Below are 104,174 nucleotides of genomic sequence, written 5' to 3'. Positions count from 1 at the left end.
CTGAGGGAAGACGGAATTGGAGGCCCGGTGCCCAGAGACTGTAGTTCACTGAGGGAAGACGGAATTGGAGGCCCGGTGCCCAGAGACTGTAGTTCAAACGTGAGACTATTAAGCGCACATTTTTAACTACTGTGATGCCCTGAATAGTTTAATTAACTTCGATTTTTATATAGTAATTCAGAGCATGACTAGTTAGAAAATGGAAAGAGTCAATCCATCTCCTATGGAATTGGTATATAATTGTCACTAAAAACATATAAGTCAGTGATCAAACCCAGCTCCTTCAATATGAAATTACACTAGAAAAAAAAGGTTAATTAAAATTGTCCCTTCCGTCATGCGACGGTACTTGCACAGGTTGGATATTTAAACTCAAAGTTGACACATGATTTAATAAGGGTTATCTCAACAATAAGGCCAATTAGATTGACAATAAGGCCAACTGTCAATTTTCCTTTTGAATTCTTAACAGTCTTAATGTGAACCGTGTCCTGTGGTATATTGTTCCAGTCGTGTGATGCTCCGATTGTGAAAGCTTTTTTCGGCTGTCCTAGTTTGCTTTCTGCACTACTACCTTGCAGTCGTTATCCCTTGGGTCTCTTTCATTCTGCTCGAGATGGACGATAGTGGCGTTTCTATCGTAGAATCCATAACAAGTTTTGTACATTTCCTTTTATAGTAACTCTTTTTTTGGTATTCAAGTGATGAAAACTCGAGATTTTTGAGAGGTCGTTTAATGAATTATTAGCTCAAATTTCGAATGATCGGAAATATGAATGAATAATTTGGGTACTAGTGGGACTGATTTTTGATAGGACACAGGAGGTAGGTGACATTTAGCAAAATATGGTTGAAGAGATTTGTCGGCAATTAAAGTGTTTTTTACTGTAACACCATGTGTTATTTAACAATTAATTGTATTTAGAAAAGGAAGTTTTAAGTTGCTCTGTAAGAACCTGAGCACAATACAAAAGCAAAGAACCCATTGAAAAACTATTTGGTTTTATTTTGTGCTATCAAATAGAATTTTTTTTCAAGTGGAATCTATTATATATTTAAATCTAGTGGTAAAAACGGCAGATCAATGTAAAATAAATTCCAGAAACGTTTTCGACATAAAAGTCATCATCAGCCAATCTAAAAACAAAGCACCCTGTAAACAACCTAAAAACAAAGCACCTATTTAAATCTATTATATTATTCAAGTGGAATCTATTATATATTTATATATTTATTGCAATGGTTAAGATTTTTTCCCCGATTTTTTACCTGTTTGAAATCAGTGTTTGCTTCACCAAATTTGAAAGTAGCAACCCAGTAGTGAGATGCTGCCAGGGTTTCCAATAGTGAGATGCTTGTCAATGGTGCAATTTTAGGCTCCATATATCAATAAGCAAATCTTTTTAGGTTGAGAGATAGGACAATTTTCGAGATTTTTCAAAAGTTTCTAAAATAATTTATTTTTTCTAGAATTTAATAATTAATTTGATAATGTCAGGGTAGTCTCAGGGGTTGCGAATCTTGCCTCCAAATCTTACTTCTCAAATCCTTGTAGTTTTCGAGATGACGTTTTTTTAAATGATTTTTTTCAAAAATTTTCATAAAACTTAAGATTTGAAAAAATTTAAAAAACTTGAAGATCTCAATCCTGTAGTTGGAAACTGTGAGGGTGCTCTCAAGATTTGCGAATCTTGCCTCTGAAGATGACTGCTGAAATCTTTGTTTTTTAGGATTTTTTTTCAAGATTTTTAAAAGAATTTAGATATACATAATTTCACAAAATTTGAAGTTCCCTCCTCTATTGTGAGGCTCTGTCAGGGTACTCCCAGGAGTTGTGAATTTTGTCTCAAAATATGACTGCTCAAATCCTTGTAGTTTTTGACACATGACATTTTTTGTGTTTTTTTTTTCAAAAAATTATCAGAAAACTTAAATTTAATTTTGTTTCTTCTAAATTTGAATTTCCCAACCGTTTAGTTTGGGGCTGTCAGAGTGGTCTCAACGTCTCAGGTGTTGCAAGTTTTGCCTCCAACCGTGACTGCTCAAGTCTTTGTAGTTTTCCAGATCTGACGTTTTTTTGTTAATTTTGAATTTTTTTTTTTCTTCGAATTTTGTAGTTCCTAACCCCCTGTAGTTGGGGCTGTCAGATTACTCTCAGGGGTTGCGAGAGATCTTGATTCCAATTGTGGCTGCTCAAATATTTTGGTTGTTTTCGAGATATGACGTTTTTTTCTGGTTTTTTAAAAAAGTTTTTTTTTTAGAAAACTTAATTTTAAGTTTCTCAAAATTTGAAATTCCCAACGCTGTAGTTGGGCGTTGTAGGAGCTCTCTCAGGAGTTGCAAATCTTGCGTCCAAATGCGACTGCCCAATTAGTTTTAGATTCCGAGATGTGACGTTTCTTGATTTTTTAAGATTCTAAAGTTTTTGAAAGAACTTAGATTCAAAAAACTTAGTGGTGTTTAAAAATTTAAATTGAAAAAACTTGAATAGATTTTTTGTTCAAAATTTGAAATTACCAACCCTGTTATTCGGTGCTGTCAGAGTACACACGAAGGATGCTGATTTTTTACTATACTTTCGGTTTTTTATGAGTTGTTAAAAATTCGAAGCAACGGAGGTGCGTTACACGCTAGTCTATATTTAAATGCGTGTGGCACGTATCTTGCCATGTTTCAGCGTTTTTTTTGCAACAGTTAAGGGCATAACGTTTCTCTGCGTGGTTAAGCTTTATCGTATCTTGCAATGCTTAAGAATTTTTGTCGGTTTTCCAGTTTGAATCCAGTGTTTTTTCCATCGAGTTAAAAGTTAGCAACACAATAGTGGGATGCTGTCAGAGTTTCCCCAGTGGTTGAGAATTTGGTCTCGAACTATGACTGCCCAATTCCTTTCAGTGTACGATATATGACGTTTTATGATTTTTTTTCAATTTTTCAGAGAACTTAGATTTTAAAAATTTCAAAATTGAAATTCTTAGTCTTGTAGTTGGGTACTGTGAGGTTACTCTCAGGAATTTCAAGATCCAAATGTTGCGTCCAAAATTTACTGCTAAAATGCTCTTAGCTTTCGAGATATGACGTTTTTTTTCTAAAACTTTCAGGAAAGTAAAATTAATTTTTTTTTAAATTTGAAATTTCCAACAGTCTATTTGGAAGCTGTCACAATACTATCGGAAGTTGCGAATCTCACTTCAAATAATGACTGCTCAAATCTCTGTAGTTATCAAGATATGACTTTTTTTGTGATTTTTAAGAAAATTTTTCAGAAAACAAATTCAATGTTTTCTTTGCAAATTTCAAAATTCTCAACTCTTTATTTGGAAGCTGTCAGAGAACTCTCACGGGTTGGTAATCTCGCCTCAAAAATGAATACTCAAATCTTTTTAGATTTCGAGATCCGACCTTTTTTGTGTTTTTTTTCAATAATTTTCAGAAAACTTAAATTCAAGTTTTTTTTTGTTTTTGAAAATCCCTTCATTGTAAGGGAGGGGGCTCCCAGTATATTCTCAGAAGCTGTGAATCTTGCATCCGATAGTTACTGCTCAATTCGTTTTATTTTTCGGGATATGACGTTTTTTGTAATTTTTTTTAAATTTTCATCAAACTTATTTTTTTTTCTGCGTATTTTAATTTGTTTGAAACCCCTTCCTTGTAATGGGGAGCTGCAGGATATTTTCAGGGGTTGCGAATCTTGCCTCCAAATATGACTGCTAAATTTTTTTGTGTTTTTCAAGATATCACATTTTTTGCGATTTTCAAAAAGTTTCCAGAAAAACTTAAATTTAATATATTTTGTTTTCAAATTTTGAAATTCCCAAGCCTTTAATTGAGGGCTGCCAGAGTACTCGAGGGGGTTGCAAATGTCATCTCCTCAAATGAAATTCCAACGCTGTAGTTTGGTACTGTGAGGGTACTCCTAGGAGTTGCAAATTTTGCGTCCAAATTTGACTGCTCAAATGCTTTTAGTTTCCAAGATGTGACGTTTTCTGTCATTTTAAAAATTTTTAAAGAACTTAGATGTAAAAATCTAATGGTTTTTCAAAATTTGAATTGAAAAAACTAATAGAAAAAAAAACAAAATTTGAAATTACGAACCCTGTTATTGGGTGGTGTTAGATTACACTCAAAATATATTCCGGCGTTTTTTTTTTCGTTTTTTGAGCATTTCAAGCAAAAATGTGATCGTATCATCTTCTACTTCCACCGCTACCCAGGGTTGCATAAAAATCCGATTTAAATAAAAAATTTTAAATAAATCGGATTTTTTTGATTTAAATCGATTTTTTTCAAATTTAAATACGATTGTTTCAAACCTGCCGCTACCGGTTACCTTTGTTTATTCTTAGGTTTAGTTTTTTATAAGCAGATCCAGTTTGTCAAAAGGGGTTAGCAAATTCAGTGTTTTCTTTCGAACTGGTGTACAATGTCTTGATCGCTTGATACACAAACAGAAGGGAGCTCACGAAGTGATGCTACACTTTGAGACGTTTTCGATAAGAACCAAGTTTTTTATAGTCTATTTGTTCATTTATGCAAACAATTGTACACTTCTGGTAATGAAAAGACCGAAAACTGTATATGGTTTAAATTAGAATACTTTACTGTACATAAATGAACAAGTCATTTACTGCATTTAAAAATGACTGTGAAAGGTTCGATCAATGCAGGTAAGATTTAATCTATTCATATTCTTTAGCATTTCGCTCAAATTCGACCGTTTCAGATGTTAAAACTGACCAGAGAGACGATGTCAACCCGCCGGATGATAGCTCTTCTAGGCAATCATCGAGGCTATCCGACGTAGAAGTTCCTGAAAACGTGACCGAGTTGGTAGACGACGCTATACGGGCTTACGAGTACAGGGTCAAATATTACGAAGAACTTATCCGCGAGACTGTCAATGAATTCGAAGGCGGACTCAAAAGAGCGCATGTAGATGAGTTGAGTGTCTTGATCAACGAGGCTAGCGATGAGACGAAGCAAATGCAGCACATCTGTCAGAAAATTGTGAACAGTTTAGGACGTTTGATTCCAGTGATATACCAGTCCATTGAGATTTTAGAATTCCAGGTTAAATCAGACACAGGTTAGTTTACATTTTCACTAAAAGTTCTCGGTCAATAACAAAGAGTTTCGGTTTCTTTACAACGTAATTCATTGTCGAAAATGCATTCATCAGTTGCAAATGCCAGATGTTGTCGAATGAGGTATCATGCCCGGAAAAACTCATAGTCCGTTTGTTTGTCGTATATACGCTTGCGTTTAACACGCGTTGTCAAATCGGAATATACACTTTTTTTGGGTTAACAACTAATTTAACAAAATCACTGAATTATTTGTGCAGCATTCAATTCTGTGGCAAACATGCTCAATTTTGAAAACTCAAGTTTAACTACTGGTTACAAAAACTAGTTGGCGGCAAAGGGCCTAGGGTTTTCAAAACCCTAAGTATTTAGTATCAGAAAAATCGGACTATCAGTTGTCTGCCTATGTTTTGTCGACTTAGTTTCTTCATTTGTTACCTTTTTGTGCAGTGAGTTAAACGAAAGTGTAGTTGTTTCTCTTATAACCCTTGCGATAAATTACTTTTTTTTTACCTCTTATTACCCTTACAGAATGATCAAGAGTAGAGATGGTAAATTCAGGTTCAGTTCATACTAAATTCAATTTCCTTTGCGTCTCCGGTACACTTGGTCTGGAGGTAACAAATACGCCTGGGACGGCAAAGGTCCTAGCTTTGAATCTTGCAAGGTTTTTTTCTTCAAACGGGAAATAGCCCATTTCAAAAAAATTGTCGGCTTTTTGTTTGTCTGCTTGTTTTGTCGGCTTAGTTGCCACATCGTATAATTTTTTTTTTCTGTACGCAATTTACATTGTTGTTGCTCTTAGTGTTTTGATTTAATTCGGCTGTTGGAATTTTCTTGATTTCGTATTTTTTATCGCTTAACTTTTTTCTGCCCAAATTATTTCGGCTTGCCCAAATTATTTAAACTTTTTTCGAATTGCAATCGGGTACTAGACTTTTTCCACCTGTAAGCAACTTTGTTCAGAGGACTAATATCTAGACTCATTGCTATCGGGTACTAGACTATTGCAATCGGGTACAATACTTTTTCCCCGTAAACAACTTTGTTCAGAGGACTCATTAATTAATAGAATTATTCAACTCTTCCTCCTCTCTGTTGCAAATCCTAGTCCTCTCTATTGCAAATACTGAGCATAGTATTGCGCATTTTGAATTTTCAAGTATTCTTTTTTTTCGAAATTTGCTTTAATGTTGGTTGTAGTTTTACCAATTGGATTTGTTTATTATATTTTTTCGTTTTGTTTGTCCTGTTTTGGCTCAATAGCTTTCGGCCTCTTTTATTTCGGCTTAGTGACATCCTAGTGAGCCGTTTGATGAACGGAAAGTTTTCTGTGTGCGTATGTGTGTGTCGAGGAAGAGGGGAACTTCAAAGTTTAAATTAGTTTCAATTTTGTTTTGCATTTTCTTTCGACTTGATGGGTTTCCGCTTATTTATTTTCATCGTTGCTACCGCTTTTTTTTTTGTTTTTCTTACGATGTTGTTTTTGCATTCTTTTGTGTGAACATGTTTTTTCAAAATTTTATGCATTTTTGTAGATGTAGTTGCATATATAATTACAGAATTTCGATATTATTTGCTGATGCTCTATTGTGGTCAATAATACTCATGGTTTAACTTCCTTATTGTGTATACGACCTTACCTTCAGTACTTATATGGCACCCTGGATACGTTTTGAGCAGTACATATATTTTTTTAAAACATTTTTGCTGCAATCTTTCGGTTGAGTTTCAGCTTATTGGCTTTAATTCTGTTGGCGTATTCAACAATTATTTTGTTTCGTACAAATATCCGATTTTTTAAAATGAAATCGATAAGACTCTGGCGCCAATTTTTCAAATGCGCAAAACTAACAACATTAAGACCATTTAAAAACTGCAACAAATTCTAACATGTAAACGTTCTATTTTTTTGCGTTTGTCCGGTTTATGTTTTAAGGGTAACATAGTTCGAAATACTCTTTGATACCTCTTAAGCGTCATGCTGTTTTAACCCTGTACTTGTTCTATCGCAAGTGGTGCGAAGCTCAGCTTCGCCTCCGTGTTTAATAATGAAATGCGGTAATGAGTTTTTTATAGAACATTTTTCTTATAGAACATCTCTTGGCTATGGAACATAATTGGAGTGGGACGGATGCAATAGGCGGCGATGAAAGTGAAAAAGAAGAAGCGAAGACTGACAGTGAGTTGAACGAAGAAACCAAAGAGGGTCTGGGCAATGTGAAACTTATCAGATCTATCGACAAGATCGAGAAGCAAATTATTAAAGGTAGTTTTCTTTATATTGAGAGATCTCTTTATATAGCCAGACGAGACAGGTTGACGGTTAAATTGAGGAAGGATTTTTGGTCAATAAATGTTTGAATTAACTTCATCGCACAACAGTCAACAGGGATAGCCGGGTGCCGTGCAAGTAGCTCGAGCGAAGTTTAGCAACAAAATTAAGAAAAGAATCGAAATCAGTTTTTCGATCAACTTTCATCAAAGTTTTTTTTACAAGTGAGAGGACTAAATTGGTTAAAGAGCCATAATAAGTTAAAAGTAGCTGAAGTGTTTCTCAAATCACAAAAAAGTAAAAGTGAAAATGCAGTCTAAAATGTCCTGTCTGAAAAACTAGAAAAAGTATTATCTCGACACAGACAATATTTTCAAGTTTTTTGGAATCCGAATTACAGCAGAAAGCACTTTATCAACACTGGAATTTTTGAGGTACCAAAAAATAAGCTGAAAAATACACCCCACGCCCAAGTTGCTTCCCACCCATTATAGAGTGGGTCGGGACAATAAATTCTAATAAATTTTTAAAATGCAGCAAATCGTTTTTTCTTGAGCGAGCTTATCTTGCTTCCGTTGTTGCAGCGTGTAATTTCAAAAGTAGTTTCTTTCAAAGGAATATAGATTGTACAGGAAGTAATTTATAACTCATTTTGCTCGTTGTTTCTTCAGGAGTTCAATTCTCAGTTAATAAATGTTGAATTTTGAAGAATTCTTTTGATCTTGGTTTCTCAAATAGGGTTAACGTTTTCGAAAATGTGTCAATCATCAATTTTTTTTTCAAATTCAAAAGCAATGAGATGAGCTTATTTTGTTCTGGAAACTTGAGTGTTGGGAAACCATTCGGAAAGTTCTATTGGCTGTCATAAAGATTGTGCGGCGGTTTTTATTAAGTGTCAATAACGCAGCGATTACGCTGATACTGAGTGACCATGAAAACGCAACATCAAATTTTCGATGAGCAAATGAAATTTTGTAAGAAGTAATTTTTAGGAAATTTGCGAAGCTGATATGATTAATGCTATAGATGATAAGAACTTTTGAGAACTCAAATTTAAATTAGGGTTAAAGCGTACAGTTTGGGCTAAAATGCGAAAAGAGCTAATTTATTCCATAGAAATAATTTTTGTACCTTGTTTCAGCTATAATCACGGAAAAACTTTGGCTTTTTAAGGTCAATTATCAGAAGAAAACTGAAGGATCAGCCATGAACATTCTGTATTTTCTTGGGATAAAAGCTGATATTTCCTGGTTCAGTTCAGATATTTCCTAGTTCAATTCAGGCATTTTTAAGCCTACAGGAGAAATTCAAATTAAGAATTAGATCAATTGTCAACTGAAATGTGATCACATTTTCTTCCCCCATGTTTTAACGATTTTACTTTAGAGGAAAGGTTTAGCATAATTTTTGATAACGCGTTTTCAATATCGCCCAGTTTATGATGATGTTTTTCTGTTTTTACTCCAAAATTACTTTTTCGCGGTTTGACTTTTTAAACGGTAAGTTCATTAGACTTGCGAAGCGAGTGCAGCGGTACTAACCTTCTTTTTTTTCCAACTTAATTCGCAAATATTGGTGCCACTTTTGGGGCATCTTTGCAGCTTTTTTTCATAGCATGTGCTTTGACATTCGAATAGTAATAAGTTAACACAGTTGTTGCATTTTTAATTCATCAAATGAACTGAAAAAAGTGATTTGTTTCGGCCAACATAACAAAAATAGAAATTCGATTTCAGAAATTTTTTAACTCAATATATCTAGAATTTTTTTTGAACTTCTACATAATGTGGCTTTGTACTTAGCAATTTATAACATGCAAAGTTGGTGTGGATGCCTTCAGTTTGTTATGTTCCAAATTATTACTTGCAAAATTGAGTCTATTTGTATTTGGTGCTACTTTTGCTGAATGGCATTGGCAATTAATTAGCATATGTATCTGCCTTTACTGTGACTAGTGTTTGTCGGTTGTTAAGCTTGCGTGGTTGACTGGATAGTGCATGAGACTCAAAATCTTTTGATTGAAGTAGGTCGCATATTCGAATCCTACACGTAGCCGAGTTTTTGCTTATTTGAGGCGTATTTTTACTTTTTCTTATTTCATTTAATAGAGCTACTTTTTGGCCGTGTTTATTTTGCTTGAAGGAAGGCAAGGGTATTTGGGTCATGAAAAACGTAATCGAATTCTATTTTCAAAAATAGAATTTAACAATCGAATTTCCCAGCGAAATAAAATCTTTACCTTTTGATCCAGTTTTCTCAAATTGGTTTAACTTCATGAAAAAAGTGAAAATCATAAAGTGTTCCAGAAACTCAGAGCTTTAAGGCCATCTGCCATCTATTTTTTCCTTGAAATTCGTAGAGATTTAAAAAAAATAAATGCGCATTTTTCTGTTTACTTGCGTTCATGGACTCTTTTCCAACAGTCTGTTAGCTACGTTTTGTTCCAAAAATTCAAAGAGCTTTAAGGCCATCTGCCATCTATTTTTTCCTTGAAATTCTTAAGATGAGATTTTTTCAAAAATAAATGCGTTTTTTTTTCTGTTCACTTGCGTTCGTTGACTCTTTTCCAACTGTCTTTTAGCTATGTTTTGTTCCAGAAATTCAAAGAGCTTTAAGGCCATCTATTTTTTCCTTTAAATTCTCAAGTTGAGATTTTTTCAAAAAATAAATAAATTCGTTTTTTTTTCTGTTTACTTGCCTTCATTGACTCTTTCTTCCAATTGCCTGTTCGCCCTGTTTGTTGTTGGATTTCCCAGTGGATAAAAAGCTTACTTATTGATCCAGTATTCTTAAATTATTATAGGTCGGAGAGGTTTAATTTGATGTATTTTATTCTGCGAAACTCGAAGGTCGGTATGCATTGGTTTTGTCGTACAGATTATACTCCATTTTGTTGAAATGTCAATAAACGTAGTGTCTTAAAAATTTCAACGAAAAAACTTAAATGAATTTTGGGTTCGAAAGTGAATTTTTTCGTTTTACCAGCGGATAAAAAGTTTGCTCATTGATTCAGTTTTCTCAAATTGCGTTAATTATTTCACGAAAGTGTCAATTGTCGTAAATTTTTTTCGAGAGTGAATTTTTGGAAAATTCGATCCATTCGTTTCTGTTTTGCGTTTATGGACACTTTTCCAACTGTCTGGTGGTTGTTTTGTTTTTAAGGAACTTATCCGCTTTTTGGACAGAGTTTAAGTTTTTGTTTAGGCCCCGTTCCTGCAAAAGTGCAGGTGGCTATGGACAAGGCACGCAAATTGGGAAGAGCTCTGGTTGGCTTTTTGAATGAGAGCAAGAATGTGCGCTCCGTTTTCAAAGAAGCACAGGGTGAAGCGGATTCGGCGGCAGTGATCAACTTTTTAGCCCAAGCATCTGCTAGGTTAGGATTTGGCTTTTTTGAGTTCAATTGAAATTCATCTGCTGAAAGTGACGTAAATAGCACTCTCCAAAAACGAACGTGGAAATGGCGCAAAAAAACGCGGAAGAATAGTCAACTGGCAAAAAAGTTGGGACTAGCATCTTAGTAGTTTCGGGAACTCTTAATAATATCGAATGCGTCACCTGCTAGGCATGGCAGTAGTCCATTCTAAATCACTCCATTTCATTTTCATGCTGAATTGCATTTGGACGAAATGCTGCTTTTTGCTTCCGGCCAGCTATCGCCCCATGATCATACTGGATTCTAATAATTAATCATGTCATTAATTACAAGCAAAAGTTATTTGCCTGTTTGGTATCGGAATAAATGTGTTGGCTAATTGACTCATAACTGCATTTAGTTCAAGCTTTAGAGTTGAAACACTAGCATCCAGCTGCTGTGATTGCTGGGCCAAGCAAGATCATGTGTATACTTCAAATGCATTAATCGACAGGCTGTTTCTGGGCGAAGATAGCAAAAGGCGAATTTTCTTCGAGTTCAAAAAATTGCGAATTTTGTATTTGTTTTTGAATTTTTTGCGAATTCAAAAAGGCAAACACACAACACTATTTGGAATATTTTAACAATTTAAAGCGGCCTCAACTTCTCAGAAATTTCTAACTTCGGCACTTTTCGAACAATTTTGACTCTAAGTTAGGAGTTTCTGAGAAGTTAAGGCAGCTTTAAACTGTTAAAATATTCAAATAGTTTTGTTCGTTTGCCTTTTTGAATTGCCTAAAATGTTGACAACTCATTTGAGCGTATTGATAATGTTGATGTTTGTGTGCAGAACGACAGGAGACAGTCAGAACCTGGCCCTGTACTATGGGAAGCAGGGGGCGGAGGAGGTGAAGGAGATGGAGATACAGACCAGCAGACAGGTGACGAGGCTGAAGACAGAACTCATGCAGAGAACTACTCACACACTCACTTCAGCCTCACGAGTCTCGTCCGCCAGTGCCACTGCACAGCAAAACCAACAGCACAAAGGTCGGCCACATTTCGACAGTTTTTAAAGCTTGCTATTAGCTGGGGTGATGCAACTGGGTTCTATACATTTCTCCCGTTCTAAATATTGTTCAAAGAATGCGAAAAATAGAGTTGGAAACGGCCATATGCTCTAGGCCATTTTACAAGCTCTTGTATGATGATAAATTGAAAAGGAACCATCTACACTTCGTTTTCATGTGATCAAGTAAAATATTTGAGCGGTCTAAAGAAAGTCAAACAAAATTTGTGTTGGCTTAAAAAAATAATATTTCAGGAGAGGAAGTTGATGGGGTCAAAAGCGAAGCCGATGATAAAACAGAAGAAACCAAAATGGAACCCAGTGATGAGAAAAAAGACGATGAAAATAACAAAGAGTTGGACAAGAAAGAAAATACAGACGCTGCGAAGGAGCCAGATGAAAGGGCAGGAGAATCTCAAGAGACTTCCAAGGCAAAGCAGAAATCGGGGAAGAAAGGGAAGGCAGCAGCAGCTGCAAAAGGAAAGAAAGGCAAGGGAGCTGCTAAAGGTGAGGTCTTTTTCGATCGAATATTAAGCGAACCCTTCCCAAGCTCACAATGAAGATATTAGCCCACTAAAAAACACAAATGTTTTTTTTTTGTGACTTTTAAGATGTCTTCGAATGTTGTCTTAGTGCAATTCAAATAGCTTTTATAAAAGGAAGTCAAAGCACGCCCTTCAATAAACGAAATTGAAAATGGGCAGAAATGGTGATTATTCTCAGCGGAAATTTGTCTGTTGGTTATGTTTGGTTTTTCCCGGAGGATTTTTATATTTGTAGTATATATTAAGCTAAGAAGGTTAGGTGTTTGATGTAGAAAAAGGAGGAAACAAAGCAAAGAAGACAGCCGAACCGCCACTACAAACCGAAAAATCGGAAGCGAAAGAAAAGGAAGAAACTGAAAAGCCGAAAGAAGATAACGAAGAAACACCTGCTGCAGAACCAGAAGAAACGGATGAAGAGCGTGCTCAAAGAGAAGAAGAAGAACAGAAGGCTGAACAGTTGGCTAAATTTGCGCAACTTGTTGACTCGAAAAGGGAAGTGCATCAAGGCATAGGAGAGGAGCTGGCTCAGTTCCACGTGCGAGCGAGACAGGTTCAGGATGAAATGAAGGCGGCGGAAAGAGTGTTTACCAAGTTTGACACAAAGTACAGATACAACTTGGAGGAGTTGATGTATTTCACAATGGACAAAGTGTTCACGCACCTCGAAAAAGGTATGAAGACGTTTTGGGAATTTCAAGATTTTGCGGACTTCAATTCTTTCAATGCTCTAAAGAAGCAAAATTACTAATGATAATGACAGTCGAATCAAGAGTTCGAAGTCAAACCAAAAGTGTATGGCGTTCTTTCATACTGATTGTGGCAAAAACATTCAGTTGGCCGTGCTTTTTCTTCAGCAGAATGTTATATTTCACCTTCTAAATTTACTTTCTAAGTTAGTCAAATTGGGGTTGCCTCTAATCTCCCCAAATTTTGTATTCTTATGCAAGCAAGTACCTTTCATAAAACTTCACTGAAGCTTCAGATATTCATGGCGATTAAAGGCTCATCAAATGCAATAAAAAACGATATCTTTCGGCAACGAAGTTAATCTCATTTCAGAATGTCATAATTCTGGGAACAAACAAGCCAAAGTATAAACGAACTGAAAATGAGTTTATTCACCAGCCATAAATTTGGGGCCTACGAAATTAGACGATAAACAAACTAGACGGATGCTGCAAAAACGAAATTAGACGAATTTTTTTTTACAGATCTGGCATTTTAGACGTCACTGCTATGAAATGGAAAGGGCCAACGAAATTTCACAGTCAAGTTTCACAGATACAAAAAGAACATGAAATAACATTACTATCGGTAGTATGATAGAGTGGTTCCGCCAAGTAGCAATTATGATAGACAGGTCCCGCGTTATTTTGAGATAGAGACTAAGCAAACAAAAGTTGAAACGTTCCCACGGTCCCTGACAAAACAATTCTTTCTACTTAAGGCAGTGTTACCCATTTTGAAAAAGAAAATGCACATTTTAGAAATAGTTCAATATGCTTTAAATTATGACAAAAATCAATTTTTACGAGAAAAAGGAGTAATACGAAGAAGTACACCTGCTAGCACCCTCTGTAATCGAGAAATGACGGTAGTAAAGAACGGACTGAAGAAGTTGTGATGTCCAAAGCATAAAGGCCAAAAACTTTCATTCTTGATGGGTAGTTTCCTAAACTTCATTTTTCTTGCACATTTGTGGTCTCATGAAATACCGGTGACAACGAGCATTGAATTAGTCGAGCTGGCCACACAAACAGCATTTCAATGGTATTGTTACTTTTGCGACTGTTGGTCTAAAAAAACTTATGGACAACCCTTCAAAAATTGGGGAGAAGGGGTTGTAATTCAGATCGATGAATCATTAATGGCGAAAAGAATAAATTACAGAGAACGATTTATTGAAGAGATGGGTTTTTGGTGGCATAGACTCTCAAATGAACATGGGTTTTCTACTTTTCAGCCAATGAGCAGAACCTTCAGTTTTTTTAGCCATCCCAATCTTTTCCATCAAGCGGAGAGCGTCTTCTGGGTATTGCTTATCAATAGAAAGCTCCCAATGGCAGTGACTAGGGGGAAAGGGCGGTGTGCGACAAATCTTGTTTCCTTTTTCATCACGACGCTTCATACAACGATAGTTTCCTTGGGAACAGTCATGGCTATGTACTTTGACCGCCAGTTCGAACAGTTGCTGCAATTGCTCAGGACTGTTGACTACACCAACATTACTATCAAATAGTTTCTGTAAATGGTAGCGTATAGCTTTTTCAGAACATTGTACTAGCTCATCCAGGTCAAATGATCCGGGATGAAGCCACACTAATATGTGGTAATGCGGCAAGTTCCCAGCAGTTGTTTGAAACCCGGCACGACCCCAAATTTTGCGAATATGCCCTATAATTTTCTCATCACTCTTTAACAAAAGATCAATCAGAAATTGCACACTGTTGCTCCAAGCGCGAACCATTGTGCACATCATACTGTTCACACCAGCTTTGCGAATCTCATTACTTTCATCCGAAAACTTGTTTTCGATGACGTCAAAAATTTTAGACAGCGCCGGGTGATCTTTCTGGCTGGCAGATAAGGTGAGAAACAAATGAGGTCATTGGAAACAGCAGCAGTTAGCTCAGAAACTCTTATTTCAGAATCAGTAGAAAAACAATTAACGGCACGATTAAACTACTTATTTCGTTTACCGTCTGGTAGTTGCAAAGATTGAAGTCCCTTTTGAAAAAATTCGATTGAGTGACTTTTTCCTAGTGCGCAATTGATTAATATGTCTATCATAAATGAATATACTGTGTGGAAGAAGAGGTTAGTAAGGTTATATCTGTCATTCGAGTGCGGAAATGTTGTAACAGGTCATGAAACTGGAAGTTTTTGCACTGTGAAGTCGGAGCGTAGAGAAAAAACGGAATCGCTCCAGGGAATGTGCCGTCATCTAACTGATGATAAAAATTTGACGGAAACAGTAACGCTTCAAGCTGCAGAAGTGATATTGAACAGGTAGGGAGTGTCGCAGCAAACGACTGTAAAGCTCTATTAAATCGAGTGCTGGCATTTGGAGGATATGTAGGACGGTTCATGACTGACATATACGAATTCAAAAGAACTTGAAGTGGTAGCATTCGCATATCTTCATTTGATTTGTCACAAGCGACAGGCAGAGCAGTATGGGCGGCATCTGTATCTGGAGTATTTCCACAAAAATCAGTTGTGGGCAAAGGTGCTGCAAAATTGATTTCATCTTCACTTTCGCTTTCTGTACTTAACACCTGGTCGGAGCTATTTGCATGACTTTTTATGACAGACAAATTAAAAGTCAAGTTGAAATTTTCATTACAGTTTGTTAAAGAATCTGAATATTTTTTGCATATGGCAAAAGGGCATCTGTTGATCTGTGGAATATCTCAACTTGCTTTTCCTAGTGCACTTATGCAGTACACAGCGAAATTCACTTGAGAAAAAATCGACACAGAGGCGCAACTTATGGTGAGGACAAGATATTAGACTCTGTCCGAAGAAGTAATTAGATACGGATGTAGGCAATCGAGCCTTTTTTAACAAAGATGAGAAGCTTTAAAAATGAAGGCTGCAGGCAGGACGATCTCTTATAAAGCATTGTTCTCATGGACAAAATCATTGCTTTCTGATTATCCGCATGGTTCACTTGAACGTTGTAATTATCACGAACTGGCGTTTTTTCGCTGAACTGCAGTACAAATTCCTCGTTCTGTAAGTGACGTGATTACTTCTTCTGGTATAACTCCCCGTTTGACACAAAAAGCGATCACTTCAATAGAAGTTAAAGCTTCCAAGTTCGGTAGAGACTCACAGAACATGACGGAAGGACCCAAACTTTCGAACACAGCTTGTAATCACAGCTTCAAATTTCCAATATCCATCAACGATTGGAAAAAGTTGTATGCTTCACTACAATTGATGTGTAATTTGGAAAGAAGTTGTTTAATAGCATTTGTCATTGTATTATTTATTGATGAAAATAACAATGCATTCAATTCGGAAACGTTGGCGAAAATAATGAAAATTAACGCAATAGAGTAGTACTTCTGTGCCAATGCTTTCTCGCAGACAACAAGACTAAACGTGTCAAGGCTTTCCAAAACAGGGAAACAATTCTTTTGGAAAATGGAATCCTTGTCCATTTTCTCTTTGATTGCTTTAATACTACTGTATCTGACATAAGTAGCTCCCGAAACGCACTCATCATATAGTTGAGGCTTCTTCCAGTGTTTTTGCTGGAGACTGTCTATAAAGCATGAGTCCAAGTGATATTTTTCAGCAATACTGCTTATGTTTTCAAACATGTCTTTTCGGTTTCTGATCAGTAAGTACTCTTTACATGGAAGTAGAAAATCACTTTTCACGTTCAATTTTCTTTCAGTATGAAGTAGCAAAGATCCGACACCGTGGAACCCTCCTGTTGCTTAAGACATTGTGTAGGTGTGGGAAAAAGATCCCATTTTCATCGGTTTAGCGCCTCGCAACGTTGGTGCCAAGGGAGCAGACGGTTGTCGTGCAGGTGACTAAGGTTACCGCACAAGGGATGAGTGGGAACATGAATCATTCTGAACTTTGATCCTCCATTGTGATGCTTGCAGGTGACGAGCTGCAACCCTTTTTCATTTATCAACAGAGATGGTTGAATAAGGAAAGGTAAATAACCGTGATCCAGACACATGAAATCGTTTCTTATACAGGCAAGATGAAGTTTCCAATTAGCACGACATGCTTTGAAACTTGGATCAATGTAATTGATCCAATGACAGAAGTCCACTACTCCACAATCGTAAACAAACACTGAAGCGCCACAAAAACATCGAATAGACGGAAGGGCAAATTTTTGCATCGCTTTAACATACCCTTCGGTCATGTATTTTCTGATGAGGCTCCAAAACTCTTCAAAATCTGTGAAATCGTTCTTTTGCCTCCGCCAAGATTCTCGCAGCTGCAAAGGCAGAAATTGAAAAACCTTGGTTTATCGAAGGGTTGACATAACATAGGGCCAAGCCAATTTCCAAGAAGCACATCCCGGAGTACGCACAGACTCGAGACAAGTGTCGCACAACAAACTTTCATTAGGTATTTTGGCTCGGTCGCTTTTTTTACTGAATTTAGTTGCTTCAGAAACCACGCTGAAATCGAGGGGATGCCATGTAGATGAGTGTCTTCCGCATTTCCTGCAATGAGAACCGACACATGTTGCAGTCCTAGGAAGGTCAGCGACAGAACAACCGGTGTCTTTTACAACCCAAAGGCTCGGAGGCTCAACAACATTCACATTGCAGGAATCACCGTGATGAAATTTTGGCTGCGGACTCTCAAATAGTGTATCGAATGGATTTAACTCATGTTTTCTTTTCGATGTCGTTCGAGTTCCAGATTGTGTTTTCTTGGATGATGAAAAATTCACAATTGGTTCCCAGTGGTTTACATTACGGAGCAAAAAGAAGTCTGGAATGTTGCTTCTACTTTCTCCGAGGGGTCGATACCGCCTCCATGATTTCAAATGTTGTACATACACAATCATTTGAACTTCAAACACCGTGCAAAAAGTAGAAATTTCGAAGTCACCCCCGTATGTTCCACTGCTGCACATGTTCTCTTTCTGAATATATTCCCTGGCGTTCGCACAATCGAAGTCACTGTAAATATTGAAATGATCAACAGTGAAAGGGAGAAATAGCAAACGGTTGCAAATAAAGTCTCTCATTGTTGAACTATTGCCATTACTGCTTGAGTTTCAGTCGCCAGTCAACAAAACAGCCATAACAGAGAACAAGCAATTTCCATCGCCATTTATGGAAACAAGACGCGTGGGTGTTGTTTCAGCTGGGTTGATGAAAACCATTCGCTCGCTAGTAACTGACAACAAATAAGAGACGCACAATCCCGCACATTGTTTCTAAATGTGAAATGTCTGGCGTTTGGTACAGAGTTCCCGAATCAATAATTTCGCTGAGAAAACGAGCCATCTTTTCATCATCTCGACCACGTCCCTTTAACAAACAGATCATTAAAACCCTGGAAAGGCTAAATTAATTGAAACATAAACCTAATAATCCCAAGTATAAACTGTAAAAGCCAGTATAAAAACAAAATTTTTGGGCTTAAACTTGCAACCAACAACTTGTTTTCTCCTTTAAATGGTAAAAAAACGCTTCAGATTTAAAGCAGATTTCTTGAATACCTGAATTGTTGGCTCTCGTATTGACTGGCTTTGATTTTCCATTAATTCAACACTACTGCTATACGGCCCCTCATGTCCGTTGCTGATCGACAACATGATAACAACCAGCATGCTCGTCGCAGTATTCTCGATCTGAAGGAACGAATCGAACGCATAGGAGACAGCGTTGTTGATTGAAACAACGTTTTCCCCGTAACCGTCGCTTTTGAACCATCACGTTTTTATCATAACATCTGAAAAAAGTTCAATCTTTGTACAGTATCAAACAAAGTCATATTAAATGCCTCACCAAACAGAACACCTTGTTAAAAAACTAATTTGATAACAAGATTTCGATTGTGAACGTCGATGGCTCATAAACAGACGAGTATCTTGAAGTATTAATAAACACAGGCACTACAAAAAACAAAAACAGTGATTATCTTTTTTGGATGCACTTTCAGTCTTCTTTTCAGGACTTCTATTCATTTGAATTATCAGATTCAGTGAAAACTGGAGGCCGGGAGTTCGGTAGTTCTTCTCCCTCCACAACATTCCCATCGTGGTCCGGTAAGCTTTCACCTTGAGTGGTGCTGCCCTGTGCTCCGACATGACTCTCAACCCTTGAGGTGTTCATGGTGGACACATCTCCTCCATCAACAACAATAGGAGCTGTGAAATAAATGAACCAAAAGCTGTTTCACAAATACCAAACTATTGACACTTCGTTTTCATGGCCATAAGAGGTGAGAAAATTCTATTACATATTTAAGCGAGTTTTAAAATTACATACACCAAAAGTAAGTTTTGCGTATCGGTTAGCGATGCGCAGGGCATCAAATAGCACACGTGGAAAGCATATGATTCCGCCGTGGCATCGTTCTTGGATACGGATGGCTTAAACCATCCCTTTATGCGGAATCCAGCTTTCCTATTTATTTGTCTGACAAGGAGGGACACCTACAACCAAAGCCACAACAAAATGATAATTGTTACGAAAGTTTCAAATTTGCAAGCAGGCGGATTTCCTCAAAAACTAATTGTTTGTTACTACTTACATCACCATAGATGTCAAATGGATCAACTCTGGGGTATGAGGCCGGCCAGCATCGGACTTCTTCGTCAATTAAGAGCCGAGTCAACCTGTTAGATGCAATTGATAGCTCGTCATTAGCCACTTGATCCATTGGAGGACAGGAAAAGGTAATTTTCAATGTCCAGTGACGTTTGGAGGGCGCCTTTGTGCACCCACAAGTCGCGCTTTCGAACTGACCGTCGCACAAAACGCCCGAACATGTGTTGTCGACTGGTGACGCTTGCAGGACTTCAATATCTTTCGCTTTGAAGTCAAAATACACGTATGAGCCATGCTCAACATTGCGGGGCGGACTTACGTCAGTGGCGAATATCAATGAATCCGCGACAGGAACCAAAGGCTCTTCCATTCTAACAATCGGATTTTGATGAATATTACCGTCCATTTTCGGCAGAACTAACCAAACTTCATCTCCAGGACAGAAATGGCAGCTGTATCGCAGAAAATCAGATGAAAGGTGCTCCGTTTTTGTAAAAACCAGGGCGATATGAGGCGTTGCGGGAACTCCAAATGCATGGAAGCGATCGAACTTCACTGCCTCAGGAAGTCTGGCTGCTGCTGAGCCTCTCCTCGCTTGCCAGGTTTTAACAAACGTTTTCTTTGCTACACTTGTATAGAGGTAAGTAGCTCGCATCCTATACAAACTACCAAAAACGTTGTCGGGATCGATGAGCTGAGAGTACGTCACCTCTCTAAACCTGTTTTCAGTCATGTGCTGAGCATGAAGGTAGGAAAAATCTGCTTTCAGAAACATATTTTCAACTGAAACAAACCACAAAGCTGACAAGGATCCTCAACATAAACATTTAGACACGACCGCCTTATTAATAGCTGAAAAGTATAGAGCACTTTTAAAAACAAAAAAAATTAGTGTCTTCAAAAAATTGGAAACATTCATGAGAAACCATTTGAAAAGAGCCATGTACAAACTGGAGGTAATAGTATTGTCATGATTAATACGAAAAAAAATATACTAAATTATTTAAGTCGTATTTTATAGAAAACTGACCACCTTGAAAGAGAGACTACATTCAAAAATTGAACAATATATAAGACCGGGATCGATCATTCACATCGACGAATGGCGTGCATACAATGGCATTGATGCGATTCCTGTGACTCCGCGATACAGACATGCAAGTGTCAACCAAAAAAATCGCCAATCCAATTTCTTGATAGAACTCAAAGTCTTGATTGTCGCTCGTTTTACTCCACATACCATCTATGAAATTCTCTTTGATTTTTTTAGTAGCCCGCTGCTAAGTTTGTGATACTCCGGTGGTTTTTCGATTTCTGAATTTGTACATAAGGTGGGGTTCGTGACTGTGGTTGCCTGTTTTCGAATGATTTTTGTAATATCTAAATATGTTATTAATCTAACGAAGCAATTGGAGAGAATGCAGCGATAATGATAACCTAATTTGGTTGCCACCATCTTTTGAAAATCTATTACCTTCATCGGTAATAAGATTTTATCCACCTCCATATTTCGATGGAACTATTCTGAAATTTTGCATTTTTGGCCACCGAAATTTAGTTGTTGTCTGCAAGCAATTATTTTTTCTCACGCAATTTGTCTGCCAACAATTTTAATCTCTTTCACTCTCTCTCATTTTCGTCTTTTTCTCACAATTGCAGTTTTGTAGAAACGTCTATTTTCTTTTTAAGTGCCTCCGTCTAAATTGATTGTCGTCTAATTTCTCAACCTCCAACTTCGTCATCAGCGATAAATCATTTGAAGTTAATTTGTGCAGTTTTTCTACGTCGTCGAAGCGGTTCACTAAGTTTGGCAATGACTGATGTTTCCACTACTGGTCTAGTGAGCTATGTATCATATTACATGTTTTATCGTAATTCTTGTTACTACCCAAGTCGCAATAAACACCCCTATGTTCATTTATTTGGTAGCCTTTTTTTCTGCAAAAGCCTTATATGTGTTTACTTTTGCTTCATAACATGTAGTCTGGTTCATGTATCTTGTTTCTTGTTGGGTAGTGCTTAACGATTGTCAAGCGACAATAGCGCAAATGCTAGGCAGTGTGACCGTGAATCTTGAGGTTGGGGATTCTATTCCGGCTAGTTGCAGAATTTTTTTATTTTTGCCTTTTGTTCCCTTTGTTTCGTCTTTTTGACCATTTCAGAGCTATTTTTTCTTCCATTTTCGCGCTTGTTTGCAAACTGCAGCTTCGCCTCTGTGTTCAAAATTATCATTCCAATTAAAGTCATTGTTTTTCCGGGCTTAACCATCTACAACCTAAACAAACGCTTTCTCTTTGGCCATTTGGATTCCTTTTAGACGAAAACTGGTGTCCTCGAAATAATTGCCTTCTTGCTGAAATGGGTCTGAAATATTGTTTCGCAGCTCTACGAAACCAAACACAATATATTCTACTGGAACACTTTTTTCAATCACGGCTTAGAAGTTGGGGAGAGTTGGCCTTTGCCTAGGCATCTCATCTTCTGTTATGTGACGCCATGGTGGAAAAGCAGAATTTAATCTCAGAAGTGGTTTTATATTTTTAAATGGCATCTCGGATGGCCGCTTTTTAGTTAATGACAATGTCCAAGCCAAGCTGATTAAAGCGGCTAAAGAGAGGTGTTCTGGAATCGTGTTCTGCTTTTTGATGATATGCCAGGTTCATGTAATTGTGAATCGAACTGAGTTGGTTCACGAGCTTAATTGTTTTCTAACTATTCTGTTAGTTCTCGGTTTCTTAAAAATTTTTAAGTATTTTTTTTCTGTTTCCGTGCCTTCATTGAATTTTTTGAAGGTTAGTTTATTTTGCATCTGGCTATCACTTCGACTGGTTTATATGCGGCCGCTATAATCATTTTAGTTCAAAAAAGATCCGTTGCTTGTTTATTGTTCAGTTGAGCCACTCTACATGATGGCAACATCCTCATCTGGTGTCCTGATGGAGAACGTGGAGGAGGCACAGCAGGGCAAACAGGACCTGATGATGCAAGAAATGCTGACCAATCAGATTGCAGACAGCGAGCAACAGGCCCTGGAAGACTTGCAAGGTACGCTGTTTGCTCAAGTGAGCTATCTTGTCCTGCTCTGTTACTTTAGGCTCATGATGAATAGCTTTTCTGTATCAAATGAGCTTATGTGACTTTAAGTTGCATCCAAGAACCTAATATGTTAAGACATTGGAAAATGTGAAGATTTTTTTTTCAAGTTGAGGTCTTTTGTTGTACGTCGTGTGATGATAGAGCTATACAAAAGTGTAGAAATTTGGTGAATTAGTTATAAACGACTAGAATTGCCTTGATTTGCGCTAAAAATTTCAAATACTTTCGAAAGAGTTTTTTGCCAGAGAAGCGCTATATAAGGCATCAAAAACTATATTATCATTTTTTGCCTAATTTGTTAATTTTCATGCATAACGAACGTACAAAAATTAAATAGACAAAAATCAAAAATTGCAAACCAGTATTTCTCAACACTACGAATTTTTTTGAAAGTTTTTAAATGTCGTTCAAATTACGACTGAAAGGGATTTAATATGATATATCACGCAACCCAGTCCGATGATTATTTGTGGCACTTGATTTTGCGTGGAAACCAAAAAAACTAAAACACCTGTATAATAAGATCCTCCCCATTTTTCCTCCCCCCAGAGTAATTAACATAGTGAGTACTCTTATATTGGTCTTGCATGTTTTTTTTTTAAGGAAAAAGTCTTAAAACTTCAAGCTCTATTTTGATTTTTTGCGCTTTGACTTGTGATTTCTTTTTAAGTTCTCTTCATTTCCTTTGTTAAAAGGAAGGCAAACTCCACTATCGGACAGCCAAAGTGTAAAGGTCACAAAAACTTGATCGACTTCTTATTTCGAGAAAGGAAATCATTTATCAGATTTCCCAGCAAAATAAAAGTTATACATATTGATCCAGTTTTCTCAATTTAGGTTAATAATAATAAAAAAGTGTCCATCATAAATTGTTCTACAAATTCAAAGAGCTTCAAGGCCATCTATTTTTCCTTTGAAATTCAAAAGTTGAAGATTTTTGAAAAAACAAGTAGTTTTTTTTCAGTTTCCTTGCGTTCATTACTCTTTTCCAACTGTCAGGTGGTTATGTTCAATGGTGGGAACAAAAATGATTAATAATTAGTGTATATTTTTTTACCAAGAATGATTCATTTAACGCATTGGCACATTTGGTGGAAAAAATTGAAAAGATTTGTTCAAACTGGTAGAAACAGTGTTATGTTGTAGCATTGAGAGATGGAATGGACTTGATGGAGAGAGTGTATGAGAGTTTCCGAGACACCAAGTGTATCTGGGAAGTGGAGATCCCCACCGCAGTGCTGTCTGAGGCTAGGGAGAGACTCACAGCTCTCAGGGACCTCAACTACAGGGTCCAATTCAACAGAAAAGAGCTGGGTAGGCTGTGTTGTGTTGTGTTGTGTGCAAATTTAAGTTATCTTCAACATTTCATCAAAGTGAATCAATTCAATAATTTAACTAGCATCATTCTAATAAAAAGTAGATACTCGTGCGCAAAGTAGACTTCACAAGTTTTTTTTTCCGAAATATTTCTAATACTTCTAAAAATATTATTCAAATGCCGAAAAATATTTCTGAGGAAATCGGTTTTTAGAAGTTTAAGAAAATATACCAAAAATGATGAAAAAAAAACATTTTGTTTCAGTGAAGATTTCGACAGCCCTTCTGAAGGAGCTGAATGGTCACGAGTGGAGGGATCTGATAGAAATCCAGCTGTTAGGAGTGCCCGGACAGGAAGTGGAGCGGATAGTGGCTCTGATTGAGAAGCAGACGATTAGCAATGAGTCCTTCGCTCTGAAGACAGTGGCGGACATTGACAGAATGACACGATCTGTAGGAATGCAGAAGGTTAGCTTCTGGCTACTTCTTAAGTGAAGCCACGTGAGAAACAGAAAGACGATGTCTTACTGATAAGGCACATGAATCATAGCAATAACCCTTTAGCTGTGAGAGCTGCAGTGTTCGTATTTGACCCCCTGTGATGTGCTAGGTTGAGCTATCTTTAGTAAAATAATTCTGCCACGACCTAACCTGGTCAGTTTTGGTGTCAATATTGTGTGCAAAGGTTTAAATGGGTAAAAGTAACCTGTAGTTGTAAAAATAGCTGGATTCCCTAAAATACTGATTGTTTGTCAAATTTGGAAGCGAGATGTAGTTTATGTAATTAACATCAATAGTTTCTTCTAGTTTTGTTATTGTTCATAGGTGGCCCCCTTGGAGGATGTCTACCGTGCTATTCCGGAGTTGGAATATAGATTCAGCCAGTTGCGAGTCCTGCTCAACAACATCCAGAAGCTGATGGTGGAGTCGAGACAGAATGTGAACAAACTCATGGAGGATCCCTCTAAGAAATGGAACCTCGTGCCGTAAGTGCATTTCAATAATTAACGGTTGCTCAACAGTCGCACTGCTACATTCCCACATTTTTTCTGTACTTATGTGTACGTTTTGTTGCAATCAGACTTTAGGTTTACGCGTAATTTTCATCTCAGCTCCTCCTGAAAGCGCTGCCATGCTTGCAGCGAGATTAAAACTCAATAAAATATTCTATACATGGAAACCAACATAGATCTGAAATTAAGCTTGAATAACTGGCTCGATCGTTCAGGGTGGAAAACCATGCTGATCATGATGTGATAACAAGGAAGGCATGTGGTGCAATTTAATGCAGTGAAATTATAAATGATTGTTTAGAATCCTGAGATGTGCAGCCGCACCGAGTGGAGAGAATGAAAGTCCAATTGGAGTGTTTCGAGTGCCAGAAGAGTGTGTGGGATTGGCGAAGAGTATGGATGTGCGGACGAAACACGCGTGGGAGAAGTCCGCTGTTCGCATGAATGAGCTTCTTGTCAGCGAAGTCGTCTATTTTCAGAAGCCACCAGAGCTCCCATGTCACATACTGCTAGGTGAGTCATTAATACTGGCTGATTCAGGCTCTGCGATTGGTTAAAGCTGTTCGCTAGAGAATACTTAGCTGACGGTGCTAAAATAGCTTACTGAAGAAGATATTTGACATTCGAATATTTGAAAGATTTGATGATTCAATGATGACAATTAGATCACTGATATAGCAAAAAGAGCTAAGCATCGTCAACCTTTTGTTTAAAGAAAAACATCAGAAATAACTAAAGGTTCTATCTTAGTTAATTTGACGAAAATGTGGTGTTGAAAAATATGGATTTTGTGTGTGTAGGAATATCTCATGGGGTGCCTTCTGTGAATGACTCTTGTGAGCGACTGATCATCAAGCAGACTTTCGACGGAGTGGACTGGATGGAAGTGGAACCCTACAAGAGCCACCTGTTCTACTCCTACCCAGACAACAAAACTACTTTCCCACCGGTATAACCAATCGTTACTGCTATTTGTATTAGTTTTTTCACCACCATTTCATTGAAGAGATGTGGAGAAAGAATTCGACGCGGAACGTTTTTTGAACCAGGAAACGATGTATTTACAAAAAATCGAAAAAATTATCATTTGATATTTGATGAAGCGATGATGAAACTAATTAAAAATAATCAAGAATTGTCATTTTTAGGCGATGGTATTTGGTGAAGTGAAAACAGACCAACTTGCTCTTGCATACTGTGTAGTAGTAGAGTACAAGGACGGCCGAGTGATGAAGAAAGCGGCACCACAAGTGTACACGGAGAGCAAGAAGATCTTCAGGGAGGGGGGAAGACTGTTCGCCGCCCAGAATAAACAGAGCCAGCTGGTGGTGCCGAGAGATAGCTTCCAGTACCTTTCATCTGTCTCAGTCAAGGTGGGTTAGAAGTCGAGAGAAACCTCAAAGCATAAATTTAATCGAATTTAAGATATTGTAAAAGAACGATTGGTTATTGTTATTGTGCATTAGATACGCTAAATGGATTTGAACCCCAACATGGGTATACAACCTCAATTGTTTTCTGGGTTTTCGCAAAATGAGCTATAATTGCCGTCTTAGTTAAACGTGATATTAACATTTACGAAGCAATGTGTATTAGTACGAACTTTCTTTGTTTTTTTCCAACCTAAGTCGCAAATAATAGTGCTACTTTTTGGTAGCATTTTTGAATCGGTAGGCGGCGTTACCAGTATAATATCATTTGTGCATTGACATTTGTTAAGTAAAAAGTTAACGCAGCTGATGCATTTTTAATTCATCAAATGAACCGAAAAAAGTTATGTGTTTCAACAATCAGTGCAATGATAAAAAGCTCGATTTCAGAAATTTTCCAGCTCAAGGTATCTCGCAATTTTTTCGAAGTGCATAATTTATTACACAACAATGCTTGTGTTATAGTATGAACTCTTTTTTTTTCCAACCTAAGTCGCAAATATTGTTGCGATAAAATGTGTTCATTTTGAAAGTGTTCATTTTAACCATTAACCAGCTATTAAGTACAGGCAATGGTACGGATTTTAACACAGGCTATTATTTTTCCGACTTTCGTAACAAAAGTAACGGAATATTTGTGCTCGGTGGTTTTTTTTTCAGACAAATTTCGAGTTTTTAGCCATTTTTGACGGGATTTTTTTTTGCTAGTTTTTGAGAATTTTAAGGTGGCCAGTCAATAAGAAGAATGATCTGAGAGCAGAATGGTTCCAAGAGAACAAAAACCGAAGATTATTGATTTATACGGGCTAATTGATAAAAACAGTTATCAGAATCGTCAATAGTACCAAGAAAATGAATAAATGATGCATAAATTGAATAATTTTTCTCATTGAGTTTTTTAAAATCTCGATTACATAACTCTAATTATGCTTCAAATATTAGTTTCTTTGGTAATAATGTCCATTCTGAAACTTAAATTACCGATTAGTTTATAAAAACTTATTGTTTTTCTGCTCTTGGACACATTTTGCTCTTAGACCATTCTGCTTATTGCTCCGCCTCCGGATTTTAAGCAACTGTGCCTGAGTTGTTAGTGCGTGAGACTCAAATTTGCTAAGTCGCAGATTCGAATCCGACACGTAACCGAGTTTTTGCTAATTCGAAGCTTATTTCTACTTTTTCTTATTTCACTTGATAGAGCTGCTTTTTGGTAAAGCTTAATTATTAAATTTCATAAATGCGCCTCTGTGTGATTAAGATACTGATCTGATAAAAGAAGAAAACTCTGCCTAAAGATAACTAAAATCATTTGAATACCTTTACTATGAGTAGTTCTAACAATGGCCATTATTATAGATCATAGATGTGATCAAAAGATTGCAAAGCGGTACTCTTATTCTCGATTTAACTCAAGCCATTCTACCCTATACTAATGTACCCTATATTTCAATTTACACTATGCCAATATACCCTATGTTCTATGAACAGTTCAATGGGTCAGAGATAACTGAGCTGACTCTTTCGGTTTAAGGTCGCCGGTGAGCGCGCGTCGCCGCTTTGCGGTGATAACTGGCTCTAAAATTCGTATAGAGTCTTATCCTCTGTTTGCAAGCTCGCAAAACGTTTGCGCGACTGCGGCGATCACTATTTCGCTGTTATCATTCCGTCGTATATAAGGCGTAGGGTAGATTGTCGTGGGGTAGAATGGCATAGGGTAGAATGGTATAGGGTATATTGGAATTGAGTAGATTGTCCTGCGACCGGAGTGAGTGCCGTTTCTGTGCTATAATTCTAAATTGAGGGAAATAGAAGAAATCTGTTATTTGCGTCTTGGAACATTCAGCTCATTTGTTTCTGCGTTGACTTATTTATTTGTTTAGTCGATAAGTGCTGGCTACATGATAGAAGAGGAGCTACTGAAATGCTTCACGGGTCTAAATGCAGTGAGTGCTCTCTTCTCGGTTGAGGTGGAAGCTACCATAGTGAGTCAGCTGACCACCTTCTCCCTCAGCCTCCCATACCCTCAACAAGTGGAGGATGTAAGAAGACCCACTTCTGCAAAACTCACTGTCATTGGTGAGCACTTTGGAATCGTCATCGCGGTTCTAACCCCAATTCTATCATAACAGTTGTGTGTGAAAGGAGCTCTGAGATGCCCACAATCGATTCACAAGTTACTGACGGCGTGAAATTGTTACCAAATGATGTTAATATAGTCAGTTTACTGAGTCAGATGATATTTTTGGTTTAGCAAGTGTAAAATATACAAAAATGGCGTTATAATCGCCTGCAGTTCATCTGTTCTTAAGTGGAGCTTGACTGAAATTATGGATAATGTTTTTACTTATTTTCAGCATTTGAGAAAACAGTGCAACAGTGGGTGCTGATGACCAACTCGGGGACTAGCAGTGACGTCATATCAGTGCAAGGAGGAACTGTTCACATCAACTTCCCTCCTGCAAACATTGGGAAACTGTTGGTGGTGAATGGCAGCTGTGACCACATACACGACGTGCCTGAACAGATGGAGTATTTGCTTGCCAAAGTGCCGCGAAAGCCTTACTGTGATGATGACATTTTAGACGACAAGTAAGTATTGCTCTCAACTGGAGAAACGTCGCTAGTTAAAAATTCGAACACTGAAGTTCGAATTTTTAATTGTTTCTGCTGCAAAATTTCACTTTTCAACAAAAGTGAAATTGAAAACACCTTTTGCTGAACCTAATGCGATTTTATATTAACTTTTTTTTAAATGTTTCCCAGCAGATCAAGTATCAATGAACGAGTGGGGAAACTTAAAGCTTAAATAGTTTTTTGGCAGTTTGACTGATTCCTTTTCAAGTTAGTTCACCTCAATTTCATTTATGTAATCGAAGACAAATAACGCTTCCAAATAGCGTGAAAAATGTGTCGTTGAGGTCGGAATTTAAGTTTCAAGATTTTTGAAATTCAATTGGCTTTCAGGCCTTCATTGCCCTTTTTACGGAATTTTTGTTGGGCATGTTGTTCGATTTATGATCAGGTGCAAATTAGTAAAAGTTTGAAAAATGAAGTACTTGAAGAACACGGTGGTTTTGTTTCTAGCTGTTTGCGACAAATAGTGGACAAAATAACGCTGGAGTTCGACCGCTTCGCTATTGTGCTGGGCATCTCCACTGCATACAGAAACAAAGCGAGAGTGAACTCGAAGGCCAACATCATGCAACAGAAGTTCGAAATACTTCGAGAGTGGAAACGAAAGAACATTGACTCAGGTTGTCAATTTGAAAAAGAATTTCAGCTTTTTTTTTGTGTCTGAGTGAATATTATTACAACATGTCTTAGCCTGGATGAAAAAATATTTTAAACTATGTTTCAGGAGACTTATGTGTCAAAATGTTGAAATCGTTGAGGTCCGAAATTGTGGGAAGATACGATATTGCCGACTGGCTGGAAGAACTGATTGTCAGAGAGCGAAATATCTATTGGGAGAACAGGAGCAAGTATCAAAGTGTCCAGCCAGCGACACACAGGCGTGACTACATTTTCTCACCGGCAACAATCGGAAACGAAGATCCGTTCTTGGGGCAGATTCTAGAAGAACCGACGGAGGGCAAGAAGCCGAACAGCCGAGGTCTCTCAGACATGTCTTTTCGAGATGAAGTCGAACCAGGAGTAAAAGACGAGGACCCGGGAATGATGAGTGACCGTACGGAACTGACGGATTATGGATCGGTCGGAGATTTGGAAAACGAAGACGGAAACAATTCTGTGACGAATGAAGGGAGCAAAGATGAAAGTGCCGCAAACGAGGTCGAGCAAAAGCTTAAAAACGGGGAAAATGAAGTGTGGCAGAAAATTGAAATGGATCTAAGCGGAGCGACTGATGGAGAAAATCAGATTGACAGCAAGGGCGAAAATGAAAGTGAGCAAGTGGCAAGCGCGCTTGAGAATACTTCAACAAAAATGCAGGAATCTGTTTCAACAAGTGGTAATAAACATGAAAGTTTTGAAGTGAAGGACGGTTCCGATGATGGAGACAATGAAAAGTCAAAAGAAGAGAAAACTATTGAAAATGAATTTAAAAGTGATGTTAATCTTCCACGTGAAAACGATGAAAAGCAAAATGAAAGCCTTAAAAGTGATAACAATGATGCTGAACTTGGTGATAAAAATAACGAGGCTTCGAGAACCGAAAAGATTACATCAAGAGAAAGAAGAAATAGCGAAAAACTTGATTTGAAACGGTTCAAGACAGAATTGCTGAAAAAAGACGAAAAAGAAGGCAACGTGGATAAAAGTGAAGCGCTCTTTAGAAGCAAAACATTCTGAGGTCATCTAACGACGGCGAAAAATGATTAATGTAGATTTACTCTAATAGTTTTACTAGTTACGCGAAAAGTTCTGAATTCAATTAATTTCGCATTGCTGGAATGATGTATAAATTACTTTGTCTGATAACATTAGCAAATACTTGTTAAGAATAGTGAACGTAGTGAGTACTCTTATCTAAATATTGGTGATTTTTTTGTTATTTTTTTCAGGAAAAAGTGTGAATTTGTTCTAGCTCAATTTGGATTCTTCGCGGATTGACTTGTGATTAGTTTTTAAGTTCACTTTATTTCTTTCGTTGAAAGGAAGGCAAACTTCACTACAGAAAAAAAATGTAAAGGTCGCGAAACATGTGATTGACTTCTGCCGGTGACGATTTCTGCTTTCCTTCTCTGTCTGATTCGATTTCTTTTCTGAGCTGTTTTACTGTTGAAACAATGAATTTATATTTTTTCAGGCAACGTGTTGTTTTCTGATCCAGTTTGTCTTGCCTCTTGCAAAATGAAAATGCGTCATATATTGTTCATAATTTTTTTTGTCTGTTTCGAAAAATAACTCATCCGTTTTTTCCATCAGTTTTTTTCCATCAGGTTCAGTTAACAAATTGTTTCATCGAGTGTCTTCTGAACACTTAAATGCTATGCAGACATGTTTGAAACGTCAATTAGAGTCAGACTGATATGGAGTGCAGCCAGTATTTAGACAACCGCGTATTCATACTCGTCAGTATTTAGACAATTGCTTGTAAAATTTAAAGTGTTTTCTGCAACGTTTTTCTAAACTAGAAGAAGAATTTGTTCCTCTAAATCTGCAATCAGAGTCAATTACGTTTCAATATAATTCAAATAAATATGAATGGAATCTATTGAATTTTCTGCAAATTTAGAGAGGAAATAAAGGGCATCAAAAATGCCCACTATGAGTATGCCCTTGAAAAGATGAACGCGCTTACAATCAAATATATTTCAAATTATTTTAAACAAGGAAAGCTGCCTGCCAAGGAACTTGCCTTAACAGCATAGCACCTCTGTGCCCTCATGAGAATAAAGACAGAAAATAATGATAGAAAAAATATATCATAACAAATAAAAAAAAATAATAAAAATTGCTATTTTAAATGTTTTCCCTTTTTTACGATTTCTCTTAAGCTACGATGTTTCTGAACGCATAATTTTTTTGCTTATTCAGATGGAATCGTTAGGCTTTTTACCATGGAAGTGCAGCTCAGATAATAGTAATGAGAAAAAAGAATATATATATTTTTTCTTTTTAAATTTTTCTAGCTAGAAGGTTTCAGCGTCTCATGATTTGAGAAAAGATTCGCAAACTATTTTTCTGCATAGTAGCATTCAAAAAACATTCAAATTTCCATAATTATCATTACTTATTCTATTTACCAAGATATGCATACATATCTAAAAACAAAAAAAAATTATTTCTGATCCAAATTAAACGAACGTATTGGCTAATTAAAAAAGAAAAAAAACGTACGCACTAAATCAAAATTTTCAAGAATATTTCTGTCTCGTATTCGATGCGCGAAGCAAATGATTGCATCCATGCTCATTTCTGAATAGTTTTCAGGCAAAATACGATCTTCGCTCAATATATTTACGAACTTGTATCCTTTGTAATTGAGTTTTTCTTTAACTTACCTTTGCATGAAGGATAAACTATTTTTACCAACAGTTTAGTGCATCGAAGTCATTGAACTTGAAGATAAATTGACTCAGGCACCACAACTTGAATTCGTAACGGCATCAGTCGTGATTCTCAATCCAAATAAAATCAATCAAGTTTCATTTCAGTCGTGATTCTCAATCCAAATAAAATCAATCAAGTTTCATTTCAGTCGTGATTCTCAATCCAAATAAAATCAATCAAGTTTCATTTCAGTCGTGATTCGCATTCCAAATAAAATCAATGAAGTTTCATTTCAGTCGTGATTCGCATTCCAAATAAAATCAATGAAGTTTCATTTCAGTTGTGATTCGCATTCCAAATAAAATCAATGAAGTTTCATTTCAGTCGTGATTCGCATCCGAAAACAAAATCAATAAAGTTGATTCAGTGACGAGAATAATTGGTCCTCTTTTCAAGGTTTATTTAAATGGGGGATTACATGCGATACTGAAATCCACATTTAATTGTATGGAGTTTTAAGTTATTGCAGCTAGTTTTACCTCCTTATTACAGCTTATTTCCTTCTTTAATCCCCACAAAAGTACCTTCAAAGAACGGCAGAAAACTTCGGAATCTAACTTAATTTTTAAAATTTGATGAACTTAATTCAGAATTCTATGTAGGTAGTGATTTTTCTTTTTGTTCCGACCATTGGAAATGGGGAGGAACTTTATTTTCGGGTTTTCTAGTTTTTTTCCACGCAAAATCAGCTACCACAAATGATCCTCGGAGAGAGTCGAGTGGTATATCATATTAAAGCCCTTTCAGTCGTGATTCGAACGACCTTAAAATTCTCGCAGTGTCAAGAAAAACCTGTTTAAAATTTTTGATTTTTAGTTCAATTTCGAGCGAAAAACGCGATTGAGTATGGTTCGTTATGTAAAATTAACTATTTAAAATTAATTTTAAGCACCCAGAACTTGATATAGCTATCAAGAAATCTAGTTTTGGGTGTTTTTAGCGCTTATTTGACAATAAAGATTTGCAAAAAAAATAAAATATTTTTTTTTCATTTTTTGTTTGGTGTTCATTTTTTGCAAACAATTTTTGCCAATCATGCCTATTTCACTAATTCTCCACGCGATTGTTTAGTTTTCGAATCACATCGCTCACTATAAACGACATGAATATGGTCGGAACAGGTTATCCTTTTTAAGGAAAAGTCTTAAAATGCTCTAATAACTACAGAAAGTGCATTCATACTTACTTAGTATGTCATTTATGGAGGCTCATCGGTATATATGCACTTTTTGAGTTCAAGGTTATTTGCTAGAAGGTAGGGAAAATGCACTCTAATTATAAAAGCTAAAAAGCCGCAAACAAATTGTAATCGATTTCTAGTTTCGAGTGCAATTTAATTTTCAGATTTCCCAGCGGAATAAAAAGTTTTCCTATAATCCATTTTTCTCAAATTTGGTCAATTTTTATCAAAAAAGTGCAAATAAAATTTTTTTAAATCCAAGGCCATGTATATTTTCTATCCTCGCGATAAGCAGGGGTATTGCAATCGGGAACTTGACTTTTTTCCGTTAATAACTTAGTTCACAGGACGGATCTGGGCTCCTGGTGGTACATTGGTTCATCATGATATCAAATTTCTTACTGTCTCCTGTACACTTAGCCTGGAGGTAACGAATGCGGGAAAGGTCCTGTAAACGTTCCCGCATTCGTTACCTCCAGGCTAAGTGTACAGGAGACAGTAAGAAATTTGATATCATCATGAACCAAGGTACCACCAGGAGCCCAGATCCGTCCTGTGAACAAAGTTATTTACGGGAAAAAAGTCTAGTGCCTGATTGCAATACCCTGGCTGGGAAATCTGAAAATTAAGTTGCACTCGAAACTACAAATTGATTACAATTTGTTTGCGGCTTTTCAGCTTTTAAAATTAGAGAGTTGCAATCGGGAACAAGACTTTTTTCCCTTAAATAACTTTGTTCACAGGACGGAGCTGGGCTCCTGGTGGTACCTTGGTTCATAATGATATCAAATTTCTCACTGTATCATGTAAACTTAGCGTGGAGGTATTGAATGCGGGAAAGGTCAAATTTGACTAGGATCTGTTTTTTATCAAACGGCAAATATTCCGGTTCAAAAAAATGTCGGCCTATAATTTGTTTTTCGGCTTTGTTGCCACATCTTAGAATCGTTTTTTTTCTGTAATCAATTTTTACTGTAGTTGCTTCAAGTGCTTAAGCATTTTTGAAATCCTGCAGAATTGAAATTTGTTTTTGCATTGGTTCTAAGTTTTCCAACTCGATTTCATTTGTTTTTTCATTTGTCTATTTTATCGGCTGAATAAATTTTGGCTTAATTTTTATCGACCTAGTGGCCTTTTATTGCGTCGTGTTGGTTAAGAAAAAAAATTTATGTGCGTGCGTGAGTGCTGAGAGGAAAAAGGACATAAAATGTTTTTAGTAGTTCAGATATTTTTTGACTTTTTTGGGCATGAAAAATTTCTGCTCAGGTGTTTTCGGCTTTGTTACCGCTGGGTAATTATAAATTCAAAATCAATCAACCATTTGGTGCATCTGGTGTAAAGGTAACATTACTGCTTGAGACAGCAGTGGGTTGCGGTTCGAATCCGGCTGGGACCCGTTTTTTTTTGCAAACTAGAGTTTTTGTGCTTTTTCGGGCTATCGTCCGTCTGTTTATTTTTGCCGGCTTAGTTCAAGTAGCCCGACTGTTTTTGAAGGTTCAGCTTTCTGCCAAGTTCCTGTAACCCTGGTGCCTGAGACGACAAAGACCAGGATTTCCTATCCAGTCGAGACCCATGTTTTGCAATTACAAAATTTTCAACTAATTTAGATTATTGTCAGTCTGCTTTTTTGTTGGCTTAGTTCCGCAGAATTCATTTGTTTTCAAAAAACTTGGTTTCTTTTTAGCATTTTAAAAGCTCTTTGTAAAGTTTCTAATGATGCAGGCAATTTTGTTCCGGATTTTTTGGGCTTTTTTTGAATTTTTTCTTTAAATTTTTGCGTTTGAGTTTAATCATATATCATTTATATTTGTATCGCAAGTGGTGCGAAGCTCAGCTTCGCCTTTGAGTTAAAATTCGAATATTGTAAGTCAGTTTTTTTCTGTTTCTCTGCGTTCATTTACTCTTTTCCAACTGTCTGTTGGCTAGGTGGTTTACTTGTTTTTGTGCATTACTCGGAATATTGTGGTCGAATGAGTCTGTGCTTCTCATTAAAATATTCATTAAAACAGTTGTGGAATTAACTTTGTTTCAGTTTTTAGTGAAATGTTAATTTTGAATGAACGCGGAATGGATGACCAAAAATAGGCAGAATATTTTGCTTGTCGGAATTGGAACGCTCATTTTCCTAATATACTTTTTTGCCGAAAATCTGCCTCCGAGTTCATCCGACGCACAAGTTCCGACCAAACATCCGCAAGCTTCGCAGAACCGAAAAGTGGATGGAAAAGAAGAAGAGAAGCTGCCGGCGGAAAAGCAGATCAAATCTGAGCAGCCCGGAAAGTTGTTCTCAAACGAAATTATGAGTGGTAATTTGTTTTCTAACGAAGTGGAGGTTGAAGTGAATTCGTTTGAAAAGTACACTAAGTTCAAGTCAAAATCAGAACCAGAGAAAATTAAGACATTTCGAGATTTTTTGGTCTCGTTGAAGAACCAAGACAACTTTGCAGAGTATTTCATAAGCATCTTACGGAACTCGAAGTTCACAGCTTTCTTCTTTGAATGTCCGAGCTTGGTGGAATCGTTTTTGGAAAAAGAGTTCGAGTTTGTTCTTACGAAGAGTACAATGTTGGAACGTGCGCATCCTGAGCCTCATGTGTTCAAGGAGCATTTTTCGTGGAAACAAGATCCTGATACGTTTTCATCAACAGTATTCGATAACATGGGAGGCGATGCTACTTTAGTTGTACCTTACCCAGCTAAAACTTCATTAGATAATTCACACGTTATAAAGAATTATGCGCATTTAGCACAATTTGTAAGAAATTCACAAGTGGAAGAGACATTGGAGTTGTTTTCACTGGTCGGACAAACTCTTTTGACATCCGTCGAAACAGGCGAAAGTCCTGTTTGGCTTAGTACAAGTGGAACTGGCGTATTTTGGCTACATGTACGGTTGGACTCCAGACCAAAGTATTACACATATCGACAGTATAAACTAGTAGAATATCTGCAGAATTTGTAGATCAAACTTATATTTCAGTATTTTGTGAAGGTTTTCTTAAAGATGTCATGGTTTGAGTTTCCCACTTGTGACTCAATACAGTTGCTCTCAGCAATCCTCTCGTAAATGACAAAATCTTTTTTAGCGTTCTTTTTTTTGTTTTATTTGAATGCCGGATGGATAGCTTCGAATTCACATTACTTCAGTCGAAACCAAAAGTAGATTAGAACTGAGACATGGAATTTAAAAACAGTATTTTTCAGATGTCGATGAGCTCTTTCCCATGAAGAGACCTCTGCTCAGCTTTGTTTTTGGAGGCATTGTCGGTACCAGTGTAGCTCAAAACTACGACCTACCTAATGTGAAAGAAATCAGCGTAAAGTGCTACGAAGTAGTCAAGAAATCTATCGATTCCGGATCCCAAACTAACACAAATAGTGACAAACCTTGATAATAAATTTTAAAAAGCATATGCTAATGGAGGCTTACGAAAGTTTACAGGCGAATACTCCGAATGACGTTGAGATGACTGCTCAGCAAAGTGACAGTGAAGACGAATACGAAGAGTTCGAGGAACATATTTTAGTCGAGTTTGACGGTGCACTTAACCGACAGTTTCTGAGAGACGAAAATTCATCTTTAGTGATAACTCAGCTGCTCCATAAGCCATTCATGTCTGTGGGGCCATTGGCTTTTCAAGGAAATTATGAACAAATGGCACACACTGCGATGATTTACACGAATCCGGAGCAGTCCAAAGAAAAAGAAAGTAGTGACGATAAGTCGCCTTCGATTCCCTGTGAATTTGTAGCCTCATGCACAAAGAAATTAGCTATGAAGAGAGTTTTGCTTACCCCGAAAGATCAAACTGATGATTCTGTTAATGTGGAACCTGAAGGTATTGCCAATTAAGCCAATCTGTCATCTTAAATGTTTTCTGCTTAACCTACCACCCTCAATTTACTTTCATATATCTAGTTAATTTAAATACACGTAAATACAACTATTAGTTTGATATGAAAATCATGTTAGTTTTTTCGCTTCACTTGGCTCTGGATTTCATCGTTTTGTGTCCTCTTTCAGAAAAAGTTTGTTTCAATCTTTTGCAAGAAAAGTTACTACAAATCTGACTTTGGTTTCATTTGATCAGTGAGTTAAACTGTACTAACAAGCATCAGAGCAGAGAGCACTTTGAGATGGTATCTGCTACTGACTTGATGCGACAGCAGCTGGCCGAACTGATGGGGTCGGCTGCAGGTAAAATAAACTAACTTTTATCACACTCTAAACTTTTTAAAGGGGGCACTTATCAACCCCAACAATCTTCGGAAAGTAATGAGGGAAAATGCAATTTTTTAACAGAATAAAAAATATGGTGGATAGAAAATTGAATGAAGGAAAGAATTCCCAGCGTGCAAATATGGTTGTTGTCCACTTATAACTTTATTTAAAATCCGTTCATTCTCTGTTGTCATTCGAAAGGTTCTCTCATTGGTGTTGTGTTTTTATTTGACATGGAAATCGATTCTGGTAAATGCCACATTTTTCTGTTGTAAAACACATTGAATTATCGACAACATGACGATCTGTGATGACCTCATTCAACTATTCGTTCAAAACTTTTTTAATTTATGGTTCAATTTTAGCTCGGCAGAAGTCGAGTGAAAAATTAAGTTTGTAAACAAAATTGGGTGAAAAGAGCGATTAATACACGATGAATGGTCGTGGTGTGGCTAACCATAGTTATTCTATGTATGGTCATTTGCATATGAGACCATGAAGATATGGTCAGTTGTGTGATGAGTGCAGGGTTGACTTTAGACGAGTGGGTTTTTAAGGGGTGACTTTGCTTCGCATCGCCTTGCAATTGAACTCCTTCTCCTCCTCCTCCTCGCGAAGCTAAAATCGGAGGTCGAGTTGCGCGTTCTGTTCTGTTCGTGTTATTCCGTGAGTCGCCGACTGGTTGTGAGTGCCGGTCTTAAACTTAATTATACATATGATACAACAACAATACACTTGTTCTTATTTTACACCATAGCAGAGGAGCAATACACTACCAATCAACAAGCAAAACTGAAGCAGCTGATAGGTTTCAAGCGAAGTGCTCCAACTTAACTGTCTGAGAAAAATAGCGATCGTTTTTCATTTTTTTTCGCCTGAAATTCAAGTTTATAAAAAGTCAGTTATTAAGTTTTTCAGAGTAATTATGATTTAAAATGAAAAAGAGATCTTTTTCAATTGAGTAATTAGCTGATGATAATTAAAATCCCAGACTGTGATATTTGGAAGCACTTTCGTTCCTGAGACTTCGATACAACTAATACTTCCTCATGTACTTGTGTGTAGTGATATGATATGCCATTAACTAGGGTTCTGTCTCTGATAAAAATGAGTAATGTTATTTTAGATGAGTTTCATCACTGGAAGAGAAGATTAGCCTCATTTCTTAAAATTTTGGACAGTAAATGTATGTACACAATTCGAACTGTAAATGTATGCGCAAAAGTTGACATTCAGAAAAAGGGTGTTTGCTATTCTTAATTTGAACAGAAAATATAAGTCTTAGATCCTCAAAAACTGATTGGACGACTGCAAATTTCTTAGCGAGACAATTATATTTTTAGTCCAAAGTCAAAAAATCCTTCAAATTGGAAACAGAATTATCTCAGTATTCAGGTCCATTTGTTCTGTTAATAATCAGCTAGAATTTTTGGTTTAGGTTATTTTTGCAAATTTTCGCTATATTTACTATATAACTGAGTTAGTAGGGTCCGTTGAATCCTTGTGTTACTGGTATTTGTGCTGATTGTATTCCAGAATTTCCATCTCTCTGTCTTAGTGTATTGTCATCTGCTGCTCATTTCAGGGGACGATGAGCCGACGTACCACTTCTCAGACAGCAAAGTGTGCAAGTCGTTCCTGCTCAACTGTTGTCCCCACGACATCCTCCACTCTACGGTTGGTAGTTCTTAAGTCTCCCATTTGTTGCTACGTAAAAGTAACCGAGTCTCTCAATTGCAAGATCGGTGGTTCGAATACCACCACGATCCGGGAACTTTTCTTTGGAATTTGGAAGCAAATAAGTGCAATTCTTAAGCTTAAGGACTGGTTTCGAAAACTTTCCGAATAAGCATTCAAACGAAATCAAGCATGTTTCTTTTTTTTTCAATCTCATTCGCCAGCTGTCATTATTGGTCTCATCACAGTTCATTAGATGGCTGAAATATCCTCTTTTGCATATTCTCTTGTTGCATTGCTAGTCAGCAGTGAGTGGTTCTTTATTTGATAAATGACATTAGTGATGATGTTGAAGCGCATGGACATTGGACAGTGTTCGAGGTACCATGACTTGGCCCTCCGAGCAGACTACGAGGCAGCTGTGAAGAAGGGCAAGTCTTACAACTATGAAATGGACGTGAGTTTATTAATACTTAGACAAAAAATTAACTGTTCTAACGCTCTTTTCTTTAGAACCAGGCAGTTGTTTACACAAGGAATGATTGTGTTATAGTATGAATTATCTTTTTTTCCCAACCCAAGTCGCAAATATTGTTGCGAAGCAAATATTGTTGCGACGCAAATATTGTTGCGATTAAATGTGTTCATTTTGAAAGTGTTCATTTTGATCAATAACCAGCTATTAAGTACAGCCAATGCTAAGGATTTTAACACAGACTATTATTGTTCCGACTTTCGTAACGAAAGTAACGGAATATTTGTGGTCGGGTGGTTTTTTTCTTAAGACAAATTTCGACTTTTTAAGTAGCCATTTTTGACGGGATTTTTATACATCATACAAAAGGTATTGTTGTCCTGAGCTGCAGTTTGGAAAGATATTTCACCTGTGATCATTTTTCGTAAAGTTAGGAGGGTTTAAAAATTGCCAATTTAGGACAATTAACGCGCGATATATTTCGCGCTATGAACGCGTAAGCGGAGATTTAATCCGTCATAGAAATCGTTTCAAATTGGTTGAAGGAAGCTTGTTTGCCATACTTGAACTGTTAATAGAAGCCAAATGTATCACATTGTACTTAATATGGCGTGTGGGGTGATGATTTTCTCAAAAAATCTCAAATTTCAAAAAAGTTCATTTTATTTTCATTACCTTCCTATTTTTTCATGTTATTACTGCTCCATAGACTGCTCTATAAATGGAAGCGTGTTAGTCGGTTAATTACTTTTTTTTAAATTGACTGGTACTGCTAATGCGTCAAAACTGGCGTGCGCCACTCAAAAAATTTTGAAGACTCAAATTTTTACTCATTCAGTTTTCCCAGTAGCGTTATCGGTCATATTTTTGCTTGTGCATGCGAAGTGCAACTTCGCCTTAGTGTTAATGCATGATCGGGCGAGTTTTTTTAAACAGGCCATAGTTTCATTTATAGGCACGTCGTGGAAGGTGTTGACGAGCTTCTTCAAAATTAGTAGATATTGCCACCTGTATTCCACAAGCGGAGCGTAATTTAATACTGACGATGCAACTTTTTTTCCAACCTAAGTCGCAAATAGAAGTGATCATTTTATAGCACCTTTGATATATTTGCAACCATAGGCTATTTAATAGCATCTGTTACCTTTTTTCTTGGTGGCTAGTGTTAGTTGCTGTTTGATAAACAGGATAAAATAGCATCGGATTTGGTTTTCGTCTTTTTTTTATTATTTATTAAGAGTCGATAAACCTATTTCAGACTCGTATATAGGTTGCGATGTTTTTTTTTCAGGATAAGTTTTAAAATTTAATCAGGCTCAAGTATATTTGTTTACTGTTTGACTTCTTTTAAAGTTCTGTTCTTTTCCTTTGTTAACAGGAAGGTAAACTCCACTATCAAACATCGAAAGTTTAAAGGTCACGAAAAATATGATCGACTTCTTGTTTCGAAAGTGGAATTTAATTTTCAGATTTCCCAGCGAAATAAAAATTTTTACTTTTTGATCCAGTTTTCTCCTATTTAAAATAGGGTTTCAAATATTAAAAGAGTTTCAAGGTCATCTATTTTTTTTCTTTGAAATTTTAAAAATGAGATTTAAAAAAAACAACTTGGGTTCTTTGACTCTTCCAACTCTCTGTTGGCTGTGTTTATTTTTTCGAAACGCTTTTAAAATACTTGCACTTTTCGCAAGAAATATCATTTTTTGCTAGTTTCTTTTTACCTTGCCCCGTCTTACAGGCTTGTTATTTCACTGAAGGAAATTTTGACTTCTCATTTTTTGGATTTTTTTGCCAAAATTTTTTACGCCCTGATTTTGGTCGAAAAAATATGGCTTTGAAAAATGCCCTTTTTTGACTTTTTGAACGTTTTTGTGAAGCTTTTTCACTTTTCTTTAAAGCTACCTGCCCACATCTAAGATTAAGGATTGAATCGGAAAAAAAGGTCCCGTGAATCTTGTCTACTGAAATGTTTACTCTTTGTTTCGGCAGAAAAACCTTTATGAACTTGAGAAAAGACCAATTTTAGACAAATTATCCGTTTTTTGAATTTTTTATTTTCAAACATTGTCTGGGGATAAGCGTAAGACCAGGTTTCAAACGTCTTGAAACATTTTGGCATGAACGTTTACTCCTTGGTCTCTCTTTCTTGGTTTTTCATGAGCTAAGTACGCGAGACAATGTACGAGTGTAGATAAATCATTTTGTGTAGGGAATTATTCAGGTCCGTAGCGCAGATGCGAGGACGTGAAACTCCTAGCCTTTATGTCGGAGGTTCCCTTCCGGCACAGCAAACATTTTATTTTTCAAGTGTATTTTTTACTTTTTCCTTAGTCATATTCGTTTGTGCTTTCTTGAGCTCTTATTTGCCGTTTTCTTGCTTGGGTTTGCAATGTGATCTTCGCCCTGGTTTAAATTTCTTTAGTGTAGGTTGGATGAGAAAAATGTGAAATAGTAATTTTGGATGTCCAGAGGGTCTATTCTCTCTATATCCGCTACTGAACACTTAACTTAGTCTTCCCAAATAACAATTTTCAATTGACACAAAAAATTGATAGACAAAATTTAACGAACGAGTTCAAAAAAGCGGAGGAGCGAATGCTCAAAATTGCGACTAAAAACTGAAGTATTTGATTTGTGAGCCGCCGGGTATGCCAAGCAGGAGTCCTTCTGGATTTTTGTAGGTTCAGAGCTCAAATTTTATCAAGCGCCCTGTGATCTGAAGAAAAGTGTAAATTGTATTAGCATCGTTCCATTGGCTTAGGCTGAAAATAGGTCATGGTTTAAGTAATTCATGGTTTAAGTGAGTCATGGTTTAAGTAGTTATTCATGAATAGTGACACGATTTGTCATGATTGATGGGTGATGATGATGATTAGGCAATGGATCACCTGGAGCGGTTCATAGCAGACTGTGACCGGAAGACGGAGTCGGCCAAGAAGCGACTGGCTGAACAACAGGAGGACCTGACAATCGAACAGACCACCAAGGTACCCTATTCGCATCATTCCATTCGCCTAAAGGAGTGCATACATAACTATTCGTTTTTTTTTCTATTCATATATGTGAATAGACGATGACTGTAGGACCCGCTAGGAAAAGAAATGACCAGGGTTAGATTTTTTGCGGTAAATAAAAGAATACTGTGGTCTTGACGCAGCGGAATATACGTACTGCTTCTACATGGTCATAATTCGTAAACTTTTTCAAACATAGTTTGTGAACTACACGTCCACCATCTGATTTTGCGCATATAATTTTGAAATAGTGAAGGTGGTGTTAGTGTATCTGTGTGTGTGAGAGTGTGTGTGTGTGTAGGTGAATGGTATCCACGAGATGGCGGAGAAGATAGGGAAGAAGTTGGCGGAGGCGGAGAGTGTGGGGGAGGCGGGGGATGTGGACAAGTCCATGCAGCTGTTCAAGGAGGTGGAGGAGCTCAAGGCCGAGAAGAGACGCTTGGAGGCAAGTAATGATCATCAATACAAATGAGGAATATCATCAGAGTTGAAAGTTAGATTAAACAATAGTAATTTGCAGAGTTTCAAATTTGGTGCAATTTGATCGGTTAAAATTACGAGGCTGTCCGGTTTTGATCAGAACAGTTTTGCTGTTTATCCTAACCTGCACCTGCCCCTAACAGAATATCAGTCACTCTAGAATATTTTCCGATAAAAACAAAACTGTATCTAACAAATATGTATTAGGAGGACTATCGGAATACGATGCCAGCCAGTACATTCCAGCAGCAGAAACTGCGCGTGTGTGAGGTGTGCTCAGCCTACTTGGGATTGTATGACAACGACCGAAGACTGGCAGACCACTTCGGGGGCAAACTGCACCTGGGCTTCATCGCCATCCGAGACAAGCTGGAAGAGCTGAGGGTGAGGAGTCAAGTCCATTTAGGACTTAATGATCGTGTCACCAAACAATCTTCTTGTATAGTTTTCTCCCCATTGAAATTCGTGATGTTTTGTTCTGAAGTTGCCTTGATAAGCCCTTCCCGCATGTGCAAATGATCTTAAGTTCAGTTCACTGTTCCAGCTGTCGGTGACATCTAAGAGGAATTTCAGAGATGGAGACATGTCAAGATCTCGCGAGGGCAGAACGAACAGGTAAGCCAAGCGGGTAGTAAAACAGCTCTGCTCTTCTGCTCTGATCTTAATTATGAATAAAACGATGAAAACTGGAAATAGCAAACATGTTTCAACTCAAATTGGTTTAACGTTTCAACTCAAAATCTATGACAAAAAACGATGAAGACTACCAGAATTGTTACATTGTTTATTTATGAAACATTGGCTTCCAATTTTTTATCCTAGAACGGATCGTTTTGGGACGATTCGAATGGTTTAAAATTACTCCAAAACTTTTGGACCTATTCGTTTGCCAATTACGTCAAAATATTCCTTAGATTTTGACAAAATCAAGTTTGAGAAGAATTAAATGTCTAGCATGTTCAATGAAGTTTTAATGATCGATCTAGAACTTTCAATGAAATTCCGATTTTTATTATTTGGTTTTGAAGCTATTTTGAAACTAGTTAGCCAATTTTTACACATTATTTTGATACAATTGGTTTAAAAATTGGTCCGGAAGTTTTTGGGTAATTTTAAACTTAACGAATTGACCCAAAAAACCCCTTTTTTAAAATCAACGTGTGGAACAAATTTTGGATTAATAATTAATACATATTAATTCTGGTAACATGTAATTCTGTTGTGACATCTTTTTTATCTAAAATTAAACGAATTTCAGAAAAAATTTGTTCCAATTCTATTCGTTTTGTGCGGATAGTTTAAGACGGCACCACAGTTTTACAGATCCGATTGAACAGCGTTTCATTGATTGTGATCATTTATTTGTATTGCAGTGATCTAGAAGAAGGCGAGGAGAAGGAGAGGTCGAGGTCACGCAGTCGAGACCGACACAGAAGGTAAACTGATATTTGACCCAAAACTATTGCCGTTTTTTGATGGGCTAGTTGTAAGTTTGAATATCGAGGTTTATTCTGTTGATTGTCTGTTTACAAAAGCGAAGCGTTGTGTCGTATTACGAAATTGACTTTTTTTCCAACTCAAGTTGCAACTAAAAGTGCCTTTTTATCTTATTTTGTGGCACATTAGCAGCAATAGCTTTATATCTGGCTTACTTCAGTTACATTAGCATTATATCTTTATCTGATTTGTTGGTGGCTAGTTTTTGATGCTTATGAAGTGCCCATGACGAAGATGCAAGGACGTGAGACTCGAGGTCAGTCACCGATTTCGGCACACATCGAAATTTTATTACTTTCGCCTTTCATTTTTTACACGAGCGTAGCGTAATATGTTGGTACGATGCAACTTCTTTTGTCCAACCTAAGTAGCAAACGAAAGTGTTTTTTTTGTACATTTGAATCGGTATGTAGCATTTGTAGTATAATATCATATGTGCTTTGACATTTGTTTAGTAAAAAATATATTACAATGGATGCTTTTCAATTCACTAATTGAACCCAAAAAAGCAATTTGTTTCATACAACAGTATAATAATTTAAAATCCATTTCAGAGTTTCTCCAACTCGATATATTTCTTGAGATTTTTGAAATGCATAAATTATACGCAATTTGGTTTAATACATTCTAAACATTACATGCAAAATTTGAGTTTTAAGGGAATTTCAAGCTCCCGAGTCTTTGCCGCTTTCTTGCTTGTGTTTTCGAAGCTGCAGCCTCGCCTCTGTTTACTTATTGAACTAAACATGGCTGTTTTTTGACATTTTCACTTTTTTCACTGTATCATCACGCTCGGCACTAGTAATCGTATTGAAACTGCGCGCTATGCTTTTCCCGTCAAAAATTTTGAAGAGTAATGAATGTAGTGAGTACTCTTGTGTAGGTGTTGAAAGTTTTTTTGTTTTTTTTTTCAGGAAAAAGTTTTGAAAAGTTCACGCTCAGTTTTGACTTTTTGCAGTTTGATTTTTTTGTTGACATCATTTACCTTTTTAAAGGGAAGGCAAACTCCCTTATAGAACTGCAAAATGTTAAAATTTCGAAAAACGTGATCGACTTCTAGTTTTGAAAGTGAAATTTAATTATCAGATTTCCCAGCGAAATTAAAATTTTTATTATTGATCTAGTTTTCCAACTTGTTTTATAATTATCAAAAAGCACATGCCTCATATTGTTCGTGAAACATAAAGCGATTTAAGGACATACATTTTTTCTTTAAATTTCGAAAGTCATTTTTTCTGTTTCCTTGCGTTAATTCTTTTCTTCCAAATGTCAGTTGGCTATGTTTTTAAGTGTCAGTGAACGAAATGAATACGAAGGTTTTGTTTTGAATTATTTAAACGAAGGTTTTTTGGCTAGGTAATTTCAACGAAACATTCAATGAACCAAGGCTGGTTGTTTTTGGTTATTTGACTAATGATTTGTTTGAAAGTTCACTATAAATTCATTTTATAAAAGGAACTAAGATATGCTCTCCAATTTAGAAAGAAAATGATGATGCGAAAAACTTGAATGACTTAAAATTTCGAAAGTTAAAACTAACCCAATTAGAAAACACTGGGTCAATACGATTTTTGTTCCAGCGACTCCAGCCTCAAATTCAGTCATTTCTTTTGGTAAATGGAAGGCAAACTCCACTATCGAACAGTTAAAATGTGAAGGTCACGAAAAACTGAATCGACTTCAAGTTTCGAAAGTGGAATTTAATTTTCTGATTTCCCAGCGAAATAGAAATTTAACCGATTGATCCAGTTTTCTCTAAATGGGTTAATTTAATCAAAATAGTGTCAAGCATAAATTATTTGTGAAAATCAAGGAATTTTAAGGGCATATAGTTTTTATTCCAAACTTTCAAGTTTGAGGTATTTCAAGTTGTACTGGTTGTGTCTGAATCTGTTAAGTCTCACAGGGTGTTTTTTGGTATGACAGGGTGTTTTTTGGTATTTGGTATTGTTTATCGATGACTTCAATTCAGCTTGTGTATTATGTCCCTTCACAACTACACCCGTATTTATACGTGTTATTACATGTGCAGCCTCTTAGTTGATTCTTCATGTTCAGGCGGAGATCGCGCAGTGGCAGTGGTTCGAGGAAGAAGAGCAGTCGCCACTCGAAGTCGTCCCGCTCCAGTCGCAGATCCAGATCACGAGACAGAGATCATAGGCGCAGAAGACACAGGAGGTAGGGGACATATTGCACAGAGTTGTTGTCGGCAATTTAAGTGTTATTTAGTGTAACACAATGTGTTATTTAACAATTAATTGTATATAGAAAAGGAAGTTTTTAAGTTGCTCTGTAAGAAACTGAGCACAATAAAAAAGCGAAGGGCCCATGAAAAAACTATTTGATTATATTTTTTTGCTACCAAAGTATAATTTTTTTCAAGAGGAATCTACTGTCTTAAGAATCTATGGTAATCCCTGTAAAAACAAAGTTTTTCTGTTTCAGATCTCGATCAGGAAGTAGCAGCTCAGAATGAAGAAGATGGAAGGGCATGTGCTGATACAGTTATTGAACAATTCATAGCTCCAACTCTGATGTGTTTGACATTCGAAATATTTATAGTTCTGTTGCTGGTGTTGTTAGACGCAAAGTCAATGGTTATTTTTATTCTTTTGAGAAATGTGATTTTCTATGCTACCCTAATATGCTAATCATTCTAGTTCTTTTTGTTGTTTTAAATTAAATTGTTGTTATATCTTTTTGTTTTTATCGTCGAGCCTCCGAGAAAAACTTTATTTCGATCATTACAGTTAATTCAAAAGTTTGTTTTGCATTCCAGTTTTTCAAATTTTAAAATATCAATCCACCTATGTCACTCATTAATAACACAAACGTAGTTCAGACTCTTATATAGGTCGCGGTGGTTTTTTCATTTTTCTTCAGACATTTGTTCAGGCTCAAAATTACTTTTTCGCGGTTTGATTTTTGATTTTTTTTTTTAACTCAGTTCATTTCTCTTGTTAAAAGGAAGACAAACTATACTAACGAACAGCCAAAAACGTGATTGACTTCTAGTTTTGAAAGTGGAATTTAATTATCGAGTTCCCCAGTGAAATAAAAAATTGTACCTATTGATCCAGTTTTCTCAAATTGGATTAGTTTTATCAAAAAAGTGTCAATAATAAATTGTTATATAAATTCAAAGGGCTTTAATGTCATCTGTTTTTTATTTGAAATTCGAAAATTGAAATTTGTTTTTCAACGTAAATCAATCTAAAAACTTGTTCAAATAGTTAGTTCTAATGAGCATACTGAAATTTAAGAAAGAAGCGTCTATCGTTGCAACCGTCTCAATAGATTATTTTTTCGCGTTTGAAACCATATTCATATAATTACACATATTCATATAATTACACAATCCTTTTCATTCCGATCCTTGAAAATGGGGAAGAATTTCTGTCTTCGTTTTTTTTTGGTTTGTCACACAAAATCAGGTACCAAATCATCGGAATGAGTCGAGTGATATAATAATTTATAGCCTTTTCAGTCATCATTGGAGCATTTATAGAATAATTTCAAAAAGTTGTCCAAGTTTCGAGAAAATCTGATTTCAAGTTTTTGAGTTCGGTCTAATTTCGAGAATGTAAAGCAAGTCTTCATTTTACTTGCTCGACATTTGACTAGAATTTTTTTGTTTAAGTAGTGAAAATTTAGTTTCAATCCCGAAAGCTGGTTTTGGTAGTTCCACTTAGCGCTTTCCTGGCATTAAAATTACGAAAATCATGGTGCAAAAAACGGAAAATGTTTCTGCTTTTTAAAAAAAATTGTGTTGGTCCTTTTTCGAAGACAACTGTTGTCGATTATTTCTATTTCACTAACGTTATACGCGCATCATCACAACACGCACAAACTTGACGCCAGTTTGTATGGAGGTGGTCGGAACTCTCTGCTACTTGAAGAGCCTCCGGCTATCCTTGTTTATTTTTTTTAGTTTTGAAATGAAAAAGTTCAATCATTACGAGGCCAAACTGTGCACTGGATAGGAGCACAATTTTGTGTCTGTATGTTCCTGGATTCCAGAGACAAGTCTTTAAACATGTGAAAATGTTGTCGGAACGATCAAAGGAAAGTAAAGAACAAAAGAAGAAGAAATGGAGCGTCCTTGTTGCGGAATCCGCTTACAATGCAAAAATGCACAGTTTGGCCTCGTAATGATTGCATCGAAATTTTTGGGTACACTTTTATATATTTTTTGTTTCTTATTTCTATGCATTTGTGTATAAGTGAAGGCCGAAATTAATGAAGGCGAGATTTAATTTGCTGAGTTTTTATAATTGAGTAATGAACGTAGTGAGTACTTTTGTATAGGTCTTTGTGTTTTTTTTGTTTTCAGGAAATTTGTTCACGCTCAGTTTTGATTTTTCGCAATTGGTTTTTTTTCAAGTTCAGTGCTTTTTCATTGTTAAAAGGAAGGCAAATTCCACTACCGAACAGCAAAATTGTTTTTTTTTTCGAATTTTTTTTATCGAATTTTTTTCGTACTAGTAGATTATGTTGGTATATTGTTCGAAGCAGCTTGAGCTGCTGAGCTCGCTCTAGGTTTCTTAAAACACTAAATTTTGTTGAGTCTTGTGAGTTTCGTTTTGCTGCTTTTCGCTTGTGAATTTGAAGTACGAGTTATTCGCTCTACCGATGTTTCAGGCAGTTCTGTTTCTTCAATAGATGTCCCAAAACTTAATCTTGTGATATTCGAAGAATTTAAAACAAATCATTTGGTTTATCTATTTCCTGGACTTCTATTTCCTGGTTTTTCAACTTACTGTTTTAATTTGCTAACTAGACCGTACATTTAAAGCAGTGAAGCTTCTACATTTCCAATAAAGAACTTCTTTTGATATAAAAATCTTAAGATATAAATAATAAATTTGTCTTAAGTAGCGCCCAATTTATTGAGATTCATTGGGTCGAAATATTATTAGGAAATTACAAAAACTAGAAAACTTGAAGAGAACTGAATTGAATATATATTTCAATATGCGAGGATTTGGTCAGTGTTAGAAATTTTAATGAGGATCTATCGGTATGTTTTTTTTTCAAAAATACCTTAGAAAATTATTACAATGAAGTGGTGATTATTTTTTCTGTTCTTGTGGGATTGTTAACTTTTACGATACACTCGCTCCTTGTATAAAACACTGCCTTTTGTTTTGATTTCGAACTATTCACTGTACTAGTTTCAAAATTCCGACAAATTAAAGGTTTGAAAGCAAGCAGTTAATTCCTTTCTGAAATTTTATTCTCTTAACATAATCTTTTCGATGCAATCCACCAATTTTCACAGGGAGCTTGCATGTAGTGTATCTTAGCGTATGCATCGGGTGATACTTATGAAGTTCTCTTCTAAATTATTGAATGTCATCTAGAAGTTGAAGTCATACTGTTATGAATTACAAAAAACAAGCATTCATTTGCTGTCTGGTTTTTTGAGTTCTTTCAATTAACTACTCATCTTCTTTTCGGTTATAATTTCTAGGCAATACGTTGCTGCAAGGGGGTGTGAGTTGCGCGAGGAGTCTTTTCAAAGTCGATCAGATTGCTTTTTCAGCAATCTTCCAAAACACTACTGAGGGCATATTTTGTTAAAGTGTTCTGCACAGAAAAACAAGCTACATTTTTGTTGTTTTCAAACTAATTAAAGTTTTTTTAGGTTGCAAAAATGCTCCTCTTTTATTACGAAAACAAAAGTCCTACCATTTTTGTTCGGATCTTTTTCTTTGCAGAGAAGACTTCGCTCGGAAGATTCTGTACTACTTGAACGGCAACCGGCTTATCAGTTTGTCATTTTTGCTTAAAAAAGGCTCATGGACATAACTAAATCCAATTTGCATTATTTGAGCCTGAAAAGTGTCTAAATAAGCCAAGGATACGTTTTCTAAAAAGCACTTATATAAGCGTGGGTTAAGTTTGTTTTTTGACAAGATAGCTTAACCTGCTGTCTGTTTTTTTTTTCAGAATATAGAAATGCACAATGCGAAGCATGTAGTCGATATAAACCAAAAATGAGCAATCTGGTAAGCTAATTATCTAAATGAGAGACTGAATATTTATGATCTTATTTCCTATGAAAAAGTTAATTGTATATGTAATGCATTCTTAGATACTGAAGATGTGTACGGCAAAGTTAAATTGCCTAGAAGTCTATCGAGAGTTCGGAATGGTATTATTTAACTAAACTGTGGTTTCAAATTTGTGTAACTAAAACCTATCGTAGATATTTCATACCAAACCGACCTATTAAAAACCGAAAAATGGCATAAAAACTCATTCTTTCTTGGCATTTTTTTAAAATTCAGCTGCTGTTTTTTATAAATCGAGTTTCCATAATAGGGTCCACCCACCAATTAAAATTCGCATTTGAAGAAAAACGGATAATGAAAAAGGCAAGCGTATCCAATAAGCTGCGGTACAGGCAGATTGTTTTTGGGACCAATGAAACTGAGTTTGAAGTCTCAAACCAAGTTGACGCGACGTGATCACTTTAAGCAAGTAGATCATTTTGTTAAGTTAGGTCATTTTGTCATGAATAAATGGATTCAAGGGAACGCATTTGGCAGCTGATATCTCTGAAAGCAGTTCTCTTCGAATGTTGTTGACTGAGTGAAAATACATGGAAAAACTGAACAAAATCGGTACAAAATCAGGTGAAACATATTTTTAATTGCGTTGTTTGAAGAACAGCAAATGCGTCTTCTCTTACGAGTTGAACTTTCACTGACGAATTGGAAACGTAAAAGATAAACATTTTGAGTGGGCGTCAGTATTAAAATTTGTACTAATACACTTCATTGTATATTAGGAGGCCAAATGTCAATGTAGTGGGTATACGATGGCGGGTGATTAAGTGAATCTGTGATTGAATAATAATATGATGATGATGATGATGATGATGATGATGATGTTGGAGACAAGTGGGTGTGTTTTATTTAGAACTTTGCGTTCGACATTAAGATCGGCCACCATGCGGTCACTCTTCCCAAACTGGTGGATGGCTTCACACATGAGTGGGAGATATACATCAAAGCGGCCGATGAAGCGATAGAACTGAACAAGGTGGTGGAGAGAGTGGTGTTCCATCTCCATCCCACTTTCAACGACCCCACCAGACGTGAGTACCCTGTGTGCAATTAAGTTAGACGTTTCTTCCACTACGCTTGGAACTAAACAAAAAAAGTTTCCAGTATGAAATAAAAGGAAAATGAACAAAAAAAATACTGATGCTTGGCATTTTGTATGTATTGCACGAGTCCAATTTTAAAATAAACGTCATCTCCATTTAGCAAAAAAAAAACTTGAGTAGTTCGTACAATTTCTACGAATAAACTGAAAATAGGTATTTATCATTAAGTCCGTTAAATAGCCGGATAAATTCCAGTCAACATTAAGGAAACGTATCAATTTTAGTTGTGATTGAAGAATGATAAAGCTGGAACGCCAAATTTACCTGAATGGTTTATCAAGACAAAGTAAGGGGTCGTGGATATGTTATTATTTCAGCTACTTTCATGTTTTCATCGCCTAGAGGTGAATCGTTTGCTTATTCGATTTCTTTGTTGCTTGCTGAAGATATAAAACAGCCGAAGTTAGGTGTGTATCAAATGATCTTTCGTTTGTGCTGTTAATTGCATCTATTAAATATACATTCATGCTGTATGCTATCAAATTTTGAGTCTTTAAGCGCCGTCTTAAGTGTTAATGAAAGAAGCATTTTTCACGTAGTTAGTCCGAATGATGAAAAAAATAGGTATTGGAAATTTCATATTGATTATTTTTGATATTCTTGATATTTTGGTGTCATATGCTAAATGGAAGCAAATTATTCTCTGAAATAAGAAAAGAGCAAATATACGTGAACTTTTTAGTTTCAGAAATGCTATTTAATTTTCAATTCTCAGTGGAATAAAAAGTGACCTATTGACCCAGGTTTCTCCTATTGGGTTAGTCTTATTATGTTTGCAGATTAACTACTTATCAAACATAATCACCGAACTTTTAGTCAATTTGTTTTATAATCAGTTCAGTTAGGTTTCTTGTGTTGCATATTTGGCAACGAGGTAACCTACATGCCTGAGGTTGCAAAGACAATGGGTTCGAATTGTACCAGAAGCTGTTTTGTTTTTGGAAAATGTTTGCTTCTCTCATTAAGGACTTAACTTGAGAAATTTTCAGCCTATTTCATAAAAACTGAAAGTCTTTTGATACAATCATGCAATAATGAAGGCAAGCTATCGAGTTCCCAGAAATTCTAATTAAATTTTGTTTCGTAAATTTTTTGTGATTTTACGATGTTTTATGACAATTTTTTTGAAGTTTTTATGCTCTCTGGTCATTCTGGCCATATTTAGCCCATCTTAGACGCGACATACACCGATCGAAGTCACAGGTATGTGGGAGCTAGTGGAGATGGTTTTGGGGACAGTTGAACTAGTGACAAGTAAGTGGGGCTAGGGGAACATGTTGCACCTAAGGAAACCGTGTTTTTTATGCAGGAGAGTCTGTTTAGATGCCGGCTCTCATTTAAATGAGTCTGAAGGGTTAACAGCAATATTGTTTGTTGAATTCTAAGGGCGAGTTTTCATTAAGAGGTTGGAAAAAGTCCGAGAGTACCTTCATTAAAGCGACAGAAAATTGATGATAGTACTAGACCAGGGTGGAGGAAATGATCGTGGAAAAATTTTCGGGCTGTATGGAACTGTATTTGGGAATCGTTGGGCGGTCTTTATAACTAATGCAGTGTGCAGTTTGGCAGTGGAGCTCTTAAGGGTAGATCCAGTAAAAAACAAAATGAAGCACTAGGTATCCTGAAGGTGATTAGTTGCGGTGCTGCTGGCTTCTTCACACCATGCAGGGCAAGCATAATCTAGTATAGGGCCGAATAGAATATTGTGGGCAATGAGGAGGGTTGCTTTGGAATGGCTTTAAATCGAACCTTTTAATGCCTTCAGGGCCCTCATCTTGCGCCGGACCTTGTGAGCGGAGGGTTTGTTGTGACGAAACTGATTGTCGGGTCAAAAATAGCGCACAATTTTTGGGAAGTTGCTCAGTGGGAGGAGCTCATCGTCTAAAAAGGCACTAGATACATTAGTAAAGTTTGTGTCGTTTACGAAAAATGGTTCCTGATCTTTCAGAGGACGCAGAAGTCAACTTACGAGAATAAGAATGTCAAACATGTAGTTCAGGAAACCGTTGAGGGATTGACGCTTTCTCAATATCAGAATTATGGGAGAAAGTTGAATTCGTTTGCATTAATGGTGAGGTGAACATATTCTGGTGAGGAAGTAGCACCATGAACAAAAACTAAAAAAAATTGTGGGTTATAGATTAGTTCTAATGACTCAGTGGTAAACTATTCCTTGCGGGATTGCTGTTTACGGCAGCTTGTAGTAGCTTGACCAAAAATTATTTGCTCAGCCAGCTGACTAGTTCTCCCGAAAGCGGTTTGCCCTGAACAAAACTCCACGCGAGTTTGATAGCACGCCATATTGAAACCTTTTGAGAGATATACTGTTGCAGAAACAGTACAACGAGTTGATTGAATCCTTGGTGACGAAAATTTTGAGGGTCGCTATTGCGACCATAGTGGTGGAGTGAAAAGGATGGAAACCTTGTTGATGCCTATAGAAAATGAGCGAATGAGCGTCTCTAAAATTTCTCTATTTTGTGTCTCTATCTGATTTTGGCAGGAGAATGATTTTCAATTTCTTCACTATTAACGGGATTTTTTTACACAGCGAATATGCTTAAAAAGAACAGTCAGAAAATCCGAGGATATGGGTTCTTAATGCTGCAAGTGGACCATGCATAAGTTATCCGGACAGGGCGTTCGGATTGCTTTTCGCAAAGGCTTGTTGTACGAAGTGCTTAGTCTTAATGCTGTGGCTACATCTTGTATGGCGCTGATAGATTTGAGTTGGATGCTTGCTTGTCATAGCTTAGACCCGAGTTTTCTGGCTCCAATGCGGTAATCAAGTGTCTGGAGTAATTGGTGCTGTTTGTTCTCCTTGTCCACTGTTGTCTGGAAATTGTGTCCCGGGCGTGCTAGATTGTCTCAACTGGCTGGCTATGATGACGGGTGAAGTCTTTTTCGGGGCGAAAGTGGAAGATTTGTGATAGCGTGGCGAAACCGGCCCGTGGGGTTGTAGAAGGGATATTGCTTACAGGAGGCCCAAGTGAACTTACGTTGTTTGTATTTGGATTGTTCTGGCTGTTGGTTCCTCAAGGACGGAGATGGAGAAAGTAATTGGTTTGGACATTGATGGTTAGTTACTGGAGGGGCTGTTCTGGGGAGGGCGTTAGAGGTAGTCGGATTTGGGTCATTAGTAGGATATTGAGAGCTGGTGGAAGTGGTTGGGGCTTTGGTTCCGGAGGGAGGTAAAACGAAGGGCAGTGAAGGTCTTGATGATCTTCCGTTACAGAGTTGAAGCCTTTACTTTTTAGGTTCTATACTGTATCCAACCACAAACATGGAATCAGACGCTAGCCTAGACACGTTGGGTAAGTTAAAGGAAGAAAATTTGTTGTTGGGACCTGGCTGTGTTTATGCCGGAAGTGTTAGTATGAGTAGGCGGAGCAACATGGCTAGCTTCAGACGCTCCGTAACCGAAAACCTGGATGCTGCCGAGCTTTTCTCAACCCGACCAATTGAAAAGGTTTTGGTGCCATATTTATCCTGGTAACGCATGAGTTCAATCTACTACGTGAAGGTGGCGTCGCTGAATTTTTCTTTCGAAATTAGGCCACACTTTCACACTTTTGTTTTCGTTTTTATTAAATGGTTCTTATGCCTTGTTCGAGTTTGTCAAATGAGCTCTTGTATCTGGAGAAATGCTTGATCTTGCCTACTCTTGAACTGTTTCCAGTTTTTGAAAACTTTGAATTGTGGCATTTTTCGTGGCAGACTGGCTTCTGAGCAGTTTTTAAAAGTTCTATCCTTTACTTGGTCTCTTTGCTCATAAACATCTCAATGTTTAGGTGTAAACCTGATATTCTCAGTTTGGCTTTCACAAAAGTCATTGTTGCTTTGAAAAATAGAGCAATTTATGAAAATAACTATATCGAAACGATTATTAGAATATTGCTCAATTTGGTTCTATTGGTTTCAGGTTGTTTAGAAACAGTGAGTTGACCGCTTTAAGCGGAAGCGGCCGGAAAAAGCGGTAAACCAGTTGAAATAAGCAAAAGCGGTGAAAGCGGAATGATTTTTGTAAAAGCGGCAAAAAAGCGCGACCCATTTTCAGAAAAGTGATTATTCACACATAAAAATGTTGCAGAGCGCTTGTCGAGTTACTTATTCTCGCCCATTGTCAAAATCAAGAACCCACTTTTTTTTTGGTCGACTTATCCAGAAAGCATACAAAACTTTGTTTTCAACGTACTTTCTGTGAGCCCTGACACAGGTACTGTCGAGAAACTTTTTTCTGCCAGCGGAAAGATTCTCTCAAAAAAACGTAGTCGCTTGGGCGCAAAATTTCTCGAAAATCTTCTGTACTTAAAATCTAATATATTTAATTCAATTAAAATTTCCTTGTTTGTTTTCTTAAAAAGCGGAGATCTGTAATTTAGAAAAGCTTTAAAAGCGAAAAACGGCTTCGAAAAAAGCGGAAGCGGCGAAAAGCGGCTTTTCCATAAGCGGTCAATTCACTGTTTAGAAAAGTTCTGTAATTCTTAAAAATAATTAAAGTCGCGGGCTTTTTCTCATTTCCTTGTCCAATTAACAGAAATCACATGGAATAATAAGTGAAACTTTTAATTTTTTGTTCATTCTGTTTTCCAGATCATTTTAACCTATTTAGTTTTTGAAGATGACTGCTTAGCGTATTTGAGTGATCTAAGATGCTTTTCTAGCCGTGGTTTGATTGTTCTGGCTGTGTAGATTGCTGTTTTTCGGTGTCATTTTCAAAATTTTGAATACGAAATAGAAAACGTAGATTTTAAAATTTTATGCAACGGTGATTTTACGGCTTTTTTCATTTTCATAGTTGGTGAAAAAACTTTCAGTTTGTTGCCCTGCAAAGTACTATTTGTGTTTAATCAGCTATGTTTTTTAACGCCTCAAGTTTCTTGGAGCCTTCGTGGTTTTTCATGCTTCAACTGAAGAAATCTCGATCGAATTTGAGAAATTTCTGCATCTGATGTTGTTTTCATTTAGTTTTAGTCTTTCAAGATAAATCGGTGGTTTTTATTTTTATCTCTGTGCAAAAAATTGCAAGAGTTCATCAGTCACAATGTTAAACATCAAAATAACCATTGTTTATAAACAGTCTAAACTTTGACTATAATTCTTCTCATGGGCAAGAGATTTTGTTTCGTGAAATGTATTGTTACTATGTTGCCTGATTGTTTGAATGTTTTGTTTCGTTCTCTTTTTTTTTATTCGAGAATCGCTGTTGAGAATCTGTTCTGTATGTTTTGTTTCATTCTTCCTGTTTTTTTTTTTTTAATTCAAGAATTGCTGGTCAGAATCTGTTCTGTATTCTTGAATCTGTCTTTACACATGCCATTAGCTAGCGTTATCATGTTTGAATGTTCGCTTTGTTTTTTTTGTTTCTTTATTCGAGAATCGCTGTTGAGAATCTGTTCTGTATTCGTGAATCTGTCTTTACGCTTGCGATTAGCTAGCGTTATCATTTTTGAATGTTTTTTTTTTCGTTCTCCCTACTTTTAAAATTTCGAGAGTTGCTCCTGAGAATTTGTTGTATTGATGAATCTGTCGTCACGCTAGCGATTAGCTAGTGTTATTTTGTTAGAATGTTTTGTTTCATTCTCCTGATTTTTTTTGAATCACTGATTAGTTTTTCCTATTTTCGTGAATCTGCCTTTACGCGTGCGAATAGCTAGCGTTATCATGTTTGAATATTGTTTCGTTCTCCGTGATGTTTTTAAATTGGTAAATCGCTGCTGGAAATTTTTTCTGTTTTCGTTAATATGTCTTTATGCTTGCGATTAGCTAGCATTGTTATTTTTGAATGTTTTGTTTCATTCTTCCTGTTTTTTTTTAATTCAAGAACTGCTGGTCAGAATCTGTTCTGTACTCTTGAATCTGTCTTTACACATGCCATTAGCTAGCGTTATCATGTTTGAATGTTCGCTTTGTTTTCTTTGTTTTTTATTCGAGAATCGCTGGTAAGAATTTGCTATGTATTCGTGCATCTGTCTTAGCGCTTGCTTATAGCTAGCGTTTTCATGTTTGAATGTTTAGTTTTGCTCTTCCTGTTTTTGAATGCGCGAATCGCCGGTCACAATCTGTTGTGTAATAGTGAATATGTCTTCACGCTTGCAATTAGCTAACGTGATCAAATCGCTGGTGAGAATCTGTTCTGTTTTCGTGAATCTGTCTTCAGTTGCGATTAGCTAGCGTCATCGTTTTTATTTTTTTTCTCGTCCCTGTTTTTCTGTTTTGAGAATCTTTGGTGATAATCTGCTCAATATTTGTGAATTCATCTCTACGCTTGTGATTATTTAGTTTTATCGTGTTTGGTTGTTTTGCTTTGTTCTCCCTGCTTTTTCATTTTCGAGAATCGCTTCTGCGTATTTGTTATGTATTGATGAATCTGTCATAACGCTTGCGATTTAAAAGCGTTATCATGTTTGAATGTTTGTTTTGTTTTACCTGTTCTTTTTGGAAGTTCGAGAATGGCTGGTGAGCATTTTTTTGTGTATTCTTGAATCGGTATTTACGCTTGCGATTAGCTAGCGTTATAGTGTTTGAATGTTTTGTTTCGATCTCCATGTGTTTTTATTCGAGAATCGCTGGTGATAATTTGCTCTGTTCTCGTGGTGAATCTTTCTCTACGCTTGCAATTAGCAAGCGTTATCATTTTTGATTGTTTTCTTTCATTCTTCCTGCTTTTTTTTTTTAAATTTCAATCGCTGATGAGAATTTGATGTGTATTCATGAATTTCTTTTTACGCTTACGATTAGCGTGCGTTATCTTGTTTCATTTCGTTCTCACCCTTTTTTTTACAAGCTGGTGAAAACCTGATTTATGCTCGTGAATTTATCTCTACACTTCCGATGATCTAGCGTTGACATGTTTGAATGTTTTGGTCCCGTTCTCCCAGTGTCAATTACATGTCAGCATATCGTGTCTGTCTTTGTTTTTATCGAACTAGTTGTCACATTCCAGAATTTTTTGCTATGTAGCAATTTTCATTGCAGTTGCAAGTGTTTTTGATGGAATCTTGTAATGAAAAGATTTTAAAAATTCCGAATTTTATAGCTCAATTTGGTTATGACAACAATTTTGTTTTCGTCTGTTTTGGAGTTTACCTAAGTTTTGTTGGCTTAGATGGCGCTCGGTAAATGTTAATGAATGCATTTTTCACGCTGGTGGTTTAATATGGATACTTTTTTCTACGTTTTGAACATTCAGTGGGCATATTTTTACTGTTCGACGAGGAACGTAAGAAACTCGGTTTTTGCTGGTCTAAAGAAGGAGCAATTATGTTTTAGGTCTACCAATTTGTGCGCTCTCGTTACTTCGGTTGTAATTGATATGTGATTTTTTTTCGAAACTAATTGTAAAATACAAAGCTTTCTTGTTTTGAGTAAAATTCTAAGAAACATAGAAACTTAAATGCTGCTTTTGTTTTTCAATGTAATATTAGTCTTTTTGTTGAATTAACGAATTAACTCGTTTGTTGTTGTTTCCAGCATGTAAGGGACCCATATTCTCCCTGAAGGAAAGAGGTTTTGGGGCTTTTGAAATCAAAATTGATGTTGTGCTGAAGAAAGACAAGGACGCCTTACGCTCCAAAGGTCACGAAGAATCTTTTCTGTAAGTGATTTTTTTCAAAATAACTTTTTTCAAAAATATCTAAGTCTTTCTTTTAAATAGTCTTCTTTGTTCTGTTGAAAATTTTTTTCTTAAGTTGTAAAAAGAAAGAACTGGTTTCTCTGACCAGAAGAAGAAAAATGAGCTTCTCATTGTGAAAAGTTAGTTGCTTAAGTTGAGGTATCAAAATCATTATAATTGCCGTAATTTGGAACTCCTAGTGGACATCTGACGAACCTATAGGGGTTATTGAGTGGTATCGATGGTGGAAAAAGCGCACGACAAAAAAAATAAGAAAATGAAAACTGCATTTACAACTTCTTTCAATCAAATTTGACTATTTCAACCGAGGTGCTGTGGCTAGAGCGTAACACAATAATGCGAAGTCACCTTTCTGTAACTGTAATTCGAGCGCAGATAATTTTAAAGCCATTATGGCAGTTTTTGAACCTGCATTCGACAATTCACTACTAAAGACAAAATTAAACAAAGATGGCCGGTTGCTGTGCTAGTAGCACGAAAATTTCCGATCGAAATTTAAAAAATCTTTTAGAAATTGAGTTGTTTTTCATTCGTGGTGTAATGAAATAATCTAAATGAAAGCCTACAACTGAGGCATATTCGATAGAAATAGTAAAAAAAGGTATAACCACCGTTTTCCTCAAAAAACAATAGAAATAAAAAAATCGAAACTTTTGCTGAAAATTTAATTAATTTAAAAAAAAAATTTTTAAAGGCGCTTAGAGAAACCGGAGTAAAACTATTTCACGGCTTAACTTGAGGTGTAAAAATAAGACTATTATAAGCCTATACAAAACCTACTGGCTCGAAATTAGACTAAAACTGCATCTGATTTTTCTGAACATTGGTGAAACTTTTTTTTGAAAATTGATGACATCAGAAAGCCTTTGCCTGGGACTGAAATCAAATTCGAACCCACGACCATCGTGTTAGGAGCCATGTACCACTTGGTCACGGTCGCTTCACTTGTTCACTTAGCGATTAAATATGCCGTGACGATTGTTTCAGGAAAAGTCTTTGAATGTGTTTAATCTCAGATTTACTTTTTTTTGCAGTTTGACTTAGGATTGGTTAGGGGAATTTAAAAAATGATCTTTTGGTTCATTTTTCTCAAATTGGGTAAATTTTATCAAAAGTGGCAATCTTCAATTGTTTTTGAAATTCAAAGAGCTTTAAATAGAACCTTATATTTGTTCATTCGAAAGTTTTCTCAAAAAACAATGTTTTTTTCTTCTGTTTCCTTGAGTTTTTTTACTCTTTTCCTACTGTCTGTTGGCTGTGTTTTATGAATGAGACCTTAATGTTAATAAAAAACATCATTTGAAGAACACTGTTTGTTTTTTGAATTCAGATACTGGTTAGAGTTGCCACGTGAGAATCAGAAGCGATACGACGACTCCAAAGTGCATACGATTCGAATCTACAATGCGCCTCAGGATCTAGCCCTTCTCCTAGTCAATGCGGGAATCGTAAGACATTGTTGAGTCATGCAGAACTTGCAGAATAATTTCACCCAAGTTATTAGAATGTGTTGAGACTTTTATTTTTAGAAGCCACTCAATGCATCGTCAAAAGCTGTGTTTCAAGTGAGTCTTGACGTGTTAAAAGCGTCCCCATCTATTAATATTTCTGTCTAAACCTACAATCTTTCTTTGCAACATATTCTTTCTTAATGAAAAATTTAATTTGAACCTATTTATTGCTATTATCGAAAAGGTGCCGCCTATATTATAGCATAATGAATTGTGAGATCAATATGATTGAGATACAAACGTCAAATAAAAATGTTGAGGTGAGATCTCAGATGATTATTGGGATGTATACTGTCGTTGCCATCTTCGCTCGTTGTTTATTATTGGACGGACGCAATTGTCCTTTTAAAAAATTTTTGAAGATTTTTTCACCATGATAACTTCATGTAGTCAATTAAGGGCAAGTCTAACGTGTTTTAAGTCCTCGTCGCACATCGCGCACATTGAAAGTAACCTGTTGGAACATTCTACTCTACTGCCACAATAAGTTTCTACACTTTTTATTCTCCAAATGTTCTTGTTGGCTACTCGAGATTTTGTCGTCATAAATTCTTCATTTTTATCTCAAGGAATTAGTTTTAACCAGTTTGATGACAGCTATCGAGAATCTTAATTTATCCTTTTTTATCATGAACTAGTCTAGTCGATGAACGTAGTGAAGACTCTTATAAAGGTCTTGGTGATTTTGTTTTTGATTTTTTTAAGATATGCTTTAATACATACTTACACTGGCCAATCTTAGCGAGCGTTATTATAATAGTACGACTATTCTCTTTTCTAACCTTAAGTCTCAAATATTGGTGCCTTTACTTTTTTTAAAATTTTGTCAGTACTCTAGAAAACTTCTTGCTAAATCTGATATTATGGGTCCAGTCTAGAAAATCAGGGTGCGGAAATCTTCAATCTTAAAATTAGGGTGTGAAAAGCAGCGGGTATTTTCATGCTTGAATAGAGAAAGTTTTAAGGATTTAGGAAAAATCAGGTTTTTGATCGAGTTTAAATTTTTTAACCCTTGCTATAGCAGGGGTATTGCAATCGTGTACTAGACTTTTTCCCGTAAATAACTTAAGGCACAATGGTCAAAATTACAAATGGTTTTTATAGGATCAGTTTTTAATTAAAACTAATTTCTTTATGTTTCCGGCACACTTGTTCTGGAGATATCGAGTACGCCTGGGACCGTATTGGGTTCGAATCTGACAGGACCTGTTTTTTTTTCAAACCAAAAATAACCCGTTTCACAAAAAAGTTGTCGGCTCATTATTTGACTGATTAAGATTTGTCGGGATAATTGTCATATTGTAGAATTCGTGTTTACTAAAAGTTTTTTTTACATTACTAATTGCTTTTTGTGTTCTGATTCACCTCTGGTTTTTGTAATTTTACTAACTCTGACTTTTAATGTTACTTATGCATTTCCTTAACAGTAAATTATATGATTAAAATTATTAAAACAGTTAAATCCAGCATTAGCTGGGCCACTAGTTTACTTCAAAGCGACCGTAGCTCAGATGCAAGGACGTGATACTTCTAATCAACTGGTCGGATTTTCCAATCCGAACATTTAAATATTTTTTGGTTGAATTAACTTTGACAATTTGATAAAAAGTGTTGCTGGTTTATTGGTTGCTAGTGCTGCATAACATTGGCAATTTGATGGAAACTGTAGCTGCTTTATTGGTGGCTAGTGCTGTATAACATTGGCAATTTGATAGAAACTGTAGCTGTTTTGTTGGTCGTTAGTGTTTGTAAAGTTACAAGAGGTCGTAGAGCAGATGTGAGATTATAATACTCCTACTCTCAACAATTTTATTCATGGTGTTTTTTTAGTAATTTTTAGTAATTTTTCTAGTAATTTTTTTTGTTTTGCCTGTGGACTGCTCTTCGCTTGTGTTTGCTCCGTCTCTGTTAATTTATCAAATGAACTGAAAATTTTTTTTTGCAAAATCATAATATAAATAAAAAATCGAACACATTCGAATGCTTTGACATTCGAATCATAATACCTGAACACAGTTGATGCATTTTAAATTCGTCAAATGAACCGAAAAAAGAAATTTGTTTCAAACAACATAACAATCATAATAACTCTTTTTTGCTCTGTTTCAGAAATTTGCCAACTCAACATATCTCGCAATTTTTTGAAGTGCATAATTATTTTTGCGAAGTGAGTGTATAAGTACGAACCTAACCTTCTTTTTTCTAATCTAAATCGCAAATATTGGTGCCACTTTTGTTTTTGGAGCACATTTACGGCTGTTTCATAGCATTGGCTTTGACATTCGAATTGTATTAAATTAACGCAGTTGATGCATTTTTAATTCATCAAACGAACCGAAGGAAGTTATTTGTTTCAAAAAACGTAACAATAATGAAAATTTGAGTTGTACATTATTTGGCTTAATGCTTTGCGGTTTTTACATGCAAATATAGTGTATGGCTTTACATTGTTATAATCCAAATTTGCAAATTTGATTCTATTTCTTTTTGATGTCACTTTTGCTGAATCGCACTGGCAATTTATTAGCATATGTAGCTGCTTAAGTAGCATATGTAGCTTATGGTATATATTACGGTGAAACTTGCAATTTTTCACTATTTCTTTCTTCGTCTATCCGTTTTAACTTTGATTTATTTCAATAGATAAACTAATTTCTTTTCGATTTCTAGTGTTGAAAGTGGATTTTAAATTAAGCAACCCAATAGTGAGATGCTGTCAGGATTCCCCAAAAAGTTGCGAATTTGGCCTCCAATTAAGAATGTTGACATCCTTTTAGTGTAAGAGATACGACGATTTTGGTGATTTTCAAAAAATCAAATTACAAAATATTCTACCAAGCTTCCTGTAACCCTGTAGTTGGGTGCTGTCAGAGTACTCTCAAGGATTGCGAATCTTGCCTCATAATATGACGCCACAAATCCTTATAGTTTTCGAGATATGATGTTTTTTGTGATTTTTTCAAAAAAATTATTATTTTTTCTAAATTAAAGTTTCATACACTGTACTTGGGTGCTGTCAGGGTAAACTAAGGGTTACAAATCTTGCCTCCAAATATGACTGCTCAAATCCTTGTAGTTTTTGAGATAAGACGTTTTTTGTGATTTTTTCAAAAAAATAATCAAAAAAAATATTTTTTCAAAATTTGAAATTTTTCACCCTGTAGTAGGGTGCTGATCTGGTATTCTCAGAGGTTACAAATCTTTCCTTTAAATATGACTTCTCAAATCTTTGTAGTTTTTGAGATATTACGTTTTTTGTGACTTTGTTAATTTTTTTTTTAAATTTAAAATTCCTTACACTGTAAATGGGTGCTGTCAGGGTACTCAGGAGTTTTAAATCTGGCCTCCAAATATGACTACTCAAATATTTACAGTTTTCGAGATTTGACGTTTTCGAGATTTGACGGAAAGTTGGAACTCAGAAAAAGTTCATAGATTGTGAAATTACAAACCCTGTAATTGGGTGTTGCCAGAGTACACTAAAAGACTGCAGATTTGGTTTCCAATATATGCGGTTTTTCATGAGTTGTAAAAATTCGAAGCACCGGAGGTGCGTAACACGTTAGTTTTTATAGAAGCTTCGGTACCGATTTTAAAAAAATGGCACAAATAGAAAAACCAGCTGCTCTTCTATTTGGCTGCGTAAATCGCTAGTCTCTTTTCATTTTACCTCATTTTCTACGGCCTTCGAAAGTTTCATTAGGGGGATTTTTGGCCTATTTGTTTCGAATTTTTTCTCTTTCTCATTTATTAAATGCACAAAACTGAGATGAAGGTTTCAATAAATTTTTGGTTTATTTTTGAAACTTTTTTCAGAAACTACCATGACAAATCGGAGATTGAGGATTAAACCGACAGAAAAAGAATCAGGTGTGCAAATTTTACCTATGTAAATGGCTATTATGTGTGTTTTGAAAAACTACAACCTTAGAAAATAACTAATTTTTAAAATTTTGCCAGTTTTTTTGGAAATTTATTCCTTTTTTTTGAAAAACTAACTTGCTATTTCTGAGGTTGATTGTTCATTAATACTAACATCGTGTTTTCCCTGCCTGATCTTTTTACCTTGTTTTTATATTAAAAAAGCTAATTTTACTTTTTTTAAAATTTTGTCAGTACTCTAGAAAACTACTTGCTAAATCTGATATTATGGGTCCAGTCTAGAAAATCAGGGTGCGGAAATCTTCAATCTTAAAATCAGGGTGTGAAAAGCAGCGGGTATTTTCATGCTTGAATAGAGAAAGTTTTAAGGATTTAGGAAAAATCAGGTTTTTGATCGATTTTAAATTTTTTAACCCTTGCAATAGCAGGGGTATTGCAATCGTGTACTAGACTTTTTCCCGTAAATAACTTAAGGCACAGAATGGTCAAAATTACAAATGGTTTTTATAGGATCAGTTTTTAATTAAACCTAATTTCTTTATGTTTCCGGCACACTTGTTCTGGAGATATCGAGTACGCCTGGGACCGTATTGGGTTCGAATCTGACAGGACCTGTTTTTTTTTCAAACCAAAAATAACCCGTTTCACAAAAAAGTTGTCGGCTCATTATTTGACTGATTAAGATTTGTCGGGATAATTGTCATATTGTAGAATTCGTGTTTTCTAAAAGTTTTTTTTACATTACTAATTGCTTTTTGTGTTCTGATTCACCTCTGGTTTTAGTAATTTTACTAACTCTGACTTTTAATGTTACTTATGCATTTCCTTAACAGTAAATTATATGATTAAAATTATTAAAACAGTTAAATCCAGCATTAGCTGGGCCACTAGTTTACTTCAAAGCGACCGTAGCTCAGATGCAAGGACGCGATACTTCTAATCAACAGGTCGGATTTTCCAATCCGAACATTTAAATATTTTTTTGTTGAATTAACTTTGACAATTTGATTAAAAGTGTTGCTGGTTTATTGGTTGCTAGTGCTGCATAACATTGGCAATTTGATGGAAACTGTAGCTGCTTTATTGGTGGCTAGTGCTGTATAACATTGGCGATTTGATAGAAACTGTAGCTATTTTGTTGGGCGCTTGTGTTAATAAAATTACAAGCGGTCGTAGAGCAGATGTGAGAATATAATACTTCGCTTGTGTTTGCTCCGTCTCTGTTAATCTATCAAATGAACTGAAAATTTTTTTTTGCAAAATCATAATATAAATAAAAAATCGAACACGTTCGAATGCTTTGACATTCGAATCATAATACCTGAACACAGTTGATGCATTTTAAATTCATCAAATGAACCGAAAAAAGAAATTTGTTTCAAACAACATAACAATCATAATAACTCTGTTTTGCTCTGTTTCAGAAATTTGCCAACTCAACATATCTCGCAATTTTTTGAAGTGCATAATTATTTTTGCGAAGTGAGTGTATTAGTACGAACCTAACCTTCTTTTTTTCTAATCTAAATCGCAAATATTGGTGCCACTTTTGGTTTTGGAGCACATTTACGGCTGTTTCATAGCATTGGCTTTGACATTCGAATTGTAATAAGTTAACGCAGTTGATGCATTTTTAATTCATCAAACGAACCGAAGGAAGTGATTTGTTTCAAAAAACGTAACAACAATGAAAATTTGATTTGTACATTATTTGGCTTAATGCTTTGCGGTTTTTACATGCAAATATAGTGTATGGCTTTACATTGTTATAATCCAAATTTGCAAAATTGAGTCTATTTCTTTTTGATGTCACTTTTGCTGAATCGCACTGGCAATTTATTAGCATATGTAGCTGCTTAAGTAGCATATGTAGCTTATGGTATATATTACGGTGAAACTTGCAATTTTTCACTATTTCTTTCTTCGTCTATCCGTTTTCACTTTGATTTATTTCAATAGATAAACTAATTTCTTTTCGATTTCTAGTGTCGAAAGTGGATTTTAATGGAAAGACAGCCCAACGGAATAAACAATTCATCAACTGATCCAGATTTCTCAAATTGGGTTAATTTGATCACAAAAGTGTCAATCAGAAATTGTTCCGAAAATTCAAAAATTTAAAGGCTATCATTTTCCAACTCTTTTCTAACTGTCTCGTTGCTCTGTTTCAACTTGCCAATTTTTTAAGTACAGAAATATCTGATTTGTGTGTAGTTAGTGTTTTTGTGCTGAACTGCTTTTTAGGTTATACTGGAGCTAATCGCAAAAAAATTATCTTGTCTCTGTGGATGACTTTTGCTTTGTACACATGATGGGGTACAATCGATAACAAAAAAAAACATTTTCTTCAGTTTACCTCGAAGTTGGGACTTTTGGAATTTATTGTTTCTTTGTTCAATTTCTGTAATTCTTTTAGTTCAATAGTTTTCTTTTGTGTCAATCCGTAAAATTAAATTTTAAAGCTTCTGAATAAACCATTTTTTGGGCGAAATCGACAGAAATTCGTTTGTTCGTGTGCTTTTAGTTCACCGACACATTTCCAAAGGTCCGTAGAATCGACGAACATCCAATTTCAGTCAGATTTTTAGGAAGCAAAATTGCGCTCCAGTATTAGCTTTTATCTAAGAATAGATCTAGTAGTAGATTTTTTTTACTTGTTCTATCAATATTTCTACAAAATTAAATAATGTTTTTTTTTCCTGAAAATCCAATAGTAAATACTTAGCTGTCTGATACCAGAGTTTGCTCTATGCAATACCATTTATATTCGATTTAGAAGCATATTTTTTATCCGCTTCAGTCGAGCGCCTTATATTTACTGATAGATGACGTGTCAACCCTCGAAGAAATCTGGACAGTTAGCTCTTCGAAAAAACTACTTCTTCATAATCCTGCGGGTCCGCAGTTCGAATTCATTATTTGGTAAATTCTTTCTGATACGAAACTTTTATAACTTACTTTTGTGTTTTTCCAAATTTTTAACGCTCCTTTATAACATTTGTTAGCTTGTATTTGCGAAGAGCAACCACGCCTCAGTGTATATATTGGCATCGATAGTTTTCAACATTTCTTGAAAAAACAAATTAGCCGAGAAAAGTCCATAATTATGATTGTTTTTTATCTTCTCCGAATCTCGCAAATTAGATAGCAAAAAATGAATTTTGCAAATTTTTATAAAGTAGTTCAGACTTTTATTTAGGTCGGGTTGACTTTGCTTCGTAGAAGTCCTAAAATTAAAAAAAAATTCCATGTGAAATAGAAAGTTTACCTATTGATCCAGTTTTGTCGAATTGAGTTAATTTTATGAAAAAGTTTTACTCATAAACTGTTCAATAAATTCAAAGAGTTTTATTGCCATCTTTTTTTTGGAAATCGATAATTGAGGCTTTTTCAAAAATAAGTATTTTTTTTCTGTTTACTTACGTTCATTAACTCTTTTTTCATCCCTATGTTTTTCTTCCATTTTTATCTCATTTCAACCCAGTTTCGTTCAATTTTGTATTTTTTGTTCCGACCAATTTGAATTCGGGTCATTTTTGCAGCTAATTTTACTACCACCAGGAAAACTCGTAGATTGTCAAATGTGATATCAAAATAAAGTTTCTCATTCTAAAAAGAGCATTCGAAAAATCCTCTTTCTGTCGAGAAGAACTGGTCTGAACCTTTTCGTTATGCAGACTAATATGATGAAATTTTACCGAATTTGATCAGACTTAATAAGACTAGAGGCTGACCTCATCAAATTGATATCAGTACATGTTCATTATTTCAGCTTATATCATTCTCATAATTGCAGTTTCACAATTATTTCAGTCACGCGCTACCAAAAATACAATTTATTTCGAATAATGAAAAAAAGTTTGAATAGATAGCCGGTTGCTGTGCCAGTTACACAGATTTTTCCGACCATTTTGTTAAAAAAAACTAATACGCTTTTTTTTCAAATTGCGTTGTTTTTTGTTTTCGATGTGACGATAGAATCTAAATGAAAGATTAAAAATTTGTGTAAATTAGGTGCATATGGCAACAACTTTCCATATTCAAAAAGATTATGTCTATTAAGTATTCCATATTATAAAATTGAAAAAAAAAGAATTCAAAAACATTTTCGAAAAGTTTTTCAAATTTTTTTTGTTCTTAAAATTTTATTATCAGGAAAACGTTAAAATAATTTTCAATAACTTATTTCAATGAGTAAAACTAAGCAATAGTTATTAAGATTTGACAAATGTAATTCAGACCACCTATATAGGTCGCAATTTTTTTCCAGGAAAAGTCTTAAAAAATGTTCAGGCTCAAATTTATTTTTTCGCGGTTTGACATTCGTTTTTTTGTAAGTTTAATTCATTTGCTGAAGGAAGGCAAACTCCGCTATCGAACAGTAAATGTGTTAAAGTCACGAAAGAAGTGATCGACTTCTAGTTTCGAAAATGGAATTTAGTTGTCAGATTTCCCTGCGGAATAAAATCTTTACATAATAATCCAAATTTATCAAATAGGGTTTTATTTTATCAAAAAAAAGTGCTATTCATAAATTATTCTTGAAATTCAAAGAGTTTTTCGACCTTCTGTTTTTTTAGAAACAAGTCAGTTTTTTTCTGTTTTGCGTTCATTTACTCTTTTCTAATTGTCTGTTGAATATGTTTTCTGTAGGTTAGGTTTAAAAGCACTATTTATAAGCCTATTACAAATTAGACAAAAAACTTTTATTCACTCGAGTTTAGACTAAAAATCCAAATTTCAAACCAAATTCCAAATTTCAAAGGTTTTCTTCGATATTGGGAAAAATTTTGTGAAATTTTTAAATCTCTTTCAAATCACGACTGATTTTTAAATGTCTTTAGAATATCACTCAACCCATTCTGATGATTGTATTAATTTTTGGAAAGAAAAAACTAAAACACACACGAATAGAAGTTCCTCCTCATTTTCAATGGTCGGAGCAAAAAAACTTCCTCAGAATTATTGCGTTTTTTAAACTTGTCTAAAGTTTTAATTTGTTTTATTAAATTACTTTACTCGGAACATACTTAAGTCGGAACACAATATGCTCCAACTTTAGTCGGAGCAGAGTCGCTACTTGTTCAGCTAATGTGTATACTTTTTTTGTTTATATTTGGAGGGGAGGGGAGGTTTTGGTTGATGCCTTTAAATTTCATACCTTACAACTTTCATGATGCTCTTAATAAGATTAAATATTGAATTTTTATTCAAAATACTTCATTCGATATAATGTTTTCTGTAGTTACTATAAGTCGAATGTTTGCTTTCTCAATGACTGTATGTATTCGCCTTTTTCGGAAAACGTTGGTCTTTCCTGTATATTTTATAGTTTATGAGTGCTGTTTATTTTCCAAAGATGCATCACATATTCATACTCTCAAGGTATTCAGCTATGACTGAAACAGCCTTGTTCGAGTTGCCTTGTTGCTTGCCTTCCCCGGTATGTGCAATGGTTATCGCAGTTTTCGATGCTTGCATTGTCAGGGCACCGTGTTCCTTCTTCTTCGCAAACACACACTTTCCATCTTCCTCCCGCAAGAACTGGTATTTGATGCCTGAAATAAAAGAAAAGCAGTTTCATCCAAAGGGAAGTTTTTATACTTATGAATAATTATATTTGATCAAATTCTGTTTTTATTCTAACCACACTAGTGAAGCGAAGCAAATAATACAAGGGCTTTGAACCTTTCTATCTCTCGCATCTGACAGAATTAAGTGTAAAGTTTGCTTGTCTTTTCATTATGTATCCAGTCATATAATTGATAAGAATTGCTGAAATTTTGAATGTAGCAGGAATGGAAGCCTAATTTTAAGATTTAAAAGGATGTGAATAAATGTTGCATCTGTTGAATATTTGCATGAAAATACTGCTCGTATCAGAGTGGAGCCGGGATATTATACGCTTGAGGTATATAATGAGTTCAATTTTTCCAATCTAACTCAAACGATGAATTTCACTATCTGTGTACTGCGCATGTATTTTATCCGTTTTTTGGTGACTGGCGTATTGGTGTATAGGTCTTGTGGATTTTTTTTCAGATAAAATTCAGAAAATTTGTTCATGCCAAACTTGATCTTTTGAGTTTATTTTTTTGATTTCTTTTAAAGTTTAATTGAATTTCATTTGCTAAAAAGAAGGCAAATTATGCTTTGCATTTACGAAAATTGCGCACAAAGTGTAAACTACTTCTAGTTTTGAAAGTAGATTTTTTTAAAATTCACTGAACGTAGCGAAAACGCTTATATAGACAGTGATCGTTTTTTTTGGTGGAAGAAATCATGAAAACTGTTCAGGCTTAATTTTTTTCTTGTTTAATTCTCCATTTTATCTGAATTTCAGTTCATTTTTTTGTAAAAAGGAAGGCAACTTTATAAAACAGCCAAAATAAGAAGGTCACAAAAAACGTGATGGAATTCTAGTTTTGAAAATGGTGTATAACATGGAGTTGATTTCGCTTTTGATTAGCTTGGATGGTAGACATATGCTATAGTTGAAGCTGCATCATTGAGAGAGGTCGACGGAAGTTACTGTCCCGACTTTCGTAACGACAGTAACGGAATGTTTGTGCTCGCAGAGGTTTTTTAAGACAAATTTCGTCTTTTTAACTAGCCGTTTTTGACGGATTTTCTTAAAATCATTCAAAGGAATTGTTGTCTTCACTTTGAAAAGATATTTCACCGGTGATTATTTTTTGTAAAGTTATGGGGGTTTAAAGGTTGCCATTTTGGCCAGTTTGGGAAAATAAACGCGCGATATATTTCGCGCTATAAATGTGTGAGCGGAGATTTAATCCGTCTGAGAAATCGTTCCAAATTGGTTGAAGGAAGCTTATTTGCCATCATTGATTTGTTAATAGGAGCGAAATCTATCTTCTTCTACTTTAATTGGCGTGTGAGGGAATGATATTCACAAAAAAATCTCAATTTTTAAATATTTTTTTTCCGTTCCCTTTTATTACTTTTTTTTCATGTTATTACTGCTCCATAGACCTTAAAAGGCAGTCGAAACATTCAGAACTTCGCCGTAATACGAGCAAGTGCTTTTCATTTCCTTTGCTAAAAGAAGGTACACTCCAATATCAAAGAGAAAGTGTAAAAGTCACGAAAAACGTGATCGGCTTCTAATTTTGAAACTGAATTTTAATTACCAGATTTTCCAGCGAAATAAAAACTTACCAATTGATCAAATTTTATCAAAAAGTGTCAATCAGAATTTGTTTCAATACTTAAAGTGCTTTAAGCTCATCTTAATTTTTTTTTCTGTTAACTGGCGTGAACTGTATGATGGCTATGTTTATTTTGAAGAAAGTTCAGAGTTCAAAATTTGAATGTTGAAAGACCTTCAAGTTTAAGTGCTGAAGTTGTTTAACAATTGTAGATTGAGATTGTATCCTGAGGCATGTGATTGAGGGGGGGTGGTATGAGAGGTAGCCAGTTGTTTGTTTCTTACCTTCCAAAAACACGCCCGACGACATGAATGACGTGAAGTTTTTGGAACTGAAGCATGCACCAATAGCTGCCGCTTCCTCGGCGCTCAGCTTCAGTGAGTGAGGGTGGCCGTCAGAGGTCCACATGCTTCCATCTATTCCGATGATACAGGCCTTGTCCGCGTGATGCTCTCCGTTCGCATCGGCACTCTGTCCAATCAGATTGTCGATGTACGAATCCCAACTCATATTGCTGCTCTGAAAACATCAGTTATCCTTGATGGAAACTTATACTTCTTTAGAGAACGGCTCTTAGGCAAAATTGCAGACTGCATGCATTTTTTTCATTTTTCTCAGCTCGGAATTTTTCTGGCCTCTGATTCGAGTAGCGAGCAAAGATAGCTCTCACATCAGACTCATGAGGATGTTTTGTTTTGTTTGTGCTAATCGCAGATTATCTAGAGCGCCCTCCTATTTGTTTTTTTTTTAACTAAAGGAAAGATGGAGATTACAGCACAAGAAACCTTAAGGCTAGATCTTCGGTAGTTCAGCCGAATGTTCACTGGTACAAATTGATCTCGAAAAAAAAAATTCTACGCTATGGTTTTACGGAGTTCTGATAAAAAAATGTTTTTGGCCAAAAGAATAGATTTATTTGCAATGTAAATTGGAATGGGCGTGAAAAATTTCTGTCGAAGTGTTCCAAAGATTTTCACTCACTTTGATGGTCACAGGTAGAGTACAGGTTCAGCTAAGTTACTTAACGTATACGATACAAGGTGCAAAATCAGAATGGTGCTCAAATGTAAAATAGTAGAATATTGTGTGCTTTATTGCTAGCAGGCTACAGTACAACCAATTCAATGCGAATGTTTTTTAACTGGTTTACTCTATTTAGTAATTATACAAGTACAAAGAGCCAGATGTGATTCATTAATTTATTCTAACCACAGTGAGATATATACGAGACTGGACTTGTTTGATTTGATCGTGTTGAGTTATGAAGCTCAAACTGATTGTTATTTATGCACCAAAAACGGGACTATTTATTCGATATTGTCAATTTGTCATTTTAATTTGGCTTTTTAAAATTTAATAATGCACGTGTTGGATGTTTCTTTTTAAGCTCATTAATTTGGCCGACAAGATATTTTTGTTAAAAATATGATGCGTATCAATATTTATGTTCCTAGCAGTGTTCAAAGCAGGCGCGCATCTTCTCAAAGTTAGTAGATATTGGAGCCACAGGTGCCTTTTGGAAATATTTTATGGTCGGTCAGCTCAAGGGGGATGTTGTAGAATAGTTGCAAGTGTAGCAAGGGGTCGAATCTCTGAGGTAGAGAAGGGATTCAAAAAGCAATTGAATATGGTGAAAAGTGCAAGAATTAGTGATTATAATAGCTAAAACAAGACTGCTCGTGTATCAAGGCGAAGTCCTGATTGTTCCAACTGCAGTTTAATGCCAATTAAAATGTTTTTGTTTAGAAAGTGACGAAATAGTCGGAAAAAAGTGTTTCATGTATTTTTGTCTTCAATTTATTTTCCGCACTCTAATATGAACTAACTAGACTGCTCGTATCAGGGCAAAATACTTGATTGTTGCAACTGCCATTTAATTAGTCTAGTTACGCAAGCAAAGCTTGTGTTATAGTATGAACTTTCTTTTTTTCCAACCTAAGTCGCAAACATTGTTGCGATGTAAATATTGTTGCTACAAAATGTGTTCACTTCGAAAGTGTTCACGTGACCAATAACCAGCTATTAAGTACAGCCAATGCTAAGCATATTAACACATACTATTATATTACAAATAGCACTTTAGCTTCAAGGCACCATGGATCTCTAGCGTAGAGATAGTGAAGGAGAGCAGCAGCAAAATAAGAGAGTTCGAACCTGGGCAGGGTCGGATGTTTTTAATGAACTTTTTCGTATACTAGTTAAAATACGTCCGCTCGATAAATTGAGGCATGTTAGTTGGTACATTACTTTTCAAATTGACTAGTACTGCTAATGCGTCATAATTGGCTTGCATCACTTAGCATTTATGTAGACTCATAATTGGCATGCGTCACTTAAAAAAACTTTAGACTCAAATTTTTACTCTTCAGTTTCTCCCAGTAGCGTTGTCGGTCATATTTTTGATTGTATATGCGAAGTGCAACTTCGCCTCTGTGTTGAAAATTGTTTAAGAGTAATGAACGTAGTGGGTACTCTTATATAGGTTTTGCTGGTTAGTTATCTTTTTTGTTCAGGAAAAAGTCTTAGAATTTGTTCACGCTGTTTTGATTTTTCGCGGTTTGAATTGTGATTTTTTAAAGTTCAAAGCATTTCCAGTGTTAAAAGGCAGGCAAACTTCACTATTAAACAGCAAAAAAAAACTAAGTTCACAAAAAACTAATTATCAGATTTCCCAGCGAAATAAAAGTTTTACGTATTGATCCAGTTTTCTCAAATTGGGTTAATTTAAACAAAAAGTGTCCATCATAAGTTTTTCTACAAGTTCAAAGAGTCTTAAGGCCATCTAATTTTTTTGAAATTCAAAAGTTGAAAATTTTTGAAAAAACAAGTTTTTTTTCAGTTTCCTTCCGTTCATTACTCTTTTCCAACTTTTAGTTGGCTATGTTCAAAAGTTTTCAATCAACAATTTTTTGAGTTTCTTGTTTTCTTACTTTTTCTAACTGTATGTTGGCTATGTTTAATAGATTTTAAGTTTTTCCAAAAAAAAATTTCCGGCGTAAGGGTTTCTGCTCAGGTTATTAGAACAAAATGATCACGGGTGATTTTTTTTAATTTGAGCTCCGGATAAAGATATAAAAAGATCCGTCAACAGAGAACAATTTACTAAAAAAACGGACATAATGCATAAAATTATCATTGTCTTCGAAAGTCGGAACAATAACGTTAGACGTTAGAATTGTAGCAGAATAAGTCTAGAGGCCAGCCTTTGATCAATTTGATTCAATAAGTCCGAAAACCAGAAAATTTTTAGCCAGGTTTTTCTCAACACTGTTTTTTGAGAATCCGGGTAATGACTGAAAGGGCTTTAATATGATGACCACCTTTTTTGAGGTGGTTTAAATTGACTAGAAAAAAAACTTTGCGGCATAGTTCCTTCCCTTCACTTTGTAAATTGCTGGGAACAAAATTAAGACTATAGCGAGTTAATGTGCAAATCGTATGAAGTTACGACAGCAATGTACCGATTTTATCTTTTCAACTTGGAAGAGGTGACTGGGGGAAGAGGAGGAGAAGGATAGGGGACTGAGATTATGCGTCTACAGTTAAATTTTAAAAGAGTCCTTGGGGTATAAAAAAGTATTCTTACTTGTCTAAAAAAAATTTCAAATAAATGAAATCAGTTTGAGCATCAAAAAGGTGCAGACCATTGTTTATGACACCACGCAAATTACTTTCAAATTTTTCAGGCAGGCAGAATTACAACTGAAATGGCTTTGATATCATATATTGCTCGATTTCTTACAATGTGTCTTTGTAGAGCCTGATTTTCCGTGAAAACCAACTTGAATATAAATTGCTTTCCAACCAAGTGGAAGGAACAGTTGGTTTGTTTCTGAGTTTTGAGAACAATAAGGCTCGATTTGGTCAAGTGACCTTGCATATTTGTTACAACTCAAAGCAAAGAGTGTCAGCGCTTTAAGTGTCTAGTGGATGTTTTTTTTGGGTCAGTGTGTGGCAGTAAGACCTTAAATTTAGCTTCTTGAAGGCTAGAGAAATAGCTTCATACAAACAATTGAAGTTTTGAGTCGAAATTGAAGAAAACTTTTTGGAATGTCTCTTTGCACCGTGCTTTCCTCACAAGCAAAACGTAGTGTATTATTTGGAAAGAATTTTTTCTCATCTAAGTCGCAAATAAAAGTGCTCATTTGGTGGCACTTTTGGTATGTTTCAATTTAATCATATTTAAGCCGTGTTGTTGCTTTTTTTGGCTAGTGTTGGTTCTGTTTGAAAATCTATGGGATTTTTTGTTGTTTTTGCGACGCTTTGGAAAAATTTTGTGGATTTTTCGATGAAGTTGAAATGTTTCTCAAAAACTACTGTTCAGTTTTTCAAAAAAGGGGTACCGATGGACTAACCGGCTGCTCTTCTATATGCCTGCAAATTTTGCTAGTCTCTTTTCATTTTACTGCCTACGGCCTTTGAAAGTTTCAGTAGGGGGATTTATGACCTATTTTTGATTTTTTTTCTCAAATAGTAAATGCATAGATCTGGCAAATACTGAAAATCTCCCCTTCTCAAGTGGTTATTCCCTAATTTTGGTAGAAAAAAGTTACGGCCTCAGACAAGCCCATTTTTGACAATTTACTCAATTTTTAAAACTCAAAAACTACCCTGCCGAAATGGAGATAAAGGGTTAAACCGAAAGCAAAAAACCAGTTCATCTTCCCTGTGCAAGCGACGATGCCCTGCGTTTTGAAAAATTGTATATATGGCATTCGAAAAATTCCAATTTGTGGCATTAGAAAAAGTCCAATTTGTGGCATTTGCCCGTTTTTTGGAGAAACTTTTTTCTTCAAAAGCTGAATCTGAGGTTGATAGTTCGTTCAAATTATCATGGTGCTAAGATATTCGCTGCGTAATCTGTTTACCGTATTTTTGTCGTAAAAAAGCCAATAAGGACTTCGAAAAAACCCTTTTTTTGAAATTTTTACCGTTTTTTTATAATACTTGCTAAATCGGATATTAAGGGGAATGTAAAAATCAGAGTGTGGAATTTTTCCCTATTTAAGAGGCTATTCCCATGCTTTAGTAGAGAAGGTTTATGGACTAAAAAATAGTCAAATTTTTGAATTTTGATAGTTTTTTGGAATCTTTTTTACTTTTTTCGAAAACTATCCAGCCAAATCTGAGATTAAAAAAAGCATTTCAACTGAAAAGGCAAGTATTAGTTTTCTCCTTAAAATAAATAGATAATCTACTTAAGCAGAGAATTTGCTAGGGTTTTGTTCAAAGTCCATTTTTTGGAATTATGGAAATTACACATTTCCGTGTCAGTACAACACATGTTTAAAATTATTAAAATAGGTACATCCAATGCAGCATTAGCTGGGACACTAGTGTACTTCCAAGTGACCGCAGCACAGATGCGAGGACCTGAGTGACACTCCTAATCACCAGGTCGGAGATTCAAATCTGGAGCATTGAAATATTTTTTTTCTCGAATTTTAGCTGGTTTATTGGTGGCTTGTGTTAAAATTACAAGCGGTCTTGGAGCAGATGTGAGAACATGATACTCCTAATCTCAAATTTGATATTCATAACTTTATCTCCTGGTGTATTTTTTTTCTTATTTCTTTTTGTTTTGCCTGTTTAGAGCTCTTTTTTGCATTTTCCTCGCTAATGTTTGCGAAGCGCAGCTTCGCTTCTGTGTAAAATATACCACTCCCGCCCCTTGGACGTTCAAATGGGCGCGGAAAAATCACTCTAATCCGAAATTCCTCTCATCGGCGATTGAAAAATCTCAAATTACAGCAGTTGTTTTGAGATTGCACATTGTCCTTATGGGGCAAAAATTGACTATTATTTCCCAGTTTTCTCACGATGGGTTAGTTTGTATCAACACAGAGTCAATCATAAAGGATTCTTGAAATTCAAAGAATTTTCAGCTGGTTTAGTGGCAATAGATCAAAAAATATTCAAGTTGGGAACTGATCAAAAGTAACTTGTTTTTCAACTGCCTTTCTATTTGGTTGCATTAGTTAGTCTGTGGAGCGATTTGTGGCACAAAAATTAAGCATTTTTTTTTAAAAAAAGGAGCAGATTTGAACTAATGGGCTGGTGTAATCGCATGTAATTTCAATGCAGGGACACAACACAGCAGCGGTTCTCCGCAGAGATTTGAACAGCTTGTGTGCTAGTCCTTTCCTCGTATATAAATAGTCTTAACCTATTTTTTTCGTTTTGCTGCGAGCCTTATGATATGGCCGCATTTCTCTTTCGTGGAATGCTGCGTGTCAGAGGCAGTTTCAAGCAATGATTTATTTGGAAAGACTCAAATTTACCAATCAATCATAAATCAGCCGCACCATCAAAGTATCTCAAAGAGAGTTGTAGTAGTTAATGAGAAGCAATTGAGCACGTAGATGCATTCACAGTCAGTAACACCTCGAGGGCATATCAAGTCAAATAGCACTCAGCCACAGAACAACTACTAATTTTATCTTCAGATCTATTTGACAAAGAACTGAAAATAGGTTATTTCATTCTTGCAATCAGCTCTTCTTAATCAGTTTTGTATATCGTTGTTTTTTTTAAATGGCGCTTTATTTTTTTAAACCTGTGTGCTATTTGCCACCGTTCCAGTTATTTACGCCCAATGAGCTCTCTTTGAGAACCAAAAGAGGCATCAGTTTAGTTGCACTATTCTTCTGTTTGTTTGTTCAAAAATGTGACGTCATTTGTGTTGTCATTTGTGTTGCCGCTTGCTTACATGCCGAGTGAGTCCAGGTACTCGGCAATCACTGCCACGCCCTTGTTCACGTTGCCCTGGGAGCCGCCCTCCTTGGTGTGACCTATGACCACGGCTGTCTTGGAGCTCTGGCAGGAGATGGCGCCCTTGTCCTTCTTCTTGCCGAGCATGAGGGTGGCATCGCCTCTAAGGAATTGATACTTCTCGCCTGCAACAAAACAAAAACATGCACGCATAAACACACACTTGAATGGCTAGGATTTATCTAGGATTTATTAAAAAAAGGTTTAAGGTATTAAAAAAGGTTTAAAACACACAGCAAAAGTTGCCTTCATTTAAAACTGATTTAAAACAGTGTTTTAAAACGTGCCAACCTTGTTTCGATCATAGCATCGGTGCCCCTTGCTGAAAACAACTCGCATGTACAAAATCAAACAGCAAGCACGCTCATAAGCCTACTGACTTGCAACGAGCAACTTCGAAACCCTTGCAAGTAGTTAAATGAAGTGCCCATTTTAGAGGTCAAATGATCAGTAAAAAATATCCATTAAATTTTTGCTTTCTCTGAAATAGACTTTTCTCATTTTATCAGTCGAAAGGTCGATTGATCGAAGACCACTATGATCAGTGCTCGCTGTTTGCTTGAGGGTCTTGCAAGCAGACCGAAAAACAAACAGAAAAATGCTTGTAGATTTTAATCAGGGGCTAAACAGAGGTTCTCTTCTCTATTAACAGCTGAAAAGCTCATATGTTCGCCCTTCCTTCAAAGTTTTATATTCTTAAACTAAATATCTTATCTCGTTTTTCTTCTTTTTCTTGTTCCGACATTTTCTTGAACTCGGAAAAAGTATACTGGCTAGAGTGGAATTGCAGGCAAATCAAATGACAACCTTTTCAACTGTTATACTGTTTCCGAAACAATCATATTTTACAAAGGTTTTTTGGTCGCGGCAAATTTTTGCTAGTCGAATTTATTTACTTTTCGTTACTCATTCATCCCAGTCTGATTCAACAATTGTTTTATTTGTCTTATTCTTCCAGCTTAGTTTCATTGGTCTCATACACCCTACTCTACTCTGGGTGAGCTTTTGAGTTCAATTTTGAACACGGTAAATGAAATTCCATAGGCTTTTTGTTTTTATGCTCAAAATTTTATGTTAATAATGAAACAAATTTTGAAATAGATGAGTTTTTCGGCTGCTTGGATTTAGATTTAGATTTAGTGTTTTAGATTTAGGTGGTACAAGCATCTTAATTTTTGTTAGATTTGATCAGTTTCATAATTAGATTAATTGAAATATGGCTAAAGTTGTTCAAATCATCGAAAAGTATCTATGAAAAGCTTATTCTTTTTCATCTTTGACCTGGGAGGTTTTTTGCGCATGAAGGCAATTAGCGATTTCTGCATGGGATCCAAAAGGATGGTTCTTTCTGGTTTAAAAATTCGGACATTGATTACGCTTGCGATTAGCAAGCGTTATCAAACTGGAACATAAACTTTTTTTTCTTGTTAACAAATTCACTGAATCATTTGTGCAGCATTCAATTCATGCAATTTATTTTTGTATGCTTCTATGTGTTTCAGCTAGGATGGGTCGTAAAAATTAAACTTCATGGCTCAGTATAAGAAATTGAAAAATTGTTGATGCTCAATTTTGATTTTTTTGCGGTTTGACTAGTGATTTCTTTTAAATTCAGTTCATTTCCATTTTTAAAAGGAAGGCAAACACCGCCATTGAACAGCTTAAGTGTACTGGTCACGAAAAACGTGAGCGACTTCTTATTTCGAAAATGGAAATTAATAATCAGATTTCCCTGCGAAATAAAAAATTTTGTCCATTTTTTTTTCGTTTTATGTTCGGTTTAAATGGTTTTGGCTATTTATATATCGGCTAAGAGGCCTCTTTTGGCGTTGTTTGAAAGCAATAAGGCTTCATCTTAATTTTTTGGGCTCAACGTATGTATGCTCAAGAATTGTCGGCATTCTTACTGCTTAGTTAGTTTTGTTTTGATGCTTAATTGACTTTTAACTGTCTTACTTCTTGGCATATTTTCCTGAAAAGAATTTTCTTTCTGGAGAAAATTGATAAACTGGTGGAAATTTTTTGATAGATCAATTTTTTTTATATATATTTTTTTTACTTTTGTACCGTTTTATCTCTTTCAGTCGGTTACGTTCTCATGATATGCATTTGTATTATCGCATGAAATTCGAAGCTTTGCCTCAACTTTGTTTGTAAGTTTTCTTAAGGTTGAGTTACTTCGGTTTCAAGATTTGGGTTTTTTGCTATCTTTGTATTTTGAAATAATTTTTTCGAAATTTTTTTGTTTTTAAGAGTAATGAAAGTAGTGAGTACTCATATATAGTTGCTGGTGATTTTTTTTTTACTTTTTGTTTTCGCTCAATTTTAATTTTTCGCGGTTTGACTTGTGATTTCTTTTCAAGTTCTTTTGCATTGTTAAAAGGAAGGCAAAGTCCACTACCGAACAGAAAAGTGTAAAGCTACAGCAAAAGACGTGATCGAGTTTTGGTTGCGAAAATAGAAATTAATTATCAGATTTCCCAGCGAAATAAAAATTTTACCTATTGATCCAGTTTCCTCAAATTGGCGTTCATTACTTTTTTCCAACTGCCAGTTGGCTATGTTCACATTTGTCTATTCATGTGTTAATTGTGATGTTCATTCATTTTCCCATCGCAAATGGTGCCACGCTCTGCTTCGCCTGTGTATTTTTTCATTTTAAGATTTCATTATTCTCTAGCTATTTTTACTTAAGGAATGATGTAGTTGGATTAATTTTATAATTTTAATGAGTTTTCTGTGAATTCCTATGAGTTGTATGAAAACAAATTGAGTCGAATTTTGTGAACTATATTTTTTCAATTGGGCTTTTCATTTTTTTTTCTACGTAATATGGATGTATGAATGTGGATGTATGGAAGTTATGAATGTAGGTTAGTCAAAGGTTTTTGATGGATTTGCGGTTGATTTGGTTTGAAAGAGTTTTACGGAGTTATTTTTTTTTGGATTTTCAAGTGTAACGGACGTAGTGAAGACACTTAAATAGATCTTGGTGATTTTTTTCTAGAAAAAACGTCTCAAAAATGGTTCACGCTTAGTTTTTAATTTTGATTTTTCGTGGTTTGACTTTCGATTTCTTTTCAAATCATTTCCATTGTTAAAAGGTAGGCAAACTCCACTATTGAACAGCAAAAGTGCAAACTTCACAAAAAACTAATTTCGAACTAGCGAAATAAAATCTCACCGTATTGATCCAGTTTTCTCAAATTGGAGTAATTTCATGAAAAAATTTTCAATCATAAATTGGTCTAGAAATTCAAAGAGGTTTAAGGCCTTCTTTTTTTTCCTCAAAATTTGAGGGCTGATATTTTTTCAAAAAACATGTCAGTTTTTTATTTGTTTTTGCGTTCGTTTCTCGTTTCGAACTAACAGTTGGCTAGGTTATGGACTACAATTTTTGAACGAAATTTGATTCACTGATTCATGATCATTTTCAATGATTTGAAATATTTCCAAATAAATTTCGTTTTGGTCATTTATATTTCGATAAATCGAAGAAAACTTTTCAATTATTTTGTAAATTTCTAGCCGACACTTTTGTTCAGCTAAATTTTTATTGAATTTAATTTTTCTTTTTTCTTTGTATAAAAAATTGGCTCGCAGAATTTTTAATCAAAAATTAATTAAAAGATTGATTTGTCTGATTTCAAACGTTTTCGAAGATTAAACGTTTTCCTATCTTTTAAAAATTTTGCCTGAGTTAATTTTTTGTTGCTTTTCATCCACTTTTATTCGCTTTATTCTTTAATATTACAAATGGTGCGAAGCTCCGCTTTGCCTCTGTCTAAATGAAATTTTCGAACAGTTGTGAATTAATCCGTTTTTCAGAAACTATTTTTTTAGTTTGACATGCTTCAACATTCATTTTTGTACCGCACGTACATATTTATACGAAAGTGATTCAGAGCTCCGTTCCGTCTCTGTTCCCTCTTTCCGTTTGTGAACTTATATTTGCTAAATGCAGCTTCACCTCGCCATAGATAATTTGTTTAACGAAAAGAAGGTCAGTTATTAGTTTTTTAAATTCCTGTTTGATTGACAACATGTCTTGATGATTTTTTGTTCGTTGTGTTCCAAGGAAAAGGCCTTAAAATGCTCTAATCAGTCCATTAGAGTTGTACATTTTCAGTCCGTTTTCTTTGTTAAAAGGGAGACAAACTCAAACGTCGAACAGCAAACGTGTTAAGGTCTCACGAAAAAATTTCGATGTGAAATGGTAATTACAAAACTGCGTATATGCGGCAAATTATTTGAAAATCAGCGATTGGGTCAATTCATTGATGCTCGGAGTTCAAATTTGCCGATTAATAATTATTTTTTATTTGTTAACTCTAGACGTTTTTTGGCTTTTTTTGCTTATTTTTGGGGACCAGTCTATCATAGTAGTAGCGAATGTTTTTCTGGATGTGGGGTCTGTTCTGTTCTGTTCTAACCTTCGAGGTAGATGCCGGAAGCCTGGAGTGCGCTAACTTCGCCCGTCTGAGCCGCTTTGCCGAGTGCGGCGGCTTCTGCGGCCGAGATGGCGATGCCCTTGCCCCCCGCGGGCGTGGTCCACACTGAGCCGTCCTTGCCTATAATCGCCGCCTTGTCGCAGTCGTTGGGGGCGTGGCCAATGATGGTGTCGATGTAGGAGTCCCAACTCATTCTGAACAGCTAGAGGCTCAAGGTCAAGGTCGCGCACACTTACTTCAGATCACGTTCGAATAGTTGTTCAATTTAATGAAAAATTTAATGAATGTAAAATAATCTGTCCGGATTTGCGCTTTTTGTATTTTCTTCCGAAAAAAAATGCAATCAGAAATTGAATGTTTTTTTTTGTGTTTGTATTTGTGTTATATGCGTGGTATGAGCGAACAATTTTTGCGATAAACAGCAAAAAAAGTGATTGAAAGTATGTTTGTTATTTGTTGCACAATAAAACTAATATAAAAAGTGAGAACAATAATGTGTAATGAGGCTAGATTATATTTTGTGTTGTGAAGGTTGCATGTAAAATGTGTTTACTATTTTAAAAGTTGTCAACATGTGAATTTTGTACTGTAAGGAAAGTGGTCTAACCTGAGTGCTGTGTGCTAGCTAGCTATTCCGTTCCGCTCAGTTGAGTGATTGTAGTGGAAGCAGTTTGGATATCGGCGAGCAGAGAAGAGGAGAGAAGAGAAGAGGAGATTGAAATGCACTTGGACTGCGCGTGTGCTGTTTGTTGTCCCGTTGGTTGTGCGTGGCTTCCTTGGGTCTACAAAACGTCTTCTCAGATTCCTTTCTTTATTTCGAAGACTGCGTACAAATGATAGAAACTCTATGAACACTTACTATACGTAGTGTAGTGTACATACAATCAAACGAGCACAAATATTCCGTTACGAAAGTGGGAACAATAAATGATAATGCGGAATCGGAGATTACATACAAAAGAATAACAGTTGTGACTAAACAATAAATGCGGAGTCTTTTGGACTGCATTTGTTAAGAAAGAGTTTGTAGCTATTTTATTACTTAACTTATATCATATCAGTCTAGTCGCATGTTTACTACCGATTAAAGAGCTTACCTGCGTTTAAGTTACCAAGTTTGGGTTGGGGTTGGGGTTGGTTGGGGTGGGGGATCGGGAGGACGGGTTGGACCAAGAGTCAAGATAGCGTAGGGCAGGTCTATGAAAGGGGTTCTATGGTATGCCAGCTGTTAGTGTATGTTGGTTGTTATTATCTGCATGCAAATGGCGTTTGGTCTTACCCAAATCAGTGAAAAAGTAGCCGTGAATAAGTAATAACTACTCAAAAGAGAATGAGGAAAAGGAAAGACAAGACTGAATGAATAGTACCTTCTATGCAACTGTGGAAAAGCAGTGGAAAAATAAGCTCTCTTCTCTTATGCTTCTGTACTATCCTATGCTATGCTATGCATGTATGTATGTGCTATAATATTAGAGTGAGCTCTAGCTCTGTCTCTGTTTCTATTTGCAGTGCTTGAGGCAGACTGAATATATTTTGTATGTGTGGTTCCGCTCCTCGTATCTATTTTATATTTTCCCAATTCCCCCTCTCTCTCTCTCTCTATCTCAGTCTGTGTTCGTTGGTTTTCCATGCCAATGCAAAATGTAGAATTTATTTGGGAATATCTTACTTGGCTCTTGTGTTATGTTGCACGTTTAATACTTAGTTCACCCAACGGGAACTAGGCCGATGTAGAAATGGGTAGATTAGGCTCCATGAATATTGTTACGTTAACCACACCAACCCCACCCCCCATATTGCAAAGAGGGGTAATTCATTGGGAGATCCGGCTTCGAAAACAGAAATCTAGAAGAAAATCTAGTCGATCTAGGTCCACAGAAAGAGTTGATCAGAATTTGGGTCCTTAAGGTTCGCACCGAATTAAGCATGAGGCCTGTTTGAAATCATTTTGTGACCTTTGTATGTTATGACCTCAGTGACTAAACTCGTTGCAGCTGTGAGTGTGTCGTTTTCGGTTCTGCATTGAAATAGTGTTATTTTGTGTCATTTTAAATATTAAAAAGTGGTAGTGTTTGTCATGAAACTGAAGGGTGTTTTGGTATGCTATTTTATGGTTCTATTTATTCGAGTTGTCTTCCAAAAACTGCTGCAGTATTTCTCCGGCTGGATTATAGAAAATGGTAAGAGCTTGGTACATGGTACATGTGTTGGCTATAAGCCGATTGAATCTCTAAGAGGTTTTGAGTCTGAGTTGTAGTTGTTGCAACGCTCTCTCTTTTCTACCGTTAATGCGTGAGGGTTAGTTGCAGGCCACTGACTTGAAAGGCACTCGGAGCAAACCGAGACGATGCCAGTCTGTGATTTAGATGATGATCAAGTAGAAGCTGACGCTTGTTTCTCATCATTTCAAAAGTAGCCGACGCCCATGTGTTACGTATAGTAATGTTTTTGAATTTAGGGGCGAATGTAAATCACACAGTTCCCGAGTTCTTAAGGGGTTTCTGGAATAGATGCTAAATAAGGTCTTTTTGCATACACCATCATTTGGAAAAAAAACTTCAAAACAACAATTTAAACGAAAAATGCGTGATTTGAGAAATCATAGTGGTATCAAGAATACTGCCATCTTAAACTTTTTCGGCCGGGCTTACCTTCGTCCAACTGACCGTTCTTTGTGCTCGGACTAACGGAGTATAAAATAACGATACGCTCACTTCAGTTTATCTCCTTTGTACGTGTGACTATTTTTTGCAGAATTGATATAAATGGAATTCCTTCTAAATTTTCATTTTGCAGCATTTATAACTGTTGCATGCACAACAAAGAAATTGCGGCACAATAGGCTTAATAAAAATGCCTGTCGATGTTGCGCTATAAACTTGCTAGAGCTAATTGCGAATTTTGACAATGTAGAACAAACCATGCTCAAAATAGAATCTCCATGTCAAATATTCATACGTGGTCTTTTATAACCACGAAATCAATTTTGATTCGATCGCAAGGCCCGAACGACTCGTCTGCCCATGAACGCATTTTTAATGGGCACTCGGCCACTCTTAGAAGTTCGGTTTTCGATACACTCGCAATCCGAAGGGTTCATACTGTGCTGCTATTTTGCGACTGCTCTATTTTTGGCTGACTGAACCTACAAAATTTCCCAAGTCGCTTTCGGGTGGAGACACGTTCAAAGCACCCTCAAATCAGCCCTCTACGCCTTTCTGAATGATTCATTTTTAATTTATTTTACCATTTCCTCGCCAAGCGCCTAAAATTCTACAAAAACTGAAAAACTAGTCGATGCTTTACTTGCCAATTGGATGGATTCCTTAGCGGTTTAAAGGAAAATGGAAGCATCCATTTTTAACTGGCATTATTTTTCTTTGGGTGTCCTTCGCGCCAATATACTATTTTTGAGCGGGGATTCCGAGACGAAGAAAGCAAAAAAAGACGTTTGGTAAAAAAAATTCTCGCGGCGGAATTCTCGATTTTTTCTGGAAAACTAACTATGCTTCCACACGTGAAAATATAAAATCGGTAGTCATTCGAAGTACTTTTTCTAAAGACGTGTTTATCAAACCGAAATAATAATTTTCAGGTACACAACTAATTTAAGATAAATACTGAATAGTTGTTAACAATACGTGCACAGTATTTTAATGTGCTGGACAGGCTAAAATTCTTGAGATTTCAAATTAAAATATTGGTTACAGCCCATTTTAGACATTTCAGTGCTCGTTTGAACTTCAATTTGAAACTTTTTCTTGAAACAATTGTATTGGGAGTGAATTGTGTGTCAGCTTAGTTTTGTTTGCATATGTTCCTCAGCACAGGTTTTTTCCAATTCAAATAATATATTTCTATCTATCTATTATAGTTCTAAACGCTGGCTTCAATATCTTGCCAAGTTTTTCCTAAGTAATATTTTTCCATATTTAATGAAAAGATTTTCGCACGTTTATGCAATATTGTATCTTTCAATGCTTATTTTTTTGCGATTTTCCGGTTTATGATTTCCACGACAATTGTAAGGCCCGAAGGTAAGGCTGTAGCTATCATGCCAACATGTGACAGTTGGAGGAAGGCAGCGCAGTCTAGGGTAGTGTACGGTGGTATTCATCCAACTATACATTATTTAACGAGCGTTCCATAATTGGCTTGTTAAAATGCGTGTTCACAACATTTGAAACTCTCGACCATATAGTGAGGTGCTGTCAGGTACTCTCAGGGTTTCTATTTGTTTCCGAGATATGATTTTTTTAAAATTGATTTTTCGATTTTGAAAACTTCGCAGTATGAAAAGTTCTCAAGCCTACTGTTGGGTCCTGCCAGAGTACTCTCAGAGGTTGCAAATCTGGCCTCAAAATTTGACTGCTCAACTTATTTTTGCGAGATGATGTTTTTTGATTTATCAAAAATTTTCAAACAACTTGAACTTCTTAGAAATATTACTCTCAAAATTGCTGAAAGTTTGATGAAATATGAAATGATGTCAGGATGTTTCTGCAGTTGCAGACGTGGCCTACATTTAAATAGGCTTTTTCAATATTTTAATTTTCATTATATGAAGTTTTTTTGTCAGAATTTCGCAACCCTGCGGCCGACTGATGACACATTTTTTCCATTCCAGCGGTTGCAGATGTGGCTTCGAAGTATGACTGCTCAAACCCTTCTGAAATCAAAATTTGACGTTTGTTTCAAAATTTGTGGTGCTGAGATGGTACGCTTAGGCGTTATTCATCTGGTCTTGTAAAAAGTCTGCTTAGTTTTGTTTTAGTTTTTGAGTTATGACTGTTTTTTTTCTTCGAAAATTTTCAATAAACATTTAAAGTGTTTCAAAAATAGTGTTTTTTTTTCTAAGAAATTATGCTTAAATGGTTAAACAGTTGATAGCAGCAAAAGATATCGTATGGGCTAATGGAAAAAAAATTAACGAAGTCAAACAATGGTATTTTAGGGTTGCATTTCTGAGTTAAAATTACTAATACCTGAAATCGAGTAGTTTTGGAAATATAACCTTATAATCAGAAAAGAACCTGAAATTTTTTAAATTGTTTTCTTCGTTCAGTTTTTTGAATAGGAAGCGTTGTTTAATGCCCAAGTCTATTCTGGGTATTTTTTCTTCAGCAGAATATCGGATTTTTATTTAGAAATTTTTGGCAAATTATTCAATTAATCTAGAAGATATTTATGCTCTGAGCTCAAAAAAAATGTGAAAAAGTTGCCTGTGATCATTTTTTAGCAAAGTAATGGGAATTTGAAAGTTGGTAATATGGAATGTTTAGTGCGTCTCATATTAGCACGTAGCGTAAACGACAAATTGACTCGGCTTAGAAATCATTACTATTTGAATCAAGGCCAGCTAACTGGTGCAAATAAAGGGTGCTAGATGGGAGAAATATCATCTTTATATTTGACATTGCGTGTGAGTGAAGATGGGCAAAAGATGAAGTTTTGAATTTTTTCTTCAGGCCATTTACCGAACAACTGGGAAGGAACTGTGCTGTAGGGTGTTTTTTATTACTAAAAATCATTTGGCCTAAAAACTGCTCTTTCTTTTTGCTTTCCAAGTGTATTTATATTTAAGTCTCCAGCAGTTCCGTATAATTTCATCAAAAATTGTTGCTATTTAAATTTGTTTCGACTTTATGAAAAACTTTCCAAAAATTTAATTTTTAGCCACTCCTAATTGTCTGTTGGCTTAATTTCATTCTTTCAGAAGTTATCTTAATTGGTCAATTTAAACACAATTCTTTTTAAAGACCTTTTTGTTGTAAGTCATATGTTTTAGATATTGATCGTTCTTAATTTTTCGCCGTTCGATTTTTGAATCGAACGGCGAAATTACTCGCTACAAAAGGCAGATTATAATCTTCATTTGCGCAAAAACATATGGCGAGAAAAAAAACGTGAATGAATTTTAGTTTTGAAAGTGTTTTTAATTTTTAGATTTTCCAGCGGATTACAAAAATTATCTTTTGGTCCATTTTTCTTTAAACGGATTAGTTTTACAGCTTCTAGATTATAAAATAACGTTAACGTGAAGTATTTTATTCAGGGGCGGATTTGGGGGGGGGGGGGCGGACGCCCCCCCCCCCCCCCCTCAGGGATTCGACCACCTGCCGACCCAAAGAGTCCCCCCCCTTTGGTACTTTTTAAGAAATCCATTTTTGGCCGACCGACCCTAAAATTTTTCTAAATGCGCCTTTGGCGCCAATATATACTATTTTTTGAAGGGGAGTGCGCGCCAAAAAACGCGATTTTTTTGTCAAAATTTTTCAAAAAGTGCCCAAAAACGGTTTTTTTGACCTGTTTTTTTTCAAATATTTGCCTGCGGCGCAGAATATTTAGCCAAAACATAGTCTTTTTAGTGCTTTAGGGGAGCTCGGAAAATCAAGTTGGTCAGCTAAAAAAAAAGGTCGTCAAAATTTTTGACAGTTTTTTGAAAATCCGCCCCCCCCTCGAGAAAATCCTAGATCCGCCCCTGATTTTATTCTTCATAATCCAAAAGTTGAAATTTTTTAAAAATCTATCCTGTCTTCAGTTTCCTTGAGTTCTTTGTCTTCAATTTTCCCACTGCTAGTGTGCCATGTTGTAGGTTTTTCTCTTTTCATCAGCTCCTGTTGTGATAGTTCAACTTTTACTCATTTTAGATCAAGAGCAACAAGTCTTCTTCAAAAGATAAGGACAGATCGAAAGGTAAGTTATACTTCTGTTTGCATATGAGTGATACATACTATTTAGAAATTGGAATTTCTGTTTTTTTTTAGACGAGGAAGGTTCGAAGAAATCGAAGAGTAGCAAGAAAGACAAAGACAAGGTAGTGCTGATTAATCCATTTGTTGATCTGAATCTATGTTTTTCGGTTGTTACCACTTTTTGAACGCCCTAACAAACGATAGTTAGTCGAACTGAAGAAGTTTCACAAATTTTTTGACAGTTCGAACGCCTTGTAAAAAAATTAAATCCCTGCCTGCTTCCGCTACCATAAAAAAACCATTTTCTCCTTTCTTGATGCAAAACGGTGTATCAAAAGTTTTTGTTCAAAGCTCAATTCTTTTGCTTATCTGGTCAGTTCTGTAGTTTTTCAGCATATTTATTTTAGATTTCGCACTAAATTTCGCACTTATTTGGATAAGATCAACAGAAATAAAACGATGAAATAAATCTGCCAATTTTGTCGGAAGAATTATCTGTAATTGAAATTTAGTTGAAGTCAGGCGGAAGTGGCCATCAGCAGCACAATCAGCAGAAGAAGATTGAGGCCTCACTCTTTTCACAGCCCATCTATGTCACCAAAAACACGCCTTCAAGTGCAGGTAAAAAGCTGTTCACGTCCAGTTTGATCGTCAAATTGTTTTTATATTTTGTACAAGGCATGCATGTTTTGTCAAATCGTATCTCACCTGGTCAAATTTCCTGCTGAAATGCCGAGATATTTTGAAAAGTTTGTGGTTTTTGCCAATTTATATTGGATATCCAATATTTTATCATTTTTTCCTAATTGATAAAAAATCCTGCGATCAAATTTGTCTTGGAGCAATGTTAGAATGATTTTATATTTGCTAATTGTTTTGTGTATTTTAGGTCACTCTAAGGTCACCGCATCTCTAGCCACTGCAAGCACAAATGCATCTTCATCGTCGGCTGCCCCTTCGCCCCAGCCGCCGCCGCCTCAACCAACGACAGCAACCTCGTCCTCCTCGTCATCATCAGGAGGACATACGCAGTCCACGGGAGGAAAAACAGGTGAGTGTTCCAGTGGTGTTCCTGTTCATAGATCCTGTCGCTCTAGCTGTGTGGTGTATTGCTACAAATGTAACTACACCTGGTCAGCTATTCAGGTTCACACCCCCTCCATCTAATTCATTCAACCCGTTTTAAAGCTCTGACCGGTTGTAGTGATAGTGTTAAGAGTTTTGTTATAAAACGTCTCTATTTTTGTCTGCAGAAAGCGTATGACTTAACTAGCATTCCAATTGTCATTTGTATTTAGGCAGTAACATGACAGTGTCTTCTAACAAGAAGGAGAAGTCTGATTCAGGGTTCACTTTGGGTACACATGCCACCAGCAGTAAAGCAACCATATCATCCCTAGGTCCCACAGACACCCACCAGGGAGCTACTCTCGAGAGGGAAAAGGTCAAAAAGAAAAAGGATAAAAGTAAGCTTACAGTTGTTCAATTTATTGATCGGCTAATTGATCATTGAAGTATTTTCGCACGGGGGGATACATAGCAACAGCTCAAGTGTTTTTTGTTCAATCGCCTACAGTTGATGTTGAGTGTCAGGTTACCCGGAGCAAGTTGCTTCATAACAGACTTCTGCTACCAAATCACTCAATTCTGCTTCACTTCGTTGTTTTCACAAAGAAGAAAGTCCTTGGCTCGTGATCATTCGAAATTTTTGGGCAAAAATTTTTGAGATTTGTTTTTTTTAGTTATACTATTTAGTCTATCATTGGTTTGTTTCAGCATGCAATTTATTTTTTGCTACTGTTATGTTTTAAGATCAGATATATAGATTATTTTGTTTTAATTTTGAGGGTCACTTAGAAATTGTCGCTTGATGACATATATAACTTGCAAACATGTGTTCTGCTATCAAATTTCAATATGGGAAGTTCACATGGGAAACAATTAAACCACGTTAATCAGATGAATTATTTGTTTTCGCAGCAAAAACTGTTGCTAATTTTTTTCAAGTTTCATTGTGATAAAGACCATCTGCTTGAGCTCTGAAAAATGCCATAAATGGTTGTCTCGGCTGTTCTGATTGGATAAGAGAGGTTGAAGCAATGAAGAAAAATTCCGGAATGTGCTTCTGTTTGAACTAAACTATTAATACTACTGGTTTTTGTACATTCAGAAAAAAAACAGCCATTTTTTGCTCAGTGTTGAATCAGTCTGCACTTTTTAAACCTTTTTTGTGAAGTTGCGGAAAAAACTCAAATGAAAAACATCATTGAAAAGACTGTTGAGGATCTTTCAGAGAGATAATTCATTTTTACTCTTCCTTCGAACGAAAAGAATCATTAACAACTAAATGCAACTACAAGTGGGAGGTACAGAAAATAGTTTTTAAAATGTAGATAAATTGGCCTTGCGGGAGTAATCACTCTGGGAGCGAATGAATCGAATAGTCTTCGAATCGAATCAAGTGTTGAGTTAACAGATTCAAAATAGTATCTAGATTAAGAACCATTACATTGAACTAAAACTTCAAAATCAGTTTTTTTGCCAAAATTTATTTTTAAATATCTCGGATATGAAACCACCGTACGTTAAAGTTTTTGCGAACAGTAGCAACGAAGAAAAAAATCGAACTAAAATTTTTTTTTAATTTAAAGAAGAAATTGTTTGGATAATATCTTTATCCAAGTTTAAGACCAATAGTCTAATTTTTACCATCAGTAATACCGAAGGTGATTTGACCCTGTAATTTATAGCATCGCTAATAATTTCTTGCAACTATAGATTAACTGGCCTGACTTGGCATGGAAGGAAGTTTTTCAAAAGTACATCGGCCAACATTCTTTTCATCTGTAGAATCAAATCGGGAATGCAACTCCGGTGGATCTATGAAAGCGGAACCAGCTGACGATGCAAGTGTTGTGGAGATGGAGCCATCTTCTCACAGGTCGAAAAGCTCATCAAATCATGACAATTTGGTGGCGAAAAAAGCCGCTGACGATGACTCGGAATCGGTGGGTCATGTATTGAAGCCAAGTTCAAATGCAGCAAAAACTACTAGCAGTTCATCAGGGGGCTTCAAGTCGGACTTCATGAAGGAGTTAGAGGGCGAGGAGAGCAGTTCGAGTGACATCGAGGGCGCCTTCGAGCCGAAGAAGAAACGAAAAACAACGACGACATCGGAGAAGGGCAAAAAGAAAAAGAGCCAATTAGGGGGAGTAGAAGCGACGGTGGATATGAAGAAAGAGAAGGTGGAAGCGAGCAAAAAAGAGAACAAAGAAGTGAGTTCCGAGAAGAAAAGATGGCGAAAAATGACGCTGAGTGAAAGCAGTGGCAGTTCAAGCAGCACCTCAAATAGTTCCTCTGAAGGTAAACAACAATCTTGTCTCACATACTTAAAGATGTTGGCATTGTTGTCGTACCTGTAAATACATTCGCCTGTTTCAGGACACAGCGTCCGAAAAAGCTTTTTTAATCACCGATGAATAAAACTATTTCGTGAAGAAGTGTCATTTTATCCACGTTAATCCGCTCGAAACTCGGATGTTCAATATCTTTCGTTGGCTTGACCGACGAAACATATCCATCGTTCGGATGAAATTTGTTGCGAGTCATAACTTGTCTCCCTGGCCCATGAGAAAGTTAATTACTCGGCCAATGCGTGCAAACCTTGTCATTATCTTTTCACTGCAATTAGAAAACCATTCAATATTTATTTAAAACCGTTGAATTTTCATTTGTTCACATTTTTAATTTGCATTGCATTGAAAAAATGGAAATTGTACGAATGTCTCGGAAAATATTTTACTTCGGCTTTTCCATTCTCAGATGAACGAATTGAATCTAAAAACATCTCTGCCAAATAAAATTTTTTCTCCAAATTTTATCGCCGATTTGTTTTTTGGATTTGAAGGTAAGCTGTTGCAGTATTATTATTATTATTTTCGGCTTAAAAAGGGGGAACTTTTGAAGCTTTTGTTTTTATTGCAAAACTTTTAGCGTTTGAAGTATTTTTTCAATGAGTGTCGTCATATATTTTCAATGCAATTCTTTCTTTTAATTGTTTCGATACAATTCTTTGTTTTAATTGTTTCAAGATGAAACCAGCAGCTCAGGAGGGGATTCAAATGAAGATGAAGATGATGTTGCTGAAGAAACTCGAACTGATGCAGCCAAAGTAGAATTGAAATCGGAATCCGAAGAACAGCCATCTGTGATGAAAATCCACAAACCAACAGCTAAACACACTCCGTCTAGTATGGAGCCAACTCCCATGCCTAAAAGCGGCAAACTTAAAGGATCGGAGAAAAAAATATCTGCAGACAAGACTGAAAAGGGAAAGTCAGTTGCGTCATCGCAGAAAAGTAAAGGAAAGACTATCAAAGGGAAAAGCCTACATGAAGAGACTGTGACTGCTGTAAAAGAAGAAGGGAATCTTGATGTTGAAGCAGACAAAAAGAAGCGCAATTCCAGCGGACAGTCGGGAGGCAAGAAAATGCCGACCGACAATCCGATTCCGAGGCTGTCGGAAAACGAATCTAGTGCGAGTGACTCTGATATTGCCGACAACAATTCAGAAGTCGAGGTCGAAGTCCAGACCAAACATGCTAGTTCTTCCGGATGCTCGAAGAGTGCACAAATTTCGGGAAAGCGAATGGAAAATGTGAAAAAGAATGAAAGTGCTCCCGGGTCATCAGATAGTGCAAACTCGGACTCGGAGGATGGTTTGAATGGCGAAGATTCTGCTGATGACCAAGAAGTTGACTTTGATAAAGAAGACAATAGTTTATCCTTAGGTGAGTTTATTTCTCCTAGTATTCAAGTTTCGGTGTAGGAAACTCATGCAAAATAATTTTTCATGGTTAAAAGTTTTTTTGAAACCTTAAACAGGACTTCAAATTTGGGATGTCCTTCTTTTTGGCAATTTAAAAAATACCGAGAGAATTTTCTCTATTGCTAATATTCATTTTCATTCACTGGTTCTTAATTGAATGCTGAAATCCAACCTTTTTTCAGCGAGCATACGAAAATAGCAACTTTATAGGCGTGCCGAAGTAATCTTTGTGTATTAGTCCAGTCAAAAAAGGTTTCGCTTTTTAGTGGCTATTGTTAACGTGAGGGTGTTTTTTTTGCTGTAAGTATTTTTTGCGCCAATAAATAATAAGAATAGGCAGTTGCTGTACAAGTGGCACAGAAGGTTTGGACGACAGTTAATGTTACATTAATGATAATGAAAAAAAGTTTTGTTCGTGTGTAAAGGAGAGGACTTTTTGGAAAAAACTATCAATGACATTTTAACGAACACAAAAATAGCAACTTAGCTTGTATTGAATCAATATGGTAAGTGAATATTCACCAATTTCGCCTAAAAACCAAAAATTGTATAATAAAATAAGAAAAAGAGTTGCGAATATTGGTGTTGTTTTTCTCAACAAATTTCGATCAAGTTTTCGGATCTTGTTAACTATCTCCCCCTTATGGTACCTTGTAACAAATCTCCCCCCCCCCCCCACCACACTTATAAAAAGAGAGAATTGATCAGTTACGCATATAATCAGTTACCCCCCCCCCCCCATTGTAATAAAGGGGGAAGATCCCAAGTTTTCCTATTGTTTTGGAAACGTTGAACCTCGACCAAATTACTGCTGAAAGGACTTTGCTATCAAAAACCAAAGAACGCCCCCAATACAAAGTCCAATATGTGCCCGAAAAATAGCTTTCTCTTTGGAGCTTTTTGACTCAAAAACGTTCTCTCGGTGAAATAAAAACTTTTTATTCGAAAGTATCAACGCTGTTTTTACATGGCAGGAAAATCAATTTACTTGATGTTATTTAAGGTTGATTCGTTAGTCAATTTCAGGCGAGGAGAGTGAGAGCCACTTGAGTGCTCAAGACAGCTACAACGTGGACTACCTGCTCAAACTAGAACAGCTGCACAAACTCATGAATGAATCCGAGGACTGTGAAAAGCTACGCAAGGTTCTACTTTTTGTAAAAGCCAAGTGCTATAATGCGAAGGTTTTTTTTGTTACTGACCGATTTTATTGCAATTTTTTGTGGGATTTAGGCATAGGCAAGTAGTTCAGAACTATTTCTGGTAAATTGTATGATAGAAGCTTAGATTCTCGCCTTCACTCGATGTCGAATTGTTCCGAACAGAACACGAAGTGGAGGAACGTACTATGGTGTAGGGTGTAATTTTCCCAGCTGATTTTGCTTAACCATCTCAAAAAAAGCTCGTAGGAAGTCAAACTTAACTTGCATTCATTCACTCTTCTCCAACTGTCTGTTGGCTATATGTAGAATTGGTGATTCTACTGTATTACATGCTATAGTAAACTGAGCGTAAAATTGATTCGTCATTAAGTTAAGCAGTAGAGCAAACAAAGGGTAAAGAAAGATAAGGAATTGGAGGGTACCGGAGAGCCTGTAAGAGTCAGAAGAATAATTGCGAGCGAATCGAAAAGTTGGTTCTCGGAGTAAGAGACCAGTAAATAATTAGTTCTCATCAGAGATTCTCTAGAGAGAGAGAGAATAGTTAGTGTTGGCGGAGTAAGTTGGAAATTAATTGCAATTAGGCAATTTGGCCGATAAATCGCAGACCCTTCCCTTTGACTTGAATTTAGATTATATCCTAGCCACTCAGAGCCTTCTGTAATTGGACATATAATAATCTAAATTAATTTATCATTGGAAACCCTTGTGATTGTATCGAGTAGACGAGACAAGACAGCCGAAGAGCAATACACAGAGGGGCAAGCAACATAATACAATACAGAAGTGTTGCCACCAAAAAACCCTTTCGGGATTGTAGAAAGTAGTGAATCTCGGTCGCCCTGCTGATTTCACTGCCCAAGGGACGACTTTGCGGTGTCGTTAAAAGAGAGACTGAACCTAGAGAAGAAATCCCCTACTTCTACACCTTATATTTTTTCTGAAATCAGTGTGCTGGGAACGTTCCTGTTTTATTGCGCAGCAACCGGTGTGAAAGAACCATGATTTTTTTCTTACCGTTTTTGCTTGTTGCGAGACCGCATGAAACTAACATTGCAAGCTAGCAGACTGAAAATTAAAAGAAAACCACTAAAACATTTCGAACAAATTTCGAGAAAATCACAACAAGTAAAATTTCAAAAAAGGGTCCGAAATTATATTATATAGAAAGATATCAATTACGTGAAAAAGGCGCTCACAGGCCGTGTTGAGTGTGGTGTTATTTTGAATCTCTTCCAGTCATGGTTCTGATTGCGAAAAGAAATTTCAAATTTTTCTCTTGGTGTCGAGTAAAATAGGACTGAACTTTTTGCTAGGCTTTTTTTTTTACCGCCAGAGCAGTGAGTGTGCGAAAGCGGCTTGAATTTTCTGTCTCTCTTCTTTTCAGGTGTTGGACATTCTGGTGCAGAGTGGGAAAGCGAGTCTGGATCCCATAAACCAGACACTCAGAGTGGACCTTTGTGGTCTGCAGCGCAAGACAGTTTCTGAATTGATCGAAGCCATCAAGCCTGTTTGAGATAACTCAACTTACGCGAAATAACAGAGCTGACAAAACAAATTTGATAAATCTGACAAAATCAACATTTCTAAATGAGAAATTGGTCGATGTTTATCTTTTTAGAGTCCATTTTTAGAAAAACTAACCACTACATATTGTGACTCTATTGCGAAAAGTGTTTTTGCGAGTGGAGATCATTTCAAATCATTTGTTTGCTCTTTTCGGCCCTCTGCAACAGTTTAGCCTATACGAGTTAAGCACCTTGTATCTGATTTCAATTCTCAGTACAACCCTAGATTTCAAGATTAATTTGTAAAGCATTTCTTCAGCTCTGGAACGTATGTATGTTTTGTCCGCTCTAAATTTTAAGTTAACTGAACTATTGAAACTTCTTTGATCCTATAATTAGTGATTATGTTGTTTTTGATTTCGTCAATTGATTTTACTTTGAATTGAGTTAATATGTTGCTGTATATGTTTTTTATTCTCTTAGGATGTCAACGAGCTTAGAACTACCTTGTGTTTTAATGCCCGCTGAAGTGTTACCGAAAAAAGGTCATCTTGAAGGTCGTGTTTTTTCTGGTTCATATTTCTGATTACGTTTCAAATGATAATATACCCCAAATCACAGAAGTGACAAAAACGCAGAAGTTCGATGCAATGGTCGATTCAAGGAAATTTTTTTAAGGAGCTTAAGTTACCCTAGTGTAAAACGCAATTTAGTTAACAATTCAATCATTGATTCAGGGGCGGATTTAAAGGAAGGGGCACATCTCACCACTCAGTTATTCGGCACCTTCCTTATCAAAAAGATTAGCCCTTTGATTACACAAGCGTCAGTTTATATTAAGCTAAGTTTTTTTCTAATCTAAGTCGCAAATATTGGGGCCACTTTTGGGGCACCGTTACAGCTTTTTGATAACATTTACTTTGACATTCGAATAGAAATAAGTTGACACAGTTGATGTATGTATAATTCATCAAATGAACTTAAAAAAAATTATTTGTTTCAAACAACATAATTCAGCAAAAACTCGATTTGTTACATGCAAATTTAGTGTGGATGCCTTCAATTTGTTGTATTCCAAATTATTTATAAGCATATGTAGCTGCTTTGTTCGTGAATAGTGTTTGTCAGTGGTTAAGCCTGTGTGGCCGAGTGGTAAGTGCTTGAGGCTCACAATCTTTTGATGCAGTAGGTCGGAGATCGAATTCTAGACCTAGCCGCATTTTTACTAATTCGAAGCTCAATTCTATTTTCTGGATTGCAGTTGCAAAGTGTGTGTTGCCAATTGACGACTCGGGTGTGATACGACATGGAAGAGCAGGACAGGCGGCTGATTGCTGAAGCGGTAGTTGCAGCAGCGAACGCTCTGGAGAGGCAACAAGGCGTATTTGGATTCGGGACAATACGGCCGGATCGTTTTCCTTCCAGTACCTATCAGAACTGGGCAGACTGGAGAAAGCACTTCGCTTGGGTCGCCGATGCCAACCAGTGGGAGGACGAGCAGGCCAGGATGGTCCTGCCAACCTGTTTGACGAGCTGGGCTTTGGACGAATTTACAAGTATGCCTGCCCACTTTCGAGAAGAGATCGAGGGCTATGAAGAGCCAACGTTGGCTAGGATGCTCGCCGAGCTCGATCAACGACTGATGCCATTCCAGAGTCACGCAGCAGCCAGAGCTGAGTTCAAGAGCCTGATGCAAGGAGAGAAGGAAGGCTTGCGAGAGTTCTCGAGGCGAGTCAGGTCGCTAGATGACGTGGCAAACAGAAACATGGATGAGCAAGCGTGAGACGACTTGAACTGTGAGCAGTTCATAGACGGCATCTACGATGAAGAAGTGCAGGAGTTACTTCTACGAGAGGAGTTTGAAAGTTTCAGTCAGGCGATAACGCGAGCTCAGTCTCTTGAACTGGCGAAAAAGACTGCCAGAGCGAGAAGCGGGAGACGGCCAAACTATATTCGAGAGATGCATGGCGCATCCGAATTCATGTCTGGATTAACCAACGATGATCGAGAAATGGGTAACGCTAGACGAGCTGGAGCAGAGCTTAGAAGAACACAGAGGAGTACTGATCAGAGACTGTACGAACTGGCGACTCAGATACTGTTGCAGAATTCGCGGCACAATGAGCTTGTTAGTTTGCAGAATGATCTAGTGAAACAGATACATAGTATGACGGCCATGATGGGTAGGTTCGTTAACTCTGTTATCCCCGCTCCCTACCCACAAGAAAAAGCCCAGCAACACGGGCAGTTATTCGACCACAATCAGGTTGAAAATCGTGGAACTAGACAGTCTTACGGGAGCGCTCGTTATGGCGCAAAGACAATTGGGACGCAGGCAAGTTGTTTCGAGTGCGGTCAGACAGGTCACTTTGCGAAGGAGTGCCCCCGAAACACGTCGAATCATTTAAACTACCGAGGGCCGGGACATTAGAAAAATTCGAAATAGGATTTGACCCGGCCATTTCCAAAAGACAACACGAAGCCAGAGGAGATGCCACCGCCATCTTCCAGAGGAGGAGGTACAGAGTGAGACAATAATTGGACACGAGCAGGTGATATCACTATTTCCTCGCCTACCCCCAGCCTCAGTAGACAAGTGCAAGTCGACGACGAATATGCAGCTGGAGACGAAGACACAGAATGAGTGTGTCGGTGTCAGTCATGTGGTAGACGACGGACCCTACGGGGCAGTTACGGATGCTTTTGTGGTCGGGACGTGTGTAGAGACACAATTGGATACTGGAGCAGTGAGGTGGCTCGGAGTATTGAAGACAAGCCAGAGATACGGCCATACGAGGGCCAGTTACTGACAGCAGACGGTCGAGGAATGAATGTCGAGGGACGAACCACAACAAAATTGAAGTTAGGAGAGGTTGACGACGACATTGAAGCGCTAGTGGTTCCCGAGCAAAGAAACCAGATGGTCCTTAGACTCCGATCAATGAAAGAACACAAATGTTGTTGGAATTTTGGCTGCGACAAATTGTGGACCGGATCAACGGAAGAGTCCGAGTTTCCGATGCGTTATGTGACTCCCAAACTGGTTCCGAGAAAACTGCCCACGGTGCCACCAGATCCAGGAGGGCAGACAGGGCTGAACAGTATCACGGATTCACAGTGGTATGAGAGGCCGATTCAGGAGAGCTTGAGGCGTTGTGGCTCGACTGACGAGGTACCCGAAAGCTTGCCGGGTATTTACGAGAACCAATGTGTTAGGGTGGTTCAAGAGGTACAAACTGACTGGGCAACGAACGACGAAGACGACACCAGTGAAGTTTACCCCGAAGTAGTCTCGTTAGAGAAAGCACTGCGAAGGTTCACACCCACGGGGAAAACGGAAACGGTTGCGAGGGTTAACGAGACATCGACGAACACGGACAAAGATAGCGAAACGATTCGATGGAATCGAACACCCGCTGAAATCGCGAAGATGCAGAAAGAAGACGAAGCGATCGCCCACGTATTCTACTGGGCAGGAACAAGCGACGAGACGATTGACATGCCGTCGCTTGGGACGAACCTCATCCCAAAGGAGCAGGCAATTCAGTACGGACCCGAAGTACGGGCCTACTGGTCAAGATGGGATGAATTGAGTATTAAAGATGGAATACTGTACAAAAAATGGTTTCAGCGAGATGGCTCGATGCCAAACCTTCTGACGATAGTTCCAGTGGTTCGACAGAAGGAAATCCTTAGCCAGTTTGATTTGATGGAGACTGGCGGAGGACAGCTTGCGGCTGAGAAGATTCTAACTAGAATACGAAAGAGGTTCTGGTGGCCGACGATGAGGACTGACGTTGAGAGAAAGGCAAACTGGTGCCTAAGCCGTGCACACCAGAGTACAGAAGGAAAGCAGAAGCTAGCGGCGGGCCAGGCCCCATTTGATCCGGGAATCAGATTCACTACGGTGGCAGTGGATATCTTGGGACCAGTGACAATGGCGACAAGCACCGGAGCAAAGCATGTGCTGGTATTGACGGATCTATTCACGATGTATGCGATCGCAGTTCCCCTGGTGACGACGGATTCAGCTGACATGGCTCGAGAGATAATGGAAAATTGGGTACTGACATTCGGAGTTCCGAACGTTTTGCGAACGGATAAAGGGAAGAGTTTTGGAGGCAAACTGATCCAGGAGATGTACCGACTTTTGGGTATTTACAAAATTCAGACTCCGCCCTATAAGCCGAAGGTGAATGAGAGTGCGGGGAGGCTTGATGAGAAGATAACCGAAGTGGTTTTGAAGTATTGTGTGGAGAACCCAAGGCCGTGGGACACGACTTTGCCGTACTTGAACTTTGGGTACAATACGACAATCAATCGGATAACGGGAGCTACGCTGTTTAGTATGGTGCATGGACAGGAGTGCCTGTATCCAGTTGACCTGTTCTACGCAAAACCCCACGATGAACCTTTGATAAAGAATGATTTTGCGGAATGGCTAGACGAGCAGTTCCGAGACGCTCATGGCAGTGTGAGAGAAGTCTTAGGGATGGATCAACGTTGACGAAAGGATCAGTACTGGAAGAAAATTCACAGGGAACCCTATGCAACTGGTGACAAAGTCTGGGTGTGGTCTAAAGAAAAACTTAAGTCGAAGAAGGCATTGGATGCATGGGAGGGACCATACGTTGTAATGGCCCGGATGTCCGAAGTGACCTACAAGGTGGCAAAGCGATCGACTCCCAGTAAAGTGAAATTCCTACACTTCAACACGCTGCAGCGATATGTGGAGGACACGCGGCAACTAGAAGAAACTGCTGCAAGGAAGCGACCTACACCATATCGGTCGGCGAACTTCTTCGAGGATCCGGAAATGCACATCGAAGACGAGGCAATTTGGGCAAACAATCGAGAGGGATTCAATCATGATCCAGGCCCAAAACAAGAACCCGTGGAATTGATGTCACGAAGAAATCGAGTAGTGGTGGAGCCACTAGTGAATCCTCCTGGGCTAGACGGAGCCTTGCGACGGCAGAGCGATGCGGTGGAGACCTTTGACGAAAGGGAGATGGGAGCCAGAAGGGAAGAAGAGGCCGCAAATCTGCCGAACGAAGCTGAGCGTAGTCCTCCGGGTGAGACGGTGTTGGTTGAACCTGTGATGAAAAGTGTATGCAGGCCAATTCGAACAAGAAAACCACCAGTTCGGTTTGGTATCGACGAGTATGTGAGCTAAAACTAGTTTTTCGGAAACTTTGTCACCCAGCTCATTGGTGCTTGTTTAGTATCTTAGTGTGTTCCTACCTCAGTATTGCTGAACATTGCATTACTATTGAAGATAAGGTATTTTTAAAAAGAAGAGGTTGGGTCGCACTGCGAGGAGTAAATTTATTAGCAGTCAGGTCCCCTAGTTAGGATTTTTGTAACAAATAGTGCTTACTAACCGAATCTGATTATTCATATGGGGACTGATTGAAGGGTCCGCGATTTTGCTTAAGGAAGTATAACTCGGAAGTTAAGAAGGGTTACGATAAGATGAGGCATTAGATAGGGCTAATCTAGTTTGGTAGAAAAACGGTTAGTAAATACTTTGTCATTAGCATTATTCGGGAGAATAATAGGCTAGAAGGGAAGACTGTAGAATTGGTGATTCTACTGTATTACATGCTATAGTAACCTGAGCGTAAAATTGATTCGTCATTAAGTTAAGCAGTAGAGCAAACAAAGGGTAAAGAAAGATAAGGAATTGGAGGGTACCGGCGAGCCTGTAAGAGTCAGAAGAATTATTGCGAGCGAATCGAATAGTTGGTTCTCGGAGTAAGAGACCAGTAAATAATTAGTTCTCATCAGAGATTCTCTAGAGAGAGAGAATAGTTAGTGTTGGCGGAGTAAGTTGGAAATGAATTGCAATTAGGCAATTTGGCCGATAAATCGCAGACCCTTCCCTTTGACTTGAATTTAGTTTATATCCTAGCCACTCAGAGCCTTCTGTAATTGGACATATAATAATCTAAATTAATTTATCATTGGAAACCCTTGTGATTGTATCGAGTAGACGAGACAAGACAGCCGAAGAGCAATACACAGAGGGGCAAGCAACATAATACAATACAGAAGTGTTGCCACCAAAAAACCCTTTCGGGATTGTAGAAAGTAGTGAATCTCGGTCGCCCTGCTGATTTCACTGCCCAAGGGACGACTTTGCGGTGTCGTTAAAAGAGAGACTGAACCTAGAGAAGAAATCCCCTACTTCTACACCTTATATTTTTTCTGAAATCAGTGTGCTGGGAACGTTCCTGTTTTATTGCGCAGCAACCGGTGTGAAAGAACCATGATTTTTTTCTTACCGTTTTTGCTTGTTGCGAGACCGCATGAAACTAACATTGCAAGCTAGCAGACTGAAAATTAAAAGAAAACCACTAAAACATTTCGAACAAATT

General features: G+C 36.5%; 7 protein-coding genes across 12 annotated transcripts; 4 read left to right on the top strand and 3 right to left on the bottom strand.

The window, feature by feature from the left end:
• Window positions 1–4,377: 4,377 nt before the first annotated feature.
• Window positions 4,378–30,870, top strand: LOC134840759 (uncharacterized). Of its 2 annotated transcripts, XM_063856786.1 has the most exons (18): window positions 4,378–4,664; window positions 4,721–5,083; window positions 7,177–7,350; window positions 10,561–10,729; window positions 11,559–11,758; window positions 12,033–12,284; window positions 12,595–12,993; window positions 22,483–22,635; window positions 23,833–24,000; window positions 24,269–24,471; window positions 24,829–24,989; window positions 25,318–25,529; window positions 25,817–25,965; window positions 26,165–26,389; window positions 28,327–28,522; window positions 28,801–29,035; window positions 29,531–29,700; window positions 29,805–30,870. In XM_063856786.1, exons 1-18 carry the CDS (start codon window positions 4,637–4,639, stop codon window positions 30,755–30,757), a joined length of 4,410 nt encoding a protein of 1,469 aa, XP_063712856.1. In that variant the 5' UTR covers window positions 4,378–4,636; the 3' UTR covers window positions 30,758–30,870. The 2 variants fall into 2 exon arrangements, with proteins under 2 accessions (XP_063712856.1, XP_063712857.1); XM_063856787.1 differs by lacking the exons at window positions 4,378–4,664; window positions 4,721–5,083; window positions 10,561–10,729 and having other exon boundaries at window positions 7,236–7,350.
• LOC134840760 (uncharacterized) lies at window positions 19,109–22,476 on the bottom strand. Its single transcript, XM_063856788.1, has 2 exons — window positions 19,574–22,476; window positions 19,109–19,475 (listed from the first exon to the last, which is right to left on the bottom strand). Exons 1-2 carry the CDS (start codon window positions 20,363–20,365, stop codon window positions 19,284–19,286), a joined length of 984 nt encoding a protein of 327 aa, XP_063712858.1. The 5' UTR covers window positions 20,366–22,476; the 3' UTR covers window positions 19,109–19,283.
• Window positions 30,871–37,059: 6,189 nt separating the features above from the next.
• LOC134838914 (uncharacterized) lies at window positions 37,060–37,494 on the top strand. The gene has a single exon (XM_063854227.1). The coding sequence runs from the start codon at window positions 37,060–37,062 to the stop codon at window positions 37,492–37,494; it is 435 nt and encodes a 144-aa protein (XP_063710297.1).
• Window positions 37,495–37,669: 175 nt separating this feature from the next.
• LOC134839319 (putative RNA-binding protein Luc7-like 1) lies at window positions 37,670–47,681 on the top strand. 2 transcript variants are annotated; one of them, XM_063854825.1, is made up of 11 exons: window positions 37,670–37,839; window positions 38,421–38,529; window positions 39,449–39,540; window positions 39,896–39,997; window positions 42,892–43,002; window positions 43,331–43,474; window positions 43,717–43,893; window positions 44,054–44,124; window positions 44,883–44,945; window positions 47,065–47,184; window positions 47,452–47,681. In XM_063854825.1, the coding sequence occupies exons 4-11, from the start codon at window positions 39,899–39,901 to the stop codon at window positions 47,480–47,482; spliced, it is 816 nt and encodes a 271-aa protein (XP_063710895.1). In that variant the 5' UTR covers window positions 37,670–37,839; window positions 38,421–38,529; window positions 39,449–39,540; window positions 39,896–39,898; the 3' UTR covers window positions 47,483–47,681. The 2 variants fall into 2 exon arrangements, with proteins under 2 accessions (XP_063710895.1, XP_063710894.1); XM_063854824.1 differs by lacking the exon at window positions 38,421–38,529.
• A 3,280-nt stretch (window positions 47,682–50,961) lies between these two features.
• On the top strand, window positions 50,962–98,249 carry LOC134840542 (uncharacterized protein DDB_G0284459-like). Its single transcript, XM_063856424.1, has 14 exons — window positions 50,962–51,017; window positions 51,934–52,111; window positions 59,657–59,780; window positions 61,150–61,267; window positions 61,349–61,384; window positions 90,254–90,299; window positions 90,371–90,420; window positions 90,811–90,919; window positions 91,188–91,349; window positions 91,597–91,764; window positions 93,149–93,661; window positions 94,390–95,088; window positions 96,153–96,271; window positions 97,674–98,249. The coding sequence occupies exons 1-14, from the start codon at window positions 51,006–51,008 to the stop codon at window positions 97,800–97,802; spliced, it is 2,463 nt and encodes an 820-aa protein (XP_063712494.1). The 5' UTR covers window positions 50,962–51,005; the 3' UTR covers window positions 97,803–98,249.
• LOC134839178 (profilin-like) lies at window positions 70,404–73,554 on the bottom strand. The gene is made up of 3 exons (XM_063854638.1): window positions 73,363–73,554; window positions 72,666–72,900; window positions 70,404–70,770 (listed from the first exon to the last, which is right to left on the bottom strand). Exons 2-3 carry the CDS (start codon window positions 72,889–72,891, stop codon window positions 70,577–70,579), a joined length of 420 nt encoding a protein of 139 aa, XP_063710708.1. The 5' UTR covers window positions 72,892–72,900; window positions 73,363–73,554; the 3' UTR covers window positions 70,404–70,576.
• On the bottom strand, window positions 78,625–86,384 carry LOC134840543 (profilin-like). 4 transcript variants are annotated; one of them, XM_063856426.1, is made up of 4 exons: window positions 86,255–86,384; window positions 84,211–84,426; window positions 83,586–83,797; window positions 78,625–79,277 (listed from the first exon to the last, which is right to left on the bottom strand). In XM_063856426.1, the coding sequence occupies exons 3-4, from the start codon at window positions 83,794–83,796 to the stop codon at window positions 79,087–79,089; spliced, it is 402 nt and encodes a 133-aa protein (XP_063712496.1). In that variant the 5' UTR covers window position 83,797; window positions 84,211–84,426; window positions 86,255–86,384; the 3' UTR covers window positions 78,625–79,086. The 4 variants fall into 4 exon arrangements, with proteins under 4 accessions (XP_063712496.1, XP_063712497.1, XP_063712495.1 ...); XM_063856427.1 differs by lacking the exon at window positions 86,255–86,384 and adding an exon at window positions 84,971–85,103; XM_063856425.1 differs by lacking the exon at window positions 86,255–86,384 and adding an exon at window positions 84,883–85,095.
• Window positions 98,250–104,174: the final 5,925 nt, after the last annotated feature.

This window comes from Symsagittifera roscoffensis, chromosome 2 (genome assembly GCF_963678635.1).
Source record: "Symsagittifera roscoffensis chromosome 2, txSymRosc1.1, whole genome shotgun sequence".
Taxonomy (NCBI): domain Eukaryota; kingdom Metazoa; phylum Xenacoelomorpha; order Acoela; family Convolutidae; genus Symsagittifera; species Symsagittifera roscoffensis.
Note: the sequence above shows the minus strand (reverse complement) of the source record. Positions and strands in the feature narration are given on the sequence as shown.

What these genes read in the sequence shown, in the direction of transcription:
- LOC134840759 (XM_063856786.1), top strand. Translation starts at nt 4,637, where the DNA reads ATGACTGTGAAAGGTTCGATCAATGCAG. An exon ending in ATTCAACAGAAAAGAGCTGG is followed by an intron (nt 24,001 to 24,268) that starts GTAGGCTGTGTT and finishes ATTTTGTTTCAG; the next exon opens with TGAAGATTTCGACAGCCCTT. An exon ending in CCCATGTCACATACTGCTAG is followed by an intron (nt 25,530 to 25,816) that starts GTGAGTCATTAA and finishes TTGTGTGTGTAG; the next exon opens with GAATATCTCATGGGGTGCCT.
- LOC134840760 (XM_063856788.1), bottom strand. Translation starts at nt 20,365, where the DNA reads ATGTTTCTGAAAGCAGATTTTTCCTACCTTCATGCTCAGCACATGACT. An exon ending in CATTTGACATCTATGGTGAT is followed by an intron (nt 19,476 to 19,573) that starts GTAAGTAGTAAC and finishes CTTTGGTTGTAG; the next exon opens with GTGTCCCTCCTTGTCAGACA.
- LOC134838914 (XM_063854227.1), top strand. Translation starts at nt 37,060, where the DNA reads ATGGAGGCTTACGAAAGTTTACAGGCGAATACTCCGAATGACGTTGAG.
- LOC134839319 (XM_063854824.1), top strand. Translation starts at nt 37,779, where the DNA reads ATGGTATCTGCTACTGACTTGATGCGACAGCAGCTGGCCGAACTGATG. An exon ending in ACTGATGGGGTCGGCTGCAG is followed by an intron (nt 37,840 to 39,448) that starts GTAAAATAAACT and finishes TGCTCATTTCAG; the next exon opens with GGGACGATGAGCCGACGTAC. An exon ending in ACGACATCCTCCACTCTACG is followed by an intron (nt 39,541 to 39,895) that starts GTTGGTAGTTCT and finishes ATGATGTTGAAG; the next exon opens with CGCATGGACATTGGACAGTG.
- LOC134840542 (XM_063856424.1), top strand. An exon ending in GGTCACGAAGAATCTTTTCT is followed by an intron (nt 59,781 to 61,149) that starts GTAAGTGATTTT and finishes TTTTGAATTCAG; the next exon opens with ATACTGGTTAGAGTTGCCAC. An exon ending in GTCCACGGGAGGAAAAACAG is followed by an intron (nt 91,350 to 91,596) that starts GTGAGTGTTCCA and finishes ATTTGTATTTAG; the next exon opens with GCAGTAACATGACAGTGTCT.
- LOC134839178 (XM_063854638.1), bottom strand. Translation starts at nt 72,891, where the DNA reads ATGAGTTGGGATTCGTACATCGACAATCTGATTGGACAGAGTGCCGAT. An exon ending in GTCGGGCGTGTTTTTGGAAG is followed by an intron (nt 70,771 to 72,665) that starts GTAAGAAACAAA and finishes CTTTTATTTCAG; the next exon opens with GCATCAAATACCAGTTCTTG.
- LOC134840543 (XM_063856426.1), bottom strand. Translation starts at nt 83,796, where the DNA reads ATGAGTTGGGACTCCTACATCGACACCATCATTGGCCACGCCCCCAAC. An exon ending in TTCCGGCATCTACCTCGAAG is followed by an intron (nt 79,278 to 83,585) that starts GTTAGAACAGAA and finishes GTTTTGTTGCAG; the next exon opens with GCGAGAAGTATCAATTCCTT.